The 144,179-nt window shown below is 42.0% G+C and overlaps 2 protein-coding genes across 2 annotated transcripts; both read left to right on the top strand.

The window, feature by feature from the left end:
• The first annotated feature begins 17,662 nt into the window (after nucleotides 1-17,662).
• On the top strand, nucleotides 17,663-26,370 carry ccn2b (cellular communication network factor 2b). Its single transcript, XM_085791147.1, has 5 exons — nucleotides 17,663-17,903; nucleotides 19,772-19,988; nucleotides 20,934-21,185; nucleotides 21,791-22,047; nucleotides 24,217-26,370. Exons 1-5 carry the CDS (start codon nucleotides 17,703-17,705, stop codon nucleotides 24,520-24,522), a joined length of 1,233 nt encoding a protein of 410 aa, XP_085647273.1. The 5' UTR covers nucleotides 17,663-17,702; the 3' UTR covers nucleotides 24,523-26,370.
• A 14,015-nt stretch (nucleotides 26,371-40,385) lies between these two features.
• On the top strand, nucleotides 40,386-91,950 carry epb41a (erythrocyte membrane protein band 4.1a). The gene is made up of 21 exons (XM_085791145.1): nucleotides 40,386-40,439; nucleotides 47,805-48,154; nucleotides 49,200-49,481; nucleotides 50,598-50,702; nucleotides 52,681-52,723; nucleotides 52,826-52,905; nucleotides 55,395-55,609; nucleotides 56,177-56,264; nucleotides 57,060-57,212; nucleotides 57,306-57,403; nucleotides 58,104-58,279; nucleotides 60,506-60,753; nucleotides 60,917-60,991; nucleotides 62,084-62,131; nucleotides 63,457-63,519; nucleotides 66,764-66,934; nucleotides 82,795-82,923; nucleotides 84,141-84,242; nucleotides 85,875-85,955; nucleotides 86,195-86,316; nucleotides 91,591-91,950. The coding sequence occupies exons 2-20, from the start codon at nucleotides 47,813-47,815 to the stop codon at nucleotides 86,291-86,293; spliced, it is 2,598 nt and encodes an 865-aa protein (XP_085647271.1). The 5' UTR covers nucleotides 40,386-40,439; nucleotides 47,805-47,812; the 3' UTR covers nucleotides 86,294-86,316; nucleotides 91,591-91,950.
• The last annotated feature ends 52,229 nt before the right edge of the window (nucleotides 91,951-144,179 follow it).

The following is a 144,179-nucleotide window of genomic DNA, read 5'->3' as shown; positions in this document are numbered from 1 at the left end:
CCACTGCTCTAAGCCACAGTCCAGCTCATGCAGCAGGCTGCTGTTTGAGCACCGACTGGTTCACCGTGCTAGATCAACTTAAACCTCTAACATGACACAGATGCCTGGATTCCCCTTTGGGGAAACAGTCCTTAGATCAGCCATGAAATCTCATTCATCATGACGTAGTTTAACAAGCACCCTGGAAGAATCTGAGGGTAGTTTTTTTTTTTTTTTTTTTACAACAACCGGTCCCTTTTCTATTCTGCGGTCCTTATTCTGCACCTTCATTTCTTCCAAGCTGCTCTGATCATGAAAACACTCTCCTGTTACGCAATGTGAGTAGTGGCCTTTGACATTTTGTGTCCCATTAACTTCTTGTTGATCTCTCCCTGCACTCACACTGTGAAAACGTGCTCCTTGGTCTGGGACCACTTTGTCCTCTCAGCCCGATGAATCATTTGTTTCTTGAAGGTTCTGATTCAGTGCATTTAATTGGTTGGTTGAGATGACCAAATTGTATTATTAGTGGTTGGACTATTTGGTCTCTCTTTTAAGAGTTTGGCTGCTTGGCTGTTGTGACACATTTACAAGAAGAGAAGGCCTCTGTTCTCATTTGATTAAAGAGACTTTGGGGAAACTGTGTAAATGTGTTTTTCCAAGAGAAAATGAATTGATTTTTGATGAATGAGACTAAATCCACAACAAAACACAAGGAAACACTGGAGCAACATCTGACAGGCTTGTGTGTGGAAGTGTGTGTGTGGACTGTAAACTTGCTTCTCCTCAGGTCTCCAGCTCTCCTGACCTCATTGACACAGTACCAGCTCACCCAGAGAGTCCAGCAGCTGAAGAGGAAGAACTGGAAGCAAAGGCAGCGAGCGGGTCGAACCGGTACTTGTGCATTTGACCTGGATGCTGCCAACCCTCTAGTCTCCAGCCAAATGATCCAAGGATTTGCATCAGAACCAGCAGCTGTGTGGAGCAGTGCACCAAAACCAGTCAGACCATTTTGCTACACCATAGCATCAGTTATAACACACAGAGATTCCTTCATTGAGAGAATCACACTGTCATTTAATGCAAGATCATGAAGCAACATTTTGAAATCAGTCCTCAGGGTATTACACAAACTGATCACTATAGTCATAATATTCTTTCATTAACATACTTATGGATGGAATCATTGTGTAATTAAAGTTGTCAGCTTTTACTTGGACCTTCAGGAACCCCCTTAACCTTCCTCTTGTGTTCAATTCACCAGGGACCCGTTTCCAGGTTTTAAATGCATGCAAATACCACATACATTTGTTTATAGCATCAAGGCTTTTTGACTTTGTCAGGAACCTCTATTTAAACAAAATAATACAAAAAACATTTTTTTTCAAAATTTTTTAAAATGCTCTGGTTAAAATTGTGACATTTGTGGTGTTAGGGTCAATATTGACCCGGTTATTACGATAAGAACAATAATGAGAGTTAAAACTGAAATCATAAGTGCAAAACCAAACTTTTCATAGATAAGGAAGCCTAACAATGTAACCAAGAGATCAGAAACAAATGGGATGAAAAATAATTGTTTTAGTGTGTTTTACAGCTGATTTAAGACTCGGGTCAAAACTGACCCGAACACCATAGATGGTAGCAGAAAGCTGACAAGAGGAAGGTTCAATTGAAGCCAAGGGGTATACTGACAAAAAAGGCTCAGGGGTCCACACCAAAAAATATTAAATCCAAAATTTTCATGGATAAGGAAGGCTCACAATGTAACCAAAAGAAGAAAAACAAATTGGATGAAAAAAAAATGTTTTAGTGTATTTTACAGCTGATTTAAAGCATGGGTCAAAACTGACCCGAACACCATAGATGGCAGTAGAAAGCTAACACAAGACGAACCCCTGTGGATCCCTGGACCCAGAACCACTGGTCTTATTTTATCCAATACAAGGGCTTTTCTTATCCTTGTAAATCCTGGAGTAAAGGCTGCTACTGACAAGTAATAATTGTGTATAAAAATAGAATTGGTGAATGCAGAACATAGGTGGGGATGGAAGTGGCTGCACTAGGAGGGAACCAGAGGAGGAGGACTGGTGTTACAGGGGGATTGTAGGGAAAGAACGTGGAGTACGAACTATGCAGTTATAGGGTGGGTCTATTGGACTCTGGGAAAATTGGTCTGACCAACTCATCCACCTTTTTTCCCTCTTTAATTATTTCCAGACGAGCCAAATGTTGGAGCTGGAAGGCCTTCAAGGGCCTCTCCTGTCTGGCTGTGTGTGAATGCAATCAGGAAACTGAGAATGGGGTTGGCAGGAGGGCAATGTGATATGCCACCCCAGACCGTAAAAAGACCCTTTGGGATAACTTTCAGAAATCCCCTCTCTTGTCCTTGAGGGCTGTCAGCTTACAGAAACACACAGCTACGTGCTGTCAGCCACCGCCTTCTCCTTGATCTGTTTTCAGCCTGCAGCGGTGCTCAACTGTTTTATCCAGACTGTCAGAGGTGAGGCATGTCTGCCCTCGCTCTGTGCCAGCGGTATTTCCTCTCAGACCTGCTCCAGCTGAAATCCAAGGGGACACGTCTACCTTTGCCAACTCCTCGCAGACAAAACAGTCCTCAGCCCCGGCCTGTGTGGATAAGGTACCTTGCTTCTGGCACCTTGATGCAGCCATGTCTTCAGCACACAGCACATACCCTGATACACGTTGAAAGCAGTATGGTTTAATATCCACTCATAATTATGACTTAATAACAATTCAAAAAATATTCTTATTTCCTTGCTCTCCTAGAGTGAGATGAGAAAATATCCAGATCAATCTCATATGTGTTCAGTTTAGAGCAGGGATCAGCTTAGTGTAGACTGGAAACAGCAAGCTGTGTCCAGAGTAAAGAAGAAACGCCTATAACGACCTTTATAGAGAAATGTAAAAATAACATTTCTGGGGAGGTGGTGTAACAGGAGTTATGTGCTGGACATATTAATTGGCAAGAACAGCAGCACAGCTCCATTACTAGAGCCAGAGTTTAGATCCTCCTTGTTAAATATGACTCCAATTAAAAACAAAAGATACAGTTTTCACTCAGAAGTAGCTTACTGGAATGCTCTTTTTTGGTTTATTGTTATTATATTATTATGCAAATAATGTTTTTTTTTTTTGTTTTTTTTTTTTACAGTTTTCAATTACATGTTTTTTATGTTTGTGTTGTACTCACATTCAATAGAAACTATAGTGTAAAATGTCAGTTTTAAACACACTATCAGTATAAGGCGCTCATACTGATAGTGTGTCTATAACCCATTGACATGTGCAAGGTAATGAAAACCGGGATGTCCTGCAACAATGACACATCCAGTGTTCCTACATCGTGTAGCTGTATGTGAAGCTCTGCAGGATGAGTGCACGACTTTAGATCCACATATGCTCATCTCATGTGCTCTTGCTGTCCTCCATTATTAAAATGAGTGTAAAATAAATATTCAATAGTCAATATTTGTAGTTCTAAGAACCAAAAAACATCTCAATGTACTTCTCCTGGGCTTCTCTCTGAAGCTTTTAAATAACAGGTGAACCCATCTCTGAGCTTCTCTTCGGATTGGCTGACTGTTTTCTGAGTGGTCCAATAGATTACAGGTGTACATTAAGAGAGATCAAATCCTGAAAGGTGGGTGGAGCTTGTAATGTGGCTAAGGGCAGTGACTGCTTTTTTGTGACATTACAAAGTTACATAAGTCCTAACTGCTGGTTTTTATGCTCATTTTCTGAATACAGGCTGTGTGCATTTCTTTGTGGACTGATGCTTTGATACTTTAACAGTATAAATATAGAACCCAGAGCTGCTTGATAATCACACTACATCTGCCTTTGTGCTACATGTACCTTTAAATATAGATGATCCCAGCCATCCAGATCACTGTTAAATCCATCAATGTCTCACAGCCTGTAGTATGACGTCAGTATATAGACGCATTCAGCTCTGACTGACTTCCAGCGTGCTTGACGGACACAGACCCTCCCTTCAGGTCTCCCTCTCTTGTGGAAAACCATGACTGCCGTAGTTATTTGCATTCCTGTGGTTTGACTGGCACTTCCTGTCATGAACAAGAAGCGCAGCTGCAGTAAAGAACATTCCTTCAACTCCTGTAGAATTTTTAGGTTTCTTTCCTATACATGTACCTCTCATTTTTCCGTGTTTTCAACTGTAGTACTGTTGTTTTGTGAAAAGAGTTGGGGTGAGTGGTGAAGTTACTGCTGCTGCTTTACTGTTGTGTGGTTAAAGACCTACAGTCAAACATTTGTGCCAGAGTAAAACTGCAAAAGATGCGTAGCAGTGGTGGTGTGTGTCTTTGACAACTTTTTTTTGTGACGCTGAAGACAGACACAGGGAGTGAACATGCACGCCCTCTCAGTCTTTTTTTAAAGGGATAGTTCACCCAAAATTCAAATTTCACTCATTATCTACTCACCCTCATGTGGACTAAGGGCTGGGAGAAGTTTCAGAGTCCTCCGTGCCTTCTCTGAGTTACAGCGGGGCTCCGTGCAGCACTGCATGTCCATATGACGGTTGCGAATGGAGCTCACTTTTCTTCGTCCAAAAAGACACACCAAAAAAACATCCAAATACCTCCATAGTGCTCGTCTGTAATGTCCCTCTTGTATTGAAGCCCCAACATGAGAAATTGTTCAAAAAAGCTTGAAATATAGACTATATTTTAATTGTTTGTAGCAGAAGCTCTCAGTGTTGGCTCTGCCGGAATCTCGCGCAATTTGCGGAGCACAAACCGTGAACTGGGTGCTGTGCAAACGGAGCCCCGCTGTAACTCCGAGAAGGCACAGGACACTGAAACTTCTCCCAGGTCGACATGAGACATGGGTGCTTCCGCTAAACATCAGCTGTAAATATAGAACTTATTTCTCCTTTTTAAGTTTTAACAGGAACAATTTTTCAAATTGGGGTTGCAATACAAACTGTACTTGAAAAAAAACAATTGATTTGAGTGGTCTCTGGTTGTTGTTGTGGGTGGGACAATGCTTTATATCCAGCCTGCTGAAGAGTGTGCGAAAAGTGGCCTGGCAAACTCCGAGAAAACTGGATAAGGACTCTGAAACTTACTCCAGCCCCTACACAAAAGATCGACAATAATAAAGTGATTATTATACACATTGTGAATTCCCCATTGGTTAGTGAAAATTCTTGCTAAAGCTTACTTATTTTTATTTAAATGCATTTTTTTGTGGTGGCTCAATTTACCTTAATGCAAGTTTGAGCCAATGCATTTCAGCTAAACAAGTGCCACATTCAATCTCCAGTCTTACACTGAAGCTGCTCACAGAAATTGAGGGTGCACAAAACAATCAAAGTTAGCAGTTGGTAACTCATGGTAAAGTCAAACTGTTTGGGGAAAAAATGGCATCAGCACACATCAAACACATACACACACAGTAAAAGAGCCTATAACATAGTGTTTAACAAAGAGCTAGCAACAACATGATCATGTAAACTGCATTTTATGATTAAAAAATGTCTTCAACCTCTTATGTTTTCATGTTAATGTTAAGTTTTGGTTTTTAGTTTAGTTAGTGTCACTCATAACCTATGATTTTCTAACTCCTGTGTGCTCTCTTGGCCCAGTTTAAAGACAGCTGAGCCCATTTTACCTGAACCTTCAGCAGGTGTATGATACTTTAACTCTCATAATTCCTCTTTTCACACAGAAACATTTCTATGTCATATCAATGGATTTCATGCATAGCGTTTTTGATGGTCTTATTAGTCGTTTACCAAAAAGTGGCCCATTTTACCTGACTTCACCCTAGATAATGAGTGAAATTTGAATTTTGGGTGAACTATCCCTTTAAAGCCAGGTTAAACAAAAGTTGTACCAACTCCTAAACAAGTGCAATTCAATCTCCATTCAGTGGCTGCTCTGGAGATCCAAACAATCAGTAGCAGTACTATCATGGTAAAGTCAAACTGTTCTGAAAATCCTCAGACACTCATAAAACACAACCTGAAATTGTTTCACCGGGTGAATTATGCTCAACTGGGCTCTGAATCTTGTTTTCAGTTATTCGTCTTGGTTTTTATTGTTACTTCACTCATAACCTCTTCATTTCTAACTCCTTGTGTTAGCCAAGACAGGAGAAATGCTTGAATGACATTAGCAGGTGTATGCATCCTCTTTTCCAACTCATCATTCATGAAGATGAAAAACAAACCATTGGGGAATAATTGCATACCAAGCACAGAGACGTATTTGTGTGCTGATTGACAGCAGAGAGACTGAAGATTCTTCTGATTGGATGAAGATGACAATGAGCTGGTGGAGATTAGAGATAGTGTGTCACACAGGTAGAATCAATTAACTTCACTATTTGTTAAATGGCTAAAGACAAGAAAACAGAAAACCGTTTGATGCCCCAGTGGCCTCCACCTCATTCCACAGTTAATCTAGAGTGAATGTGACAGGTGCACTCTCTTAAAGTGACAGCAACTGTTCACCAAAAAAATGTAACAATATTGATTTCAATTTGTTTCTTTTATTTGGACAATTTCAAATCCGAAAATGTATGTTATGGGAATGTTATTATAAGAGACAGAAATATCAAGTTAATCCTTGTCTCAGCTCCTAAAATAAAAAAACAAACTTTCACAAAGCAGAATTCAGACATCAAACTGCAGTAGTTTATCCTGCCATCTCAATGAACATCCCACGACTGTGTGTCATCTCTGTAAACATGATCAGACGATGCTTCGGTGCAGCATCTGGCCACAGTCGGTACAAAGTGTTCTCAGGCCACGAGGAGGTGGATGGAGTGAGGCGGAGGGGAGGAGGCAAACATGCAGGCTGGCTGAGTGTGTGAGGAATGTACCAGACTCAAACAACATCCTCAGTGAGCAGAGGAAGGCAGCGCTGTGGCTCAGTCCAAGGGGATCTGGCTATTTTTAGCCCACCGACTCACCTCATTAAAGACAAGGTGTTTTTGTAACCTCGGCAGGTGTCCTGGAAGCCAGACTACATGGGGCAGAGCAACCCCCCCTTCCCGACTCCATCTCCATATCTGTTCACTTCATATCTTTGCAGACACAAATTATGCAATGGCATCCAGTCAGCCTTACTCACTGGAAACATTTCTTCTCTTCACATTTTTCAGTGGCTGGAACTCTTTATTTTCTTTGAGGTGTTGTGCAAACTCTGCAATGATAATAATCTGTTGAGTAAATAAATCACTTTCCATCGTGTTTCTCTAATCGTTTGGATGAAGTCTGCTGCATGGGCTCAAGTAAGTAAGTAAACCCAATATAAATTCCATCCAAACCAGGCCCCTGTTACTTCAGCCAGTCACACAATAAATATGTCTGTCATGTCTGTCATCCTCTGAAAACATCTGTCAGCAGAATACAGAAGAAAACATCTTGTTTACCATGGACCAGAGGCCTTATTTCCAGCTCACGCAAATGTGTGTCAATGTTATTCACTTGATTATGAACCAAAAAGGCTGCACAACTGGACTTAGGGGGAGAGAAAATGTGCAAAACTTATCACGCAGGGTTTTAAAGGGATAGTTCACCCAAAATTAAAATTTCACTCATTATCTACTCACCCTCATGTCGACTAAGGGCTGGGAGAAGTTTCAGAGTCCTCCGTGCCTTCTCTGAGTTACAGGGGGGCTCGGCGTAGCAGTGCATGTCCATATAACGGTTGCGAATGGGCCTCACTTTTCTTCGTCCAAAAAGACACACCAGAAAACATCCAAATACCTCCATAGTGCTCGTCTGTAAAGTCCCTCTTGTATCGAAGCCCCAACATGAGAACTTGTTCAGAAAAAAATGTAATAAGTCTATATTTTAAGCTTGTTTGTAGCGGAAGCTCCCAGTGTTGCTCTGCCGGAATCTCGCGCAATTTGCGGAGCCGTGAACTGGGTGTCAATGCAAATCGCGCAAGATTGGGACGGACCAGGAAGAGCAGTGCTGGGAGCTTCCGCTTCAAACAAGCTTAAAACATATTTAATTTATTTCTGAACAATTTCTCATGTTGGGGCTTCAATACAAGAGTGACATTACAGATGAGCACTATGGAGGTATTTGGATGTTTTTTGATGTGTCTTTTTGGACGAAGAAAAGTGAGCTCCGTTCGCAACCGTCATATGGACATGCAGTGCTGCGCAGACCCCCCCTGTAACTCCGAGAAGGCACGGAGGACTCTGAAACTTCTCCCAACCCTTAGTCGACATGAGGGTGAGTAGATAATGAGTGAAATTTGAATTTTGGGTGAACTATCCCTCTAAGTGCTGAGGTGAGCCCTCTCAAGTCATGGTTTCAGCATTTTATTATATCCTGATATTTATTATTTTACAGTCTGTAGCATGGGACAGTTGGGGCTGGTAAACCCCCCCACACACACTCCAGTCGCCTTTGGTTTTTTTGTCTTCATTTTGTATCATACATCAAAGTCTGGTTCTTGGCACATGGCTTTGCTGCTGTTTTTCTATGACCTAATGAAATAATAAAAACAGGTGTGTCCCCGGTGAGCTGATCCTCTGCTGGGAATGTTTCTGCTGATTAGTTGCTGATGTAAGCACCTGTTCCCATATCACACCGTCTGACACACCTAGAACATGTTTAGAGACAATTCAGGTTTCGACCTATGGCGGCATGAAAACAATCAGTCCTGTCTGCAGCTTTTTATTCACTGGGTTTATCTCTGAAGTCTGGAAACACATTAGACAAAGCAGAAAACACATCCAACAAGTGGGTCACAGGAACATTAACAACACAAACCATTTCACTGGGATTGGGATGATCAGTGGTAAAGTAGCTCAGCGCACATTCAAGCTTGGTGACCTGACAAATAGCAAATCTCAAAAGATCTAATTGTTGAGGTACCAGAGATCAGTCAGGGTCCGTTAACCTTCACACAATGCAGAATGAGAAGCAGAGCAGTGGTCAGTCATCATGTGATTAATCTGTCTGAGCACTGTGTGAACATTTTATATTACATTTACATTTACTCATGTGACAGAAGCTTTACATAAAAATATTACAGTAAAACAAGGATGAACTGAAAGACAACAAAAATAGATGATAGATGGGCATATTTTATCAAGATGAAATGAAAACAGTAAGAATATGTTAAGAAATTAAATGTTTAAAAGGTTTTACTGACCATCTCAGAGTTTCCTTATGCATAAAATGTGTTTTATTTAAAAGCCTTGTGGATTAAAAACATCTATAAAGATTAAAATCCTGATACTGCAGAGTCATTCTGTGTGAATGCCAATTAAACCCTTTTCACCTGCAGGTGTTAACAGGTGTTAACAGGGCTTTGACGGTTTTTTGACTAGTGGAAACATCTCATGGTGTGAAGAAGTTCCATAAAGGTGTTACTGATAGTTTATTGAATTGATAAATACCATACCTCTCATTTTCAAGGAGGACCTCGGAAAAAAAACCTCAAAAACAATACGCCTTTGACTCTGGCTGACATCGGTGCAGAGGCATCAAGAAAATGTAATTCATCCTCCCCTCTTCTAAACACTGGACCTGCTCACCAGTTTGCATCAGCATTATGCAAACTGCTCTGATGGGTCAGCTAGTCTCTGGTTCTGGTCTCAACAGACTCCTCATCTGAGTCTGGACTGGGTCTGTGGCTGAGTCTCAGTGATGTATCTAACTGTCTCGATGCTCTCTGCTCTCTCACCTGGAGCAAGCATAAAATGGAGGTGGGCGGGGCTTAAGGCTTAATCCAGATTCATCAATCTGAGTGAAAGTGGATGTAATTTTGTGTGACAATGTTAAACTAAATGTTATGTAAGAATATTTGACATCGTTTTAAACATGTCTGGAGCAGAGCTAACCCTCAGCAGTAAAAGTAACATCACTCAACGGCTAAAGGCGTTACCTTCCCCTGGTTTCTCCAGGCAGTCTGTTGAAATCGGGATCTGCCAGTTAAACTGCTCCTTTCTCACTCATGGTCGCCGTGTTAAAGGTAGAATATCTTGGACATGACGGCTGCCATTTCAGCAGGAAAGTTACCCAATGTAATCATTCAGTCTAGCTCAATCACACTTCAACCCAGCACTCCACCCTCCTGGGTCACCGGCTAATCTAGCTCGAATAACATGAGTCAGCGTATTAGTAGGTGAGGTCATGGCACAGGAAATGCAAGTCAGCTGAGATAAAAGAGTGATGTAAGGTCGTGACCTGGTCTCTGCCTCACTGCTCACCAGGAGGTTCAGGAAGTGGAAGATAAGCCTGTCGGCCCTCACACATCGTCAGGGATGTGAGGCCAGGGAGGATGTGGTGATGGTGTGTGAGAGTCTCAGAGTGTGTTTGTGTTGTTGAACACTGCAGCGCTGGACACACAAATACCGTAGGTGAGCAACAAAGGCAGCTTTATTGTCTGCAACAGCAACTCTCTGTCTTCAAATACTGTAGATAGTGTTGGACATGAGTTTAAAGGGATAGTTCAACATTTTGGCAAATTGGCCCATTGCCATAATTGCTATAGTCATAGCAGTAGGTTTGTTACCTTTAATTGTAGGTGTAAGCTATTTTTAGTACAGCGGAGCGCAGCAGCAGGCTGCTCAGAGCTACGCTATGGAGGCTAATGGAATTTCTTGGTTTCCCTCATTAAACTCATCAAATACAAAATCCCAAAACTCCACAGCGCTTTTGTAGACAAGTTGTGAGCTGCACAACCACCACGCTATGAGATAATGACGGAACGATACGAAACAGAGCCGTTTTCGAGGTAAATTCATACAAAACCGCTGATGCGCGTTGCGTTCAGGGACAGTTTTTCAGCAAGCAGTCTCCGTATTTACCCTGTATTTACCTCGAAAACGGCTCCGTTTCGTATCGTTCCGTCATTATCTCATAGCGTGGTGGTTGTGCAGGTCACAACTTGTCTACAAAAGCGCTGTGGAGTTTTGGGATGTTGAATTTGATGAGTTTAATGAGGGAAACCAAGAAATTCCCTTAGCCTCCATAGCGTAGCTCTGAGCAGCCAGCTGCTGCGCTCCGCTGTACTAAAAATAGCTTAGACCTACAATTAAAGGTAATGAACCTACTGCTATGACTATAGCGATTATGGCAATGGGCCAATTTGCCAAAATGTTGAACTATCCCTTTAATGCTGGGTCCAGCTGGGAAAAGCTCAGAATGGTGTCTGCCTCGTTGTGACATCACAAAGTTACAGAAGTCCTGATGCCTCGTTTTCAGGCTCCGTGTCTGAATACAGGCTGAGAATTTCTCTGTGGGCCGAGGCTTTGATGCTTTTTCAGTATAAATATAGAACATAGACCTGATTTCTAATTGGTTGTCTGCCTCTTCTGTTCAGACTGTGTGAAGTCTTGAGTAATTGCTTAGTGATGAGTTATTTAGGTCACACTGCCTTGACCTTTGACGACCAGATTCATCCTTGAGCCCATAAGAACAATTTTTTTTTTTTTTTTTTACCAAGACTGAATAAGTAAGTTACCTCGTGGTATGATGAGATTGCTTTCACAGGGCCAAAATTGTGTTTTGTGTGGCCAATGTGACCTCTACCCTAACACTATCCGACACCTTTGAGTATGATGAAATATTTTACTGTTTACAAAGTGAAAAGTTGTACAGTGAGAAAGGACTGAGCCAAGTTTAGTTTTTGAATTTCTCTTAATCAGACTGACTCACTGTAAATACAACCATGCCTAAATGGTTTTGACTGTTTGACCATGAAGCTGCTTCTTGGCACGGTTTTGTAGCGAGAAGGTCCTGTGTGTAGCATTATCACAGCTTAAATTTACACATCATAGAGGAGAATTACTTCTTGCTGCCACATATTACACTCCTGTGTAATGCCATTAACCTCCAAACAGTGATGGAAGTGTAGAAACTAACAATGCAACAACATGCATTAAATAAGATGCATATCTATCTGTTGTCTTAGTGAATTCTTGGAGGGTTCTTCACTCTGTTGTCTTATGAGTAGCTGCGGATCATGGTTTAAAGTGTTAATTGAAACAAAAAGCTCAGTCTGTTGTCTAAGAATGAACTCGGCTGTCTGTAGGATCATGAGCTATATTAGAAAAACAGGGCATCACTTTGAACGTACATTGTTCATAATGAACACAACATAACATTAACATAACATTTTCCAGTTTGCTGAACTCTGGATCTCTCTCAGGGGCCGTCAGCTGAAAATATATCACATATCTGAAAAAACAACACGACGGACTCAACTAAAGGCAACAATGTGTGTCTCAGAGTCTCGACTGCACTGAGTCATCCCGCTCCAGCTGCAGCCAAAAGCACCAAGCTGAGCTCTGATTCCAGTCAAACACCTTCCCTCACTTCAGCTGTTGTACCGTAACACAGGATGTAATTATCTGTGCACATCCTGCTGTGACTAACAAGCTGTGGAGTCAGGTGGCTTGTTTTCACTTCCAGTTCACATGAACACCAAAGGGGACAGTGGTCAAAGAACTGCTAATCACGGCTGCAGAGAGTTATACAACAAGGTACTCTGTTACCCCACAACTGTTTTCTGCCTGGGTGCAACCTGGAGAGGGGTCTACTGTCTCACTGCCGAGGTCGTAGGCAGTGTGGCGGCTCGCAGTGTCGACTTGTTAAAGGGATAGTTCACCCAAAATTGAAATTTCACTCATTAAAGGGATAGTTCACCCTAGAATGATATTTCGCTCATTATCTACTCACCCTCATGTTGACTAAAGGCTGGAAGAAGTGATTCGCAGTAACCGCACTGACGCCGGCGCAAATCACACGAGATTTGGACGGACCAGGAAGAGGAGCTTCGAGAAGCTTCCGCTACAAACAAGCTTAAAATATAGACTTATTTAATTTTTTTCGGGACAATTACGCAATTTGGGGCTTCAGCACAAGACGGACATTACATACGAGCATCATGGAGGTATTTGGATGTTTTTTTGTGTGTATTTTTTTACGAAGAGCTCTGGTGTCCCTTTGCAACCGTTATATGGACATGCACTGCTACGCCAAGACCCCCTGTAACTCAGAGAAGGGACGGTGGACTCTGAAACTTCTTCCAGCCCTTAGTCAACATGAGGGTGAGTAGATAATGAGCGAAATATCATTCTAGGGTGAACTATCCCTTTAAAGCAGAAGTAAGCGGAATATTTGTGTTAATATAAGTCTTAAATAGTTATATCTTCCGGCGGCAATCACTTATATAGAGTGTTTGGTCTGAAACACGGGTGTATCAGTCACTCTGCTCTGCTGTAAGCAGAGGAGAAAACTTTCCTTGTATCCTACAACCTTTATCCAATGAGGAGAGAGAACGGCATGAAGGGCTGTGTGTGTAGCCAAGGGATGCGCATGAATGTGATAACGTAGGGACGAGGACCAATAGATCCATGACGAGGGCGATGACTGCTAACTCCATCGGCTGACAAGAAGTTAGCCAAAACGGCCGGATCGCTTACTTCTGCTTTAAGTCTACGTATTTCAAGCTTGTTTTGTAGCAGAAGCTTCTCGTCCAAATTTGACGAACCGGGAAGAGGAGCTTCCACTACAAACAAGCTTGAAAAATAGACTTATTTAATTTTCTTCGGGACAATTTCACATTTTGGGGCTTCAATACAAGACGGACATTACATTCGAGCAGCATGGAGGTATTTGGATGCTTTTTGGTGTGTCTTTTTGTTACGAAGACAGTTGGTATCCATTTGCAACCGTTATATGGACATGCACTGCTATGCCGAGACCCCCTGTAACTCAGAGAAGCCACAGATAACTCTGAAACTTCTCTCAGCCCTTAGTCGACATGAGGGTGAGTAGATAATGAGTGAAATTTCAATTTTGGGTGAACTACCCCTTTAAACTGAAGATTGGTCAAATGTTCTGACTCCATTCAAGGTGTAGAAACATCTCAAAGACGATGAAAAGAAACGAGAGGAACATGAGCTAAAAACGGTCTCATAAAGTCTCTGAAAGTTTTTCTTTTTTTATACAAAGGCAAAATAAATATCTAAAATCCTATTTTCAATTTGCCGTTATGGTGAACTGAGTGTAAACAATGTCATCGTAAGGCAAACTCACCTCCTTGTGGTTGTCTGCCTCCTCCACTCACACTAGTTCTTTGTTGGTCCTACACCCTGTTTATCCAGACCCAAATAAAATATGTATTTGTGTGAAATTTTGTCATAAAACCTCAAAACACACCTTTTTAAGTTGTCCTTCTCCCTATGTATTCTGTCCCCCAACCATATTATCCTCCTTATCTACTTATCTAGCCACATATTGTGTTTTCTTTGTATGTATTTATATGTTCTATTGTATTTCATATCTGTTTTTGTTTTTTTTGTGTTTCTTACATGTGAGGTGACCTTGGGTGTTTAGAAAGGTGCCAACAAATAAAACTTATTATTATAATTATTATTATTACTATAAATGCTGTGTGAATTATTGAGTTACAATTGATGTGATCTTACACTGTCATTGACCTTTGACCAGCAAAATATTGTCCCTTTTTTTAATCCCAGTGGACGTTTGTCTTTTCTTGTCATGGCGTTTGAGATTTCAGGCTCACAAGACACAAAATTATGTTTTGTGAGGTCACCACAACTTTGCCCCTTTGACCATTAAAACCGAATCAGGTCATCCAGGAGTCGAAGTTTGTGCCATTTGCGAAACACTCTCATCTTTGGCTGTGGCCGGTGTGGAGGAATTTAAGTGTCAATGAGGTGAGAGGGTCTGAATACTTCCTGAATGAACTGTAACTTCCTAAAAGATCGTGTACTGACTCTTTTTTTGCACTCTGGCTAAAGGTTTCAGTGTTTTATGTGCAAAAATGTAATTTTAAAAGTTCATCCCATGAGGACCATGAATGCGGACTTAATTTTAATGGCTTTATGATCTTTGGTGCTCTGTGCTCTTTCATATAGGTGAAGCTTCGGGCCCAACACAAAAGTAAAGGTTGTAAAAATAAAAAAAAAACTAAGGTTGTCATGCCAACATTCACAGGCTGCTGTGCACAGAGGGACAACCCTGGATTCTCCCTTTTCCTGTAATCGTGCTTTGTCTGAACAAATAAAGACTTCCTCGCTCTAACCATGCAGAGTCATCCTCCGACACCAGCGTGAAGAAGTGTGGTTTCACAGGTACTCAGCCCAGAGATGATGTCACTTTGAATGGCAGCTTTGTTTATTACAAACCAATGTTCGCAATCACACTGAGCTGACTGTCCCCTCTTGTGTACACAGCAGTCCTCATTGGCCAAATATGATGTTTTTATGTGTCAGCGCCTGAACCAGATGTTCATCTGTCTGTATGTTCAACACTGACAAACTGCTTTCAGACTAATGCTTCATATTTTATATGACTCTGGATAAACATGGGTGTAAACTGAGACTACTATGTGACGTGGTAACCCTCCACATCAAGGTGTTAGGAGGAGGTAATTCCAGTTCACTATGAAATCACCAACCACAAATAGAGGACACTGATAGGATCAATAGCTTTGGAGAAAGTACTGAAGCCATTTTGTAATACAGGCTAAGCAGGATAAGACATTGTCAGTTTCAAGAGACAGAGGGAGGATAAACACTTGAATGAAAACAAATGATGTAATAAAAGGTAGTAGATAGAGGCGGAGTGTATAGATGGTGTGTTTACTACTCAGGTCAAACCTTATGTCACACGCATGTGAGCCATGTTTTTGGAGCTCTGTGCTCATTATCCAGTGGGCATCATGTCACCTGTATGGGCTTTGCAGCTGTTTCTTTTAGTAGTGCGTTTTTTATGTGATGTTTGTGGCAAGAGAACTGAGAAAAACATACTATTTAATTATGTGGTTGCTGCAGAATAGCAGCAGTTTGCCAGTTGCACACAACAAGGACTAAGTGTTTAATACTTTTCCAAATCCAACAGTTCCGTCTTTATTTTTATAAAAACATTGACAGTGATGTAAGATCATTAAAGCACCAAAACCACATTGTAAAAATGTGAAAACATATTTAACCTTTTTAAAATTTCACCCTAACCCCTGAACACGAAGTACATCTCTTATAACACGTAGGGAGCTTCATCTCTAAATCTTGACAACCAAACACAATGGTAACAATGTAAGGAAACAATGAGGCTCATGAAGGCCACAGTTTTTCTGATGGTGGGAATTCAGTATCTTATAATCAGAGGTAAACCAAAACTGTATGGATTTTTCTGGCTGCATTGATATCACCTTTCTGTATTTCCCCTGTTCCCAGGCCCACCTCACTGCTGCACAATATGAAAGGATGCTCACAGTCACATCACCTTTCTCTGCTCTGCCACCAGACTCCAGCCACCTGCCACTAAACAGGCCAGAAATTTCCTCAAGATTTTAATTAAGAGATTAACTTGTCCTATAGACTCAAATAAAGTTGCCATATGTCACTCTTTATCTCTGACACAAGGCAGAAACTTTCTATGTTCTTGCAAAATGACCACCACAGTAATCAAACCAATAGATACACTTACAGTAGGGATAGAAAACTGCATGAATGGGATGCCTTTTCCTAATGTTTACTTGTCATGTCAATACCACTTATTACTTAGTTTTCAAGCTCCTAAAACTGAGACTTTTGGATGTAGATGCCTACATTAAACTTCTTGAAATGGCATTAACACTTAGGACCAGTCCTTTCCTGATTCTTGCTTCAATCATGTGATGTTTTTCTGGATAAAAAAACAACTATCATCAGGAACCACAATGATGCCTTTGAGTAACAGTTCCACCTTGTTGTTGGTTTTTTAAAAAAAATATCAAAAATTATCTTTGCCCCACATTTGTTTTTTTTCGGGATCTGTTCACCCTTCAACTAAGAAGGCAATTTGCATCCATGCACATGCCCGATGTACGCACAAGGTCATGTGATACGGAGCTAAAGCTTGTCTAGATGGGGGTTATATTCATTTTACTTCTTTTTCTTTTGGCGATAAAAGGGGCCCTATATATGCTGGACTCACTTTTGTAATAATGCAGGGCCCTGGTTTCTCGAAAAGCAGGATAAGACATTAAGCCCATAACCAGGAAACTCATGTGCATGTCAAAGCACTCATGTTACAGTCTATGTCTGAGGTTTTTGTGGATTATTCATATGAAGTCTTACATCTGTCCTAACGCCTCCAGGCTTTGTTTGAGCCCCCGCATCTCGACGTGCCGATCCTGGGAACAAGTGGTTTCTGAATGGCAGCCCTGTCATCAATGCAGCTCTGTTGAGACATTTGTTCTCAAAGAGTGTCACAGTGGTTTTTCTGGTATTTAAGAACAGCCCTGGTTTGTGTGTGTGTGTGTGTGTGTGTGTGTGTGTGTGTGTGTGTTGGACTATCCTTTCCAACGAGCTTCCACTGGTCACTGCTGTTCTGCAGTTTGTCAGCGTTTGGCAGGAACTGGCCTCATTTTCCACAATCATTACCTCTGCTACATAAAAAAAATCGTTTCTCAGATTCTGTGACCAACATTGCTGAAATTCAAGCTCACACTGTCTGTTAAACTGACCGTGCCTCTTGGCTTTAGATACTCAAATACAATTTTACGGTTTACCTGTCAGAGCTGCCCTGATGTTGACATTGACTTTAAGGTAACACCCCCCCCCCTCCCTCCTCTTGTCCTCTGGCAGTTTGTCCACCCACCACCCTATGAACTAATGATGTGTCACAGGAGGCTGTCTCAGAGAGGCCATTTGATTTGGAATATTTTCACCTCTCCGAGCAGAGTGGCATGGCTCTTGTTTCTCCGGCTACACCCACTGGGCTGGTATTTAAGCCACTTTCTCCTCCCAGGCTTCATCAGTCTGCTGCCGAAAGAATAACAAGAGCAAGCCTTCAGCCGCACGCACCGGTACTACTGAGTGGACAGCACAGAAACATGACTGTGGAAACTTCAGCCACACTTTCTCTCCTCCTGCTTCTTTTCTCAATGGTAAGTTTTCTTTTAATTAACAAATATCCTGCCTAAAAATGAAAGTTTGCATCAGCGCTGAGCTTCCACACAAGCTTCTTATCATTTTCCATGAAGAGTTTAACCTTTAGGTTTAGTTCATTAGGATAGAGATGTTGGAAGCTGCTGCTGGTTCTGGTGCAAAACACTGACTAGACTATTTTTCATCCCTGTCACGGTTATGTTTTCCTCTTCTAAACCTGCTCCCTGTCGGCTGGGCTGATGCTGAACAGTGGGAGGGAAACAAAACATGGATAGTGTTTGCTGGTCCATGCGATAGACCGTTGTCGCCCTCTTGTGGCATCCTGCGGAGTCTTTATAAACTGGACTGAAACAATAACACCCACACTCTGTTGTGCTTAATTTGCATTTGTAAAATGTTTTCTAACTTTACATCTTGTACAATATGCCGTCAATATATTGACATACTAATCTTTTTTAGGTATTTAATTGTAACAAACAAATACCATGGACTCCAACACCAGCCAAGCTTGAATTATCCATTTTACCTATAATTTTAGACATTGAAATATTTTTTCCATATCATTTAGACAACCCTAAACTGGACCATACCACTTCTAAACCTTGGCACCTGCACTGTATTGGGTTCATTTCCCCCCTGGAGAAATAGTTGATCCCCACACCACTGCTAAGCGCTAAAAGCTTACAGTTTGTTTACTTATGTTTTACTTATCGATCTCTGCTACAGACTCTGCTTCAAAGTGAGTGTGGGGCCCGAAGGCAGGTTTGGTTTGTTTTTATGTGAGTTGTGGTAGGTAACCACACCTTAGAGAGGAACATCACAGCCTTCAGTATTTGCCCCTTGGTTGGACTGGTTGGCTGCATGAAGGACACTGATGGAGCTAGTTAAAATATTATTTATTTTATTTAAAGGTTTATTTGAAATGGGACCTCACATATTCATGAACATACAAGAAAACACAACATTTAATTGCCGTAAATATGTCGGATTTAGCTGGGAGCTAATGCTTATGCATGCTTTGTTTTGGATGGCACCATTGTGCAGTGGTTCTCACTATCACAGACTTCAACCCATTGGGTCTGGGACCTTTCTGAGTGGATTTAGCATGTTCTCCCTGTGCCTGTGTGGGTTCTCCAGTTTCCTCCATATTGCCCAGGTGTCAGTGTGGGAGGTTGCATGTCCCTTTATGTCTGTGATAGACTTGCCCAGTGTCAGCTAGGATTGGCTGAGAGGGATAGATGTTTTGACAGTCCATCTGCTGCAGGATTTGAGTTGGTAGTCCACAATTTACATAGAAAATAGTCATTAGTTTAAGTTAATAGTTATTGTTTACAAAACAATTAGGATATAATCTGCCAATTAAGTCTGAATTTTAGGACAAATCTCAAGGAGAGTAAATGCCTTAGCTGCCATCTGAACTTCCTCACAGTCAATGGTCGCAATATTAATCCAATGACATCTTCATCTCCACAGAGAAAATGATTAAAGATAATTGTCCATATAACTCTGCCCAGGAGAGGACATATTTGGTGAGATACAGGTTAACAATATGACAAATAATGAAGAATACACCATTGTTGCTTGATCTCATTAAATAATCCCAATCATGTCCAACCTAGAGGAAATTAGCCAGTCAGAAGAGGTGATATTAATGAGGTTATTTGGACAAAGATGCTACTGAACGCAAACGGTTTTGGAGGAAAGACAAATCAAAACGGAGTTCCTTGCTGGGGTGGGACTTATTTCTCAGGTCAGAAGTCTGCGTTGTTTGATTTAGTCAATAAGAACCAAGTCAGAACAACAAATAAACAATAGAACAGAAAATAATCTCACAGTACACAATTCTCTCCTTGTGTGTTTATCACAGACAATGGCTCAGGACTGCTCCCAGCCCTGCGCCTGCCCTGCAGACCCCCCCCTCTGCCCGCTGGGGACCAGCCTGGTCCTGGACGGCTGCGGCTGCTGCAAGGTGTGTGCCAGACAGCTGGGGGACCCCTGCTCCCTGCTGGAGCCCTGCGACCATCACAAGGAGCTCTACTGTGACTACGCTCTGCTGAGTGACACTGAGACTGGCATCTGCATGGGTAACAGTCTTCATAAGACACACCTCCTTACGTTTTTGTCCCCACACTGACGAGTAGTCCCTAGTGCCCATACAGTCACATCCTCTTTGAAACACATGAGCCTTATCAGCTGGTTAACCCTTCTGCTGTCCCCCTGGGTCAAGGAAGGAAGGACGAAAGGAGGAAGGAAGGAAGGAAGGAAGGAAGGAAGGAAGGAAGGAAGGAAGGACAGAAGAAGGAAGGAAGGAAGGAAGGAAGGAAGGAAGGAAGGAAGGATAAAGGGATAGAAGGAAGGAAGTAAGGAAGGATGAAAGGAAAGAAAGAAGGAAGGAAGGAAGGCAGGAAGGACAAAGGGAACGATGAGAGGAAAGAAGGAAGGGAAAAAGGAAGGAAAGATAGATGGAGGGAGGGAACAGATTGGGTCAAAAAAAGAAGGAAGAAGTAAGGATGAAGGGAAGGAAGGGAGGGAGGCAAAAAGGATTGTGGAAAGAAGGAAGGGAAAGGGAAGGAAAGAAAGATGGAGAGAGGGAGGGAACATACCAGGTCAACTGGATCAAAAGAGGAAGGAAGAAGAAGTAAGGACGAAGGGAAGGAAGGAAGGAAAGAAGCAAGGGAAAAAGGATTGTGGAAAGAAGGAAGGGAGAAAGGAAGGAAAGATAGATGGAGGGAGGGAACAGATTGGGTCAAAAAAGAAGGAAGAAGTAAGGATGAAGGGAAGGAAGGAAGGAAGGAAGGAAGGAAGGAAGGAAGGAAGGAAAGAAGCAAGGGAAAAAGGATTGTGGAAAGAAGGAAGGGAGAAAGGAAGGAAAGAAGGAAGGATGGAGGAAGTGAACAGATCAATTTCAGGTCAATTTGAACCCAGAAGGACAACAGGAGGGTTAAATAAAACAAGGAGAGTTGGGGAATTCAATATTGTGTCACTCTTTGGTTTCAATGAGGAGTTTGAAACATGTTTTCTGTGTGCAGCTCAGGAGGGTCAGACCTGCGACCTGGGCGGGGTGATCTACCGCAGCGGGGAGTCCTTCCAGCCCAGCTGTAAACACCACTGTGTGTGTATGAACGGAGAGATCGGCTGCGTGCCGATGTGTGCCAGCGACGTCCGGCTGCCCACCCCCGACTGCCCGTACCCCCGCCGTATCCAGATCCCCGGCAAATGCTGTGAGGAGTGGGTGTGTGAGCAGACGCCTCAGGACCACCTCTACCAGTCAGTGGTTGCCAGTCAGTGTCACTTCTGTCTCATCTGTTGCTATGAGTTTTTGTTAGGTTTAACTAGGGCTGTTCGATTTTGCCCAAAAATAAAATCTCGATTTTCTTCTCTGAAAAATCGATTTACGATTACTATTTTTTTGTTAAATGACAGACTATTTTGTGTGCTGTTTGTGTCTTTTTAAATGGACCTAATGGACCGTGAGAGCTGTAACTGTGTAGTGGAAAAGGGCCGTTGGTCTTTTTGGCAACAAAATCCTCACTGGTCTTAGCAAAATGCCGACATGCTTGTTTACAGTGTGTGGGGAGAGCAGTGGGAGAGCGTGATGGGAGGAAGGAGGCGGCAGTCATTACGATAATTCAGCGCAGCCCAGATTCATGAACGGGGGCTTACCGTAATTACCCTAGTTAGAGTAAAAAATACATTTTTACGATTTCAAAAAATCGATTTTTACAATTCCCAATAATCGCGATTACAATTTTAAATCGATTAATCGAACAGCCCTAGGTTTAACCGATGTTTACACTTCATTCAGGCTTGACATTGTTCCCAACGGACTATTTAGTGCCAATGCCAAATCAGGATGTTTTACCTTTACTCCTCTCTTCCTCTCCAGGAGCTTCTCAGATCCACCCCTTGCCCTCCTCTAGTCCCGTCTCAGTCTTCAGACAAGTGCCGCCCTATGACCCGCCTGGAGAGAGTGCCAGAGATAACTGTATAGTCCAGACTACGGAGTGGAGCGAGTGTTCGGCCACCTGTGGCATGGCCATCTCGTCCCGTATCACCAACGACAACCAGCACTGCCAGCTGGAGAGGCAGACAAGGATCTGCATGATCCGACCCTGCGACAGCCAACAGGAAAAAGATATTAAGGTCAGTTCGCTCATATTTTCATTCATTGTCTGATTTCTTATCTTGTTATAACTTAATGAAAGAACAAAAAACCTGCACAGTCAATTCCTGGCTCTTTTGCAGACAGAATTTATAATCCAACTCCCCTGTCTAGTCATTTGGTTGTTTGGTGTCTGTATGGTTGGCCCAATGTTAGCTTTAGCAGCCGTCTATTCATCAATTTTATCAAGAGCTCCAAAGATCATTGAGATTATAAGACAAAGAGGTAATTCAGAGAAGCACCACCTCTTGGGTGTAGAATGGACACTACAGTGACTTGTAGGGCTGTTTTCGACTAAGGATTTTCATAGTCGAATCTGATTCGTCAGATTTTGCCATAGTCGACTGATCGTCGAACCTTTTTTTTTTTTTTTTTTTTTTAGATAGCAGCAAATTTGCGACTTTTTCCGTTTCAAACAAAAGAGCTAAAACACCCCAAAAATATGGTAGGTGTAAAACAAATACCTTTATTTATTTTCCACACTTTGGATGATTTTTAGTAGCCATTGTGAGCCAGGGTATGCGTTTATGTTACGTTGCCCTGGACAACGCTCCTTTTGCTCGGACTGTGAGTCATCCCTCATCCCTCAACGTGGTGAAGGATAGCGGTGGTCGTGGACACAGAGAAACCGGGTAAAACATGTAGTATCAAAACAAACGGAGGTCAGAAGGACTCGACAATCCGTACATTACGTTAATCAATCCTGTAACACACAGAGTGTGACCGCGGCACCGGCAGAGAGACAGACAGGCTGCAGAGGGACGAGATTACAGCTGTGACTCCCGACACTTATGGTGCGTTCAATACAACTCGGAAGTCGGAAAAAAAAAACAAGTTCCTCTTCTGAAAAACTCTGACATGTCAAACTTTAGGCTGTGTTAGGGACTAATTCATCTGTCTAACCATCAGAACTATTAACACATGAAACGGTAAACACAGCTGATCCATCGAAAAAAAAAAAAAATCACCGCTGGAGTTAATTTATTTTCCGTGACTGAAAGCAGGTTCTTGAATGTAACTCGGTCAAAGTCAGATGTATCCTCACAATGTTTTGCTGTTCTGTCAGGTCATGCATGATAAATGTTGACAAAGTTAGACTGTCAGACTTCCTTGATTTTAAACTTTGGCGGCTCTGCCCCTCGTCTTTTTGCCACTCCGTGAGTGTTCTGCAGTGACTTTGACGGTCCTACTGCTCACCTCCGCTCATTTGAAAAAAAAAAAAAAAAACCTCCGCTCATTTAATTGTGCAACTGCAGTGGGTGATTTATTAATACGTAGTAAGAAGCTAAGACTACCGTTTAAACGCACACATAATTTTGAACTCTTTATTAACAGAAAGTAGGCAGATTTTGTATCAAAATAGTCTTTTTATAACGAAAAAAGACATTCTATGTAACAATTTATGCTCAGCAGCCGTGGGCACCCCCATATAGTCAGAATGGTAGGGGTTAGATTCGACTACGAGGTTCATAGTCGAATCAGACCCCTCCGAATCGAATCGTCGAATCGTCGACTTTTGGAGGTCAGCCCTAGTGACTTGTATTGTAAAATGATAAAATAATCCTGTTTGAACCATGATAAAGATACAAACGCACACAGAAAATGTGGAGCTGCAGGATTGAAGGGAAGCAGACATGGGGGAGATGTTCTATTTCCTTCACATCAAGTGAGTCATTGGTCCAATTTGTGAAGGGGCCCGCTGGGAAAAGTCCCACTTCTCCCAGTTACCGCCGATCCAGCACTGATTGGGAGCAATAACTAGAGCTCAGTTTTGACTTGTATTTATCTTAAAGAAATGTTGAGACATCTTCTGAAGAGATATTCAAGCAAGTACTGGTTTCTTTTAAGCCATTAACAGGGAAAGAAACAGATATTGACATTACGCCCATGATCTCCCAGTTACAACATACACCAAGCACTGAACCTTGAGTCACCCCACAGCTGATCTGGAGTCACTAAAACACGCCTCCGTCTTTAAAGAATGACGCAGTTATTAATATGATCAGTGAGGAGATCAAGGACAATCAGAGCACAGGTCTGGACTAAAGATGAACGGCAGTTTCTGTACCACATCACACTATAAATCATTGAACTATTGACCCTTTAATGGTGCTTGCATATAATTCGTCATTCTCATATGTGTCCCACAGAGGGGGAAGAAATGCATCCGGACACCGAAAGTCCAGCAAGCCATCCGCTTTGAGCTCTCAGGCTGTTTGAGCACCAGGCTGTACAAACCGAAGTTCTGCGGCGTCTGCACAGACAACCGCTGCTGCACGCCTCACACCACGATCACGGCCGAGGTGGAGTTCCAATGTCCAGAAGGAGACGTCTTCAGGAAGAAGATGATGTTCATCAAGACCTGCTCTTGCCATCATGACTGTCCTCAGGATAATGACATCTTCCTGGCTTCCAACACTCGAAGGATGATTGGGGACTATGACAGCAACATGTGATGGAAAGGTCGAACACACTCAACCAACCCAAACCCTCTGCCCTTACAACCACACACCTAACCTTCAGTGTAATCTAGCCTTAATGCAAAGGGTCAATATTTTTTTTTTTACTTCTTCTCAGAGACAACAGCATTGTCTTGCTGAGCTGTTGATTTGGGGTGAGGAAGTGGAAAAAGATTATTAGGTCAATTGTGATCCATTGATAAGCAAATCAAATGGAAGATGGGCCTTTAAAATCAAGCCAAACTTAAAACCAAGACTTAGGCAGGCTGGAGCCTGAGGCAAAAAACAACATAGTCCTGGAGACAGAAGGAGAAAACAAGAGTTCAGCTCTTCTTGCTGAAGCCAGACAAGTTTGGAGATGAAGGAAAGGAAGAAACATTTCCTTTTCTTTTTTTCTTTAGATGCAGCTCTATTGTCCCCAGACAGGTCTGACAGAGAAAAGTGCACATGCAACCTGTTGGACTGACATGCTGAAAAAGAATCGTATGAAGACATATCAATGGGTGCAGTTTTTTCTATGCATCAAAAGATAAAACCACCACATGGTGGCTGCTGCAGATGTCCCTGGTACTAAGGGCTTGTTGGCAATAAAGAGGACCAAACAGAGAAAGGAGGACAGGTAGATAAACTTTTGTAATGTAAGCTCAAAGATTCACCAAAAATGGTCTTTGGCATCAGTGGACAGCTGAGGTGAGACCATACAGGACACTCAGATCTGTCTGGAGAGAAGAAGTTACACCCAATGGACCGAGCTCCAGCCATTGAAGAGGATTATGCAAGCAACAAAGAAGTGTTTCTGGAAATGTCACTGCCAAGATGGTGGCTGTTGAGCAGCTCACTCTGAGCTTCAAAACTGAAGCAGAAACCAATAATGCCTCCAGGCTGACACTAGATACCATCCCTATAGGAATATCTCTTGAAATAGCTGGTTACTTTAATAAGTATCACGACTTAGTTTTAGGTTTCGACGAAGACCGTGATTTGGGTAGGCTACTTCCTTAAGATTAGCCAATCTTTGCTGTCATGGTTACAATAATTAACAAGATGATTTACTTTGTTGAATGGTCATGGATAATAGAAACAACATGCTAATGCTAAAACCGTTCAACTCTTATCCACCCATCCACCACAACCTCCTCCTGACATTGTCTCTCTTTTGACGACATCAACGCACTGATCCCTTCACTCCTGTCATGATTAGTACGACCACTAGATGTCGCCTAGGAACACCATAATAACCTGCTGCGCTGGCGACCTATGGGCTCGGGACAGTCTCTCAGAAACCTGGAGGTTACGTTAGTCTTATTTACAATAATGTCCCTATGACGGCACTCGTTGAGGCAACTAATGAATGAATGAATGAAGGAAAGAATGAGGAAAGTGATTGAAAGTAAACCCTTGTGAAATGTGCAGAGCCTGACAGACCGGGGTGTTTAGCTCCCCGGCAGCCACAGCAGAGCTACTGGAGAAACTGAGACACATGTGGGAAACATGCTGACATGAAATATGACGTATTTCTGAAAATAATGACATTACGGTAGTAGTATAACATGATACGTTGTCATCAGCCATGGCAAGTTGCTGTTAATTCTATTACTTAAAAAGAAAAGAAGGACGAACCAATTTGACATTTGGCAAATAAAGCATGTGTAAATACTGTAAGACTGTGTACAGTTTTATACTATTAATTTAACAGTTAAACTACACAGTGCTGTAGTCCTGTAACTGTAACCATGATGCTTTGTGTTTTGTTTTTTTTGTTTTTACTGTAACCTGACTAAGATACAAGTTGTCTGTTGCACTTTTGCCTTTTTTCCAATAAACAAAGTATATTTTTTATACATTTACTGTGTGTTTGCCTCGTTCTAATAACTGCAGCTTTGCATTTTAAATTAAACAGAGCAGCAGCAGTCTCACATGTAAATGTATGAGCAGCTGTGAATTATACTACCCCTTTACATGAATGCATAGAGTAGCCGGAACATTATTTGATAGGATGTTATTCGACTATCAAAATATGCTACCCCTGAAATAGATTGCATTACACATTAGACACATGAGAGAAGAGGTAGAAAACCATAAGTAGCATTTTTTGATAGAGCTTGCTTGAATCGATAGATAAACCTACCGGTTTATGTGGAGGTAGCAATTTTTGACAAAGCAGCAACAATAGACAGAACACCGCGAAGCGCTCAGAGATGATCTCATCATCCAGGTCAAAGGTTAGTAGGTCAACCTATACAGACCCCGGATGTTGATAACAGGTAACCCCGGACTCAAAGGGGCACTAGCGTATCACAACAAAATATTGGTGAAATGAACGAGTTTCGCGGGAGATAATGTGTTATTTAGAGGCCGCGTCCCGCTGCCCCGTAGACTCGCATTATATGGATATAGGCTACGGCTCGCGGAAGGATTCGTAATGACACGAAAGTTATCTGGGTGAGTAAATGATCATATTTTATGCTAGAAATAAGGTCCAGAAATGGCAATTCCCCTTTAAAGGCTAAAGGCTATAGGAGATGGAGATATGAGTGCAATGAACTGGTAGGCCAATTTGCGAAGAGCAGTGAAACCTAGCCTGGAAACTATGAACAGCAAAGTTGTTGGACTCATGTAGGCCACTCAAAACACTTTACAATATGTGCCACAGTCAGACATTCAAACACCCAAATAGCTACCCCAAACAGCCATGGGCAAATGTTCAGTAATGGACACTTCAACACACAACCTGCAGAAGCTCGGGACCAACCTGGACCACCGACCCTTTGATGACTGGATTTTGCAGTTGTCACTCACACAATAGCCTTCTGGAGGAGAACAGCTGTAATGTGTCCAGATGTGGAAGTATGGCCCAAAGTTGGAGTTAAGAGTTTTATGTCTTATGCTTAATATTTTTTTCTTCTTGAAAACATATTTTTAGTGTTTGTGACCTGTGCGTGTGTGCGTGTTGGTGTGCGTGTTTGTGTGTAATGTGTGGTCCAAAAGTCTGACACCCCTCGCCCCTGTGTTTCGGTTGAGCGCTTGCCATCATTTCCCCGCCACCTGTACGTGAATCCATATGAATCTAGTATAATATAGCTCCCATGTTATTCTCTGTTAGCCTATATTCTTTGGCCGTGTTTGAGGCTGAGGCTATTATTCGCTGGCATGTGAAGCCTGCGCCCATGTTTCCGGTCTAACGGCGGCAGGCAGCAGCTTGACGCAGCATTTCCCGAGACGGAGGCTGCCTGTGCCTACAGTAGCTGCCACTCCTTCGCGGCTCCGCGGTGCCCGGCTGGCTGCTGCCCGCTCGCTGTCCACAGTGATGGGCTGCAGGTGATGCCGGCGCGGCTTCAGCCGAAACCCAGTCGGCGGGAGCGGATGGAAAAGACCGACATCTGTCAGCAGAGGAGCGGTGCAGAGGCGCTGTCAACCTCTCAGGTGCTGTAACTCCGTAGACAACTATACGAGATGTGCTGCTGCTGCTGCTGCTGCTGCTGCTGCTGCTGCTTCATGTTCTGCCGTGACTCACTGTAAATATGCAAGTGCTGCAGTAGTTTGAAGGCAGCCTATCTATCTGTAGTGAGGCAGGAGGAATATTCTAGATCCTGTAGGTAATATTAACGCTATACAGCTATATGGAAATTGTTTATTTTTTTGTCATAAGAGTGTGTTAATGACTAATGCATGAGAGTAAAAGCATAAACATGTAGTGGATGCATCATTCATATGCTTCAGTTGCATGGAGTAACTGATATAAGAGGACGTGGTCCTGGGAACACACAGTTTTAACATCTCAAATGTCTTTGCTGTGGTAATTTCAGCCCACACTTCTTCACAAAACAGCATGGTGTCAGTAAAGTAGAATGATGTAAGGATACGATGAATGTAAACAGTCATTTTTGTAATGAAGCGAGAGCGTGTGGATGCGAGGTGTAGGCTATGTGGAGCAGCAGGGGATAAATACTTGGACTGTCACCCACACAGCTCTGACAGGCCAGAGCTCCATCCTCTGTGTGTGTTCACGCTCCCCACAGGCACACACAGACACACACAGACACACACAGGCCTGGACTTTGTGCCAGTGTTAAGTGCTGCAGATGTCAGAGCTGAAATCCTGTGGATCAGACTCAGCAGAAATATTCAGCTCGCTGCTGGCTGATTGCATTTTGAAGGCTGCTTTTTGCAGGTAGGCGACACGGTACCTTAAAGTAAACAATAGTCTGAAATGAATGAGCTGTGACCCAGTTCAGACTGAGGCCATGCACTGGATCCTTCTCCACGGACGTATAGGATCCTCCCAGAATGAGAAGGTGCACAGGGTTAAAGTAATGCTGCACTGTGGTGCTCCCTGTCTTAGTCTTATGGGAAATAATAGAGTAGAAAGGAAACGTCTTCAAAGGTAAAATTGACGTGGATTTAAAGTCAAAGTTTGCCAAACCATGTATCAAATGACATCTATGGAAGGCCAATTATTTTTATCCTGTTATCTCAAGAAAACAGAACTCCATCTCAACATAAAAGCTCAGTACCTTTGTTTACTTCCGTAGAGAAAGGGTGAGATGTGATTTAAGATGGATTTACTGCAACGTTACCACTCAGAGAGGAAGTCTGAAGAGGCACAATAGCTTTTAGAGTTAGGGATATAAGGTTAAAGCTCAGAGCACTGCCTCCCTCGGGGTGACAAACTGCTGCTCTGCAAAATCTGTTGTTAGGTGCCTTTTTGGCTTCTCCATGTTGACAACACTGTATAGCTGCAAGTGCAAACTGTTTGTGCCAATTCATTTTGAGAGAACAGCAGCCAATGAGGAAGCTCCAACACCGTGTCAGCTGACAAACTGTGCAACTCCTTCACTCAGTCAGTCAGTCACAGATTATGTGCGTTCATAGGGCTGCAGCTGTGATGAAGCCAAACATAGAGATACACTGGCTTGAGAAAGTATTATTCAGATTCAATATTTCATATTTTTAATAATCCACAGTGACAAAATGAATGAGCTTTTGAAATTAAAAGTATTCAGTATGTCTCCCCGTTTGTTGCATTACAGTTCTGAGTTGACCATGACGCCGTCAGCTCGGCTGTGTTATGTAATGTGTTACCGCTGGATGTGGTTCACACAAATCTCAAACCCACCTCCTTTATCCACTCTGCTATTTTTGGGCTCCGGATCTATTTTTACTAGAACAGCTTGTGTCTCTGATGCCTGAAAAACACTTGTGATATTTTTTGACATGACAGTTGTGTTTACTCACAGACAACTGAACTGAACTGTGTGTGTGTGGAGGGAATACGAGATGAAAGCGAAGCAGGGAGACGGAGGGACGTCTTCTACTGCTGATCCACAGCAGTAGTGTGGTGCTATCAGCCAGCGTGAGCTAATTTCAGATAAATAGCCATTTGCATGTGTAAAAGCTGATAAGCAACATGAAATTGAAGTAATGGAAAGAAAAGGTGATGGAGTTATTTTATCACCACCGTCACTATTGTATTGTTTGTCCCTCAGGAAGCACTGCAGCTGCAGCTCCACAAACTACTGTAACCCCTGCCTGCATGGTAAAGCACATTCTCGCTTTTAGTTTATTGTTGCTAAATTATTTACCCACACAAACCTAGATAACGCCATGGCTTTGTCAGCTAATGAACCTTTAATGTACGGCTGTAGACTCATTCTGCCTACAGGAGTTAGTGAGTTAGCTGGGTATATGGTTATTGTAATTTTCTCTTACCAGATCGACGTATACATGCACTTTGTTCTTGTGCACAGTAGAACTAGTGCTTGGTTGCTATCCTGCAAACAACAGGGTCACTAAGCAAAACCATAGTATGTTCCCATCATCTCTCTGTGTTAATTGACACAGAGATTGAATAGGAACATTAGGCTGTTAGTGTCGACCGATGTTGAGCTCATTTGCAGGAACCACAGCAATTTGTTGATGAAAGACTCAGCTGCTGTTAATAAATGCAGTGCTGTCTCTTCAGTTTCACAATGAAAACTTATAGGTTCAATTCTGTGGATGCCTCTGAGTAACAAATTGAATCGAACTGGACGTTTCGCCTCTTATCCAAGGGGCTTCATCAGTTTGCAACGCATCGGTCCTAATGAGGACTAGTCAGACCGACAAGTTTGAGGAGGTCAGACTAGTGAGGACTAGCCAGGCCGATGCGTTGCAAACTCAACTGATGAAGCCCTTTGGATAAGAGTTCCTAGACAAAGTCCAATTACCTTTGGTTCAATTTGTTGTCCAGAGATAACGATGACCTGCATGAATGAGAATATCCATAGACAATTTTGTGGATGGAAAATATTCTTGGATAAAGAACTCACCTGTCATAAATACAAATAGCTCAACCTCACTGGCTTCCTATTGGCCACAGTCTGTTGCAGCTGTACCTGTTGTAATGTAGCTGTAGCTGTGTTGAGGTGTGAAAACGTCCACTGCCCCACACTGAGCGACATCCAGCTGCAACACAGTGCCTCAGGACTCTCTCCATAAGACCCATTAATCCTCATGACCTCTGTGCAGCAATGTCTACAACTGTACAAGCAGCACTGAACATAACCTATATACAGGTTGTTGATGTTGTGATTTTTATTTCCTGTTTATAAATCCCTCTTTGTGTTGTGATGGTGCAGTAGTTTTTTATAGCAGGCAGACTGGTGCCATGAAGAAACTGCTGTAGCACTGATAGATGTTACTGCTTCCCTCCACAACAATCATTATTCACTCAAGACTGTCTTGCATCTTTTTAAATAATTAAGCATTCATTCCTTTAATGCTCCTGGACATCACAATGTGGAATGATAGCAGCCCTTAATTGTCTCTTTGTCTCTCCACTGCTTTTACCTTTTCCCAGACTTAGGAGCTACTGAGTGGCCTTGTGAATTACTCCTAGCCCCTAAAGCTCGGATTGACACACCCACTATTTTTAGGAGTTTTTCCCTAAATCTGCAAGTTCAGAGCTGCTTTAAAGCCTGAAGCAGCTTTGATTTTTATTTTGGTAGATTTGCAAGATTGCATTTCTGTTAAAAGCTACTCAGACTGCAGAGCTGCACAGAGCTGTCCAACAACACAACACAACACAACACATTTTATTCAAATGTGGGGCTGTTTCAAAACCATGAAGTCTGAAACAGTGAGTGAGTCCTTTTTTGATATTGCACTAATCTGTAGATTTCTTTGTTTTATATTTCCCACTGCTGGACCCGTGATCGCCGAACCTCGTCTTGTGATGCAATGGTGAGTAACAGTCAAATTACATCTGAGCTGTTAAGAGCGTGTGAGCGAGAGAGAGAGAGAGAGAAATGTGAAGCTTTTATGAAATGACACACATCACAAAACTTTCTACCACCCTACACTGACTGAGATAATTGTGCTACAGCCTGTTCTCTTTAATCTGACTCGGGGTCAGTGGAGCGGCGGCGACCGCTCCTCTGATCTGACCGCTGAGGTGTAAATTGTGAAGTGGACGTGATGCTGTTTCTGAAAAGCTCACGGTGACAGAGATATTCAGAGGCACAGCGACGCTGAATCATGTCTTCACACTTAAAAGCTCCATTTTGGACACGTCTCTGGTGTTGCTGAAGGAGTTTCTATGGTTGCAACCAACCTGCTCAGATTGCTCCGTATAGTTTGTGGCGGTTATTGATGTGTGTTACAGTACAAAGGCATTTATTATTATTTATGTTGGCTTGTGTTACACTGTGTGTTGTTGTTGTCACCACGCAGTAGGAGTTTAACAAGCTGCACTGATTTCATCTGGTTTGAGGTTTGAAATCTCTGCTCAGCTTTGTCACATCATAAGCACATTACCCATGATGCCTTGCTGTACGGTGCACAGCAGCAGACAGATAGGGCCTCAGTCATGTTTTCTTCTAGGAGGTTCTGGTTGAATCATTGTATCATTGTACCTGCTAAACTGTACCAGATGTGTATGGTGGGAAATGACTTCACATATTTCCTCAAGAACCAAACTAAATTATTATTTTATTATGGATCAGCTGATGCCGTAGCACTCAGCTAATCTTCCTGAGGTCAACCCAAACTTATACAAAAGCATGCAAACATATTAGCATTCAGTATACATATAAAAACGTAATAGCCAAACAAAAAAAAACCAAAACATAACCCAAACTACTAAAACAGAGCTACTATAAAAGTTCCCTTCCAACACTGTAATTAATTTACATTTTCAAATAAAGTTTAGGTTTCTTTTTAAAGACTAATTTGTTTAAATCCAACATAGTTGTACGTGTTTTCCATTGTGTGGCACTCAATTCTTTTACTAAATCTCAAATATTCTACTTTGCAAATTAAGATTGTGCAAAAGTGCAACAAATCAATGAAATCCTCTTTCATATACAACCTTGTGGTTTCTAAAGCGGTTCAAACTGGTTCCTTCTCCACCAGCTGCACAATTAAAATTCAGCTTACATGCATGATAATGATCCTGTCATATAATTGTGTACCGTGTAATGATGACTCAGCTTTACAGCTGTCAGAGCTTTTTCTGTTCAGTCTCTCCTGCTCGCTATAGAGTGTCTATATTTAGTGTAGCGATGCGCCTCCTCTGTCCAGCAGAGGGCAGGAGAGAGCAGGGCATCAGAAATGGATGAACAGGTGGTCTCTTGAATCAGGATGGATTATCATCGTCACATGTCGGCATCCTGATCTCATGGAGAGAGCAGAGCCGAGTATTTACTCACATCCAGGCCTCAAGCAGATGTTGACTCACACATGATGGTCACTGTGTATATCAGCCCACTGACATATATTTACATAGAATATATAGATTTTTTTTTATATATAGAAAGTGCAAATTATATACATTTAAACAAAAATATATATTATGTTTCTAATTTAACTCAATATTTTTTTGACATTTCAAAGAGATGCAGATTTGGCTTCAACACCGCAGTGTCGACAATAAACCAAAACAATCTATAATCAAATGCATAAAAGCAGTTACACAAAATACACAATATATATACACTGCTGCCCATAAAGTTGGAATAATGTTGTTTTCAGACATATTCCTCTTTTTATTACTATTTAGACAAATCAGTATTCACCTTTGATGAGGTGCAATGATTACATACTGAGTCCCAGTTACCAGTTTTGAGAAGATATACACTTTATCTATCAAGAATAAATCACATGGTTTCAATCATTTCATGACAAGAGGTAAAAAAACAAAAACAAAAAAAAGTATTCTAACTTTATTGGCAACAATTGGATATAAGCTGTAATATCTACTGGTTAAGTTAAGAGATTCAACCTGTCTGTGGCTGCAATGAGTCTAACAATGTAGCTTGACAACCTGACGACCACATCTTCACTATAAGCTGATACGACACCTTTGCCAATGTTCACGCACTGAGCACTGGTTTGTATATTTGGGAACGTTTTATTAGGTTAAAGGGCGCGAAAGCAGGAAGCTTTTATCTAAAGAGCAGAGTTTCATAGATTCAGTGGCTTTTTGCTGATGTAATGCAGCAACAGATGGACCTGTCATTTGTTTAGCCTGGAACCTGTCTGATGTAACAACCCTAACCAAACTTATGTAGACCAAGGACCACTTAACCATGAAAATAAAACTCATGGACAACTCCTCAAACATCCTCCAAATAAGTGATAGGGCTTCTATTGTAACAACCTTTTTATTTTGCTATTGAAATGCACCGATAGAGAGTTGGGGAATAACATACTGTTATATGTCCAGACTCCAGACTCCTGCCAACCTCAAGGTAAAACAGGTATTGCACCCATGCAGCATCAGGACTCAGGCTGTCTGCTCCCAGATTTTGAGGAGTGTTATAATTATTAACAACCCCTATACAGTACCTCACATTACATTGCAATGGACATGTGTGTCCATTATGCCAAAGGTTTAATTTCATTCAATCAATCCAATATTTGTTGTTAAGCTCATGATCTTGTGTTTGATATTTAATAAGCAGCTGTTAACTGGTCAAATTTAACAAATGCCACATGAAAACATAAACTGGGTAGTAGTTTCACTTTTGCAAAATGCAAATACAAGAATCTGATACAACTAACCTTTGAATTTATGAGTCGATTTAACACATTTGCACTGCTCACTGCGACGTTTCAGGCTGTTTGAGAGACACTTAATTTAAAATTTCAAAACAATGTGGACCATGAGGGGTCACTTGTTGGCCACTGGTGGACTGACTCAGCAGCATCCTGACCTTTGACCTTAAGTAGACATTTGCTATTAGCAAATTCGCTAATGCTACATTGCTGCATACAGCTTACTTTAGCATAGGCTGCTGTGTAATATTCAGATATCTTTGGCATAATAAATAGTCCAGTGGTCCCACAATGTTATTGGATACATTATTACATGCACTGACCATGGTGAATGATAAACTCGTGGTCAATTTGATTCCCCTCCACAGAAACAACACCAGTGAGGCGCTTGTTGCTACGGTGCTGTGGCCAGGCTGGTGGCTTTTGTTGTGCTGGCACAGAGATAATTGAGTGGAAGTGGAGGGAAGCAATTAAAGAGCACATGCTCAGCTGGAGGCCACAAAGCAGATGTCAATAGAGGAGTGGGGAGGGAGAGCAGAAGCTGACTGAACAGTGATTTATTCAGATAGAGGATGGGGAGGGTAGGTGTGTGTGTATGTGTGTGTCTGTGTGTATGAACCCACAACAACACTGGCTTTTCAGGATCGGCTGCTCTGACTTGCCGAAAGTTGAAAAAAAAATGTTGAGACACCAAACTTAGGAGGTATAGGCAAGGCAAGGCAAGGCAATTTTATTTGTATAGCCCGTTTTTACAACAGTTTGTATAGCAGCAGATTGAACAGGGAGTGTCTCGGGAAATCCTTATAGTTTTTTGCCCTGGGTTTTGCCTCTCAGGCTCTAAACAGGCTGTTACGCCTGTCTGGTAAATATTGTTGGGGCTGGAACACCTATGGACATCACTCAGGCCTGACAGAAGAAAGGAAAAGTAGTAGTAACATCAACATCTAATAAATACCATGAGAGTCACAGACAGAAAGTGGCCTATAGCGGTGGAAAGGGAACGCTGTCCGACATACAAACATGAACGCACGTCTTGCTGCAGCTTAACTTGTTGAACATGGCACCATCTGCTCCGTCCACTTTCCCGCACACAGCAGAAAGTACACTGCTGACGTACTGTACATGTGCAGGGGAGAAGAATCAGCTGCAAAAGGCATGCTCCCTGTCCGGGCACATTTGTTTACTCCGTGTCCCTGTAACACCAGCACTTTTTGACAGTCTCCCAGCTGCTGACACTAACACACCCGCTCCTGCCGGCGCCGACGCTTCCTCTAAGAATTTTCTGTCTTTTAGAAAATATGTACATCGAAAACCACAATGACCTGACTTTTTATATGAATAACGACTTGAGGACTTGATCTGATTTAGTCTGACCCCATTCATTTCAGTCAAAGCTGCAGGTTCAATAAGAAAATGACAAACTTAGATAATTTATGAGTGTATAAAAAAATGTCCGATCACCTGGTTCTGCAATACCGACCTGGCCACTAGGGCAGAAATCAAAGAGCCCAGAGCTGTTGCTGGGGTCAGTGGGGGGTCTGCAGCTCATTTGGGCCCGCGTGCCCCAAAGGGAGTTAATCTTCCCAGACTCGTTAGTTTGAAAGTGAAAGTCCTGCTCTGCAGATCATTTTGGGACAGGCTGATTCCCTTTTCTGAATTCCTGATGTTTTGCTATTGATTGTTTTGTTTAAAGGCACATGTGGTACAAAGGTCAATGTCCAAGTGTCTTCTTTGATTGTAACGCAGGTCCACTGTCAGTGTATCAAAGCCTCGCTCCAGAAATCCATACAGAAACTGAGCGTTAAAAGCGTGACTTTGTGATGTCACAACAAAGCAGACACTGCCCTCTCTTCTGATTGGTTCACAGAGAGAAACTTGAGAGGGGAGGATGTAAAACTATACACTTGGATGGATCTCCTTTCTCAAAACCACCGAGGCACTATGGCCTCTTTTGGACCAACACTTCAAATTACAAATAAAACACAGGAGAAGAATATGGACCTTTAATATTGTCCAACCACTGAAGAAGACACGATACTGACAGAATATTACCATTAATCACATTAAATAGAAATATCCTCCTCTGATATTATACCCGTTTCTCTGAGGTTGGCAGAAGAGCATGAGTTCAGGTGTTTATCAACATTAAAGGGACAACGAGGAGTTTTGGAAAAGCGAAGCGTTTTCACACTACATTTATGAGCCTCTATGCGCACTGTGAAATTCTTTGACCGGCGCAAGACGGACTCATGTTTTCATTCATCAATAATTAAACGGCGATTCGGCGGTGTTATTCTCATGACTCGCCACGAAACCGAAAGTAAAGAAAGCTGGTCGGCTCGACCAGCATCTCCGCCACCACTAATAATAACAAAATAACGATAGAGACAAAACAATATATTTATCGAAAATGGGCCCATTAACAAGTGTGGGTAGCGTAGATTCATCCACATTAACGTGAGACTTTTTTATAACCAAATAGAAACTCCTCGTTGTCCCTTTAACTAGATGCTGCTTCAGTTTACTGCTCTACAGCAGATACATTTATACTTTGTAAGCTTGCACCAGTGTGCCACCAGTTTGTTGCCTGGCGGGCGGCCAGGGGGCGGTGGTAGTGGTGGTAGCGATGGTGGTGGTGTTGTTCTTGTTGTCACTTTGCTTGCCTTATCTCTGGGGAGACATCATGCCCCACGCTGTCACTTCACCTCAGCAGCAGACAGTCTGGCCTAGCACCTGCTCCTCACGCTGCTGGGGGGAAGGGGAGGACGGGAGTGGGAGTGAATGGGGGCAGGGTGCTGCAGGGGTAAAGGGTGGCCTTTTGTGTAGTGATGGGGGGAAGGAGTGACGATATGAAAGTGTGAGGAGCTCTGACTGTACAGACTGCTGAGGCAGGGAGCGTTGTGCTGAGCAGACTGCTCCCCAGACAAAAGCCCTCAAAGTGGCTTAGATATGCTGATTACCATCGTGATGCTGTGTTCACGGAGAACCACGCCACATCTCTGTGTACTCATGTCCTACTTTTTGTCGTAAAGAGAGCGGTTTTTTTTGTTGTCTTTTTTTTTTTTTTAACCAAAGTGCACTTTGTGACTGAGTTTTGCTTTTATTCTGCTGATAATTCATAATTTTACCAAAGAAAAATTGAGTGAAACAACTGGAAGAGTAGTCATTTAGTCAGAAAATGAAATAATGTTTGCAAGTTTGTGGCATATTTAGTGTGTAAAAGATTTTTTTATGATAATTTCTTACAGTCTTATATAAAACACACCTTACTGTTTAAAAAGTTACCCTACAACCACATACAGATGGTTCGTCCCAACTCTCTGATAGGCCTACAACTAGTCTTTGTTGCCATGGTTACAATAGTAAATGGCCACGGCTTGGTTTGGGAATAGAAACTACTTGATTAGGTTCAGAAACAGCTGTGTGGTTTGGATTAAAATAAACACTTCTTTAGGATTATCTGGTGTTATTGACATAGTTATAACAATAATAAGGACATGGTTGATTTTGACAAACATTGATAGATGATTTAGTCCCATATTGATCCATCTATCACGACCTCCTAGGCTACTGACTCGGACTTTGTCTGTATAACTACAAGCTACACATACATCTAAAGCAAACGAGATATGAAATGCTTGGGGAATTTCAAAATAATGGTGCATCTCACAAATTATGATATATAACAGTGTCTGATCATTCTGTTTCAGTACTAGTATTGACACATTGATCATTGAACTGATATACTGAGCAGATCAATCAATGTATTGTTGCCGTCGATGGGTCTATTCATATATCGTTGGACAGAACCCGGCTCGCTGTTACATATCCATCCTCTACTCTCACTCTGAGCGACTGTGAATAAGTATTTTTCACACAGCATTGTAATATTCCTTGTAATACTGTTACCCCTCCCCCCTTCCTTCTGTACTGTCATGTCATGTATTGAGGTCCAGCTGTGTGATGCCAGCTCTGATCACAGAACCTTATTTCACATGCACTCGTGAGAACGTGGGCCTACTATAGTCTATTATGTAACAGCGTCCAAACACATCTGGGATTGTATCTACAATCCTCTCAGCGCTCTCACTCTCCGGCTGTCATGAAATGAGGCATCATCACATCAGTCAAAAGACAAGCACCAGGGCCTGAGCAGCTGATGTCTTTATGAATCCATTCAAACGGCTAAATCTAGAGACTCTTCTCTGTCACTGATAACACACTGACTGTTTCCAATTTGCTGTTTGAAAATGGTCGCATTGATTTCTTTTTTATGGCACAGGGAACCTTGGTTACTGATGGTGGAGCTCTGCCATGAACAGCAGCTTCGAGACCTGTGATTGGAGCAGGAGGCTCCCAGCTCTGCTCCCATTGGCTGCTTCCATAAATATACTTGCCTTATTACATATAAGGCTCCACCCTGCTGTAACAGAGAGGAGGGAGCCAAGGGGTGGATACGTTGGGTGATCTTCCCCTATGTGGTGTCTTGCAGGCTAGATGTCTCTGTGTCTGTTCAGCCTTTAGAGCTGTTGTTGTTGTTGTTTCCCTGCCTGAATACCCAAGAAAGGAAATATGTGATGATGGCGACGGACTAATCAAATTGCTCACTCCTGTGGCTCATTCGTTACTCTGCTACTGCTCTGCAGGGATTATGTTTTTTGTCCTAGGCCAACCTCTTTACCCTGGTTTCCCTCACTAAAAAGCCAGTGGGGTTTTACCGTCATCTTTTGGACAGAAAATAAACAACAGTTTATGACACTGACAAGTTTCGTTCAGCAGGATAGTCTCCACTAATGAAGCAATTTATGACAGTCAAACAATAAATACAATCAGCAGAGATAAAAAATAAATATATAAACAAACAAAAAAACAGCCTCAACCGACTACACCACAGTCTCTTGACTTTAGCATCACAGCCACAAAACCCGGCCTAATCCTAGATACTTTTCCTCTTACACAGTTAGAAACAGTTTGTAAAGGTGGATCTCATTTAGACACCTGTTAACAACCAGCATTTTATAAACAGACATACAAACCTGAAGAAATCAGTACAGGTGTGTTGCCTTTTTACCGACTTATGTTATTTTTCTAAAATAAAACTTTAAGATGTCTTGAGCTTGTATTAACCACAGACCTTATATTTCATGCAACCAGAAACACAGTTTTACAAACTACAGACTTAAAGATGAGGAAACAGTAAGTGCTAAAACTAAGTGTGAGCTCAGAGTTTAATGGGCGACCAATCAGAGCTCAGTCTGTTGCTCTGACTCACTGCCTGCAGGCTTCAAGTGAAGAGAGCCATCTTTTGAAAAACAGTGAATAGGAAGACACATGAGCAACAACAAAATATAAAATATACTATATTATCGTTTTTTTTTTCATATCTCAATTTGAAAATTCCAATAGCCTATAGCCTATTTAATTATCATCATGTTATATAATAATTATTATTAAATAGCTAATTTAATTACTTGGATTTACAAATAAACAAACAAATAAAAGGAATATAAATATTGATAGTTGAACGGAAATCCTATTTAAAGGTTCGCTTATGCAAATTGCGCCTCCTCCCGCCACCTTTCAGACAGCACTGAGGGCGCACTGGCACATCCACGGCGTTTTCTCCTGGTACCTAAACACATTGTTAAAACGCCGCTTGATAACGTTCATGAATTACCGCTATTTTTTTTTTTTACGGCCGCTGCCCGTGAGGAAGAGTGACCGGTGAGCAGCACACCACCACCTGCCTTCACAGAGCAGCCTCTCTCTCCGTCCGCTGGATGATCTGACCGGTGAGTCGCTTCTCTCCATCATCACCCGGAGCCGCTCACACACAAAATTTGTTGACATTTTTCACATTCAGCGCCATTTGCAGACAGGTACACCTACCGCCCCTTTTATTGTTCCCACTGTCAAACGGGCTGTTTTCATTTACAGAAAAGACAGACGGCATAAAAAAAAAATCTGCAGCGGTTTTTTTTTTTATTGTATAAATTATAATCATTAGTCTTTACGTTAATTTCAATGGACTCGACAGCACGGTGTGTGATAATAAAGCGACGCTGCTGGGGGATCATAATAATAAGAACAAGAGCGGGTGGACTCATAGTTACTTTGAATATTTTATCGTGGAAAACGAGAACTTGCAGCTGTTTTTTTATTTTATTTTTTGATTCAATTATTGCTTTGTGAATGTGTTAATGTAAAAAACATGGTCTATTCATGATCTCAGTGTTTGTAGCGCCTCGTGTTTTCCATCCCTGACACAGTGCGAGCAGAGCAGAGCAGCAGGCGATAGTGTTTTTCCATCTACAGGCTGAAGAACCATCATGGAGACTAATCATGTGCTTTTAATTGTTCTGATCAGAGGAGGAAAAGTTGCAGATGAGATGAGACATGTTGTGGTACAGTGTGTGCTGCACACTGGCATCTCTAACTAGTCCTAGTTAAAATGTGAATAGTGCATTTACAACATGGTCATTTATTGTTTTTGAGTATGAGAGCCCATATAGTCAGTTTATTGCTATATTGTTTTATTTGCTAAATTGAATATTTGATTTAAGCTGATAAGAGTACAATAATGCAATATCTCTATATGGAAATAAAACTCCATATTTTTTTATCATCTTTTTTTTTGTTGATTTCAAGCATTGATCTACTTGGAGATGTTTGTAGTTTTAGGCATCTAACTTAAGCTATAAATAACAGTTCAATGAGCCAATCAGAAGAGAGGATGCTCTCTTCTGATTGGTTTAATCTTTCCTGAAAACAGCAGATTTCAGGTAAACACTGAGAGAGACCAAATCCTGCAAGGAGGCTGCATGGTGGGTCCGGGTGGGCGGGGCTCGGGGCATGGCTGAGACAAATGTTTGCTTTTGTTGTGACATCATAAAGTTACAGAGGTACTGACGGCTGGTTTTGAGGCTGAGCTGGTGAATTCAGGCTTTGTGCATTTCTCTCGAGGACCGAGGCTTTGATAGTTTTTACAGTATAAATACAGAACCAAGACTTGATTTATAATCAAACAACACATGAACGTCTAGTTTTATATTGCATGGGGGCTTTGAAATATATAGAATAAAGTCTCCTGGGAGACTGTGACTGTTGAAAGTAGATCACTGTAGCTACTATTATTATCCAGACATCAAACTTCTCTCAGGTTGTTTAAGGACAAGAGACTGATTCTGTAGCCTGTGCTGCTGTGTGTTGATTCAGTTGACAGACATGTCAACATTAACCTGATTTTAATGTTGTTTAATATTATATTTTTCACTGTAACGCTTCCACTTTTAGTCTAGTAGTCTGTGGTCTTTTTTTTTTCTCTGGCATGGCATTTTGTGTCCCCTGAGTGTGAGAGTGAGATAATGTGTGACAGCAAAGACCTGCTGGGCACGGATCCAAAACACTTTCAGTGGTAGCTACAACTGAGCCATGTGACTTTTAGATGTAATATCAAACTTTTACCTTGAGTGTGATCAGTGACTTTTAAGGCTTATCACTCTCTCTCCTTTTTGAACCATGTCCTCGTCTTTTCCAGCAGTGTGATTGAGCTCGGTGATTTGGTTTAGTTGCGATCCATGTTTCATCCACAACTTCTTGGTGGTCGTGAGTGTTGAGGGCCAATCAGGAGGAGGCGTTGTAACTCGTTCCTTTTACTTCATCACCTGGACTGAACTCTGCTTCTTGCCTTAGTCCACTTTGTCCACTAAATATGGACAAAACGTTATTTGAACGGGGCGCAGTCATGTGTCTGAACAGGAGGTGGAGGACAGGTCACTGGGGAAAGTATTAAGTGAATTAACCGACGTGAGAAAGATTAGGTCAGTTTTGATACTTTGGTTTGGTTAATTACCCAGCTGTACACACAGCTGTGATGCAGATGTTTACCTCAGTGGCAGCTGCAGCTTATAAGCAATTAATTTGTTACGTTTTACATAATTAAAAGATGCATTTTGAACATGTACATAGACCTGTGTCCAGCTGTTTACGCAAATGACTGATGTACACAAAGAATATGCAACTGTTAGTGGATTTTAGTATTTTATATCTTAGACTGTCATATGCCTTTAGTTTGGCATATGATCTACTTGTCAGATGAGTCATATACAGTATGTCGTGTCATTATAAGCTGCAATATATAGATCAGTGTTTTTCAACCTTGGGGTCGGGACCCCACATGGGGTCGCCTGGAATTCAAATGGGGTCACTTGAAATGTCTAGTAATTGATCAAAGAAATTACTGATGAAAATATTTTTTTTAACTAATTATTATTCTTTTTAAAATTATGATTAAAAACACCAAACACAATCTTAAACAACTGTATTCTATGCTTTCACTTTCTTGAATATAAATCGAGTTCAAATAAAATGCAGCATATGAAAATATCTGAGCTGGCGCATCTTGATTGACAGCCGTGATCACGTGACTGCACCTGATCGCTGGGTCGCCAGAAATTTGTGATGTCAAAATGGGGTCACAAGCCAAAAAAGGTTGGGAACCACTGATATAGATATTTAATTTCCATTAAATCGCTACTTATCAGATCATTCAGCTGTTTGAAGCTAGCAGCTAGCCCTCTAACTTTGGCTAGTTACAGTCCTTGTTTTATTCTGCAGCCTCTGTGAAACGTGTTCCCGTTCTCCACTGAAACAGAACAAGAACAGTTTGTGACCAGCTTCAGTTCAAGGTGGTGAAGTCGACTAGTCGAGTCCACCTGCAGGACTAGAGACATAGCATACTGTACCTGCAGGTTAGCCGGAGCTAGTTTAGATGAAGCACCTCAAATAGATAACGCTGTCAAAATGAATAAACCTCTGCTAAAATAATTATATATTCAATAGTTATTGATTTAGAACAATTAGGAAATTATCAGATAAATAAAGCTGTAGTCATACTTCATGGTGCTGGTAAGATGGTGACATTGGGACGGCCGACTCTACATCCATCTTTACAATACGGTTCAGATCCGTGTGCTTCAGTCACTGTCACTGAAGCTTCAAACATCGTTATCCCTGATGCCTGGTTGGCAGTGTGACCCTGATCTGCCCTCTCTCCACACACACACATACACACACACTCACATGCACACAGATATTTCAGCTCTTTGTGTGTTTCTGGGCTTTTCCTTCAATTGTGTCTTTCATCAAATATTCCTGCCTCTGATTTCATCTGGGTCAAGCTAACTCAGAGAGAGAGAAAGAGAGAGAGAGTGCTTGAAAGCTCATGCTATCAAAGCTGCTCTCTGTGTTTGTGTGTGTGTGTTTGTGTGTGTGTGATGGAGGGAGAAGTGTCCAGTGGTGACTGACTGATAGACATCAGGCTTCCTCTGGCCTCCACATCAGCACACAGCAGCCTTTAATCCCACACAGGGCCCGATTAAATTTAAAGCCGCTTTCAGTCTTTAAGCTCACTCTCAGCGCTCTGATACAAGCGACCACGCACTCAGAAATACAGATACGCCTAAGTATGTTTTCCCCCTTTTTTTCGCAGATGCATTTCAGTCTCCACCTTTGAAACCGAATCGTATATAGGCCTACATACTGTATGTCGCTCGACTGCAAATATTTTACCACCACCACCAGCCGGTTCTCTTGTGTGAGTGATATATGCACAGCTCCGTGGCTTCATCTGGTGTCAGTGCATATTGTGGTTTGTCCCAGAAAGCATGCTGCACCTCTTCACACCCCAAGTGACGGGCACACAGAGAGGGCAGGTGGAAACATCCCACCGCTCTGACTCTGACTGACAGATGTGGACTGATGTGACAGAGTCAGAGAGCAGGAGGAAGGAGGAGCTGTGAACAAATAAGATCTGATCTATCTCGCATACTGTACATTGAAAATCAATGTGGCAGAGAAATGAATGTAAGGGAGAGTTTGCTGCTCTACATGAGGTGTTAAAGTGTGATTGAAGCATCAGTGTCTTTTTTAATCTGCAGTACAGGAGCTCTGTCTCCCTCCTCTGGCAGTGAGAGTAATAACACAAACACTGTCGACGACAAAGACTTTCCCTCATTTCTGAGACAGTGATTAATTATCCGAGTAGAATATGTACTGTATTAGTGTCCCTCAAGCTTTTGTTTGCTAGTTTAATCCTATAATTAATTAATAATTCTTGTTCTATTTCCACTTTTGTTTTCTTATTATTTGACAGATTTATTCTTTTTTTATGGCACTTCTATTACTCCATAGTGGGTGACCCCAGATATTTTATAAATGATATATATCCAAGAGCAGGAAGGAGACACGTCTGTCTGAGTCCCTCTCCAGCTAGGAAGGGCTATGGCCTCGTCCCGTGTCGAACATTTTTATTCTTCCACTGCCTTTGTGACACAGATATATAGGCTGTAACAGCTGTCATCATCAGGTTGTCTTTTGGCTGCACATGAAAAAAAAACGTCATCACTTCATTTTCTGGGGCGTCTGAACAACCAGAAATTCCCCAAATCCACCCGTAGCTACACACACTTCCAACATTCAAGACCATGCTCAAAACTCACCTTTTTAAATGTGCTTTTAATATACAATTTTTGTGTGTTTTATACAGTTTTTTGTGTGTTTTATACTGTTTTATTGCTGTTTTTAATCTGAATTCCACTCTGACTTTGCTCTATTTTATGAGTTTTAAAGTGTAAAGTGTCTGTAAAAGCGTTTTATTTTATTTTATAATAATATTATTATTTTATTTTATTATGTAAATTTCAACTGTGGTCCCCCAATCAGTGTAGAAGTAGAAGAGCGGACCACGTTATTCAAGTAGCTCTCCTTTGCTGCTTATCGGGGGCAGCCTAAAGGAAATCCCAGTGCACCTTAGTGTTATCTTGTTATTACTAATTTTGATCTGCTTACATGGTTGATGAACAGCTAATGAGATCAGTGCTTGAATGATGTCATAATTAAAAGTGTCTGCTCCTTCTCCTTCTCCTTCACCGACTGGATGATTACCGTTCAGATTCACTGGCTCCGAAAGCCACAGAGCGAAGTTTAACGACATGATAGCGTTTTCGAAAAACATTTACAGTACAATAAAATCATGACCTATATTACTCTCCATAATTCTGGGTAGACGCTCCTCGGTGCACCTGAGGCTGTGGAGCAGCCCACACGGCGCTCACTTCTTTCTTTCTGCAGCGTCAGCATCAGTGTTGCTGTGCCAGCATCCACTCAGCCAGCAGGCTGCCAGCAGCTTCTGGAGCTTCATGTGGTGGCAAGCTGTGATCTGTGTCCACCCTCAATCTGCCCACGGCCCTCAGAGTCCATGCTGCTCCAGGAGACACAGCTTTGTTGAACAGTTCAGGCTACACAGTTATGTGCGGGATGGTCTGGGCTAAGAAGACCCTTAAAAATGTCCAGCCTGAGCATTTATTCTTCCCCTTTAAATGAAAAGGACAAATAAACTGCTCCATCCCTGATTTATGAAGGTTTGACTGCACTTCAGAAACACTTTGTACTGTCCAGCTGTATGTGAGAGGTGCTGCCTGCCTCCCACGGTCTACCTGAACTTTGTCCAGCAGCTCTTTTTGTGTGTCTTTTGTTGTCTCAGTGTGATGAATTGGACAAAATCCACGACTCTTACTGTATGATGTCACTCCACTGAGTTTTGATGAGATTTCAGGTGAGAAAGTGACAGTTAAGTCTCCAAATCCAATCTTCTGTTTGGAAACTTGTGCAAGTGTTTTTGTGTTAAATGTGAAGACCGTCCTGTCAGCAGAGACTGGAAGTCAATTGCAAATAGAGTGCCGAAGTCCCGCCCCCATGTGACCTTTCGGAGCATAAAAATGAATGGTGTTCAATGGATAGAAAATTGTTATTTTCTGATCCCCCAGTCGTTATGCCTTGGATTACACAAATGTTGTTTAGAGGCTTAAATTACATTTTTTCATGTCAAGAGTTTGACCGTTTATTGTGCCATTGTTCAGTAAAAAGCTGTTGAGAAAACACAATGAGAAAGATGACATGTTATTATGTCGCGTATGTGGTGTTACGATGTCATCACCCTTTCCCTCCCTTCCTTCTCCATCCACAGTGATTCAACTCTCCACATGCCCCGACTTAGAATGATTTCCCCCTCTTTCTATGCTCTCATCCTCCTGCCCTTGGAAAACGGCGGTGCAGTGGAGCATATCATTCGCGTCGAGAGCAGCAAAGATTTGTTGCTCACAAAGCGGGTTAGGGTTAGGGTTAGGGTTAGCATAACATTATCAAAATTCTCTGCACTAAATTGTTGTCTTCTTTGTGTGAAACATTATCTTTAAATATCACAAACAACATATGTGAAATCCATGGTACAATTCAAACGGGCCCAGAAAATAATTTTTATCTACCCATTGAATCTCAGTGATAATTTTTCACTTTTGAGGACCCATGTACCGGAAACGGAAGGGCGGGACTTTGCCACTCTATCCACAAGTTTCCAAACGTGATCTATGGTCAAAACCGGAAGCCGGTTTTGCCGGTTTTGGTGGAATTGTATGTTATGTTTCCATGGTTTTCAGTCGTTGTCATAGTTGCGGTAAACACGTGGATCTATTAACGCTGGCTTTTAACACGGATGTCAATTTGTGTGATATCCATTGTTAAAAGCTGGTGTGATGATCCATGCGTTTTACAGATTTTCATTGAAAAAAAAAAAAAATCCATGCATTTACCGCGACTACCGAAACCATGGAAACGTAAACATAAAATTCCACCGGAAGAGCAAAACCGGCTTATGTTTTTGACGTTCGGAAAAAGGTGGATAGTCCATCCGTCCTTAGGGGTCTGGGCGTCTGTGTTTAACTTGTGAAGTAAAGGGTTCTTATGACTTGGTTTGATCTGTACTGAAAAATGGCTTTGGACTCATGGATGAACTCACTAGATTTTGGTGGTTAAAGGCCGAGGTCAGCGTGAGCTCAAAAAACTAAAGCTATTGCTCAAGACTTTTCAGAGACGTTTTAAAGTGATCATTTGTTTCATCTGTACTTTTCAGATTAGGCAAGTTTCTCAAAAATCTCAACAAATGTTTTTAATGCATCAGACAGCACTAAAACCATAAAAAGACATAATGTTTTTTGTCCGGAGGTCTTGTTAACGTTTGGTGCAGAATCCAGATGTTTAACTCCATGAGGTGCTGAGCAGTAAAAAGCGTTGTGAGCTCCATGAGGGACTGACAAACGAGCCCACTTACTCACACCTTAACATTTGGACGTTACTTTATCTCTCTCTGGATTAATGGGCTGTTGTTTCTCCGTTCTCTACCTCCGCAGCCGTTGCCATGACGACAGACGAGGCGGAGAGTCACCAGAAGAAGCCAAGGCAGCAGGAGGAAGCCGGCCAGGACGCCAGGCCGCCCTCGCCAGAGGAGGAGCAGCTCCGGCCTCGCAACCGCAACTCTGCCGGCCGCGGCCTCTCCCGTCTCTTCTCCTCCTTCTTGAAGAGGCGCTCGCAGTGTGACAGCGAGGGAGGAGAGAAGGAGGACAAGGAGAAGGAGGAGGAGGAGGAGGAAGAGGAGGAGGAGGAGGAAGCTAAAGCCCCCATCGCTGACCCAGAACCTGAACTGAGGACAGAGGGAGAGGTCGCCCTGGATCAGCACTCAGTAAGCAGCGCTGAGGCTCAGGTCAGCCAGTATGCTGTGTCTCTGGTTCTGCAGTAGGGCGCCGCGGCAACCGCACAGCAGGCCGTGATCTGATGGGTCAGGGCCACAACCGCTGATATCGATGCCAATGTGGATACTTTTCATTGTTAAAAGCAGGCGATGTGTCATTTACGGGGGAGAAATTTACCCTGATTGGTCCCGGTGAATTCATCATTAATAACTTCTAGGGCTGGGACGATATGCTTTTCTCGCGATTCGATTCTTCTACGGTTTTTTGGATGACGATTCGATTTAAATTGCGATTCTAGGATATTGCCGAATCTCTTGATTTTTAGTCTGCATTTTTAACATTTATCTGCACACAAATACTGTAGAAGCCTATAAATTAACATACTCCATTATAAAGTGAACTTAAACCCTTTTCAAAACCTGTACTCTCTTGTATGTAAAAAAGGCGAACAAATGCACATTGCACAATATTTAAAAAAAATAAATAAAGAATCAATTTTTGAAAAAAAAAAATCAATTTAAAAATCGTCAAAAAGGATATCGCGATATTTATGTGAATCGATTTTTTCTCCCACCCCTAATAACTTCTGAATATATCATAACGACATCAGAGTGATATGCCACACATGAGGCATTTATGTAGTGGATCTGAGAGAGACAGAGGCCAGAAACACAGCTTTTTGGAAGAATTATGTCTATTTTGGTTCACAAAAAAAAGTAAAAAATGAATAACAAACATGCTGCAGCCATATTTCTAGGCCGATAAATGAGGTCAGAGGTCAGCATATTTACTGAGTGAGGTTGTGTTGCTTCAAGTTTGAACTATGTATCCACAGACTATTGTACAGGCTCTATCTGAGAACCTGTGATAAGAGCAGATTGGATTAGAGGAAGAATCAGCTCTGTAGAGGTCGATATCCTTCACACTAGATTCACAAACACTGCTTTGACCTGATTGGTTTGATGTTCCTGTTCACGTCTGGTCAGTGGTCAAGCTGCACATCTGTCACAGGATTTAGGCTGCGTCATAATCAAGCTGTTTTTTTGTTTTTTTTAGGTCATCCAGGTGGAGAAGAAGGAGGTGGAGGTGGAGGTGGAGCAGGAGCAGGAGCAGGAGGAGGAGGGTGTAAAGGAGGACAAAGGAGACGACAAGGAGAAAGGAGAGGAAGCGGCCCTGGAGAAGCAGGAGGAGCCCGGTCCGGACGGAGGGAGTAAGGGAGAGAAGGAGGAGAAGACGGCAGAGGAGGAGGTCAAAGCTCCCAGAGCTCCACGCCGACCCAAGAACATGCAGATCAAAGTCACCCTGCTGGACGACACTCTGTTCGAGTGTGAGCTGGAGGTGAGATCTGGATTCCTTCGGTGTCTGTCAATTAAATCCAAATCGTGTGTCAGTTGTATCATTTGTTGACCACACTGTTGTTCCTAAACCATGTTAAAGGGATAGTTCAACATTTTTGGCAAATTGGCCCATTGCCATAATCTCCATAGTCTTAGCAGTAGGTTTGTTACCTTTAATTCTTGGTGCAAGCTATTTTTAGAACGGCGGAGCAGAGCCGCGAGCTGCTCAGAGCTATGCTATGGAGGCTAATGGGATTTCTTGGTTTTCCTCATCAAACTCATCAAATACACAATCCAACAACTCCAAAACGCTCTGGTGGACAAGTTGTGACCTGCACATTCACCACGCTATGAGATAATAACGGAACGTTACGGGACAGAGTTGTTTTAGAGGTAAATGCAGAGACTGCTTGCTGAAAAACTGTCCTCGACAGGAACGCGCATCAGCGGTTTTGCATGAATTTACCTCTAAAAAGACTCTGTCTCGTAATGTTCCATTATTATCTCATAGTGTGGTGAATGTGCAGGTCACAACTTGTCCACGACAGTGTTTTGGAGTTGTTGGATTGTGTATTTGATGAGTTTGATGAGGGAAACCAAGAAATCCCATTAGCCTCCGTAGCGTAGCTCTGAGCAGCTCGCGGCTCTGCTCCGACGTTCTAAAAATAGCTTGCACCGATAATTAAAGGTAACGAACCTACTGCTATGACTATAGGGATTATGGCAATGGGCCAATTTGCCAAAATGTTGAACTATCGCTTTAAATTTTAGACATTGCCAGAGTTACAGCTGTCTTCAGAAGGAGCTAACAAGTTCTGTTAGTGTTGTTAGCAGATTGTAGGCGTTCAGTGTTTCTGCCACATGGACGGGGATGCTCATGGTTTGCTTGTATTTGTTTCACAGTAGAATTTTAAGCATCTGAAAGTGTGAAAAAGACTCCAACACAGGTCTTTTAATGAATCAATTAAAGCTCATTTATTTTAAGTAATTTTGGAAAAATGAAATTCCCCTCGGAGTTGAGTAAAGTATCTTGCAGCTCATTGTTAAACACGTCATCCTGGATGTCATGTCAACGTGTGTGACATCATCGACTCACTCTGCGTCTCGTTCGCTTTAGAAACATGCCAGTGGCCAGGACCTGTTCATGAAGGTGTGTGACCACCTCAACCTGCTGGAGAAGGATTACTACGCCCTGGCCATCTGGGAGACGCCAACCATGAAGGTGAGCCGGAAAGTGTCAGTCAGTAATAATCGGCATCGGAAAAAAACGTTTCCAACTGGAAGCACTGACTGGGGGGAGGCTCAGTCTCTGTTCGATGAAACTCAGTCCCTACAGTCGCTCAAAGGTTGAAGCGTGAACAGTTTTGACCTGGCAACAAGTTCAGAATTTGAATAGTGACCTTGGTAGTGTGTGAAGTTGTGTGAGAAGAGTTGTGCTCCCAATGCAACAACAACCAGGAGCTCTGTATTCACCATAATGGTTGAGAGAAGTAATATTTCTCCTTCACTGGCTCAGTCAGTCTCTCTCTGCAGTGTCTGAGCTTGGATCTGTCATCAGCTCTCCCTCTCCACCAGCCTCCTCCTCCTCCTCCTCCTCCTCCTCCTCCTCCTCTCTCTCTTTTCATTAACTGGTATATTGTTTTTGGCTTGTCCGTCCGTCTGACCCATTCTCACAGACATGACATGTCAGCAGTACGTTGACAACTTCTTTTTAGCTTTTGCACAAACATTCACAAGGATTCAAATTTTCATTTTCAATTTTTTTTTTAGGTCAGAGTGACATCACAAAATTTGTTTTTTGTGTCTTGTGAATGCAATATTTCTATAAAGGCTTTAAGGCTTTTTTTTTCTTCTTCAAATGTAGCACAAATGTTCACCAGGACTCCAAGATGTAGCTTTAAACTAGTCTGAGTGGCGTTATACCTACACTGAACAAAAATATAAATGCAACACTTGTTTTTGCTCTCATTTTTCATGAGCTGAACTCAAAGATCTAAAACTTTTTCTATGTACACAAAAGGCCTATTTCTCTCAAATATTGTTCACAAATCTGGCTAAATCTATGTTAGTGAGGACTTATATTCTTTCTTATACTTATAATCCATCCACCTCACAGGTGTGGTATAGCAAGATGCTGATTAGACAGCATGAGTATTGCACAGGTGTGTGTGTGCATTAGGCTGGCAACAATAAAAGACCACTCTAAAATGTGGATGGATTATCTCGGTAAAGGAGAAGTGCTCACTAATGCAGATCTAGACAGATTTGTGAACAATATTTAAGAGAAATAGGCATTTTGTGTATATAGAAAACATTTTAGATCTTTGAGTTCAGCTCATGAAAAATGGGGGCAAAAACAAAAGTGTTGCGTTTAAATTTATGTTCAGTGTAGTTTTGTTTTTCAAATCAATCAGCCGTCGATTGCGTCCACAGCTGAATGGATCGTTTGGACAGGCAGAGCGCAGGCAGGCAGCAGTGTTGTGCCTGTTCACATTTCTGAAGAGCTGAAACTAAAGGTTACAAATGAACACGTTTCCCTCTGTTTTACTAAGTGAGCTGCCCTGAGCTGTTCTTGTTCCCAAGAACCTCCTCATACCCATCTACCCTCCTCCCCATCATCACTGTCGCACTACTGTAGACTGCTAAAGAGGCAAATGAGACCAATGTGAGTGAATGTTTTAAGACTCACTCTGTGTATCGTAGTCAAAACATATCAGTTAACAAAATGCAATTCAGCTCTATTGATAGATATTTTTTTATCACATAAAAAAGAGGTGCATTATTTGGTCTAAATGAACTACATAAATGATGCAGCAGCTCAAATACATAAAATCGGGTACTTCTGCCATGTTTTCTGGTGGTGACACACAGTGATCGATACAAATAGACTGATTAGCTACAAATGGATTGGTTGAGTTCATCAAAAACCATGAGCATGTTTAATGACCATGCTTTTGGCAGGTAGGGGCAGACCGACTGAGTACAACTGGTATCTATAATAATATCTAAGGCTGTACATGCGCTGGAGAAGTTATAAGTTGTTGTTGCAGTTCAGCAATGATATACAGTATTCAATGAGAACAGATATGGCAGGTCTATCTGATGGTAAGATGAACCTCAGTGCTGAAGGACTGACAGCGTGTGATGATGATGATGATGATGTCAAACCTCTTGCTTCATCTGTCTTGTCTCTCAATCAGACTTGGATGGACCTGACCAAGGAGATTCGCCGGCAGGTACATGGTGAGTTCAACTACACCAAAAAAAAAACGCAAGTGTTTGCGTGTTGACATCTTCACAACTCTTTCATTACGCCGACACCCGCTGTTTTTTTTCTTCCTGTAGGTGGGAACTACAGTTTCACCTTCAATGTGAAATTCTATCCACCGGATCCGGCCCAGCTGTCTGAAGACATAACAAGGTACCTCATGAGTTACACTGTTTTTTGTCAGCTACAGCCTTATCAAAAGCTCAATGTGGAAAAGCTGTATGAGGAGAAATCCCAGTATTAATTTCAGTTAATCATTAAGGATTAAAATACCAGATGTTCCTCAGCACTTGAATGTTTTCAGTTTTAGCCTGTCTCATTTGTTTTTAAGATTTTCTGTACTGCAGTTTATGCTTGAGAACAATCAATCACACGTAACTTCAAAACACTGAGAACAACACAAACAAAGCCCAAGACATCAATATGAAGAAATGCATCAGTTCAGTTATGTCACCAACAAACTAATGCAGTAGTATTGTCAGTAAAATTGGCTTACTTAAAGTTTAACACTTACAAAGTGTAAGTCTCTGTGGTAAAATGAGTCCTATAGTGGTGGTCTGAATACAGTACTTCCTACTGTACAACGTGATCTAGGGCTGCAGCTATCGAATATTTTAGTAATCGAGTACTCTACTGAAAATTACATCGATTAATCGAGTAATCGGATAAAACGTATTTTTGCTTGGTTAAAGAGCAATTATGAATACACAAGAGAAAATAACATATTTCACTTAATAATGAATGACCAATTGGTTTCCTTTCGTAGAATCAACTGTTTTTATTTCTTAAATTCACAAGCAAGTATTTTCTGGTCTTGAAACATTACCAAAGAGGCGACTGCTGCTAGCATAAATAAGAATAAATAAAACACAAATAAAAATAAATTAAATTAAATTACTTTCAAGATATCAAAAATAAATTAAATTAAATTACTTTCAAGATATCAAAAATGTTTTCTGCGGAGATGCTGCAACATGGAAGACGTGCTGTTGTGGTATGCAAGGGCCGTGTTACAACTATAGTGCCTATAGAGAGACATTTTCTGTCTTTTTGTCGCCTTTTTCTCCCTCAGTCAAACACCTATACGCCCCCCCCCCCTCCCCCTCCCCCCGCCCGTTAAGCCGGGTTTCTACCGAATCAACGGTCTCACCGCAACATATGGTTCACGTCATGATAACTTCAGTATTTTGGCCATTCAAGCTTCCACAGTCCATAGTCTTTTTCTTTGTTTGATATTTCAAGAGACTTGGTTAAGTAGCCTAACCATGGATAGCTCCTAGGCAGGATTGTTCTGCTGTGTTGTCGCCACCGTCGCCACCGTCACCCCACCACCCCCCCCGGTCGTCGCGGCCATCGCCTCGCCCCCTCCTCCCCATCTCCGCCGTCATCCGCGGCGGACGGCCGCGGGGGGGCCCCGCACGGTACGTTCATAGGTTACGTTACGGCGCACGTTGTGCCACATTGAAAGTCCGTGCGGCCGCTTGAACTACAATTAAATTAACGATTCCTCGAGGCAGAAAAAAATCCTCGGACCATTTTTTGTAATCGAGGTACTCGAATTACTCGAGGAATCGTTTCAGCCCTAACGTGATCCCAACCTCCAAGATACATGAAACACTCAGCTGTGTAGTTGAGACCAACAAGACCTTCAAAACGCTCTGGTGGACAAGTCGTGACCTGCACATTCACCACGCTATGAGATAATAACGGAACATTATGAGACAGAGTTGTTTTAGAGGTAAATTCATGAACAACAGCTGATGCGCGTTCCCGTCGGGGGTAGTTTTTCGGCAAGCAGTCTCTGCATGTACCCTGAAAACAACTCTGTCTGGTAATGTTCTGTTATTATCTTATAGCGTGGTGAATGTGCAGGTCACAACTTGTCCATGAAAGCGTTTTGGAGTTGTTGGATTGTGTATTTGATGAGTTTGATGAGGGAAACCAAGAAATCCCATTAGCCTCCATAGCGTAGCTCTGAGCAGCTCTGCTCCGCCGTTCTAAAAATAGCTTGCACCAACAATTAAAGGTAACAAACCTACTGCTAAGACTATATGGATTATGGCAATGGGCCAATTTGCCAAAATGTTGAACTATCTCTTTAAAGTATGAGTTAACCATAATGAAATCAAGCATCACTGAGGCCTGTGCAGACAAGAGCTCAGTCCTGAACACTGATCAGTAGTTGGACAAAGAAATCTTAACTCATGCTCAGTCGTGTCCCCCTCCCATGTTCTCATTGTTGCACTGTTATATTTAATTTTAGTCACAGTTTCAGATCCACCACTTACTGTGTGTGTGTGTGTGTGTCTCCTGCTAATGTGGTTGTCTGCCCTGCCCTGATTGTTTTCATGGCTCATTGTCTTCCCCTCCCTTGTGTATTTAGTCTCTGTTCTCTCCTCCCTCTGTGCCAGCTCGGCCACTCGTTCCCTTGTGTCCGGCCTTTAAACAGTACCCAGTGTTTAGTGATCCTTGGTTTGTGATTGATGTTGCTCTACTCCTTGTTCACCTGCAGTTGTGCATCTTTCCTTTGGTTTCCCAGACGCATTGAAGAAACTTCGAAGCACACGTCGGTCAGTCTTTTTCTTATGCAATACAGAAAACGGATTTTCCACTCACATGTGATCCCTGTTTGTGCATTCAAGGTACTACCTGTGTCTTCAGCTGCGGAAAGACATCCTGCAGGGCCGCCTTCCCTGCTCTTTCGTCACCTTGGCCCTGCTGGGCTCCTACGCCCTGCAGTCAGAACTGGGCGAGTACGACCCCGAGGTGCACGGCAGTGAATACGCTAAGGAGATGAAAATGGTCCAGGGTCAGACCAAGGAGCTGGAGGACAAAATGATGGAGCTGCATCACACGTACAGGTAAACGTACAGGTTTCAGATTCAAAATTTCACCAACAGCAGTAATTTTACATGAGTACACAAGGGCTGAGGCTTTGAAACTTTCTTGGTAGTAATGTAAGACAATGGCCAGTGTTTCCCCCAGAAAATTTGTTAGTTAAGGTGGTGTCTGACCTGTCGACGGGGGGGGGGGGAGCGCGGAGATCTGTTGACGGGGGGGGGATCGATCGACAGGGGGTGCCGTGCCGTGCCGTATTCAAGTTCCGCTTTCAACACGCGCTGCTGTTATGCGTGCGCGCTTCTCTGTGGTGTGTATGTGTGTGTCAGGATGCGGCCATCGTCCGACGGGGGGGGGGGGGGGGGGCGGCGAATATCGCTACATTTTTTTTTTTTTAAGATGTTAGTTTAGGCGGCAGCTCTTTGTTGTTAAGGCGGCCGCCTTAACAGGAAAGCGCTGCGGGAAACCCTGATGGCCATCTACCTTGATACATTTTGGACCTTTAGAAGAACTATACAAGACGTAAGTAAACCGTGAAGCAGAGATGAAACTCTCCCTAAAAACTGCTTTCTGCTGTGGTGTTGTGGCAGGGCGATGACTCCGGCCCAGGCGGACCTGAGCTTCCTGGAGAACGCCAAGAAGCTGTCAATGTACGGAGTGGACCTCCACCAGGCCAAGGTGAGATCAACTACTCTCTGTTGTTAAATGCTGGGGGAAAAAAACAAGTGGAAATGCTGTGTTTTCATCCGTGAAAAGCGCACATGCAGGAAGCAGGAAGACTTAGTGGCTCGTCAGGTCCTACAGCAGAAATCAGGTCAATGTGCGTTCGCATCAGAGCAGGGATTTAAACCAAATATAGAAGCAGGAAGTTTTAGAGGACTGCACTGCCCTCTGGTGGAGATGGGGTGGGAACTACAAGGAGGCTCCATCAAAACAGCTGCTGCAGATGCAAATACAGTGGAGAACAACCCTGCTGCTTGTAGCATTAGTACATACAGAAGTGAACATTCAAAGATGTGGTGTTTACTAGATCATATCATAGAGACAAATGTTTCCACAGATAATCCAGTCAAGAAAAACAATTCGGTGTTAACCTGTGATTGAGCACTGACTTGGTTGGCGGTGGAACAAACCAACACCTCTTTAGTCCACTTAAGATCAGTTTCAACAGGTTCTCTTCAAAGGTTTTGAATCTATTTTAAAATCCTGGGGTGCTCGGTCGCATCTCAGATCTACTTGTAACAGAACTACAAGTACTAGAACTACTACAGTATATATGATGATTAAGATTTTTGCCATAGTCTGACAGCTCTAGTTTAGCTCCAGCCTGTGTCCTCTGTCTCACTCCCTGTCTTTCCTGTCTGTCTCTACTTTCACTATAAAAAATACCCAGTGCAGTTTGTTTAAAACAAAACAAAAAAACCTTCACTGTCTGAAATCTGCAGCTCCTTTGTTTCTGTCTCTGTCTGTCAGGATCTGGACGGTGTGGACATCATGTTGGGCGTTTGCTCCAGTGGTCTGATGGTTTACAAAGACAAACTGAGGATCAATCGTTTCCCGTGGCCCAAAGTCCTGAAGGTCTCATATAAACGCAGCAGCTTCTTCATTAAGATCAGGCCGTCTGAGGTACACAGTGTTTTCACATCGGCACACATTCATCCACCAGTAATCTACTCTCTCTACCAGTTACTCATTCGTCAAACATTCGATTTCCAACAGGTGGAACAGTATGAGAGTGCGATTGGCTTCAAACTCCCCAATTACAAGGCGGCCAAGAAGCTATGGAAAGTGTGTGTGGAGCATCACACCTTCTTCAGGTGGGTGTTGTGTCATCCAGGTTTACATGGACAGTTTTAAAAGGTTTCAAATAGGTTTGGTTTAAATCAATCTGTTTGGAGATTTCAGCTTAAGCGTATACATGGGTTACAAAGTAAACTGATTGATAAACAAATGTTTCGAACGTGCGCGCAGCTGTGAGTGTCTTTGCTGTTATAATATTTCTCTTTATTAAACAGCAGCGTGACATAATATGCCGACTTTTAGAAACCAGCAGCAGGAGAAGGAGAGAGAGCCTTTTGGAGTCAGGAGTGCTTATGCAATATGTGGCCGGCATAATAATATTTTGATCTTTTAGTTTGTCCAGTAGTAAATAGGTTTCTCTTGAAGTCCATCTGGGGGCGGTGGATTTCTTGCTCGACATTTTCGCTTGAGTGGCAGCCAGGTACGGCTCATGCATGCTGAAGCGTGTGCGTGCGTGCATGAGTATGTCAAGTCCTGAGCATGCACAGAATGAACGCAGCCAGAAATCAACTTGTTTCATGGTATTATGACAGAACAGGTTTGGTGTAATTGAGACGGTTTGAGGTGTTTATATGAAGTATTTTCAATCGGTTTGGTCTCCTAAACCTATTTGAAACCATTTAAAGCTGTCCATGTAAACCCACCTACTGTTGGACGTAACTTCCTGTGTGACCCAGATCAGATCAGAGGATGAGGACTGCTGTTCTCTGTGTACAGGCTCACCTCCACCGAGATGGCCACCACTCCCAGGAAGTTCCTCGCGTTGGGCTCCAAGTTTCGCTACAGCGGTCGGACTCAGGCTCAGACCAGACAGGCGAGCTCTCTGATCGACAGACCGGCTCCTCTGTTCCAGCGCTCATCCAGCAAGAGGAACTCTCGCAGCCTGGATGGAGGTGTGTGTCTGTCTGTGTGTATTTGTTGGGCTCAATCGGGAGCTGAGTGTCCTCATGTCTCATATTACCGGTTATATTTGTGGTATGAAAACACTTAAATCAGATGAATAAGGTCATTTAACAACTTTATACTGTATAAAGTGGCACCTTCAAAACAACCACAGAAGTTGATCGTGGTTGTAGTCATGATTAATATGTAAACATTAATGCTGAATGTCTGGCATTTCTACAATGACTCTGTGAAGCGAGTGTGAAACCAGTAACGTTTTCATTTCTAGATCAGTGCCAAATCTTTCAAGCCTTTCTTAACACCACACTCACATGTCATATATACAGTATACTATACACTGAATGAGGTATTGTAAGTGTAACCACCAGTGTAATGTGAAACTTGGATTCAGACGATGTGTTAAAACTTTCTTATTGTCTAATACAACAGGGAAACAACACAAATGCAATGATACACAAAATCCAATAAACACACAACAAACAGAAAACACTATATATAAAAACACAATGACAACTTCTTGCATTAAAAATGACAAATTTACCCATACAGATTTCCCAGGGTTATTGACACAGGGTGAAGAAGTTTATTACTGAAAGAAATTATGCAGGTTTAAACAATGGAAAGAAGAGATGAGGCTGACACTGCTGTGATTTTTTTTTTTAAATCTCACATGACCTGTTGCAGTCTAAACTCAAAGCATCATTCAAGGATTTAAACTTGGTGCAGACATCATGGCAGATGGCTGCAGAGGCCGCTGTCGTCAGGTTTTTATGTCTTTTTATGCCACAGACAGACAACATCTGGCGACTGTTGTTTTTTTATTCTGGAGGCTGAACTCATGCTCTTCTGCCTCAGCAGAGACTTGAATTTGCTTTAAATGTCACTTCAGCCTGAGTATAGACTTTGTTAGCTATGATACATACAGTACAGTAGGCCCCACCCTCACAGATGAGCAGTGTTGCTATTGAATGGATGGACTTGAGGCAGAGTTTTTGAAGTTGAGGAACATTTCTGACTTTGACGTGATCGCAGGTGGACAGGACTCTGTGAACATGAGATTTCCTGATTCCTTCCAACCCCGGCTTCACAGCGGCGTGGCTGCAGCAGCCCTCTGCGTCCCGGTCTCAGACACACTCCAGAGCCTCCTGTCAGCAACGGGCTCAGTGAGACGTGTTGTTGTTCAGACGGAAGTTTAGCTCCCTCCACAGTGTCTGTGCACACACACACAGTACTGTACATAGAAGAGGTTTTGTTACCTTTTTTTGTATAGAGTAGTTAATTGTCCAGTTGATGTTTGTCCATGCGTTGGTTTTCTTAATGAAGTCCCAGTGGCTCATTGTAGGGAATTGGGAAATCGTTACCTCAGTCCATCGTCTTCTCCTCCACTCTGTTTTCTTACGGCAGGAAAAGAGAAATCAGTTGTTGCCCCTGCACCACTGGGCTCCTTCAAAGCTTAGGATTAGTGTTGTTGTGGCTGCCTCTCATCTCCACTGTTTAAGTCTGTGTGAGGAAATGTGGCATCACACCTCACCCCATCACAGATCAATAGGAAAGGATCACAGGAGCTTTTTCAGTGCAATATCATACATATGCAGACTTTGCCTTTGTTCTCTCTGCAATACAAGCATTATGTAACTAAGTGTGTTCAACATCTGTACTTTTTTATGTTGTGGTGAGAACACAGACCATGCACCCACACCGCATACTGTAGAGCACTCCTGCTGTTAATATTTAATAACCTGCTTTTCCTGCCCTGTTCATGTACCCGCATTCATTTTCTAGTTCACAGTATCTTAACCACAGTGTTTGAGGAAAATGCTGCGTTCAAAATCATGCCTTCTACCTGTTTTGTTGCTGGCGGTGCATCTCATAGATGCGCTCCGGACGACAATAACAAAACTAAAGCTGCGTGTCGTTGCAGTTTTAAGCACAAGAGAACTTTTTTTTTTCTTTTTTTTTAATCCCCAGAAAAGCAGACAAAACAAAATTGTAAAACTTCTGTGTTTCCTCTGAGCGATGTTATGTGAAGCAGGGTTTTCTTATTCCAGTCAAACATGGCAATGGATTTCCAGCATCTGAACTATTGAGATGATTTGATTGCATTCACAGCAACAGCCATTGTTGTATTAAATCCAAGGCTACAAAGCATCTGATTTACATAATACTATATGAATACATGAGTTTTTATCATGATCTCCACTCTCTATCCACCACAGCAATGGCTTCCACCCCCGACAACAAATCCACTCGTCCGGTCAGCGCCCCCGTTATGTCACCGGTGTCTCCCGGCGAGGCATCCCCGTCGCCGCTGCTGCACATCCTGCCTCGCCTCGACCACCACGACGGCTTCACACCTAAAGGGCGCCGCTCGGCAGACAGGAGGGCAGAGTTAAAGAAGGAGAGTCGCCATGCCGAGCACGGCAAGAGCCACAGCCCCAGGCCGGAGTCCACCCCAGAAATCAAGGTAGTGACACCTCACTGTGTGTTTAATGTGTTTAAATGTGTTTAACGGCGCTGAGCATAGTTTTACCAAAAGGTTTCCAGGGTTAGTTAGTTGTCGCTCCATGTGGAAACAGGACTGTTGTGTGGTACTGATCCTGATGTGTGAGCTTTGTCTGTGCTACCAGACAGTGGCCAGGAGAGAGCGGAGGCACTCCCCCTCTGTGACCACCGCCAACGGGGAAAGAGAGAAAAAGAGTCAGGTTTGTTTGCTTGATGCATGATCAGACCGAAGCAGCGCTGGGACCTGCTCCACCAGATAAATAGTGACACTATTAGACACACATTTGTATGAAGGGTCCAAAAGTCTGAGCTTTAAAGGTTATAGCTACAACTTTTTCATCAAAACAATTCATTTTTCAAAAATAATACATCCACAGAACGTCTAGAGGGGTGCAGAATAAAAGTATTAATTTTACTGAAAAACAATGTAGGCTATAGTATAGAAATAACTGTTTTATACATTTTGACGGGTCCAAAATATATAGATATTTACATCTGGTCATGAGCGGCGTATAATGGAGGCAAATGTTATGCTGGAAAATTGTGAAATTACCTCTCTTGAAAATTATGGCAATCACAGTGTTTCCCATACGTTCATTTATTCGTGACGGCCTGCCACAAATGAATTACGTCAGCCACAAATAGATTTTTCGGCTTTTGGCTCGACCAACGCAATATCGTTCTGTTCATTGATCTCCACATAGCGCTCTTTGTCCGTTATTGGCGTTCACACACACACACACACACACACAGAAGCGCGCATGCATGACAGCAGCGCGCGGTAAAAGCGAAACTCATATGGTCCGATCAACTCCCCCCCCCGTACGGATGATCTGACCACCCGCCACAGTCCACACTGTTTGCATGTTTGGTGGGGAGGAGGATTCATACTGCAGCAGGATCAGGACCCAAAACCAGACCCCAAACCTCTGGAAGAGCTCCAGAGGAACTTGTTGAACACCAGAGAAGTCCAAGGAGTCCTGACGTTCCTGGACCTGTTCTCAGATCATGCGTCACGGTTTCGTCCCCGCAGCAAGAATACAAACTTTCATTAAAGGAGACAAGCAAACACTAAAATTCAGTCACCAATAATCAAAACAATTGTGTTGCATTTAAAACAAATGCTAAATAGGAGCATCTTCACAAGTAGTCTCAGACTTTTGGATCCATATATTATACAGGTTTATTGCTATAAATTCTTAATTTATCATTATTATTATTATTATTATTATTACTACGTGTTATTATTATTATCATACTGGTAACTCTATCTTTCCTTTGATGGGGAGCAGCACTCTCCTCAGGACAAAACAAAGGCAGAGGTTGGGCGAGTGAGGAAGGTTAGCATGTTCCTGAGCCGGCACACAACCCTCATCCATGCATCAGTTACACATCTTAAGACTTTTAATTTGCGTTTCTGTTTCTATCACTGCACAGACACTGAGCTCTCTGATGGATGGACTGTCCTGTGGTTTCTGTTTGTCTTTCTGTGAAGGCTCGTTCACGCGCCACCACTTTACTTTGCTCTCTGGACCAAGGAGAAATCTTATCGATTTGTCTGGTCGCTTGTGATCCCCTACAACTGTTTGACAAAAAAATATGTTGCATTACATAAAAAGAAAAACAAATTTCTCCTTCTCAAGAAGCAAACATCGAGTTATACCGGTTCACAAATTAACGTACTGAGAGAGGATACTCATACTCACATCTGTTCATGTCTGTTCAGGAAAAAGCCCATTACAGCCAGTCCCTCCAGGAGTTTGCCTTGTTTGCAAAATATGATGATGTTGATCTTTATTGTCTGTCAGAGTGAACAGGTGAGAGGAGTCTGATGACCGTAGATTTTAGGATAGTGAATCGACATGAGACGCCGTTTCCACCGAGAACTGGCTTTGCACTGCGTCATTTGAATGTTTCCACCTCTTTGATGTGCAAAACACTAAACACTAAAGGTCAGGAAATTATTTATACCTAAAATATAATGATAGAATAGATGGTTGTGATATTACATGCTGATTATCAACCAACCCTACGTTTCACTTTACTTTGTCCACACACCTGCAGTAGATTTACTGTATGTGTTGCCAGACAGAGAGTCAGGGTCCAAACTAAGAGTGGGCCACACATTTCTAAGTGAACTCATGCGGTATGTATCTATAATCTTTCAATCAGTCATGATCAAGTCTGATTGACATCTGGTAATTTTCACAGAGAAAGAAAACAGCTGGAAGTTAATGTGTTTTTCAAATGTGCAAATTCCTGAAGCGACTCCTCCAGCAGACGCACACTGACGCTCCTCCTCCTGCACACTGCACTGCAGCAGCCTCTGCATGCACAGCATGTAACCTCCACAACCGGCAGCCACTGTGTATCTGCCTGGCTTCTCATACACACAGTTGTGCGTGTGTGTTTCCTGTGTGTGTTTGAGCGAGTGTGTGTGTGTGTGTGTGTGTGTGTGTGTGTGTGTGTGTGTGTGTGTTACTGAATTCTGAATTCAGTCCCCCGCTGAGCTGGGCATCCTGAGAGCTGCAACCCCATAGTGTTTTTATTTTTCTGTGTTTCTTGTCGTTGTCAAAGCTGCTCGCTGCAAATCAAATATTAAAATGTCTGAATCAGTCCTGCATTATTTCCAACCAGCTCTTCCCTTTCTCCTAATCTCCCACAGAAAAGAGCTAAGAAACTTGAGGGCGAAACTATTTATATCAGACATAGCAATTTAATGCTGGAGGTTCGTATCTTCAGTCTTCAGATGTCTGTTCTGGCCGTTTGTCTTCATGTTTTTCTTCTTGCATGGACTTTGTTGTTGATTTTTCTCTTTTTGCTTTGCTTCTTTTTACTCCTCTCTTTCTTTCTCTTCATTTCTTGCCTTGTTTTCAGCTTAACCCCAAAGGCTTGGCATGCACTATTTTCCTCTCTGATTCTCATGCAAGTAGCTTCACTTCACTCTGACATCGTCTCAGTCATTTCTATAGTTTCACTGTGTGAAATATATATGATTGGGAAAGACCTTGTTTCAGGTTAATGTGTAGAGTGATTCTGCTGATTGGTCTCTGGTGCTAAAAACATACAACTAATAAACAAGTGAGATTGAGAGATATTACCTCAATGGCACTTGCAGTTAAAGACAAAGATATGGCTATTGTACCTACAGTATAAGTTTACAGTATCAGCCTATTTTTAATAATGTAAAAATACAGTGAAGCATAATGGTAATTCTAAACCCAGGTTGTAATGGGAGGCGGAGCAAACATACGTAGGTGTTGCCATGAGAGAAGGAAGAAGCAAAAAAGAGGCTGTGGGTGAGCCTCAGGTACAGAGATCAGCCTGGACGAGGAGGTCAATCTCCACGGCAACCGGTTTCAGGCTTACTTCCTGTTTACTCTCCACATCTGGCTGGATGCCTCGTGTCTACTGGCTGCACAGGTGTCAGAAGTTTTACTCGCATGAGCTCACCAAATGGATTATTGTACCGAACCGCTGTGGTTCAGTGCACGCCATTAGAAATAATGAGTTTCAGAGCTACAGCATAAAAACACGGGCTTGATCTCATTGCTCTGAGACCGTTCGTTTTACTTCTGCTGTAGCCCACTTCATAAATAATAATTTCACAGCTCACTCCCAAAAAACAGAATACGGAGTGGCTGGTGTGTAGTTTTGTGTGTGTCTGTGTGTGTTGGACACCTGGTTCATTCACACATGCCTTAAAGGTAAAAAAACCCTGTGGTCAGCTGAATAATAGCAGCACTGCTCTGTGGTTCCTCTCCCAAGATTTAACATCACGTCCTGCTGCTTCTCTCAGCTGCAGGGATACAATTAAGTGAGTGATTTACCAGCGTTCCCGCTTTAAAGACAATTAACATGAAGGTTTTTTTTATGTTGATTTAAACACCTCTAATAACCGGTTAATTCAAGTGGTTTATTTACATTTGAAGCGGTACTTCATCATTACTGCTCGTTTGCTTCATGCGGTAAAATAAAAAAGTCTGAGACGCAGTCAGCTGGCTTTATGCTGCTTCATTTGAATGGATCTCCACCTGCTCCACTGCTATCTGCTGTGCACGCACACACACACACATAAGTCTAACACAGAGATGTGCAAAGCAAATTTCAAAAGGTCACAGTCCAGCTAGTGCCTGGGAAATGCCTTTATATTAAGAAATTCCTCACAACGTCATCAGGGGTTGTTTCCCCCAGACAGATACAGTCGTCTGTACAGCTGTTCATGGCCTCATGATGAGTTCACTATCCATTGCATGTATAGTTGGTGGAGCAGTAGAGTGCTCTTAAGTATCTGCTCCTGTTTTATTTGTTGTCAATTCACATGTCAGGATATCGACTGTATTGTAAAGTAGCTTTACTAATCAAACCACTTTAAACTCCAGCTCCTAAATGAGTAAATGCGAGTGGAAACCCAAAACCAAAATAATCTGGACAAGGATTATGTCAAAGGAAGAGCTGTAAACCAGCCACTGAGTAGTTGTTTTGTCCTGTCGTCCAGTCATAAATGCAAAAGCAGCCTCCTAAAGACATGGCCACTGATTTTGGGACACAGCTAACGAGTAAAGCCTGGATATAAAACGCAGCCATCATCGATGTTATTAATTTTACCTGATGAAGTCAAAATGGCTCCATTGAGTGAGAAGATTAAAACGTTTTTTTTTTTAAAAAAGGACTTCTTTGTTCTTTCCCAGTCATGTATGTCCAAGTTATGTCACTAACTCTGCTGCTGTTCATATCGTCGGTCGGTCCTCCACTCTCTTTTCATTTGATTCATTCACCACATGTACCTGAACCTCGCGGTGCTCGTGCTGTGTTTACTGTCTGTGTGTGACTGTGTTGCTCTGATTACTGCCCTGATGACATCCTGTGCATTAAGGTTATACTTTCAGAAGAGAAGGGGCGACATGCATAACAATTTGATGCAACTCGTAGCGATGAACTTTCCCCACTTAAATCCAGTCTCCACAGCTCTTAAAAAGGCCACGACCTCAGTCTGCAAATTATGTGACATGTCTCCCCCCTCTGCTGTTTGCTTCTCCAACTCCTCAAAAGATTGTCACAATCTTTTTTTTTCCCAGAGCACAAACCCACATACGTGACGTGATGTGAATTCCAGCTGCATTTTTATCAATCAGCTACTTGAACTAGCCTTTAATTACGCTCTGACCCACCATCTAATGGATTAAAGAACAAAAAAGTTGACCTGAGGCCAAACTCTCCTGCCAACCCCTGATGTAGATATTCAACTTTTCTCAGTAACACAAGGGGGGAAAAAAATTGATTTCACACAAACAGCCTGAGGACACTTCATTTCTTCCACTTTCTTTCTTAATTTTCTGAACCTATCCTCTTATTCAGTGTGCAGACTCATTGTGCACCTCATTTGAACCGAGATCGGACGTGCAAGCTCCATCTCCACATGCAGGTTTTTTCAGAGTTTTGACATCTCGTCTCAGAGGCACTGATGAAAACCATAATCTGTGGGCCTTATTAGCACGAAATAATCAGGAGTAATCCTCAGCGCCTCCGCTAGCTTCTTCATTTCTGATATCACGACCCGCATGAGGGAGATTTAGAGAAGGCTGTAAACTCCAAATCTCAGTGGCTCAAATATGGATCAGGGATGACAGCAGGCAGATGCTGACTCCTCCCACGACAGTCTGGAGTCTGAAAAACATCTTCCACCATGACCTCAGTGTGTCATTGGGACTGTACATGAAGTACACAAGGCCACACTGCATAAAAAAAACAATAATTTGTCAACAGATTAAAAAACAGCTTCTTTTCCTTTTTCCTTTTCTGGCTATTTATCTTCTTTCATCATATAAATATTAACTTTCTTCATGGTGGCATGTTCTTTTCAATCCTCCTTTCCTTCACATCTTATTCAATCATCCTGTTTTGTCTCTTATCTTGTCACTTTATCCCTCCTCTTTCTCTACCTGGTCTAACTTTTACACTCTTGGTTGAAGGACGTGGATAAGACCCAGACTGAGATCATGCGTCACCACACTAGCATCAGTGAGCTGAAGAGGAGCTTCATGGAGTCGGTCCCGGAGCCTCGGCCCAGCGAGTGGGACAAGCGTCTTTCCACCAACTCGCCGTTCCGCACAGCGAGCATCAACGGGCAGCTGCAACCAGCGGTGAGTCCAGCAGAGAGTACACTACACTCATTATTGTCCTAGATATAATCCGTCCACAGTGGTTAGTCATCCTCATACACTCTTTCGGTCAAGTGGTGTGTTTCTTCATGTGATGTAATATGCTAGCAGCTCCCGCAGGTTCCCTTTTGAGATATGCTAAGCTAGGCTAGGCTAGGCTATGCATGTGGTGGACACACATGTCAAACTAGGATTTTTCTAAAGTGTCAGACTGTTTCTTTAAACACTTTCAACTAGATCTGAAGGATATGAAACACTTAAAGAGATAGTTCAACATTTTGGCAAATTCTCCTATCACCATAATCCCTATAGTCATAGCAGTATAGGTTCATTACCTTTAATTATCGGTGCATGCTGTTTTGAGATCAGCGGGGCAGAGACGTGAGCTGCTCAGCAAACACAATGGAGGTGAACGGTACAGGTCCCCTGTCCCTCATCAAACTCATCAAATACACAAACCAACAACTCCAAAACACTCTTGTGGACAAGTTGTGTTCTGCACATTCACCACACTATGAAATAATCTAAAATTATGTAACATTACGACAAATGAAGCAAATACTCACAACTACAGTACTTGCTACTTGTCTGGAGTAGTTCCAGCTGCATTTGCCTCGAAAACAACTCCGTCTCATAAAGTTGTATTATTATTTCATAGCGTGGATTGTGTATTTGATGAGGGACAGGGGACCTGTACCGTTCACCTACCGTTCATTGTGTTCACTGAGCAGCTCACGTCTCTGCCCCGCGGATCTCAAAAGAACATACACTGATAATTAAAGGTAATGAACCTATTGCTATGACTATAGGGATTATGGGAATAGACAAATTTGCCAAAATGTTAAACTATCCCTTTAACCACTGTATAATTTGTGTAGATCCCTCAGAGGGCCAACAAATTAAATAAAGACAGTTTTATTCTAATTCCCCGAAATATCTTTTTTCATGGCAGACAGTTTGACCTGCAGGTGTTAATAATCAAATGCATGTTGGCTGAGTTCCATTTAGCTGCATCAGCTTTACTGGACACCTGAACACAACAGAGATGTTAATGTTATTAAGTATCAATGGATCTTTTCCTACTATGATCAGAAATGTCCACAGTGAATAAGGGCTTCACCTGTACAGATGTTGACATGATGACATCTAACCAGATGTGTGTGTGTCTAAAGATGTTTAGGAAAAGATACAATATTAAAAGTAGCCTATTCAATCTAGGCATTGTTGGTATTATACTAGTGTATTCAGACAAATTCAATATCGTCTTCAGGTGCATATTCCTGCTATTTTTTATCAATGTGTACGAATCTGCATGTAATGTTTGGACAGGTTCATCTAGAGATGTTCACTACTCCTCCATCAGGTGGCGCTGTTGGCTCTCTCCATATCATTTCACTGCTTTAGCATGACAATAACTGCAGTCAGAGGGACTAGACACTTCAGTTTTTTTTTCATATTTGCCAACGTGGAGATGGTATATGTGTGTGTGTGTGTGTGTACTGTATGTGTGTGTGCAGGGGAGGATGTCTGCAGTTGTACCTGCGCACAGAGTAGTTGGTGGCGTGCCTGAGGTAAAGGTGCTCTGATCTAATGCTTTCTGGCCGTGGCTCCAGGAGGTCAACACTGCCCGGTGTTGTCCTCATGAACAGCAATAGAGAATGGCTCTGGAGGCTGCGGCCGGCGTGGCCCCACTGTGTTAACCAAGCAACAACAGACTGTGCTCAGCTGCAGCATAAAGGGTTCAGTATGCTTCAAACCAACCACAAGTGTTGCCCTGAGGACGTCTGAGGACAGAGGAGGTTGTAGTTGTTCTAAACGGCAACACTGTGTCTCAACCCGGATACTTCGGTCAGCAAACACTAATGTGTAGTACTCGTTACGCTCGCTGTGCTGTTGTGCACTCACCGCAAATGATGACAGCAGCATGTGACCGCGGTTATCGCCTGTCTTCCAGCTGCTTTGCTCACTTGACTTAAAAACTCAACATTTTTTACTTTTCCCATGGTGTGCTACATGTGTCCGCCTCCTTCCACGGTCGCCATTTTCACAAATTTGAGAATACCAACACCTCGTCGTAGTCAAAATGGCGACTGCATAGGGTAGGAGTGAACAAAGGAAAAAAGGGTCTCCCGCACACTGTCAAGTCACTTGCAAAAGAATTTAATAAAACAAACAACGTTTCGGTCCACAGGACCTTTTTCAAGCTTCTCTGCTTGAAAATGGTCCTGTGGACCGAAACGTTGTTTGTTTTATTAAATTCTTTTGCAAGTGACTTGACAGTGTGCGGGAGACCCTTTTTTCCTTTGTTCACTCCTAACCTATGCTCCAACGCACCTGTTTTTCAAGATTTTTTAGGTGTGCATCAGCCTCCACACCTTGACTGCATAGGGTAGGAAAGGCACCGTCGAGGTACTCCATAGTGTTTATGTGGAAGTATCTGAGTTGAGACACAGTATTGAAAATGTAGAGCTGGCCATCGCAGAGGGAGGGGGACTTGATGAGGTGTACAAATGGGGGACGTACCGTGCACACACCTGTCCGGTCTCTATGTGAAGTCGGTCTTGGAAAAGTTCGGGTGCCTTTAAAAAAAACGCTGGCCCCCATGAAGGGAGTTGGATATGTAGAAGGGGAGGGGGCTTGTGTCAACCACTTTAGTTTGAAGCATACTTGTCCTGGATCCCACCTCCTTTAACCTAAGCCCCCTTTCCCCCCCACTCCCTCCCCCTCCCCCATCACTGCGTTTGCTCTGTGAATGGCTACCGCAAGCTTTTGCAATCCTGCTTGATGTGCCAACCAGTCGCATGGCCGGGGTTTAATCTCGATGATGTATATTTTGCATGAACCTCTTGTGCCTGATGTGATCGGTGCGAGACTGACGAGCAAAAAGAGCACAAGAAAATAAGTTAAAGAACAATAATAAGTCGCCAGAGGACTGACTCCCCCTCCCCCAATCTGTCTCACCCTCCAATCCTCTTCCCCCATATCTGTCCCTACCTTGGAAACCTTTATTTGTTTTTCTGTGTCTCTGTCTTGTACCTCTGCCACATCTGTCCTCCTCCTCTTCCTCCTCCTCCTCCTCCTCCTCCTCCTTTCACTTCCCCTTCAAAGTCTGGGCCTGTTCGAGCCCCGGTGAAACCCCCATCGGCTCCATCCTCTCCCCCACAGCCTCGACCATCCTTTCTCGTGCGTTCAGACAATGACATTAAAGGCCAGAGAGACTCTCGGTCCTCTAACCTGCCCGTGTCTCCCCCTGACTTTCGGCTGACCCCCACTCACAACTTGAAGACACAGTTTCTATCACAGCCGTAGGATCCTGCACAATAATGATGATGATATTTCCTTTTTTTTTTAATACTCCAGAAGAATCCAGGCATAATGGCACTTTTTTTTTTCTTTTTTCTGCTGAAACCTCGAGGCAGAATCTCGATAATTTCATATTGTTGCTGAATGCTTGGAATTATGATGACACATGAGATGAAAAAATAGAAATAGTCTCCATTGCATCACCATCCCTGAGCTGTTAGATTCCTGCAGGCTAGACACAGACCTGGCCCTGTGCACAACCCTACATCCTCATCAGCCCCACTGAGCACAGTGCAGAAATACCTTCAAGTGTTTTGTGGCGAGGCGAGCTCCTGCAGAGTTCCTGTCGTCTCAGATGCCGAGATTATTGACGGACTGATGGTGCATTTTAGAGAAATGCAGACCACATTATGGATTTGCCCATACCAGCTAGTTTTCTGATGTTTCCCACTTCCCTGTTGGCATTTAGACACCTTTGCTCTGCCAAAACAGATCCTAGACTCTCCCCTTCCCTTCCTCCCTCCCTTCCCCTCTTCCTCTCTTCCTTTCCTTCCCTCCCTGCTGCTCCGTCAAGTGTGCAGCCATGGTCGGACCGTCTCTCAGTCCCTTACCGTCCTTTTTTACAAACCGCAGGATCTTTCAGTGGCTGTTTTTCTGTCGCAGTAACTCAGCTCACGCTCGTACTGAAGACGTTTAAATGAACATTTAATATCCTGTGACTGTCAGGGATAAATCAGCCGACTGTCGTCCTCCTCTTTTGGCTGAGCCGTTGTTTCTTACTACAGTGGAGACGAATCACGATCAAATTAATTCAATAGCGTCACTATTCAGCTCCGTTCAGCAGTTAACAGTATATCTGTTAAAACCAAGGGGCCTTTTACAACCTTAAGGTTTTGTACAAAATAAATTAAGTGTTGTCAGGATTTCAATAGGAGCTGCAAAAATGGTAAGGCTAGTGGTGTAAAGCAAGACAAGACCAGACTATCTCATCTTCTTGGTCCTCTGAGCGTAGCGCCCTGGATTGGGACAGAGATAATCAAAACAGAAGTAGATTAGCTGGCTTCAAAATCTGTGGTAGTTCCTGTAGAAAATTGTCTCTAGATTTGACATGTAAGTAGACCGAAGTAGGCGTTTCATCTTTCATGTGCGACCCGTAGATGTTTCCAGCTGAACTGTGGCTGCCAGATTTGATCAGCTCCAGCTCACTGATTAACTCTTGTGAGTAAAAACCTCCATCTGCAGGAGAGCCTTTTCAGATCTGTTCTTGGCTGGATGGCAGAATGTCAAATGAAAATCAAGGGTCTCAAATGTGTATTTGATGGCTGCATATACTGTATGATGTCCTGCTGACTACTATGTCCCAGTCAATATCATTTACCAGTTGGGAATCTAGGCCGAGGTCATGGAGGAGAAGGAACTCCATTCACCAACATATAAACAATCAATATCTTTGACTTTTCACTTACTTTAAATTCTGATATCGTACAGTAGCAACCAGGACAGGCTCCCTCCACCTTTCTAACATCAACTTAATTAATTAATGATATGCAAACTCATTGCTGTGGAAGAAATGCTTCATTAATACCGTAGGTGGTAAACTAATAATCAGTGTATCCTCCTGATGTAACTGGCTTCTCTAAGGGCAGATTGTTACACATTCCCCTCTTGTCCCATGCCGCCCACCTCAATCGTGTTGCAAAATCCAAACCGCAGCTGCTTTGTCTGCACTTTGACTGGACAATCGCTCTTTGGGGAAGGATCATCTCTAAGCACATGGTTAATTGCATCATTGTACCCGTACAGCTGGTCGACCCACAGAGTGATTGCTGTGATCGAACACAGTCAGTCTCCATTCAGCAGTTTGTTGCATCTTTTGCTTTAACCTGCCTGTACAGTGCAGCACCTTGCAACTTCTGTCAAATTTTGTTCCCAAGGTGACGTCCACATTGATTTGTTTGCATCCAGGTGTTTTAGCTCCACATATTAGATATAATCTGTCCACACTTTCACTTAATACAACAGGACACATTTCTGTACTGTTTCAGACAGGAAGTAGATTATCTACTCTGAAGATCAGAGATTACTTTGCTTGGACTGATGATGGGGTGGTGCATGAGTTAGATCGGGCAGCTTTGCAAACCATATCAGGGAAACTGTAACTGATGAGAAACCAATCAGGAAGTAAAGCATGCAACCATCATTATTTCAGGGGCTGGAAAACCAGCAAGCAAACTAAGACATATCAATGTGGATGTAGCATACGTGTTTCCAGCTAACTATCTCATCTGCCCAATACTAAACCACTGCTCATATCCTGTATAACAACCAATGCTGGCTACTTAGCTGCCCAATACACACTTGTTCTTTTAAAAAAATAGGTTTATTAACCTAATTACAAGGCTACTCATATTTTAATGTGGTGCCATCAACCTTGCATTGGATACGTTAATAAGCAAGACTTTGGAATTGGGAAAAATCAACAAAGACGAAGCGTTCAGATGACCAGACAAGCTCAATTAACCAGTGGGTTGGTCAGACTTGTATTGTCTTCTCAATTTTGACCCACCAGACTTTTACCTACTCATGGTTTAATATACATTAACCCCTAATTCTAGCTTCCATTTGATTATGTTACAGCTGACCAGTCCAGTCTCAGCCAAAACATAATTTCTTAAATAGTTTAGATGTTAACAACTGCTCACTTTGTCCTCACGCCTTGGTGGATATACTTAAAGAAGCACAACTTTATAATGAACAATTACAAAAGCATGAGCCCTGTGTGACTTACGGAGCTCTTAAAAGCCATATGTCACTTCTGAAAAGTTTATCTTTAATTCGTGTAGTGATACCGTAACTATGAGGACAAAGGAAACACGCAGGAGTCCAGCATCCTCACCTCGTGATCACTGGTGTGTGAGCTTAGCCGATCGATCGCCGTGATGTTTACATGTGGCTCCACAATGCAAACAACTGCAATAACTGTGTGAGCTGTAACAGTACACACTTCAGTCAGGCAATACCACAAACAGCTTTATTTAAAGTTGGGGTTGGGGTTGTTAGAGAGATACCCTACCCTCCAGAGTTTCCCTTCTTTGTACCTTCCCTCCAGAATCACCTTCCTCCATTTCCTCATCCCTCTCTCTCCCCCTTCGTCCTGCTTCTCCTGTCAGTTGACCATATTCCACTTCTCTGTTCATTGTTATCTGTCTCTCTTGGTCTGCTGCTGCTGCTGAGCACAGCGAGGGAGGCAGTCTCTGTTCGGATACAAGGTAAGAGCATGTAGTGTGTCCCCGGTGCCGGGGGGGGCGCCGCCGCGGCACAGACATGACTGTTTGCTAGAAGAAGAAGATGAGGAGGAGGAGGACAGTGAGGTTGAATGGGTTGATGAGGATGTTGACGAGGAGGAAGAGGAGGATGATGAGGAGGAGGAGGAACAAGCTCACGGTCACACTCTGAGGGTGGCTATCAATGTGCAAGAGGAGGAGAGGAGCCTGGTTAACCCGTGCGAGCTAAACCCAGCCAAGGTCACGGCCTCCCGGATGTCGTTCTTCCTGTCGGGGCTGCTGGTGATGGCGCTCACCATGCTGTGGCTGGCCTTCATTTAAAAAAAAAGACAAATAAACGTGCAGGAGGGTTACCTGAACATTTAATCCTCCACGGGCGCGACCCTGCCATCCAGAGACTTGCTTCAGTCCAGCGTTGTTAATTTCTACATGTTCGATGCCTGCAGTTACTCCTGTTACTTTCGTCCATGCATCTCATTTCAGCCAAACACGGCCGAACCTAAAAAAGAAATGTTACTCTTTAAAGCGAGCCTGTGTAACTTTTGCTGAACCGCGGCCACGATTAGCAAGTCGACCTTTGCTGAGCTCCTCCCCTGCTTATTTACTATTGCCTGTCAACCTCTCTACAGTGATGAAAATGGCAGCAGTGTATCATCTCAGCTGGAGGTAATGCTAATTCTTCTTTAACCTAAACCATCAAAACCATTAAACCAACAGTTACTGGCAGATTATATCATATTAGCTACATGTAACTAACTATACAGCAAGTGATTCAAATACATTTCCTGCTTTTGACCAATAATGCATTGAGGCCCATGATCATATATCTACATACAACATGCTAACGAGACCAGATCCGAACTGTAAGTTCAAGATCAAGTCAAGAATTCTTTATTGTCATTATGCATACACATAACAAGAGACGAAAAGCCGAGAGCACCGAGCCGCTGCTTGCATATGGCGGTATATGACACGTATATGAACCTATTTGGAACATCTACTGTATGGTCAGTGACTGTGAGTTGTGATTTCAGCTGGATTCACTGTAACATGACCACGTAGATGCAGAAAGTGCAGAAAGTTAGAAAAGACAAACCATCTTACACAGCTCAGTAGTTTAGTCTTTATAAAGTTTAACAGATTTTTGCTAGAAACAGGTCGTCATCTCTATTATTCTATGTTTCTTTGATAGGGTTGGTCGTAATCGTCAGTATAAAGCCTCATTGCAGATTACTTCCCTCTCTCCAGCTCTCTCTGCTGGTTTTCGTTCTTTATTTGGCTCCTTTAGGTAATGAAAGTTGTTGAGTTGCTGTAATAGTGGCAAGGCTCAGTGTATTGGAAGTGCTCCTCCTTCCTGCTGTTCCCATGCAGGAAACCAGAGCAGCTTAGTAGATTGTAACAGGAGTTGTAGTCCTAAACCCCTTGTTGGTATATGTATGTAGTCATTCAAATAGGCTTAAACCCACTCTGTTGGTTGGCAACAATGCAGCTATGAAGGTTAGGATGACACTGCAGATCCCACTTTTTACCCTCAGTTAAGTGGTTGCATCATAATTAAAATGCACTTCAGTAAGCACAACGGGAAGTGAATGCATACTTATTCACACCATTCTCACTCTTACAATTGTTTTTGTTATTTCTTTAATTATTTCAGCTCAGATTCACCATTTGTTTTCTTCAGTTCAGTGATCTGTTCCTGGTTGCAGCTGCCGTGATAAGACACAAAATACTGCGCGTAAGGTTAAAAGCTCAGCAGCCTGTTGTTGTGGAGAGAGTAATGATTATGATTGTTCTGCCTGTGGCTTTCACAGTGTTTTAATAAACTTTAAACAAAGAGCGAATGTCCTCGGAGCCAGAGCCAAGCCATCAGCAGACCTCTCCATCAGCAGTGAGGAGATCTACTATTAAAAGCCACTGATTCACTTCTTCGCATGAAATGGATCCCTCTTAAGGCTTAGGGAGGAAGGACTAACCTCGGAGTTTGGCAAACATAACACCTACATAAATACATAAATACCTTTGCTGGGTTACAAGAGTGTAAACCTCCTAAATCCAATAACCAGCAGGAGAGAGAACAGAGGCATGGATTTTCCTCTGGGTCTTACAGTCCTAAAATAATGTAGTTGACAAAATGGACGTGGAATTGACAGCAGACAAACTGTTAAAACCACTCCTTACACTTGTGCTTCTGTATTTCCGATTGGTCCTCACACGCCCTGCTTCATCATGTTGAGACGTCCAAAGGTTGACCAACCTCCCATCCCTGGCTATAGTTGCTAAGCTGTGAGCTCGAGGGGAGAGTCTGAGCAAAAGGTCAAAGAACATTGTGTCGCAAAAATCTGTAAAGTCCCCAGTAGCAGAAATCGGTGTCAGCTATTATCAGCCACCATAATCCACCACCTGTCAGTCAAACCAGACCAAGTAGCAGCAAAAGAGTTACATCCTCTCGCTTAAAGAATCAGTACAGTGTCATTTCTTTTTTCAAGATAAACCTTTTTTGTGTCCTCATGAATGAAATGTGATACAACAAGTGAAGGTACACTATATTTCCTCTTATTATGGCCGGGGCCTTTATTTACCTCGACTGCCGAAGGTAACAGGCCTTTATTTCTAACAATAACTGGTCATGTTTTAGTATTTGCCCTTTTAAAGTTACAGCTATATAACACAAACACCATTTTAAAATAAGCAGCTCTCTGCTGTTTTAGTAGCAGGGACACTTTAACAGGGCTTATATTGTGAAAGATTATCAGGTTGGGAAACTGCATTGGTTTAATTTAGTACAGTCACAGTGAATGTGAAGTCCAATTTTACTCTGAACTTCAGTTACTGGGACTAGAGATGTGTTCATGAGGCTCAGACAGGCTCTAAAACAGAATAACTTATAATGATGATAATGGACAAAGCTCAGTGGAGTTGGGTTTTTTTATGCTACTTTAAACTACATCTATCGTATTATAATGTATTTTCACCTCACTATGAAGTTGATCAGTTTGGAAAATGCTTTCAATGCATGGTCGAAAGGGATGAATGAGGAGACACAGTCTGTGTTTATAGATACAAACGTATATGCAGGAAATGGCATCCACATGTGCATCATTTACACATCTGGCCCTGTGTTGGCCTTTATCTGTTTGTGGTGTCCAAGCCAGTAATGGAGACCCGGCTTTTAATTGACAGAAGGATATATGGCAACTGTAATATAGCACTTGCATTATATATATAGTATACATATACACACTATACTCCCATTTGTTGTTAGCGCCTTTTGTTTCTACACTACAGGAATGTAGTAAGTTGCATGATGAATTTCAAAATATACCGAGACCACACTCAGCTTTGTAGAAGCAGAACAGTTGAGCCGACGCTCACAGACAACGTTAAGAGTGCGTGTGAAGCTCAGCCGAGTGCTGCTGTTAGTGACAGTCATTAGCCCCATGTTAATCTTGGACCAAGTAACAAGCAGACAATCAGGTCAAGTGTAATTCAAGAGCCCATCAGTGGAGAGGAGGGAGGGGAATCAACTCAGGAATGCATTGCAGCAAAATTTTTATACTTTTTCCAGTAACTTCATCGACAAACGCAAGCTGTAATCGATTGATTGGACCAACCACGTGGACACAGCCATGATGTTAGGATGACAATACAACCACGACCAAAACTGTAGATCAATGCAGAGTTGATATTTTTGTAGTTGTCCGGAGGTGGAGGATAGTGGACCAGAGCAACACTCAGTTTAGTGGCTGCAGTTCACTGAGCTTTCTCAATATTTAATCATATTACAGCTGATAAAATAATCAACTACACACAAACGTTTGTAATTTGGAGAGTTGAGTGACTTTTTCAAAGGGTAACTTGAGCCTAACAAGAGAATTTCCTGAACCTATAAAGAATAATTTAAGTTAAACTGTAGTCTTATGTTATCTGTTGTTGTTTTCGCTCTGTATGTTAACTTATTGAAATAAATATCTGGAGATGTGTGGTCGTCCTTGAACAACAAGTTCCAGCTTCCACTGCAGATAAAGTAAAATGATCTAAGCATGTGACATGTTCAGAAGTGTTGGGCTCAGTGTTGTCCTGCTGTGCTCATGTACTGTACCCTCCAATGCCTTAAACTGTAGCTGTTGCACTTGTTAAGGCATGGTGTACTTGTTTACATGACATCATCTCCTGTCTGTAAGCTGCATCCGTTGGAGTTGTTCTTTGTATGTGTACTGTACTGTAGCTATGATATGCAACTTTTCTCTGTGATTTTCTTTGTGACTCATCCTGATGGTGAAGTCTGTTCGCAGTAGACGTTAAACAGCAACACTCTTGCATTGTTCACTTCTGCCGCTGTGCAGTGAATTAGCAGGTTCACTGCACAGCGGAAAAACATCTATAAAAAATCCTTCATCCCTCTGCAGTAACCACCCTGAACAATCAAAAATGAACCCTTTGCTGCTTTTAACAGCCCCCTCCTCCTTTTTTTAGCATGATTGCACTTAAATGTTGTTTTTTAACGTTTTTGTTTTTAGTGTTTTTTATACGAGCCTGTCAAAGAAGAATTTCTGTCACTCGTGACTTAGCTTATCGATCTATCTATCTACACTTATCTATCTATTATCAGACAGAGGAAGTCAGTGTGGAGCTCAGCTCTGCTGGTTTGTCCTCCTCCTCTTCTTTGATGTTTGTAAGGATGTTGCTGTACTGCCACCCTCTCACACTCTCTTTGAATCTGTGAGACAGCCACGCCCGCTCATTCGACGATACAATAGGAAAAAGGGAGGTAACAGAAATCTTTTAAAATTAAGACGTGCCTAAGTGATTTAAAAGGGTTTATATCAATAACATATGCATCTGCTGAGAAGGCCAACGTCTTTTCCTCTCCATAGATTTTTAAAAAAGCAGAATTGCATCATATTCAGACCTTAATAATCTAAATACGGTCCAACATAACCTGAGAAATCTCCCAAAACGCAGTTTACCTCTGTGTACTAAAGGCACCTACTCTGGGAGTTAGATCTTGGTCTGAAGTCTGAACACAATCACTGACATGAATGTCTGACATGTACCGAGGTGGAAGTGCAGCATTGGATCTTCAAGCTAAAACCAGTACCCACGCTGTTTTAGTGATTCTGTCCAGCTGTGTGCAATAATAGAAAGATGTTGGATCCAAAGTAAAAACAGCTGAGGTACCACTGTGGACCACAGGAGATGAATCTTAATCCAAGAACTTGAAGACTTTTCTCCTCCTCATCCAAGAGGCTTCTGTGTTTTTGACTGATTAATGAGGAGATCCAGGTAGTAAACCTCTGTGGGGTCATTATCAAGGTCATTAAAGCTCCAGTTGGTAAGTTGACGAAAGTGAAAGTAAACTCCGCGACTTGGTCGGAAATTTCAAGACAATACTCCGTCAGGTCCCTTTATGAACCTCTGCCAAAGAGTTTATAAACCGTCTTTGCCTCTGCCAAGCGCCCCACACACACACAGACACACACAAAGTAGCCATAAACGCACCCACAGAAGATGTACCGTATCCATAGCACGACGTGTAGGAGCGGCGATTGGCTGCTCCTCCTGCTCCCTCTACCTGACTGGTGGAGAATCGTCGGGCGCGGTGGATTTTGGCAAATACGATTACAGGCTGTAGGTGGAGCCAGAGGAGTTGGATTTTGTCCTAAATTACTCATTTAATGTCTGACCATCAGAATATAGTGACAGTTCCAGCAAATATGACTGAATAATTGTTACCAACTGAAGCTTTAATGTCAGTTGATTCATTAGTGCTGCTGGTTGTTGTAACAACAGTCATTAGATGGTCATGAGGCCGAGTGTGAAAGGTTGTTAAATCTCCTGAGAAGGACTCAGCTTCAGGGTGGAGGACAGGTGGTGTCTCTAGCTACAAAGACACAAAAACTAAAACAAAATTATCTCTGTTCAGACAACCACTTTCACTCTGTATCTCTGTAAACAGTCTCTGTCCATACTACCACATCCGAAAACACATAGATACATGAGCAGTCGTGTACACTGTGCATACACGATGTAAACAGGAAGCAGATTATCTTCTCTAAAATGATTAAGGTGAGGATCATGACCATGATGCAGACTCTGTCATCAGCAATAAAGTCAGACAGTCCATCACCTCAACCTCCACACCCTTAGGTTTATTACACAACTTCCTACAGACCTGAAATGTAGCACAAAAACTACTGGCATCAGATATTTGGTCAGGTTCAAGTTGAGGTCTTTCCTTTTTATTCCAGAGAAGCTTTAATTCAACATTCAGAGTTTTCTCTACATTTCACATCTGAGAGAATTGGCTTCTAAAAATATTTTAGAAACACATTTTTTTTGTTTGGTAAAAAATTATCAATGCAGCCATTGGATAGTTTGACAAGGAGCAGTTCTGGTGTTACATAATAGACGCTGTGGGTTACTGTGATTTCTCTTTCTTCTGGTATATACACTCATTGAGCTCTTTATTAGGAACACCACACTAACACTGGGTTGTTTATTGGTTCCCTCTTCTTCCTGACATGGATCCATGATGTTGAAGGTGTCCTCTGAGACTTTGTTTCACGTTGATATCAACCTCCTCACTGCAGATATATGAGCTGCACATTCAAGCTGCTTCTGTGGGAGGCGCTGGTACTGACGCTGGTCCATAGGTTCTTGCAGACAGGAAGTAAAACCTGCTGTTGTGGTCCATCCACCTTAAGCTTGGACGTGTTGTGCACTCAAGTTTTTGGGCTCAGCTCATTTGTAGAAAGTGGTTGACTGGGTGACCAATGACCATAGTCGGCTAAAACCAGTGTGTCTCTTTTCCCCTGGTCTCGCTTCAACACAGAGCTGCTGATGAAAGGCTTTTGTTGTTAATCCATTCTGAGTAAAATCTATAGAGACTGGCGTGAGTGAAAATCCAGGAGATCAGAGGTGTGAAAATCTGTCGGAGCAGAGTCTGACACAAACAATCATGTTACTGTCAAAGCCAGTGAGATCATCATTAGCTGAATCTCCTCATCTGGATTTTGTTTGGTGTTCCTAACAAAATACTCAGTGAGTCTACATTTTAATTGTTATTCTGTGCGAAAAGTTGCATATTTAGCTTTAAATCTGACAATAAAACCTCTGTTTCAAGGTTAGAAAACAATTGCTATAGTTTTGTTGTGATTCACATGTCAATGCTCAAAGTGCAGTTTGTTGTTGTCCACAGTCGGGTCCACTAAGATGTGTCATCTTATGTGAGTGGGCTCCCTTTTACTTATCATGTTCCTGATGTGTGATTTCCACAACATCTTTTAGTTTTCTGAGAACTTTCCAGGTTTTGCTTTAAAAGAGATTTTTTTTTAAACTTTTCACTAAAATATCCTTGCCATGTATATCATGGTTTCTTCAGCATAGTTTTCAAAATGTTGTATCCATAGCATAAATGATGCTCCAAAGCCTTTAAAGTGTAAAACAAATGACTGGGTCTAAACAAACTCTGGGAAAGTATAATGTTTACCCTTTGAAATGTTGGTTGGAGAGACGTAATACGAGCTGTAACATGTCTCAACTACTTTTACAACACTGCTTATTAAATAAATACAAACAAGGGTGTGCATGCTCAATAAATGTCCTCAGCCTGTTAGTGAGTGTGTGCACATTTGTATCACTCGCTAATGATTCGGTGTTGTTAGATTTGTTTTGATAATTCTGAATCTGTAATCCTGTACTTTTCACTATGACACTATAGGACATGACACATTTTTTTATTGTTTCCTGATGGACGTCTCCTCATTCAGCCACTGGACTTATCTGTCTTGGTATATTGTGACTTTTCTAGTATGACTTTAAAACTACACTAAGGCTTGTCATAGGAACTATAATTAATAAATGCATCAAAAGAAATATGTGTACCTTTTGGATATGTGTGAGAGAGTTGTGATACTTTTGGTATGAATGACACTGTTTTCTTGTCATGCATGCTTTTGATTTGTTTATGATGGTCCCTCTGGAGTCTGCAGGATATGCACATGACATCACTCTGTGTGGTAGTAACCACTCCCTGAACATCTGTGACGCTACAGGTTGCTCTGTCAGGTCTCATCATATGTAGGCAGATAGAGGAGATTGTAGCTGAAAGATACTGGAAATTCAACACTCAGTACATTTACATGCACAGCTTAAGCGAGCTCTGCTCACAGCTCGATTAGAGCGTCTTGTTGGACTTCTGTCCTTCTCCCAGTTGACATGCAACAGAGAAAATCGAATAACTGACGGCGTCCACCTCCTCAGGCGGTGATATGCGTCATTTCAGCAGTGTACCGGCCCCCTGTCCTGTTGACTTTTCTGTGCCCAAGTAAAAAACTGAATATAAACAACTTAAGTTTTAAAAATAAAAATTCTCAACTACAGTTCGGGCTGAGAATAGGATACAAATGACGGTCCACGGGCTTCCTTTTTTTCTCTCTCTCTCTCTCTTTTTTGTATAAAACACATCCTCTCGCTGGTCACACTGTGTGAAATGCACTGAATCTGCGCTGACGCCGTTTACTTGGCCAGGTTCGGGCGGCTTCTCTGCTCCACTTTGTGCCGTCTCTACTGTTGTGGAGCATTCACACATGCATTGTCCAATTTCAGTCCGATTAAGGCGTATACATGCTGAAGAAAATCGATTTCCAATTGCATTATCTGGGTGTCTTAATCGGAGTTGGAGAACTCTGATATTAGTCAGACTAATGTGTTTACATGCACTTCAGTTGTCCAGTTATAGTCGGATTAAGGCAAAAAGTTTTTTGTTTTTTTCAAGTGTCATGTAAACGTACTGATTGTGAACTTGTAGTCACTGATCCTGCATGTGTATGTGTGTGTGTGGTGGGGGGCTGGGGTGGATGTAGTAAGGTATGAAGAGGTGATTTTGATATCGGTAATGTGATGAAAAGAGTGGTTGCCCGGGGTGACTAAAAGTCAGTCTAAGAAAGGTCAAGTGGATGCTGGTTTGCCGTCATCAGACTGATAGGTATACATGGGTGTCGTCAGCATAGTGGCGATATCAGCAGATAATTGTACCAAAGGAGATGGTGTCTTTTGCAAAGAGGAAGGGTCCTAAAACTGATCCTTGGGGGCTGTGACATTACCTACAGGACCTCAGTTGTGACAGGATGCAGTTTGTGTGTGTGTGTGTCTGTGTGTGTGGATTTCTTGCTGTATCTATAATACACTCACGTGAGTTTGTAATGATTGAACCCTCACGGAGGATGTTACTGACTGTTCATCTCGTCCCTCCAGTCTCCTGTGCTAAAGACCCAGACAATCACCATCTCGGACGTCACCAACTCCCTGAGAGGAACTGTGGCCTACAAGGACATGCCCTTACTTCACACTGAGACCAAGACCATCACATACGAGTCGGCACAGGTGAGGGGAATTCTGGGAACTGCAAACGAAAGAACAAAACAGAAAGTATAAACAAGGGCTGATTAAATAAGTCTAGCAAGTTGTCTCATCGTGTACGTAGTGCAGATTTATTCTCAAAAGCCAAGTGTTCACTGGGCCAGTCTGACAGTATGACCCTTGTCTGACCTGTCAAAACATCATCATATTATTCCAGTGTTAGTCAGGATCAAGAGGGAACAAATGTCAACAAACTGCCACCAGCTGACAGCTGATATAAGTAAGAGTGCAGCTTTGCAGAGAGCCTTTGTGGTATAGTTGTACTATATGGGAATTTCAATACACATACCTACAATCAGTGTAGCAACATAGGATGCATTGCAAATACATGATACACAATACTTAACATCACACCACTGCCTTTAGTGGTTCACTAAATATAATTTGCTATAATAAGCCTAAGGTTTGGTTGATGTGATGACTTTTCAGGTTTGTTTTGCCTAACCACCTGTTTTAAGGCCATGTTGCTTCAGGGTAATCTGATTATTTCTCAGTCTTGTCGTTTCAGCTGGAACGCCAGGCAGTTGCCCATTTTTGCCTTTTTTGCTATAAATCCAGCATTTTTCATCCATCCTTTTTTTTTCTCCAATAGCCAATAGTTTTTCCAGTTATCTTTTTAAAGAGGAACTATGCAAGTTTTTTTTTTTTTTTTTTACCTTAATCAAAGAGCTTCGCAGTAATTGTGATGGTTGAAAGTCTTCCTTCCACCTAGGGTCTTTTGGCCGAAAACCAACCTTGCAAGATCTGCACCTCCGACCCGGCATAGTTCCCCTTTAATTCTAATACATAGCTCTATGTCTGTACTAATACCCAAGCCACCTAAACCACTCTCCTAAAACCTTATCTTGAGAAATTAAATGTTTGTTTTCATGGACTACAGAGCCACAGTAAAGTAGTAAAAAAAAGCCATCAGTCATGCAAGAACTAAATCTAAAAAAAAATCTAATTATAATTTGAGAAATGCAGTCAGGTTAAAAATGAGCAAAGAAAGTTTGACTCAATATGCAGAGGCATGAGGAGTGATTTTGTCCCACGTGCGAGTCAAATGAAAATGTCTGTGTCTCATAATTAAACCCATTAGAAATCAAACAGACAAATAAATGAGAGATAGATGACTGGTTCTCTTTAAATGGATTAATTTGAGATTCTTGTCTAACACTTCAAAGGTGTCTCTCCCACAGCCGGTGGACAGCCTGGCAGAGAGGGACTCAGGAGTGCTGCTGAGTGCCCAAACCATCACCTCTGAGACCATTAGCACCACCACCACCACCCAGATCACCAAGGTGTGCTCACTTCACCAACAGTCCCACTGTCTGTCCATACATGTCAGTACAGTGATGTCCCACTATACTGTGATGGACCCTCCCCCCCACCCCCCCCTTTCAGTCACTTGTGCCAGTGGTTGTGACCCTTCACGCTATTAAATTTAATGTGGAGCACTGTTGTTTTTTGTTTTTTGTTATGTTTTGTCGTGTTTTATGATATCGGGGGTTTTATGGTTTGAGTACAACCTGATGTCTGATGCTCTGGAAAAATCCAGTTTGAGGGACTGAGTGATTCTCACAGTCCTGATCCCCTGGATTTTCACTCACCACAATCTTTACAGGTGTTTTACTCAGACTGAGGCAACAACAAAAGCCTCCAGACTGGTTGGAACTGACAAAAAGTCATTTAGATAAGCATTTTTACAACTGTGCTGAGCAGAAAAGCTTGAACAACGTGTCCAACCTTTAGGAGCAGAGATCAGGTTAGACTTTCTGTCTCAAAGAACATAAACCTCAAGGTGTAGTAGACAGAGACTCACCAACACTGGATGGTTGAAAACCGGATCTGAGTCCATGGACCAAGCTGCTTTGTGTCAAGAGTCCACACTGGTGGTGGTGTGGTGATGGTGTGCAGAATGTCTTCTTGACGCATGTCGGGCCTAAATATTGATCGGATGTCCAGCAACCAGACCCAATTTTCTTCTTTATCAAGGGTCCTGGCCTACATTTCTTGTCTGTCATGCGCTCCAAAGTCTGCCCCAGGTTCCCAACCATGTGTTCACGATCTCTCACTGACAACTTGGCTGAAGACCAGTCAGCATTTTGGACAACCACCTTCGTTGTCCAAACTCTCCTTGCAGATGCCCAACTGACCACCTTCAGGGCTCCAGTAGTCTAGACTTCTAGTTTCTTCAGACCTCTGTCTCTCTCTTTACCTACATCACTGGCCTCCAAGTCATCCTCTAGAGAGGCTGGTCTGTCTGGTCATCTTCCAGCTTCTGCCTCCCACTGTGTCCCTGACCTCCAGACTGCCCTTCCACGACTCACTCTGCCTTCAGACTGCAACTCTGTCTTGTTGTGATAACAACTATGCACAAAGCTCTGAAGGAAAGCCAGAAAATCCTATAGTCAACGTGCTGCATTTGTCTGTTGAATCTTAACATATGTATCTATTTAAAATGAACCATGTACAGCTTTCATTTATAAATCTCACTATTCGATGTGCCGCAGAGCTATCCAAAAGAAAGCACACACAATAATAATTATATCACCGAGTATAAGCAGTTAATGAAGAGCATAGGATATTAGTGAGTGACTGCAGAGCTGAGCAGCTTTTCACTGGCTCCTTAAGTTGGTTTGAAAAGTGCTGATAGAGCTCCGGCTCCTCACATCATCAAGCTCATCCACTGATTTGTGGCTGATTGCCCAAATGCAGTGAGTCCAAATGGTACAGTACAATCTCCTATAGAGGATATCCTGGAGGGTCTAATAGGATTTACACAAAGTCTGGCACAAGCAGCAAAGATACTCAGCAGCGAGTATGTTTCAGCTGGACATACTGGCTGTCTGGATCTTTGCCCCAAACTGTTCTTACACGGTGGTCAGTTCTTCCTCGCTTGTATTTCACCTTGTGTCACATCTCTTTTGCAGACGGTGAAAGGAGGGATCTCTGAAACTCGCATTGAGAAGAGAATCGTCATCACCGGAGACACTGAAATCGATCACGACAAGGTGAGGACGGAAAATGATGGAAGAGAAGATTCCTGGTTTTTCTGATTTTATGCATATTCACTCAATAGAAAGACAGCTGAATTGTTTGGGAGTTTAATTCGCCTCAGAGAGCAATTGTGTTCATGTATGAGGTCAATCTGCTCCATGTGTCATTCTCCATGTCGTTTTTAATTAAACTCATAAATCACGTTCTCTGTGTAACAAACACCTGTAATTTTTGTCCTTTGTTCACTCCTCAGGCTCTGGCTCAGGCCATTAAAGAGGCGAAGGAACAGCACCCAGATATGTCTGTTACCAAAGTGGTTGTGCACCAGGAAACAGAGATCACCCCGGAATAAGACAGGACGTCACCTTTTGGAAGGTAAGTGCACAACCTCCGCACATCCTTGTGTCCTATCAGGAGAAAAGAGCTTAATTCATACAAATGGAAAGAAAGAGTTAAAGGGATAGTTCAACATTTTGGCAAACTGGCCCATTGCCATAATCCCTATAGTTTTAGGAGTAGGTTCGTTACCTTTAATTGTCGGTGCAAGCTGTTTTTAGAGCGGCGGAAAAGAGCCGCGAGCTGCTCAGAGCTACGCTATGGAGGCTCATGGAATTTCTTGGTTTCCCTCATCAAACTCATTAAATACATAATCCAACAACTCCAAAATGCTCTTGTGGACAAGTTGTGACCTGCGCATTCACCACGCTATGAGATAATAATGGAACATTATGAGACTGAGTTGTTTTCGAGGCAAATGCAGAGACTGTTTGCTGAAAAACTGGCCCTGACCGGAACACTTATCAGCAGTTTTGCATGAATTTACATCGAAAACAACTCTGTTTCATAACGTTGTGTTATTATCTCATAGCGTGGTGAATGTGCAGGTCACAGCTTGTCCACCAGACCGTTGTGGAGTTGTTGGATTGTATATTTGATGAGTTTGATGAGGGAAACCAAGAAATACCATTAGCCTCCGTAGCATAGCCCTGAGCAGCTCACGGCTTGCACCGACAATTAAAGGTAACAAACCTACTCCTAAAACTATAGGGATTATGGCAATGGGCCAATTTGCCAAAATGTTGAACTATCCCTTTAAGCTAGCATGGTCTCACAAAAACCTCCCAGCTCCACCCACCAGCTAGTGGGCCAGAAAATATTGCACATGAGTGAATACAAAATAATAATATGAAACATATCACAGTATGAAAACAAAAAGTTTTTGTGAAGTGAGACTCCTCTGGCCGCCGTCAGACAGGGTCGAGCATTACAAACTGTATAGTTGGTTGATGATTACAAACATCTGTTGCAGGAGTGACTTGTGTTGCCATAGATTTTTTATGAGTCGTGGAGATGGAGTACATAGATCTGAGTGAGGAGTGATCAGTTACTGAGGTGAATCTGTGTTTATGAGTCAGCTGCTGAGGCAGGCAAAAAGATCTGTCTGCAGGCTGCCTCTTCACATGACATCATTCTGCTAAACCTCCTCGGGGGGGAAGGGCTTTAAAGGGATACTTCAACCAATTTTCTACTCACTGTCATGCCAAGGAAGGGTTTGGAGAACTTTCTGAGTTATCAAAAGCTTTAGGAGTTCCAGGGGGGGTTCGGCTGGCAACGGATTTTCATATAATGGCAGTGGATAGAGTTCACTTTTGAATCATCCAAAACACACACTATGAAACATCCAAATACCTCCATACTGCTCGTCTGTACTGACCCAAGTGTCCTGAAGCCGCCACATGAAAAAGTTGTTCGGAAAAAATTAATTTGATCTCTGATTTTAGCCTAGCCCTTTAAGCATGGCAGTTTATCACTGTAAATTCATATGTGGAGACGAGTGGAAATGATGGTTTGTGAATTTGTTGAGAAACACTAGTCACTTCTGTCCCATTGTTCAGCTGCCTTTGTCGTCATCACACATCTCATTTTGACTTGTTTTGTGGTTCTGTGTGAACCTTCAGCTGTTGGATGAAAAATCAGAAAAGGCCACATTGTCGTAACCATGTATAACAGTTTTGACGCCCGCTATTGTATTACTACACCATGTTCAGAGGTCAGGCTGGGTCTGATGAAGGCACAAACAATGGCTTGTTAACCACCAGTCCTTTAGTACTAAAGGTTATGGAGTTGTGATTAATGGCCAGTGAGGATAACAGCCTCGTAATAAAAAATGCCTTCAATTTGACTTCAGAGCAATTTGATTAATGTTACATGTGCAATGAACTGAATATAAGTGGGTGGTCTGCAGGAAGCTGGAGGGCTGGTTTTCTAATATGCAGCTGATTCTGGCTCCATAGAGAAGGATGGTAAAGATAGATGAAGGTTGACAATTGCATTCATATAGCCTATACATATATGGCTGTTTCCTTATACTAATTAGTAATAAAGTTGCCCAGTGTCTGCATCTGCGGCTGGATGTATCTTTGAGGTGCCTTCCCACCGATTCTGACCCCAAACACACCAGCTGCATTTATCTCAGAGACGCAGCAAGATGGAGTCAATTCTCTTGTTATTTTAATGAGTATTCACAAGGTGCACCACTCTTCTCCGTGCATACACATCCCACAAATAGCAAGGATTAGCAATAGCAGGATGAAGTCAACTTAAATGTCTGTTTTGCTGCATTATTTACTGCAGTGAATAATGGCATGATATCTCAGTAACACCTTGAAGGGAACTTCTTCACATTTGTAAAAAATAAAAATGAGGGGGAAAAAACAACCATTCACTTGGACTCAAGGATGAACTGATTTAAGAAGAGCTGCTGTCACCATGAGTCAGAAGCTGAATATGCACAGTTTGTCATTGCAAACTCATTGAAAACTGCAGCACACACACTTTTGCACGATGCCACACCTCCGTCACAGTCAGGGCCAGTCTCCCCCCATGTTTAGTAACACCTTGAAGGAATCTTCTCAAATTTGGCACAGACGTCCACTTCGACTCCATGGTCCAACTTCAAGGACGTGATGACCTCACGCTCTTCTGAACAAGATATATCAGACTCCTGGTGGCACTAGACATGGGCGATCTGGCTACAAAATCATGACAATGTTTTTTGAATGACACTTTTTACTGAGCTAACATAGAGTACTCATTTGGACAGCTCATTCCTTCATTTATGAGATGCCATATGCAAGACTGTAATAGTAGTCCACGGTCTTAGGGCAGGTACAGTAGTGATTGTGGTTCATGTTAAGCTGCACCAAACTCACCAAGGCTGCAGAGCAGAACAAGGACTGCTGTTTCAAACTTAGCACGGTCCAGTTGGCAGAGACTGAGTTTTTAAAACTGATTATGAGGTTTGTAAACTTTCCATGAGATGAGTACATGTAGATCCTATGCCAAAATCAGCTCATCCACCCTTGTCTGATGCAAACATTCACTGGGACTCAAGGATGAAACTGATTAGAAAGATCGAAGGTCACTATATATGACCTCAAAAAATACAGTTTTGGCCATAACTCACAAATTCATCAACAGTTATGACACAATTTAACTCCTCTAATATCTTCAAGGGTAAGATTAAGTGCCGATGGTTTTTCATAACATGGTTTGTTGTTGTTGTCAGTCAACTGATATTAAGTCACTGCTAAATCTCGCAAAATGCAACATAAAACATGCATGAATGTGCGGGCGTGCATGGTCCCAGTTAAGTCTGTTTCTGTTTTAAAAATGAAACAAGACGCCTCAGCAGCAGGAGGTATGTTGAGTATTGGTGCCCATGAGGTTTTAATTGTGGTCTTGTTTATGTGATCTTAAAGCGTTCAGGCTGGGAATCTGGTGCTGTTTAGCCGAATAACAGTCTGGTATGTAAACACAGTGGCCTTACCTCCCAGTCAGTCAGGGGGTTGTGGGTAGGTGGGACATTGCGGGGCTTTTAAACCCTCGGTGCCGTCTGACAGGCCATTGAGACATCTGGAAGAGCACCCACCAACAAAACTGCCAAAGTAAAAGTAGCTCGGAGTGTACAAGTGTTTTGTTTTGTTTTGTTTTTTTAATCCAATGTGTAACTTGTAAGTAATTTCTCCCAGCATGCATTTTGCATAAACAGAGATGCAGCAATGATGACAGAAGGCAAAAACAAATATAGACATTATTAAAAGGTTTGAATAATTTTCAGATAAACCATGAGCCGTGGGTTCAATGTTCCCGTTTCAAAGTCTCAGGAACATGAGTTTAAACTGCTGAGAGGCCTCCTGTGAGCTTCTGAGCAGCTTTATTGGTTAGCAGTTGGGTTTAGCAGGCCAGAGCTGGCTCAGCTGAGGCTGGTGTAATGAGCTCCTCCCAGAACATAACTGTCCACTTCTATTCAATCAGAGAAACTTCTGTGTCTGTGTTGAGAAACTTGGAAGTCTAAAACCTCTAAAACAAGTTGCTGCTTCTCGACTTCATTCTTCTGAGGAAACAGCAGAGTAAGGATCCAATTAGACTGTGAGACATCACCGAGGGATTAAGCGCTCCCATGTGTCTCTGTTCTACTGGCATATTCAGTCAAGTTCAATTTGTTTACATCAGAGTGAAGCCTCGTACAGCCTCATCTCTCAACTCTGTGACCGTGGCGAATTTCCTCGGAGTTAAATCCTCTGGATCTGCTGCTCTGCACAGACGCGTTCACTACACTGTTTACATGGAGAGAAGATGTGCAACTCTCTGAAACACACAAACCCTGCTTTTACACAATGTCGACATACATTGCATTGCATATGTGTTGTTACTATTGCCACTATCTTTGCAATGTTTTGGTATTATTGTTTTTTGGCTTTGGTTGTATTGGTATTATGTTTTGTTTTGGTAGTATTACTGTATTAGTTGTTCATGACCACTGAGTGACTGAGTGACTGAGTTGTGTCTCAAATATACTTCGACCTAGGATTTGACAAAAACATTGATGGTTTCTCTTTACATGGATAGTAATATACACTGCCCATCCCAAAAAGTCACCACTTGGATTTAACTAAGCTAATAGGTCAGAGCCTCCCATTGGATAATTACTGCATGGATGATTATGTTTCAGCTGGCAACAACTTCTTTAACCTTAACTGATGCAGTCTCATTTCTTAAACAACCATGTTGGAAGACACATCCTGTGGTCGTGGAGAAGATGTTGATCTGTTTCAGAAGGGTCAAATTATTGGCATCAAGCAAATTAAACATCTAAGGAGATTGCTGAGACTACTAAAACTGGGTTAGGAACTGGAAGGATAGTGGGGAACCATCATCTTCAAGGAAGAAATGTGGTCTCAATCCTCATTGAGAATCTTTGAAAAATGAATGCAACTCTGGACGGAAATAAATGTTGTGACATTGCAGGTGCTCATCGAAAGGACGCCACAGCAAATGCGTGCCGTAATCAAAGCTAAAGGCGATCCACCGAAATATTAGAGTGTGTGACTTTTTTTTGGACGGGCAGTGTACTAATCAACACTGAAAATTTGTTTTGGATTAAATAATCATTTGCAACAGTATTAAATGACCAAGTAAAGGCTAAAGGATAGGCTGTGTGTTTAAACAAGTGGGGAGTACCAAATGTTTAATAGATGGGGACTCTTCTTTACCTCAGGTTTACTGATGTTTATTTGTTGTGACCTACAATAACTCTTCTTTTCCTCTCTCTGTCCACCTGTCCATCTCTTTCTTTCTTTCATTCAGATCCCCACCCTCACTTCCCTCCCTCCTTACTTGTGTCTCCATCACCATTTTTACCTCAGCATCCCCAGCCATCACACCCACCCGAATGCACTGCCTTTTTCAACCGTTGAACCCACCAGACCACATCAGAGGGAACGAGCATCGACACTGAACTAAGAACTTTGACCTCCGTGAGCATGGAGTTTGGCATGAAGGAGACAGAGTCGCCAGAGAATTTCCCAAGATCCCTCCCAGTATTCCCCACAATTCCTCTCTCGTGCCACAAACTGCCAAAAGATCGACCGCCGGACTGATGACACACAAAAAAAAACTTAAAAAAAATATTTTTTAAAGCTAAAAAAGAAGAAGAAGAAAATAAAGTACAGCATTTGTGGAGTACTCCTCTCCAGTTTGTCTGGAGATTTTAGGAAAATTTTCAAGGGCATTTGGTCTTTTAATCTTGAGATTACTGGTACTTTATTTTTCTACAGTTTTTCTTACCACATCAGAATTGGTTATCAATAATTTGGAGGTGAAGTGTTTTGTAACAACGTATTCCAAAAAGCATTAACAAAAGGGATTGTGGGTGATTTTTCTTGGGATTGTACACACTGGGAGTCGAGGATCCATCTTGGTGTCATTTCTTGTACAGTAAATATTTTATTTTCCCTCTCAATGTGAAAAAATATTTTTTCAATTTATGTATAAAAAAAAAAGATTAATTTTACCAAACTCGGGGGACAAATACTCCTTTCACCTTATTTAAAATTTCTGACTTAATCATTTTTGTTAAGTGATTTCTGCATCTTTTGATTGTTTTAGTTGTTGTTGTTATTGTTGTTGTAGTGCTCGTGTCACTAGAACGGGGCTTTATCAGGACCAGGGAGACAGCAGTGTAATGAAATGATCTTCTCTTTATTTATCCCTTCTGTCTTCTTTTTGTGTGTTTAGATATCCTCAGCACAGTTGTATGTAAAACTCATGGTTTTGTAATGAGAGCATTGTAGTCACCAGATACAGTCTCGTTCATTTCAGCATCTACACCCACCACTCTATTTCTACTTTTCTACCTGATGGGCAGTGTGCACTCGCCTGGAGAGAGGTCTTTGTTAGCAGGCAGTGAATTCAAACCTGACAAATATCAACTTTGTCAAATTACAGTAACAAGTTGCTTGTTTTGTACTAAAATAGATGAAAATGAAGAGATTTAGCCAAAACTCAAATTATTGCATGTCAACATATTCACTTGAACATTGGTTGCACATTATTTATTCCACCATTCAGTCACTATCAGTAATGATTACATGTAACACTGCAACTGTCACATGGGAATCGAACACTATTCTTATGCTATAATCATTCACCAACACTGTCTTTTTTCACCTCACTCGTGTCATAATTGGTCTACAACTACACAACATGTCACCTCTATAGCAACAAAACGTAACTATGGGTCATAATAACCTGATGCACAGACAACCTGTACACTTGATCTTTACAGGACAGTGTCCAAAGTCTGATGGGTCAAGAAACACAAGCAGGAACAGAAATAAAATGACAGTTTATCAGGATTATCTAATCCAGGCTTTCCAAAACCAGACTCAGGACTACTGTGTATTTAATTTAATAATTTGAATGTCCTAAAACTTGGTTTTAAAAAAAGGTCCAGCTTTTCAATATATTTACAATTTGCAATACTTCCAGTACTGTAACGGTCACCCGTGCACCTGGGTCCATGGGAAACACTGACCTAAGGAGTAAATGAATGTAGAGCTCATCAGCATTAAGATTTGTGTCATCGGTTGATCAAATTATGTGAATGACCTTTGAAGTCCAACTTCTGAGTCTGAAGAGAAAAGAAGCGCCGAGCGTATCAATGCACTCCTCACAGCTCTGCAGAAATTGAATGACACAACAGCAGAAATCCTTTAAGTTACATGAATAAATCTTCAGTTTTTTATGAATCACTGATGGAATCACTCACAACACAGAAATACTCCTAAACCACACTTCGTTTTAAGACCAACATGACCCTGGGTGCACAGAGAGGCATGGGTGTATTGGTTGTAATTGTTGTATCTTCAAACATCATCACCTTAAAAATAAAATGTAATACTGCATGCAACCAAAAGGCCAGAGTGAAACTCCTGCTCAGTCCACACTGCCCATTCAAATCACACATAAATTTAGTCATTTAAACATGATGCTTTTTTTTAGGACACAATACTCTGTACAGTCTTCTCAGTATGTTCTTTTACAGTGCTGTCATCTTCATCATGGTAGGCTACTCCCTTTTCTCACTGGAAACAAACAAGCTGACATTTCTGAGTTCTTTCTTCAATGTGAACCCTCACTTTACCATTACAGGAAGACATGTAATAAAAGAGCACCGCGCACACAATACAAACAGATGGAGATACTGTATTTTGTTATTTTGTTGTGCCTATACTGTAGTGTCCTGTGATAGCAATTGCACCATTTGTCTTGAAGTAGAAAGGAAGGGTTGATTATGTAAACACAATAGCTTCATTAAGAGGATAGTCACTTGTAAACTAATCAAGAAAGAGATTTCATTGCTGAAATTTCGAGCCACTGACGGCACTGCGCTTTTTCAACAACTACAGTAGATCACTGAAATAATTAGGTCATGGAGAAGATAACAAATATGGACATAATTTAAATATCTAATCCAGGTTTATTTCATTTGCAATATACTGTATATATTAACATTTCATCTAAACCTGGCCTCACACAGTGTCAGCTGCAGTCGGCACCAAGCCCAAATGGTAATCTACTGAGTCTGTGACATCTCCTGGTTTGTGAACTAGTGTTTGGAAGACAGGGATCAACAGTTTGGCCGTCGCTGTCTTGGTTTTTGGAAAGCAGAAGAAACCAGATTGGGTTGAGCTATAGTAAACAATGTTTTTTTTTATGACCTGATGATGATGATCTCTGAGGACACCTACAACCTCTCATAGAGGTAAAGGACAACCTGCACTACTTCCACCTGCAGAGTCACCCAAGAGATGAGTGGAGAGTGTAATGGCCTCATATGAGCATGTCAGAATGGTATAGCCTTGAATATGATGATGTATATTAAGTTTTGCAGAATTGAGACTGTCCCTTGAGAAAGGTTCTTCCAAATGCAATCTTATTTTTACACTAAGGATCCAAAGGGTGGAGCCTTCGTGGTCCAACTTAACTCAAGATTCATTGTATAGGCTAATGAAACTGATACGGCAGCAAACGACGCAACGACACAGAGCCAGAGGATTACTGTACATGTTTCAGTGTGAGTGCTGGGTCTCTGCTCAGTTCAGCAGAAAAAGATACTGTACAGCTCTTAAAACCAAGGGACTTAAAAAACTTAAAACCTCAAGTTTTTGTGAAAAAAAAGTAATGTGTCATCAAGGTTGCCAGGCAACAGGAGCTGTGCTATACAGTACATGCCACAGTAATGGCAGGCACAGCTGGTTACAGTATACAAAGCAGAAATATCCGTAGGCCAGACCATCTCATTTCAGTTCACCTATACAAAGTTTTTGCCGACCTGAAGTCCACTGAAGTCCAGAGTTGTTCAGTTGGTGCGTTCAACAGCCCCGATAGCATCATCAAATATTTAAAACGAACCCAGTGAGGTGTTGCATAACAATATATCTTCCATTCATCCTCTCTTACGTGAACCAGGTGTTTTGCATTCAGCAGATTCAGCTCTGTGCTGGCGCTTGGAAGACGTTCAGAGGCAAAGTTGATTGAGGGCAGGAGATACTTCTAATCTCTCTTAGACACAAAAGAAGACACCTGCACCTCAAGGAGAGGAAGATGGTCAGATTGTACCCACTGCCAGAGCATCTTTGTATAACTGCTCATCCTGAGAAAGAGGCAGTGAAGATGTTTATCAAAAGACGGGAAAGCAAAAGAGCACCAACATTTGTATTTGGTGAATTGGACAGAAAATGACAGGGTTGGCCTCAACAGCAGCAGCATTCAGTGATTCTGTAAAAAAAATGCTCCTCAGGCCAAAAGCTGAGTTTGGCCCAGTTTGAGCTCCCTCCAGGTGGGGAAACTCAATCTTTCAGGGGAAACTTGGAGATGATTGGGTTCTCACTCTCATGAGATTTTTTGGCGGGAGATCATCCCGTTGTTTCCAGGTGATTTGGTGAACCTGAGGCAAGGACAGAGTTCAGGTCATAGAGTCTCTACTACATTGGAGACTGAATGATCTGAGCCTGGATGAAAGAGTTGGGGTCATATACTGCAGTTGCCTTTTAAGTTGAGGTGTTTATCAGTAGTTTATCTTCTCATTAAAGGGTTATTGATAGTCATTGGGGTTCGACACTGAGTAAGGAATCAATAACCCATCAGTGAGGTGAGAAGTGTGTATCAGACAGTTGCTGCCTGTGAACAATACTGAGGCTTCAACTGAGAAACGAATGCGTCAGGAGGAGTCGCTGAAGAAGTCAAAAGAATTGCTTATAAGAAGAAAACAACCAGAGTGCAGTGCAGAATGTTTAATAACCACAAATCCCCAGTGGTTTGCTGTTCAGATATCATCTATATACATATATACCGTGCTGTTTTTCTGTCTGTAAAGTTGTTTTAAAGTCAATAATATGTGAATGCAGTTATATCTGCTATTGAGGGTCTGACCTTGTTATTATTCCTTACACTCTTTGCACAGCTAAAACTGGAGATTAGGGGATGACTATAAGTTCTGGTTTACTCCCTTTAGTAAACCTGTTTCATCCTAAGATTTAATGCACATCCAGTGACGTTTCTCTACGCACTTGTTCTCAAGAAACATTCACTGAAACCGGCAGAGTAGGAGGAACTAAACCCGAAAACATCCCATAGTGCTCCCACGTCTCCTGATGTTAAAATGAAGCCCTGGATAGATAGATTAAGTATGCATGGCTGCTTATGGAGATCAACTTTTCGTCTTACATTAGAGTCTGATAAGTTGTCAGGAGACAGTAGAGGAAGCGACAGTAAGCCTCCCTCCCCTCATGCCGTACGTACAGCGTGTCCTCAGATAAACCTCTTTTTTTTTTTTTGCTGTATGAACATCACAGCATACATATTTATGTTTCATGTTAAATTAAACCTGCCTTTGTTTCTGCAAAGAAAATATACAACCCAATTTCCCCAAAACCTTGGATGCCATGTAAAAAAAACTGCAGGACAGCATGTAACATGTTGCCAGCATAATAATCAAAATTGGCATATCATTGTCAAAAAAACTGTGAATTTCTAAGTTTTAACATTTAATATGTGTGTCAGGTACAGGGTTTAGTACAAATCACAATATTCTTTATTTGTTAGGAATGTCTATTAATTTGAATTGAAAGGCATTAAAACATTTTCATATCAGAATATTCTTGTTATTATTTTGAAAATAAAGGAAAGCTGGGTCTGTTTTAACATTTTCCAAACTGCCACTACAGCTCCTGGGTTGAGCTTTGTAGATGCAACACACGTTTGCAAAATTGGAAAGTCACTGGAATTAAGATGAAAAATGTCTTCCAATCTTTTAATTTGTCAACACATGTAATTATAATACTTAATTATTATTATTATTATTATCATTATGTATTATTTTCTTTTTGCTTCATGAGGGATATCACACAAGGTGGGGGTGGGGGTGGGGGTGGGGTCGAGGGTGTATTAGTTTCCAGCAAGTGCGAGGTGAACAAAAGTAGCAAAATGACAAGTCATTGCTGCTGTTCACCTGCTGAAGTTCAGGTTTGTTTATTTCCCAAAGACAATGACAAAATTCATTGTCTGTTATGGAAATCTGTGACGCCTGCTGACAAGAATATATGCAACTGAATATAAATTATACAAATGGCCAATTTTGAGTCTTTGCCAAGAGCATAACAATAAGTCTTGGTTAATAATAAGGCACAGCAGAGCCCCAGTGAGAAACCCCCGTATTGCTAAGTAGCTTGATTGAGTGCTTAAGGTAGTGAATCACTCCCACTAAATCAGACCTGTTGACTCTGTGTGGCAGCCAATCAGTTTTAGCCAGGGGAATGATTATGATTATTAACATTCACACATTCAAGCTCTCCACTCAGTCTCTTTCTCTCCGGCTGAGCAGCAGTTCAGGCAGCTCTCATTAAGAAAGCGAGAAACCAGGAGTTTTGCTTTACTTCTTACCTGAGCTGTTAAAAGGTGCAACCAAGTGACTGCGCCTAACTCTTAACAAGTCAGTAGGAGACGAGCAGAGCAGCAGAGACGTCTGTCTGTGCAAGGCTTCAAGTTCATATTCAGTGAAGGAAGTGATTATTATTTATTGAATGCAGCTGGTGCACCATATGTGACTCCATCCAGCCATGAAATCACAGGCTCAGGATGACGGTTTCAACATTACTTCTCTCTGGCTTCCTCTATTCAAAACTATTATTCGACACTCTGCCATGATTTCGGTCTGTTGACTGACTCAGTTTTTCAGCCACTGACAGTGCCGGTCACATGTCTCTTTTTAATGACCCTCCAATGAAAATCAAGCCTTTTTCTTAACATTTATATGATGCTTTTATACAATACAGGACATGTGATGAATTAAACAATCAGTGAAGATGACTGTCAAGGTCTCAGAGCTTCACTCCACTTATCTGTTATGATCATGTGGTTTAACATCATTTGATCTGCAAGATGAAACTTTATGACCATTAAGATGCTCCTGCTGGTTAATTAGGCGTAACTTAAAGGGATAGTTCAACATTTTGGCAAATTGGCCCATTGCCATAATCCCTATAGTTTTAGGAGTAGGTTTGTTACCATTAATTGTCGGTGCAAGCTGTTTTTAGAACGGCGGAGCAGAGCCGCAAGCTGCTCAGAGCTACGCTACGGAGGCTAATTCTTGGTTTCCCTCATCAAACTCATCAAATACACAATCCAACAACTCCAAAACACTCTTGTGGACAAGTTGTAACCTGCACATTCACCACGCTATGAGATAATAATGGAACGTTACAAGACGGAGTTGTTTTCAAGGCAAATACAGAGACTGCTTGCTGAAAAACTGCCCCGACGGGAACGCGCATCAGCAGTTTTGCATGAATTTACCTCTAAAACAACTCTGTCTCATAACGTATTTGATGAGTTTGATGAGGCAAACCAAGAAATCCCATGAGTCTCCGTAGCGTAGCTCTGAGCAGCCCGCGGCTCTGCTCCACCGTTCTAAAAACAGCTTGCACCGACAATTAAAGGTAATGAACCTATACTCCAATTTTAACTATCCCTTTAATTAATATGTGATGAAGCAGTAGGTTCAAAAGCTGGGTGATGGAGAAAACAAAGCTCAGTATGAGATCAGTCCAGACATGTGGGCTCACTATTTTGTAAGTAACAGGTCACTGTTGCCCTTTTTGTAATGTGTTATAACAACTTATAGATGATGTATAATGTGTTACCAACCTAGTTAGTTACAAACCGTTTGTGAATCTTTTACAAGGGTGGGGTAGTTGTAAAGTATAGCTTTAGTAACAAATAGCTTTGTTTAGGGAAACACAGGAAAACATCTTATGGTAAAGTACATATAGCGATTACGGATTCTAAATGGTGTTGTGGTTTTTACTCTCTGCACCATTTACACATTGTGCTTCTTGTTTTCAGCTGCTAAAAGGAAACAGGAGAAGGCAGGGGACACAGGTGAAACTGATCATGAAATATTGATGTGCAAGAACTGGTTTGCCCCACAGCAATCCCATGTCTAGACTGAATTTCATTTCCTCATTTGGGAATGGGATACTCTGGTTTTTCCCTGACTAACTAATTACACTACAAAAACACATTTTATTAGCCAAAGTGGAGCTCTGGCAGACGTATCAAACGCATCTTTGACTGGGATGTTGGGGGTATGAGTGGCCTCTCCTCTTTTGTACTTATCTTCATTTTTGTGAGTTTATATCCGATCAGTGTTGAAAAGATGAGGTACAGTAGAGCATCCTTGGTGGAATATAATGGCAAAGAGAGGGAAAACAGTTGAAAAAAAACAGGTGGTTCATAATTAGGATAAAAAATATTGGTACATGATGCAGTTGAATGCACCAAACTGATGGTGGGAAGGTCTCTGTGACCACTGGTGAGGCTGATGAGGCAGGACAGGGACATGACAGGTGCATCAGTTATGCATTTATTACAAAATGAGGAGGCAGGTGTCAGCAAGACATCCTTGAAGGTCTTCAGTGTAATATGACTCTCTTTATACCACCAACAATATTAGTGTTCAAATTACTGCCAAAAAATGTTCTCCTTGCGCCTGAAGGGCAGCGGCATAAAGGGCATCTGAGCTGAGCTACAGTCGCAGCACGTCCCTCGTGTCAACTTTGTTTCAATCATGAATAACAGCAACCGGACGGTAAAAACAAGCTCGTAAGAAACAGGAACTAATGGGATAAACAAAGCAATATACTGTATAACAAATTCAGAAATTAATGAGAGACAACATCCCATCTGTTGCATCTCTATAGTCAAGATGTTTGTAGTGACAAAAGGAAATTACCTATAATATCAAGCTGTTCGTTATATCACATGGATTACCTGAAGCCTTGAAATGCTGTAAATCACATCTTAAGTGCACGATGATGATGTTAATGGATATAAAGTGTCATTCTGAAATTGCAGCAGCCTTGGTTTGAAAGCCATTGGGTCAGGCAGAAGGTTAGGCTTCATATCCATCTATATTCCTCTTATATCAGGTCAGGCTGTGGAGGCAGCAGGTCAAGCAAAGTAAACTAGACATCTTTCTCCCAGTAATGTTTTCCAGCGGCTCTTAGGGCGAACTTGAGGTGTTCCCAGGTGTCATGAGGTATGTAATCTCTCCAGAACAGTCAGACATGTCAAGAAGACCTTCAATCTTTATCCATATAGGATACCTAAACCTATGCCTGTCATATAGGATACCCAAACCACGTCTACTGGTTCCTTTATGACATAAAGGAGCATTGACTCTACTCTGAGTTCCCTCTGGATATTAGAGCTCCTCAGCCTCTACGGATGGCCTTGATGACCAAAATATTCAAAATAATGCACCTTTTTTCATCAATGTACAGCAAAAGTTCAGTCAAGGATGAAAAGCTGCAAGACAAAGGGGAAGTCAAAATCTTTCAATACAGTCATTAGATTTCCCATTGGGTGCCCAAGGGACACCTCAAACTGGCTCACATGTCCATAGCAAAGACCCATCTACCATTTGAGCCACAGCCCGTCCAATCAACAGGTGTAGCAAGGTCAAAGCTGTTGGTGTGTCCTCAACATGTTGCATCTTGTTATCAGGCAGTTTTGTGAAAACATTGTTCAAACCTCGGCACCACACATACAGTACAGGACAGGGCTGAAGACATGCTGCAGTGCACACTGTGGCTCTTAGAAGTGTCACCTTTCCAAACACATTGCCTCCCAACATGCTGCAGAGACAGCGACTTTTTGTTCAGTTGTTGCTGTGATTTCTCTGTCTACACATTTTCTGGGGAGACAATTTAGTTTTTTCTTACCTCATGTCTGAGTTTTAGATACAGAGCAAGAGTCAGGATGTGTTTTTTTTTTCAAGCCTAGGGCAAAAAAGGATGGGATGTGGAAAAATACACCAACCAACACAGAGATGTATGAAACTGGCTCCCCGTAAAATCACAGCTATATATCATGCTATGTTTTGTTGGAATAAAACAGACTAGAGCCCAGCAGATGTAGTGAAAATAAAGTGTGCACTATCACGTGACATTGAGTGCAAAACCTCATCTGTTCATGTCAGAAAAATCCCCAGGCAACATGTGCTGTAATTCGTCTGAATGTTTTTCGGGCTTTAGGCACTGAGACCAAGTCCCTCTTGGGTTCATTGAGGTGGAAAACAACACCAAGCAGCACCTCTATAAACCTGCCCTGTCCGACAGCCGTAACGTGTGGTATGTACAGGTTTTATGGAGTCGGTGCTGCAGAAACCGTAGAGTAGTAACACACATTAAACACACTGTGACATGCACTTTTTTATGGAAACCAGAATGAAAATGTAGCTATAGTGTTTTCCATTTAAACATGAATTTACAAGGTGATTTGCAATGACAGCTCTGAATTTGAATTGAATTTTTTGAAATAAAGGGTGTACTACTTGTGCAATTTTGTCATGTATCGGCTACAAATACTTCAGGTCTTGATTTTGTGCGAACACTGTGACTATTCCTTTAAAGGGTGTGGCGATAGGAGTGTCCCACATTCAACAACAGAAAGTGCGTTTAATTTTATGCATTTGTCTCTTTTTGTGAAACTTGGTGATGCGATTCTATGTCCCCGATGATGTTAACAATGTGGAAATTGTGTCATTTCAGAAAAAGGGTGTGGCTTCACGAGGTCTACTGACAGCGCCACCTATTGAAGATAAAACAGGAAGTGGCTTTATTTTCTTCATATATGTAATTTACTCTCACATGTTTAATGACACTCTCAGAGTGAATTCACAAGAGTAACCCTTTACCGACGATTATTTTATTTCTGTGACTTTTTCCTTCTGTGGTCTGACGGATGTCGGCTTGTTGCGTGATCACTGGCTCCCCCTAGTGGACACAGAGGAGAATACATATAAAATGCGGTATAGGCTACTACACGTTCGCTGGCACATTGGGATGCACAGTTGCTTCCAGTGGCGAGGTGCTCATTCAGTGCTGCTTGTGGCTTTAATTAAACTTTGAATAAGGGGCCATAAGCATTCAAACATGCTGCATAGATTCACCACTAATACAGTGAACAAAGAATCCGCATACACATTGTTGTTTTCAGATTCATGAGGCCATAAACCCAGTTCTGTGTCATAAACCTATCACTGTGGAACTGGATGCACTCTCCCTATTTCCACTCCCACAGGTAGTCATGAATGGATGCACAGACGCCCCTAATCCTCCATTTGCATATCAATACCTTTGCCTGCTTCACCACTAGAGACCCATCTCTGGAAAAAAAAAAAAAAAAAGAAAAAGCAAGGGCAAACAGGAAGCACAGTTTCACCGACTCCATCATCTCCAAAAGAGCCGGAGCAGATGCTGTGACCATTTTTGCACAGTTCCAGCTATTTTCAGTACCTACATCACTAATTCATCTCATGTACCTGCAAACCATCATTTACAGAGATAGACAAATCATCCTGTACATAAATATCAGAAAAATGATCAATGGCTAATTAATTGTCTTCATATTGAAGCTGACTCTACAGAAGACAATAAAGAGCATTAGAGCATTCAAATGGATAATGATAACAGGGGGAAATAAAATAAAACATTTGTGAGCAGTGAATGAAAACTAATGAATTCTAGTTAATAACATTGATCAACTTGTTCCAAAAAGTCTTCTAAACAAAGCCCTCCATGTATTAATATTAGGGTTTTCACATCAGACACCGCAGCTATTTGTCAGCAGCTTCCAAAATCTATGAACGATCACAACTGGAAAAATAATTTGGTCCCACATTTCTTTGCATGGTTCATTAATAAGACATAAAGCATAGAATACTAAACTATAAATAATGTGATCTTCATTACACAATAAACAAGCACAGTTAAACACAAATCTGATGACATGCACCTAAATTATACAGCTAATTAGAAACTGCATGTAATTCAGCTATAGATCTGGAATAAATGATACTCAGACATCGGATTACAGGCTTATTAGAAACCACACAAGAGATTACAACACACTATTTAAATCAAACTGTGTCACATCAGATCCAAAAACGGCTACTACAGCTATAGACTTTTCTTTCTCACCTAGTCTCTCAGGAAATGTACTTGTTCACTGATTGTATGTGACACAGCACACCTGGCCCTGGGTCAGACCGAGAAGTGTAAAACACATGACCTTTAGTCCCAGACAGGACTCTGGATGTGAACTCCTGGTCTGTGGAGTGTGACCCACCACCTGCCAGCAACTCGTACCTACCTCTGTTAAAGGATGCATGTTTTTTTTGTTTTTTTTAATCCATTCGAAAACCTGAAATGTCGATGTTGGTATCCCGTTTTATAGAAATGTAAACAGCGTTGACTCTGCAGTGGTGTATCCTTTAATCTGGTTTCTATATTTCACTCTGTTAACCCCATGCGTTTATGCTGTCACTTCCCCCCCCTCCTCGTCACATCTCTGCTCTTACACCGCCATGATTTACTCCCATCCCTCTCTAACACTCTGTACACTTGTCCTCCCTCCTCCCTTTGCTTTTTTTCTTTTTCTCTCGTTCTCCTCTCCTTCCTGCTGGCTGCTGCTGTCCTGTGTTTTGATTAGGATTGACATATTCCCTGGAGATTTTCATTTGTCTCTGCGATTGGCCATGCTCGCTGTGCTGTCCTACAGTCACCCGTAGAAGCCATGGCTGTAAATCTGACATTGAACCATGGAGATGCTTTGCTCTTTTCACACAGAGCACACAGAAAGACAAAAAATAGACAAACAGCGAATTAGTCTAAAGAATATTTGTAATACAAATGTAAATTTAAACAGTAACTCTCTTTTTTATCCATCTTTTTTGTCTTGAATTATTTCCAATAGCGGTGTATAGTGATATATGTAATTGGTGACTGAATTTCGTGCTTCTATGAAGTTACTGTTAAAAGCTGTATATTGGTGGACATTTTGGCATTCATCCTCACAAAGATGGAGCTCTCACAGACAGTAAATGAAGATGGATGTAGTCTCTATGACCCACATGTCATCCGAGGATCAGTTTTGATGCTCAGAGTGAGAGCTGCTGTTCATGGTCAATTTGCATAAAAGAAAAAAAAAACCTGAGAGGGAAAAATAATCTTATAATTTCCACCAAAAAAAGAAAAAAAGTTTATTTTTGGGTGAGGTGAAGAAGTTCGTGCATCAACAGATGCTGAATATGACAAAAATCATCAATCATCAGAGACAAAGAGTTGCTGCAGATGAATAATATTCACATACAGTAACTGCAGTGGATGAGAACTTGCATAAATCACTATTTTTCTTTTTTTTTCGATTTTCAGAGAAATCATTGAAACTTTGCAATCCATTTGGATGGAAACCAAACCTCGGGCGTGATGTCTCTGCGTTACAGCTTATTGTGCACATCTATGTACTGTCATCAATTGGGTTTCATGGGAAATACATTCCCACCCGTCAGCCCCTCCTATATCGCCGAGGCGTTCTGCTCTGGGCCATGACTGTCACAACGCTGCTGTGGAACAAATGAACCTCCCCGCACTTGTCTCTCGTGTGTCATTAACCAAACCCCCCCACAACACACACACACACTTGTGCGACTCTGCCAGCCTTTGTCACGGGACACAACAACATTGAAATAACATTGAGCACGGGCTCTTGCTGGAAGCAGTGTTCTGCAGAGCTCATGCAGAGAAGCAATGACGCTTCTTACTCAAACACTTCAGACCATTTTGCATTAAAACATCCTCCTCTCCTCCTCCTCTGTAATGCACTCTGAAGGGCAGAGTGGCTCCTCTGGCTTTAAGAACTGCACTGTGGGATAGGGCTGAAAAAAGCAACTGCAAGGCACGGCAGGATACAGTATGTGACATCATATGTTATAACCTGCCAACACTGTGTACACAGCTAGGGCGGTTTGGCTCTGTGGATAATATGGTGTAATCTCCTCTGGGAGAAAAAATATGGTTCTTTGGAAAATTAGCAGACCTCTGAATGGGGGCTGATCATCTTTAGATCTGTTACTGTTGTATTGATCAGTGTGACAGTTTGACACAGTTTTCATTTTTATATTCTAAAAGTCTGACCCAAGACCAAATAACATAATTTAAAAGGCTCAGAAAATGTAAAACGAACTCTGGCCTGGAGATTGAGCTTGAATGAGGTCCAGAGAGCCCCCTTGGGATTAATATTTAGTTCATCTGGAAATCTAATATGGGAAACTCATGCTTTAGTAAAATCCAGCTGAGAGTTGACAAGTTTGTTTGTTTGTATATTGTTCCAAAGCAAAGCTTGTGATTTACAATTAAATAAGTTTAAGTTTAAACTTGTATTGCACATATTTATCTCTTCAGAGGCCAAGAAACAAAACCTCAGGATTTATATGTTACTTAGTATATCAACGTCACATATTCTCTGAATATATGAAGTTATGACTGTAAAACAAACCTTAAACTACAGTTTGTTTGTTTTTTTATTAAGCTGGTGAAATTATGAATGTGTAATATTCCTCACTACACTGACACATGCATATAAACAGTATATGCATTATGGACAATAGATTTATAAATGTATAGTAGATAGATTCAAATGACTTTTCTCTCAACGTGTGTGTTTGTTTCTAACAGCTGTTTGTCTGTAGGATAAGTTTGTGTGTATAAAAAATCCCTGCAGCCATCACACAACAGCAGAAAACACACGTGCGTCTCCACGATGGGAGGGGAGCTGCGTGTATTCACACGTGTGACAGCAGCTGTTACCTGCAGTGCCATATAGCTTTTTTTCCTCTATAACGATTAATTAACAACTTTATGAAGCTCCTAATGATAAGTGCTTTAACTGACATGTGTAGACGTGCAATCATCATTACGTTCATATTCCCACTGGTGCCAACAAGCTGGCTGTGGTTACCCGGTCATCATACACGCTATAGCAACAAAATAGAGAAAGGAGCTGATTTGCACCCTTTGTAGTGTATGGAGTATAATTTCATGTAGTTAGAAGCAGTAATGAGTAGTGATAAGTAACCGTTGTAATGTGTGTAGTGATATGTGCTGTAACGTTCTGTTTCTATGGTAACGTCTGGTCCGCAGTAAAGTCTGTGAAGTAAAACCGCAACAGTGTGTCCGCCGCCACTTCCTTTTTAATATATGTTGTTAAAGACACAACAAAACTGGCGACGAGTCTGAACCAACACGCAACAAAGTTTCCGGCAACATCGACTGAAGTGACAGAGACGGCGGCGCTCGGAAAAGAGGGAGAAGACGAAAGAAAAGAGTTACGTGAGTCTGAACCGGATCAACGGCGGAATACGGAGGTGGACAAAAGTAAACGGACACATCGTATCATGGCTTATGTCGGGAAAATAGAAGAATTCAGCAGTATAAATGAAGACTGGGATTCTTATATTGAGAGGATTGAACTGTACTTGGCAGCAAATGACGTGAGTGAGGAAAAGAAAGTTCCCACACTACTGAGTTTAATGGGCGCTAAGACGTACAGCCTGCTCAGAAACCTGCTCGCTCCCGAGAAGCCGGCCGCACAGACGTTCGATAACATCGTTAAAACGTTAAAGAACCATCTGAGCCCAAAGCCTATTGTGATAGCAGAGAGATTTCGTTTTCACAACAGAAATCAGCCTAAAGATGAAAGCATCGCGGATTACATTGCTGAACTGCGCAGACTAACCCAGTTTTGTGAGTTTGGATCTGGACTTTCTGATGCTTTGCGTGACAGACTGGTTTGTGGCATGCACTGTCAGAGCACACAGAAGAGACTGTTGTCAGAGAAGGATCTCACACTGGAGAGAGCAGTGGCTATTGCAGTGTCAATGGAGACAGCAACCAAGGATGCTTTGGAGCTACAGAGGAAGGCAGTGGACAGCGGCATTCACAAAATGTCAATTAGAGATGCAAGGAACCAAGAGCATCAGTGTTACAGATGTGGCAAAACATCACACAGTGCAAATGACTGCTGGTTTAAGGACAAAAACTGCAGAAAGTGTAACAGACCTGGACACATAGAGAGAGTGTGCAGACAGAAATTCAACAGCAAGGAAGCACAAAGAGAAAAAGGATACAAGGATAAAAAGAAATACAAAGGTAAACATGTACACAAAGTGACTGTAAATGAAGATGGATCAACATCTGAGTCTGAATGTAATGAACTGGCTTGTTTAAAGATAAACAATATGACTGAAAATGAAGACAGAGAAGTTATCTGGGTCACACCACAGGTGTCTGGCGTCAACCTGAAGATGGAGCTAGACACAGGGTCAGCCTTATCAGTCATTTCAAATGCTGACTACAAGAGACTCTTCCCTGACCTACCACTGCTAAAGACCTCTGTACGACTGAAGACCTACACAGGTGAACAGGTGCGCCCCAATGGCAAACTTAAAGTGACAGTAACATACAAGGATAAAACACTGCAACTGATGATGTATGTGCTGGAAAATGGAGGGCCACCGCTGTTCGGACGTGAATGGTTAAGGAAGATTAAACTGGACTGGCATACCATTAAAGCTCTGCAGGTGGCACAGACAGAAAAAGACAGCCCACACAGTGCCTCAGAGAGACTGTCTCAGCTACTCGATACCCACAAGAAGGTGTTTGAAGCTGGCATAGGCACACTAAAGGGAGTAAAAGCAAGGATTGAGCTGGATGAAGGTGCATCTCCCAAATTCCACAAAGCTCGTCCAGTGCCATATGCGATACGCCCAAAGGTGGAGGCTGAACTTCAGAGCTTGGTGACATCTGGTATCCTGACAAAAGTCGAATGGAGTGACTGGGCGACACCCATTGTCCCAGTAATTAAGAAAGGAAAGTCTGAATCTGTTCGTTTATGTGGAGACTTCAAAGTGACCATCAATCCTGTGCTGCGTGCTGTGCAGTACCCACTACCACGTATTGATGACATCTTTGCAACACTGGCAGGAGGAGAAAAGTTTTCAAAGATTGACTTAGCAAAAGCCTACCTGCAAATGGAAGTTGAGGAGTCACACAGGAAATATCTCACCATCAACACTCATAAAGGACTGTTTCAGTACAACAGGCTCGTTTTTGGTGTTGCATCAGCTCCAGCAATCTGGCAGAGAGCAATGGATCAAGTTCTTCAAGATATCCCCAGCACACAGTGTTACCTTGATGACATCATAGTGACTGGTAAAAACGACAAAGAGCATCTAGAGAACCTCGGAAAGGTGCTCACCAGGCTGAGTGAGTATGGTCTGCATGCAAAGAGAAGCAAGTGTGAGTTTTTCAAAAGTGAAATCTCATATTGTGGACATGTTATTGACAGGCACGGCTTGCACAAATCAAAAGAGAAAATTGAAGCTGTGCTCCAGGCACCAAAACCAGAGAATGTGTCACAGCTGAGGTCGTATTTAGGGCTTGTGAACTACTATCATAAGTTTCTTCCAGACCTAGCTACCACACTGCACCCACTCAACGCACTGCTACAGACCGGAGCAAAATGGGACTGGTCTAAGGAATGTGATCGAGCATTTAAAGAAACAAAAAGACTGATAACATCAGATGGACTGCTCACTCACTACGACCCATCATGCCCCATCAGACTGGCTTGTGATGCTAGCCCATATGGAATCGGCTGTGTACTGTCACACACCATGAAAGATGGAGCTGAACGTCCCATAGCATTTGCTTCAAGATCACTGACAAGTGCAGAACGAAATTATGCACAGATTGACCGTGAAGCCCTCAGCCTTGTGTGGGGAATTAAAAAGTTTCACCATTACCTGTATGGACAAAGATTTACTCTGGTGACAGACCACCAACCCCTGCTGTCAATCTTTAACCCACGGAAGGGGATTCCAGTGATGTCAGCAGCCCGGTTGCAGCGATGGGCCCTGTTCCTGGGGGCTCACTCCTATGATATTGAATTCAAAGGGACTAAACAACACGGCAACGCAGACAGCTTATCACGCCTCCCACTGTCAACAACAGAGGAAGAAAAGACTTCTTCTCCAGACCCAGTGGAAGTGTTTCATACAACTGTGGTGGATCAGCTTCCTGTGACAAATGCAGAGATACAGAGACACACCAGGAATGACCCCACACTGTCAAAAGTGTATGAAATTACAATGAGAGGATGGCCTGCACATGGGAACCCCATGTTCCCTGAATTCTCAGCCAGGAGAGACCAACTCTCCGTCTGTCAAGGAACCCTGCTATGTGGCTCCCGTGTAGTAGTTCCTGCAAAACTGCGTGCCAGGGTGTTAGAGACTCTCCATGAAGGGCACCTTGGCACAGTGAAGATGAAAAGTTTAGCCCGGAGCTATGTTTGGTGGCCAGGCATCGACAAACAACTGGAGGACATCACCAAAAGTTGCTCAGGATGCCACAGAGTCCAAAACGCACCAGCACCAGCACCTCTCCATCCTTGGGAGTGGCCGTCAGCACCATGGCAAAGAGTGCATATTGATTTTGCTGGACCATTCATGAACTCTATGTTCCTCATAGCAGTCGACGCTCATTCAAAGTGGCCAGAAGTGATTCTGATGAAGTCAACCACATCAGAAAAGACTGTTAGTGTTCTCAGGACCATCTTCGCTAGAAATGGCCTACCTGAACAAATTGTGAGTGACAACGGACCACAATTCACTTCAGAGGAGTTCAACTTATTTACGAAGAAAAATGGCATCAAACATTTTAAGTCAGCTCCTCACCATCCAGCAACAAATGGCTTAGCTGAGAGGTTTGTCCAAACCTTTAAGAAGTCCATTAAAGCGATGGATAAAGACGACATTCCTCTTCAACACAAAGTAGACAACTTCCTCTTTGTCTACAGAAACTCAGTTCATGCAACAACAAACCAAACACCTGCAATGTTGTTCCACGGCAGAAATCTCAGGTCCCGCATCGATCTCCTGAAACCAAATCTGCGAGGAGAAGTGCAAAACAAACAGTTTAGCCAAATGTCAAATAAGGCTATAAGAGACTTTGAGCTTGGACAGGAAGTTCTGGCACGTGACTACAAAGGAGAAAAGTGGACACCTGGAAAAATAGCAACAAGAACAGGACCACTCATGTACACCGTTGATGTTGGCAAGCAAACATGGAGACGTCATGTGGATCAGATTCTGGACGCACAGCCAAAGTGCGACATCGCTCCATCACCTGACACATCACCCACTGATCCTGACACTGCCACTGAAATGTCACCTGCAACACAGACTCTTGCCCCAGAGAACAGCTCTGAAAAGAAGATTACCCCACAGATCCAGAGGCGATACCCTGAAAGACACAGAGTACCCCCCAAGAGACTGGTCTTGTAATCTTCATTTGTGTCACCCATGGACTGTTGTGAGCTTTATGGACTGTTGGGACTCACACCCACTCATGCTCACACACATCTACATACACACACAGACATACAGTAGCTTGAATATAGCCTATCTACATACTGTATATATTTACATTTAATATTTGAATCTAATGTTTTCGTTTTGTTAAGTGTGAGAAGTATTTATCTAAAAGGGGAGGAAGTGTAGTGTATGGAGTATAATTTCATGTAGTTAGAAGCAGTAATGAGTAGTGATAAGTAACCGTTGTAATGTGTGTAGTGATATGTGCTGTAACGTTCTGTTTCTATGGTAACGTCTGGTCCGCAGTAAAGTCTGTGAAGTAAAACCGCAACAGTGTGTCCGCCGCCACTTCCTTTTTAATATATGTTGTTAAAGACACAACACCCTTTTTATCATCAAGCAACACACAGACATCTACCTCTATCTTATCTGGACCTTGAACTAAACAGCTTCCCTTTATCTTTATAGTTGTTTCTGATGCTGAGCTGACACAGAGAGATGATTCAGGGTTAAAACTCAGAGCGTCACGTCATCACCTCTGTTCCCTGTCCCACAGCTGGCCTCTACCCAAGCCGCTGACTGAAACTAATGTGGTGCATGGTCTTTGCTTCAAACGTCTGCACACAAGCAGACTTCTTCTGTTCTTGGCAGCGCAGTCCCAGTCTACACCTGCGTGCTCAGTGGGTGATGCCACAGTTTCCCTTAAGTGGTGAAAACATAGAAAAGGATTTAAGGATATTATAAGTGTGGAGGGGCTCCAGCTCTGAGGTAAGCTGCAAAAAAACGGCAAAAAAATTCCTACAGAAAATGAATGAGAAGTGAAAATGTGGGAAAATGATTGGACTTTTTCAACCAGATCATCATTCATTTCTTTCCACACCTTTTTCACACCTCAGCTCGGAGACCAGGTAGAGTGAGAGCTGTGACTCACCTCTGACCCTCTGCAGGGCTGTTTGTGCCTGTATGATGCTAAATGGTGAGCATATAATCCTCAACTCACTGAGTTCATTTAATTATGGCATGCCTTTTTAAGTCTTTGCGGGGTGGAAAGAGGAAAGTGCCCTGTGTGTGTGCATGTGTGTGTGTGTCTGCACCCGAATGAGTGTGTGCATGTGTGTGGTTCAGGTAATCCTCATATTGTGGGGACCTAAATCCATTTACGCAGTTACATTATGGGGACATATTTTCCTTACGGGGACAAAAAACCTAATTTAAACCTTTCAATGTTAAGATGAAGACTTGTCTTTATGGATAGTTTTAGAATAGGTTTAGGTTGAGGTGACTGTGTGTTTTGGTTAATTTCAAGTTTCCATTGAGGTCAAGGTTAGGTTTATATAGTTATGGTTGCGGTTTGAGCAATTCTTAGTCTCTAATGTAAGTCAGTTTAATGCACTCTGAAGGCATCCGGACACAACTCTGTGTGCGTGTGTGTGTGTGTGTGCAGGCGCGTGTGCCTCCTGCCGCCTGGTGTTTTATTTCCTCTCTGCCCATTGGCAGTGCTACGGAACAGATTGTCAGCTCTGCATCCCCGCTTTGATAACGCAGGATTTGCAGTATGTATTTTTATCAGTAGCAGAACAGACTCTGGCACTGGAGATCTCATGATGTAAGCAGAGCCTGACATGGCTCCAGTGGAGGAAGTTCAGGGTTTGATACAACAACATGCTCAATACTGTACATTAGCCAGTGCTTGGAAACTGCAATGCAAAAAATTTCATGGGGCTCTCTTTGAAAAAGCTCCACATCCTGACTGGTAGCCTACTCCGAGCTGCAGTAATTTATTCTGAATATGCCATGTACATGCAACCCTGAGTCTTCTCATTGCTGTCATACTACTGCATTAACATTAACATTTAATTCAATAGAAATCCAGTGGTGGAGGAAATGCTCAGATTCTTAATGTAAGCGGCAGTAATGCAATCTACACTGTAAAAAAAAAAGAAAAAAGAAAAAGAGGAGTTGGGAAAACTCTTCATCAAGACTGAGGCTGAGAATCGAATCACTATCATTTATTATTTATTGTTTGTGCACACACGGAGCAAAACTCCAGAGTCTCAGGGAGCTGACACACAGTACAGTGTTCAGGAGGATTCACAAAAACAACAAAACTGAGCAAACACAAATAAACAGAGAGCAGTGTCTGAGGTTTTAAACAAATAAAAGGGTTGTGTGTAATGAGTGCTGAGATAAATATGAAATGGATAGTGCAATAAGTTTCACATACAATACATTGACGAAAAATAGTCTGCTTGTTCTTGCACAACACATGTCTTTGCTGTCATTTCTGTAGCAAATTCATTTTTGTGTTTGTACTAGTTGATAAATGTATATATACATATGTATTGGGGTTTTTAAGTTTCAAAGTTACAAATATTATTATTAAAATCCATGTGAAAAAGATCAATACACAAATAAATCAGCCTATGTGTGTAAGTTTCTGCCTTTACCCTAATGTTAATCAATATTTACAACAGTTTAATATACATTGTATTAAGAAAAGATTTAATGTTGTGGCTGATTGGTGTGTGTGACATGGAAGATAACTCAAAATACAGAATAAATCCCATTACTGTTTGTATCGGATCATGTGTTTATGTTCTGCAGCGCTGTGGAGTGTATTTTATGTTTTTTATGCAATCCTGTGTCATCGGCCTCGGCGGTGCTTTATTTCACAGTTAATTCACAGACAGAGATCAACTCCCTGATATCACATTGTCTTCAGAGCCTCATAACTCTGCCGTGGCTTGCAGTAGTGGAGACTTGAACATTACACTGGAGAATCTGCGTTTCCAACAAAATCCACGTTGATCTGTGTGAGTCGATAAACTAATATGAAAAGTTTGAAAATATCTTGAGTAGTTTTTTGCTTCTGGGAGTCGTTTACTTTCCTAATTATGAGTTTTTGTACCTTTCAAATAGAAATAATGACTGCAAAGGCCATATCATACAACTCCATTGCTGCTTTGTCTCGTCATGTTTATACATCAATTCCCATCTGTATTTTTTTGCCTGTGACATCTACAGTCTGTGGCACTGTACGGGACATTCCTATTGGCTCCAGTGGGAGCTGTTGCAGCCAATCACACTCAACCAAAATGCGATATAAAGTGTTTTATTCTGAGCTCAGAGTGAGGAGAAGTTGCTCTGAGTTTATTGCAGTGACAGAAAACAGACTGGATGAGACCAGGCACCAGGATATTTTGGGTCTGAAGCTGAATTTTTCCACTTGGATGTCCCCTGCAGAGGGAGGCTGCAGTTTGCAGCACCGCATGAGATGTAGGACCCCGATGTTTCACAACACAACCACCTCAGGAAAAAAGGACCTCACTGAGCATGACAGCTCTTATAAAAACTTATGAAGAGTAGCCCGTGATTACGTCATTATTTATAGCCACATCACATATTTATAATAATAAGATTGTGTAAAATTATGAATAATCCACAGCTGCAGGCCTTCTGTAGGCTACTGCAGGAATGTAATATTACCTAATCTCACATTAGCAACATCAAACTACTGAATTATAGCAGCAGGGAAATTCATAATTCATATTGAATTAAAATCAGAAAATGTTATCTCTTCTCTCTCCCTCTTTCTCTTTCCTCCACCTCCACTTGTCCATATTGCACACTTATGGGAGTCATTTACTTTCCTTATTATCATTATTGTTTATTATTGTATAAATAGCTATAGCTGTATACAAGCTTGAAGTTTTTGTGCCTCGCTCCAACTCCTTTCAAGTAGAAATCTAGTGACTGCAAAGGCTATAACATGACTCCATCTTTATTGTATGATCCTTAGCATGATTAGGCAATTATGCAACTCTGACATATATGTTTAGCAGCATTTGTGTTGATTCTGAATCTGTACAGCAAATATTAGTTTCAATCTGCCTGAGAGTTGCAGTTGCTATTTGTATCTGCCACAGTTTTCCCTCCCTGAATAAACGTGTGTATCCTTTGTAGTGTTTTGTTTGTTGGTGTTTTGTTTTTGTTTTTTTTATTTCATTTGGTAACGATGTTGAGAGAAAATACCTGTCACGGGGGTTATTTGTTTTGTTCAACACTGAGATGTGACGGATGACAACGAGCCTCCTGAGCTGCCAGAGAGGCTTTTAGTCAAGACTTTAGTTGGACGACGTGTTGTGTGTTATATCTGCAGCAAACTCTGACACACTTCAACCACTTTGCTGTTCATTTTCTGCAGCTGTTGTAATCTACAAACCTGAGGTTCGGTGCGCAGGGTCCTGATGATGCCTCGCATTATTCAGTTCACCCACTCTTGCTCTTCAGGGACGGGAGTGTGAGTGTGCAACTGAAACTCACAGCATCACATCACATGGTCCGAACTGCCATTTCTGAGTATCGCATTGAGCTCCCTGACAAAACAATCCGTCTGATTATGAGCTTGCCTCATGACATTAATAAATGAAAAGCAATCCGCTTTCATGGCCCTCTGGGAAATTAAATGAAGCAGTCAAAGATGCAATAAATCAGCTGCCTGGTTAATGGCCTTCCAGCCACATTGATGCAGTAGTTTTCAGAGGTTATTAGTTAATTGTCAAAGTGAGTCCTGCTTCAGAGACACATCTGACTCAATCATTTTAAGATGCTAAAGAGGTTTGTTCTGAATTTATAGCACCTGGTTAACGAACGGTTAGTGGAGTCATGTGCATCCATTTGTCTCAGCACCCTGTCTGTGCTCAGTGTGTGTGTGTCTATATGGAGAGGCTTCCTCCCACCTGAGAGCTCAGGTAACAGCAGGTAGTGTTTTGGAGTCTAAACCAAAAGCAGAATTGGCCCAAAACTGCAAAATAAATAAATAAATAAATAGTTTACACCAGCCAGATGGGCTGATTGGTCCCAGCACCAGGGGTACAGTATGTGTGCCTGTTTGTAACAGCTTCTCGGCTCAAATACCAAATTTTTCAAAAGCTCTATTCTTAGGTGTCGTTATGAGCGAAAGTAGCAGGTTTATTAGTGGGTATTAAGTATCATTGATGATGTAAAGGATGACAACAAATCCCTGCTGAATGATACACTCCACCTGCCATTTAGAGAAAACCAAAAGAAGCAGGTTCTGTCTGAGTGATGGTTCGAGTCTTAAAGGGATAGTTCAACGTTTTGGCAAATTGGCCCATTGCCATAATACCTATAGTCTTAGGAGTAAATTCATGCAAAACCGGCTATGCTTGTTTTTGTCGGGGGCAGTTTTTCAGCAAGCATTCTCTGCATTTGCCTCGAAAACAACTCTGTCTCGTAACGTTCTGTTATTATCTCATAGCGTGGTGAATGTGCAGGTCACAACTTGTCCACAAGAGTGTTTTGTAGTTGTTGGATTGTGTATTTGATGAGTTTGATAAGGGAAACCAAGAAATCCCATTAGTCTCCGTAGCGTAGCTCTAAGCAGCTCGCCGCTCTGCTCCGCCGTTCTAGAAATAGCTTGCACCGCCAAATAAAGGTAACGAACCTATACTGCTAAGACTATAGGGATTATGGCAATTGTACAATTTGCCAAAATGTTGAACTATCCCTTTAAACCCCTCAGCCGACCTATGCATTATTCATTCATCCACCTTGGTTCTCTTCAATCTTGGTGCATTAACTGTAAACATTATTACAGTAAATCAATCCACTCTAAATCATCGCTCGCTCTCACTCTGAATCTGGGGCTTTTGTGTCCCGCGGGGGTCTCGGGGCAGTTGTCACATCTACTCTTTTTTCCTCCTGCCATCAACGTCATCCAGTTTGGAAACTCTGAGGTTATTATAGTGTGAACAGACAGAAGCTGAGACCTTTGGAGAGATGACATGGACACTCACAGTCGCTCTCTGGTTGGGTCTCATCAGCCCCGGTGTGATAACAAAGTGTTTACCGATCTTGTTGTCTTTGCTAGCAGCTGTTGTTCAGTTAAATTCGATGTTTCAGTGCACAAGTGTCTTTGCTGGTCCTTGTTTAGAGCGTTTGGTGTGACTAATCAACTGCAGTGGACGATCTGCTTCCTGTTTACTCACGTGCCCATGCAGTGAACGTGAATGATCATGTCAGTGTGTGTGTTTTTCACATTGAGGATGGAGATCATTTCTGACTTGGAGGAAAACAGGAAAACTTTTTCTTTTAAAACTCATCCATTTTCTTCTGTTTGTCCAGTGTCACATTGTTTTGGCTGCAGGCGGAGCAGCGCAGAGCAGACGTCCAGACATCCTTCACACACCAGCAATGTTTTCCAGGGAATCCCACAGTGCTTTGGTCAACTGGGATATGTAATCCCTCCAGCATGTTTTGGGTCCACCCCAGAGTTTCTTACCCCTTGGACGTGCTTAAAAAAAAACCTCCAAAAGGGAGGTGTCCAGGAGGGATCCTAACCAGATGCCTGAAGCATTTCAACTGGCTTCTTTCCACATGAAGGAGCAGAGATTCTGCTCTGAGCTGCTTCTGGATGTCAGAGCTCCTCATCCTATCTCTCAGGCTGAGCCCAGATATCCACAATCTCATTCTGTCAGTCGCTACGCAGAGCTCAGAGGGATGGGCGCCGGGGTAAGGTGCAGTGCTGCAGTTTGGGCAACAGGGTATCGAGCCGAGCTGAGTTGTTCAGGAGCTTATTACGCGTGGCGCTGTACAGTAGCCTATAGGTGCAGTATTTCAGGAAACACTCATATGGGTCGTGACCTGTGTTGTTGTAAATAAAACAACCTGTGTGGTTATTCAGGTAAGAGGACTTGTTGCTTTATGATGTGACACCATTTGTTTCCACTTCAGTCAGTATTTTAATCAATTTCTGGCATGTACTCACAATGGGATATAAATAAATAGATTATCATTCATTGAAAGAAATAAAATATAATGATCATGTTTACTTCTGTAATGGTAAATTTGAATATTCCTTTGTTTTAATCACTTGTGACGTCCCTACCCCCTGCTTTCCCTCCAAGGTATCAGATCCTCTTTTGTTTGTCACCCATTTGTGTATTCTAATGTCTAGACCTTGTAATTGCATCAAGTTTCAGAGACACCCAACCTCTCATTTCCTCATGATATACTCAAACCCTTTTGTATTTTAAAGTGCATTGATTAGACCTCTTAATCACACTCCAGGATGTCAGTGCCAATACCTGAAAAGATATCCTGAGTAGGGGGCTGACCCCTGCAGCAGACAAAGGGGTGTGGAATATACCTGAGGGGGCGTTCCTCAAGTATAAATGTTTAGGTCTCCCCATTTTAGATGTCTTTTCATTAACATCACCCACTTGGGTCGAATGGACCTTTCCTTGCAAGGAAATAAAATCATGATGGCCGGCCAAGTCTCTATTTCATTTTTCACCAGCAACAGCAACAGAAAATTTCCACGACACTTCTCACATTGAAGTAACCATGATCACAGATTATGGTTCTTTTGACCCATATCGTCAAATAGTGGACCATTTTTCACAATCCATAGATTTTCTAAGTTGTTTTTTAACTCTTTTTTTTTAAACCTATGACCTGTCTCTGTCTGTTTTTTTTATTAGACAAGACTTTTTAAAATGACTTTACATAAAACTTAAATTAAAGGTGTTTTTTCTTTGTAATCTTTCTACTCAGTGTTTAAATCCACTATTCTGCATGGCAAAATAAACAAAATTGTGTTATTCCTGGGTTCCTTGGGGCTTTTTCCTTTAATAATTCTTATTTCATCACCTCATTGCCTTGTGAATTAAAACTACAAATCATATGGAAAGTGAATGCACCACAGCAGACAGTAACAAACAGAGGGATAATGGTTCACTGGGCTGGACTGGAGAGACTGTATATTAAACCTCATGGCCCATCGAAGTCAGCTGCACTCAGGGGAACTGTGCAGTCCAGGCAATTCACTTTTGCAGTAAGGCATATTTCACTGGACTGAAATATGTCTGTATTCAACGGCAATCTTTAATGTGCACTCAGGCCTCCTGGCTGTGGGACACAGTCAGCTAACTAGTTACAACCATTTGCATCTTTCCTCTCGTCGGCATGAGTTATATAAGTCTTTCTCTTGCAATATGCTGATTCAAACCTCTGCTGCTCTCCCTGCTCGCACTTAATTGGCTCCGCAAAGCTTTTTTATCAACCCTGGCAGCCTTTGTGTTGAATCATCACACTGTATTTTCTGAGCCTCCTGATTAGTACAAGCTTGATACAGGTGTGTTTCAGTGAAGGCTCGGACAGATGTTTCCCGCAGCGGGCATGGGAGAAATCCCCATGGCTGCTGATATAAACATCTGGATTGCCCTCCCTCTCTTCCTCTCATGTTTTGTTCCTTTAACATGAATTCAGTTCAAGTGCAGCTCTGCTCTCTGTGAAGATAGAGTGTCCATCTGTCTTCTTTCATTACAAAGTGTCAGGTCACTCCTGACATCCATCTGTTCCTTTGAGGACGAGCTCCATTTAAAAGCTAAACACCCAGACAGCGACTCTCAAAAAAAACAGCCTTTGAAGTTTTTAAAGCTTAAATGACTCAGTCTTCTGGCTCTGCTGAGAGCTTTAGAGAAGACGCATGGTAATTTATTTCCCGGTGTGTTGACACATGAAAGCATCAAGCTGTCAGTCCTCAACAATGAGTGCAGGGTGAACTCTTACTCTACAGTCAAAACACACACACATGCCCACCACTCCTCACACTGAGGCTTTTCGAGGGCAGGAATAATTCCTCTGGTGCAGTCGGCGGCTCTGTACTGTAGCTCATTTTAACTTTATACCTGTGGTGGGTGATCAATATGCCCCAACCCACTCTGAAAGGGGCAATTATCTTAAAGATCGAGAGCCAGCGGTTGGCAATTGGCAGCCTGTGGGTCGAAACCGGCCCGTCAGCAATAATGTCTGGCCCATCAGATTATTTTTACAGTATGATTTCTTTTTAAATCTTACAACGTCAGACCGACTCCAGTGGGCTGAACTGTTATCTGTGTCGGATAAAGAATTATACAGTACGAAGTCTTAAGTAGGTCACACTTTAGATTATCTAAGATGGATGATAACAGTGATGACTTATGTGGGTTTAATTGCGTTAATTGAGGAATGTTATTTATTCCACCCATGCACGTCTCAGATCCTTGATGTCGCTTTTCCCATCCGCCCCTCATTTGCCTTCCGTGGTCTGATAGAGGGAAAGATTGTTAATAGACTTAATGGACTCTGAGCTGCTTATCGATCAGAAGATTGATTCTCCAAAACTGAAAAGTAAACACAAGTCTGTTTTTTCCATGAGTAAAACGAATACATGAACCTGAGCTGCTGGTCGTCTACAAAACATTCACAACAAAACATTGAGATGTCGTTCACACTGTATAACAAACATCAGGGCAGGATGAACATATCAACAGGGGACAGCGTGGATCTGACCATGTCGCCGACTGATTGATTGTCCAGATATCCGAGGTCACCGGAGGAAAAAACTTTATTGACTTTCGTGATAACTGACCTGCCGGAGGCACGAGAGGAAAAGTCCATTTGTCATTCATAAGTGATGCAGTCACTCACCAAGCACTGTTTTTTTTCAAGCATACAGCTGTTTACACTCTGTATCAGAAATAAGGGGAAAAAACTCAACTCTAAAAATAAAACCATACAGTCTTATAATATAAAAGTTTGTGATTTATTTTTACTAGACACCCAAACAAAAGTGGTGCATGGGAAGACAGAGAGAGGAAAATCAAAGCTGTGAGGTAAGTGAACTGATTAAACGATGAATGAATGATTGAATGCATAGCTGCTGGAACAATTGCAATCTATCTATCTATCTATCTATCTATCTATCTATCTATCTATCTATCTATCTATCTATCTATCTATCTATCTATCTATCTATCTATCTATCTATCTATCTATCTATCTAAGTTAGCTAACACACACACACACACACACACACACACACACACACACACACACACACACACACACACACACACACACACACACACACACACACAGACCTACAGATCAAATAAACAAACATTTAGTAATTAGAATAGACCTCCTTGATAAACTTTTTCACAAAAACCCAACATTTGTGATGTGGTGACAGATTACATCATATTAGCATTCAGCACAATAAATGAATGAATGACAGAAGTGAAACATGAACCACCTGTCTTCACTCTCTTCTCACAACGTGCACTGACAGACAATGAAAAGGGCAATTTCTCCCAATGGGAGTCCAGCATTGCTCACATCTGGCTCTTGAATGCTGCATCCTCTGCTCCTCCTGGACTTCTGATGTATCAATTCATTCGTCCATTCATTTTTTTTTTTTTTTCACATTTTATAATCAAATGACCTCATTGTGTCACCAAGACTGGATGATTCAGCTCCATGACAAAGCAGCAGCGATTTTAGTCGTGAAGATGGATCCGTGATCTGTCCCTGGGATTTGATGTGTGGTATGGCCCTCAGGTTTTATTTGGAGATGGAGTGGGAGGACGGGGGCTCCTGTTGGCTCCGAGCATTTATGTGGAACACTCTTCTATCAGAATAATTGTCAGAAAGCTTCAAATGGTTCCTTCATCACTCACGCCAGATAGCTTTATTTATCTCCAGTCTCAGCTCCTTCCAGCCAGATCCCCTTAGTTATCACGACGCGTTCGGTTGTCTGGTCCTCTTTGGTGTTCTTCCATTTTCAATTGTCCTGTAATTTTATTTCATATAGTGACATTATATTCCTAGAACATACAAATACATAACATTAATGAGCTTATATTGAAGACATGTTACACAGATATATATTCACCGAAAGAGCTATATCAAAACATAGACTTGAACCTTTTGCTTTGAGTAATTCAACAGACTCTGAGTCAAATTACATCAGTTTCAAGGTTAAATGCTATTGTTGGTGATAATAGTTTCATGAGGAGGAGCAGGGGAGCTTTTATTTATTTTCCTTTTTACCCTCCTAGAGTCTTACGTAAATAACACTGGGTGGGAACATCTGTTGGAGGCCCCTGGTGGACGTCTTCAACTCACACCTCTGGAAGAACTTTTCACACGCCCGCTCCAGTAAAGGTTGTGAACATGCCTTAATTCAGAGATGGACTGGGAAGAGAGTGCCTATACGTCTACATTTACATTTAGTGCCTATACGTCTACATTTACATTTAATTTGAAATAAATGAATGACTGCTGGATTAATGTGCTAACTCTGAGCTTTAATTTGAGTAGCTTTGCTGCAGTGTGGGAAGAACTGTGATGGACGTGCAGAACCTTTTTATCACACAGCACCCAAAGCCGAGAGGATCACAAGTAATTGGACAGAAGCACAAGGTCAAACAAAATCGATGACTGCCTGAAGTCTGCAGCAGTCTCTCTCTCTCTCTCTCTCTGTATCATCCCTGATGATGTTCTTCCAGGCCTTTACTGCAGCCATCATTACATCTCGCTTCTTGTTGGGTCTATCTATGTGTAGTTTCTCCAGCAGGTGGAACTGAGACCAAGCGACTGACTCAACCGGTTGCAGATAATCCACCTTTTTTTAGCCTGGAAGCTTTGGGGCGTTGGGACAATGTCGTCCAGCGTTTGTTTCATTTCACTGAGGCGGAGCACACGTTCATCCTGTTGTGTTCATCAGTACAGTACATTCAACACAAAACAACCACCACCATGTCTGATGATGGCTGCAGGACACGAGCTGCTCCTGTTTTTCTCTACACTTTCCTCTTCCCATCATTTTAACAGAGGTAGATTTTTCTTTCATCAGTCCATATAAAGCCCTTTGTTCCCAGACCCTGACAGTTTCTTATTGTGTGTGTTGTGAAGGCAGTCTCGCCTTTCTGTTATCAAGGTTTTGTTTTGGGTTCTTTTCTTTTTTTATACCAGGTTTGTGCTGCTCGTGAAGTCTTCAGTGAGCAAATAAAATAAATTACCTAACTATCTTGGCAAACCAGCTTCCTTTTGATATCTCCCTCCATAGATCTTAACTTTTTTTGTGCCTAATTATTTTTCTTTAGTTGCACCTCATTATTTCTCTACCTCCACCTGGATCTAACCTGTCAGCTCTCAGTCAACACTGAGGCATGTGTCAGTTTTTATCTGCATGAACTCAAAGTTGCACAAAAAACATTCAGTGTCCAGTTACTTCTGACTTCTGGCAGTTTGGGCTCTCTCTATTAAAAAAACAACAACCCACAATTTCCTACACTCTTCTTTCTATACTGTTGTAAACCTACTGAAATCAAAGCTGAGACTTGCAACTGAATGCAGCATTCATTTTCCTAATTCTAAGATGGTAAGCCTGTGCATATTCTCATTTGTCTAAGATGGTAAATACATATAAACACCTACAGTCTGCAGAGTTTTTACACAACATTTTGGCTGTACGATGCACATATGTGTGAAATGCTAGCACCTCTTCTTTGTAGAGTTGTCTCAGTGAATTACTGGATTGGGCCAATAGTGAAGAGAGGTCTTGTAATTGGCTGATTGTTTTCGTAGTGATCTATGTTTACTTCCTCTGTATAGGAGCCGGACTCTAGTGGTTGTTCAAGGAACAAGGAACTTTTTAGCCTGGATGTTAAAGGTTAATTCTAGGCCATCCTTTCTCTTCATATTTTAAAGGGGAACTATGCAAGTCGGTCACTTTTTCGCTGTTTTGGTAGCTTTTTTTTCTCTGCAGAGCTCCCCCTACAGTGCATATTTTCATTGTTGTAAAAACTCACCGCTAACCCTTCTCCCCATAACAAGTCATTTAACCATCACAATTACTCAGAAACTGTTTAATTAAGGTGGAAATCCTGCAGAGTTCCTCTTTAATGGTGGAAGAAAAAACAGATGAATGGGTGGTTATTAAACCTTTGTACAAATCTTCAGCAGCACTGAATTTTCTGTTTGCAAAATATGCAGAGCGAGGGTGATAAATAGTGTTGCACACATTCTGCGAGAGAGATGAGTGACAACTGTGACAAACACGGAGCAGATTAGTTTGAAACATTGCTATTATCACCTCAGAGCAGTTGGTCTCACCCACGTCAGAGTGTGTGTGCATGTTGTCAGGTATCATGATAGTTCCTCTTGGTGTGTAGGTGGTGCTACTCACTGAATGCACCATGGAGTAAATCCTCCAAATTGAACCGAGGCTCCTATCAGCAGCTCAGTCCCTGACAGGAAACGTGCTCTGTGAAAATCTTAAATGACTCTAACTACTAAATAACTCTGCTGCACAATGAGAGCATGGGTATCCACACTGCTTTGGGCCTGTGACTAATTTTTCTCTAATTGCAATGCAAGAATATAGGTTTGCAAGGATATAAGGTTTCTACAAACATTTTTGGTAGAGGACAGAATTGTCCCCCAAAATTGTTCGCACTGTGTTTTAGAGTGAAGTCAAATGAAATCAACTTGAAGTATAGCCTAACAAAGGGCTGAGGGCTCATATGTGAGAATATCACACTGGTACCAACGTCACTGGCCTTTTCACTGTGGAAAAATGTCAGCTAACCATGACAACTTGCGAGCTGACCGTGGCGTCTGCAGGCTAGCAGTCAGGTTGCTAGCAGGAGTTAGTATAAAATGGCTTAATGTAATCAAAGTTAAAGGGATAGTTCAACATTTTGGCAAATTGGCCCATTGCCATAATCCCTGTAGTGTTAGGAGTAGGTTCATTATCTTTATTTGTCTATTCAAGTTATTTTTAGAACGGCGGAGCAGAGCCGCGAGCTGCTCAGAGCTACGCTACAGAGGCGAATGGGATTTTTTGGTTTCCCTCATCAAACTTATCAAAAACACAATCCAACAATTCAAAAACGCTCTTGTAGGCAAGTTGTGACCTGCACATTCACAACGCTATGAGATAATAACGGAACGTTACGAGACAGAGTTGTTCTTGAGGTAAATGCAGAGACTGCTTGCTGAAAAACTGTCCCTGAAGGGAACGCGAATCAGCGGTTTCTCATGAATTTGCCTCGAAAACAACTCCATCTGGTAACAATCCGTTATTATCTCATAGCGTGATGAATATGCAGGTCACAACTTGTCAACCAGAGCGTTTTGGAGTTGTTGGATTGTGTATTTGATGAGTTTAATGAGGGAAACCAAGAAATCCCATTAGCCTCCGTGGCGTAGCTCTGAGCAGTTCACGGCTCTGCTCCGCCGTAAAGGTAACGAACCTACTGCTATGACTAAAGGGATTATGGCAATGGGCCAATTTGCCAAAATGTTGAACTATCCCTTTAAGAGATGAATATCAGTAGAGAATGAATTATTAAATATTATGAGGACACAGGTGCATCTTTAGGGTTTTAGAAGAGGTTTTATTCTGATCATATACAGATAGTGGTTATGGAACAAACTCCACCCTTATCACGATCAACAGTGTGACCTCATGCCTGAGACCGCTCGCTGTCTCCATCAGTGGTGGGATGAGCAGCTTGATTATCGATGCTGACAATAGAAGTTTTTAGTTTTAGGATATTTTTCCTGAGGCGTTGTGGTGACTGACTGCGCCCTGCCCCTCATCAGTCCAGGATCCATGACAGCACCGCCCTTGTTCTCCGAGCCAGTGTCTGAGTCGTCTGTCCTTGAGCTTCAGTCCGGTGGGGCTGCTAACAAATTCTGACACACACTGAACCGCTAAGCCCCCCTGACACCTGCTGTCAGCAGGAAACTCAACCTCGCTGTGATTTATTCCCACTGTTTGTGTTGATCCGCGCAGAAATACAATTAAAGCTCAGAGCCAAAGTGTGACTGTCGGGAGGACTTAACTGCCCCCGCTGTTAGAGTGCGTGGGTTTGACTGTTTGAACTCCTATTCTGATATGGCATTATTCAACAGTTAGTATTGATTTTTTTGATTGGACAAATCTTTGTTGCTGTAGAGAACAACGGCACTGGGACTTTTAACTACAATCTGCGTCACAGGGAAGCTGTTAATTCAATGGTCACTATCGCTCTTTGATTGCAACTTTGCAAAAATATTTCGAGAAATTAAATTTGAATTAAAAGTGTGGTCATCAGAAGAGGATGAAGGGAAGAAGAGAAACTTGGATCCAGCACCAGACCAGCTGCAAAACTATTTGTGTTGTAGTAATAATCTGTTGATTCTTGTTACTGTAGAACTGTTGTATATTGATATTCACTTCTTCAAACATATTATAAAATGTTTTACCCTTGGTTTATTGTTGTTTAGGTAGGCTAGTTTACCACCACTGATGCGAATGTTGTGAATGGATTCTGTATAAGCACTATATAAATAATTGGTATCATTTTTATTAACACCAGTAGTAGGGCTTCTCAGTTGCAATAATGTCACAAAGTTTCTGCTCATAGATTTGGTATTTACTAGGTGTGGACAGGTATGTTAATGGTCACTCATATTTTGAGACTTAGCTCTAAGTGTAAATGCTATTGTGCTAGCAGCGACTTCACACCAGCTGTTGGGGTCAGGTCGGTCAGTTATCCCTTGGGTTTGACTTGGTTTGAGCAGCTAAAGTCCACAAAACAATTGGAGGTTTTCTGTGACTGTTGAAGTTTCTCTCTGTCGGCTCACACACATTGACAGCTGAATATGTTGATTTAGTGCTCAGATCCAGCAAAAACAAAATAGCTGATCTACACACAACAATCTCTGAGACAGGGAAGAGATCACAGCTTTGCTTTCCCCTCTGGCCAGAGAGAGTTCATAACCTCTGCAGTCTGCTTTGTTTTCTCTGTAAGAACTCATCTTCTTATTGTTGAGAGACAGGAGCACGGAGGAGTGAGTTAAAGTGAGTTCTTGGGGTGAGTGACATCAAGATGTTTTTTAAGCAGCTTAGTGAATGTGTTTCCTCCGAGTGCAGCTCTCAAGTGAGATCCAGATTTCAGCTGGCTCCCTGTTCGTTAGGTGGACTAACTCCTGATCCTGGAAGTGCACGTACAGTAAACGCAGGCTGGGCTCCAATCAAACCAAGACATCCCATCGAAAACAAAAAACAAAATAGAGTCTGATAAAATATGAACTATTCGTTTGAAATGTTGTCATAACTGCTTCATCAGGTCTTGAGTCATTTCTGAGATACTGTGTGTGAGTCCGAGTTCACTGAAAAACGATATTTTTATAGTGGGATCAAACCACTTTCTTTACACTTTCCTTATGTAGGCTAATCTGTTGAAAAACCTACAGTATGTATGGTAGAAAAGTAAGAGTGTGTGTTCAGCATGCCGTCAGCCCCCTGTGGCTGTTTTTGTTACGATTACTGTAACAAAGCGTGGTGCCATGTGTGGGGTAGCTGTCAGGAAATGACAGGTGCTGAAACATTGTGATGTGCCAGCTCTTGACTCAATGCTATTACGCTTATTCTGGTTGCTGCTGTTCGGGAACGTCCACTTACAATAAACCAGCAAGACGCTCATCTTGTTTGTCGAGTACTCAGTTTTTGAAATTCCCACAACAAGTATCGAGAGTAAATGTAACTTTTGCATCACAATGCACCACATTGTTGAGCTTTTATGTCATCGCTGCTGCTGCTCCACACCAACTTGTTTGTTATCTCAATTTGATTGTGCATCGATGACAACAACTGGAAGAGATGGTTAGAAACAGAAAAAAAAAGTCGAGAGATTGAATCAACAAGTGACAAACTGAGCTCCTTCAGCTTTTTTTGCTCAGTCCTGAAAAAGCGAGGGCCAGTGGTGTCGGTCATTCTCAAATTATAATTAGCTCTGGTTCACCAGCAGCTACTAATGTGTATGAAAGTGGTGCTATTGTGTCTGCATCAAAGAGGCTTATTGCCGGTCACAGACACGGTGGTAGCACTGACTCACTGACCATGATAGGTGCGAGCAGTGGAGAGCCATCCCTGTGCAGTGAAGTTTGAAATTGCATGTTATTATACATCAGGAAGCGGCCAAGCTGGGTGGAGCGATAAGTACATCTGTGTCTATACCACACAGATGTGCACCAAGCTCGGTTGTGTTGTGTTGTGTTGTGTTATGTTGTGTTGTGTTGTGGGTCAGTTCAGGAGCCCAGATGAGAAAAAAAAAAAGTCACACTTGTGTTGAAGTGAACAACCCTGAGGTGTCGGTAGATCTGAACACATCGAATAATAAAAGGACACAAAGAAAAGACTCGAGGCTTTTGTGTGTCTGTGTGTGTGTGTGTGTGTGTGTGTGTGTGTGTGTGTGTGTGTGTGTGTGTGTGTGTGTGTGTGTGTGTGTGTTGGTGTGTGCACACGTGAAATCATTTGTTGTCTCCCCAAAACACAAGTTGGCTGCCACCGAGAAGGACATGAACCTGTTTTCAAAGCCGCTCTCTGTCGATGTGGAAAGACAGACAGCACAGGAGCGAGTGCAGCTGGAGCTCATTGAAATGTGATGTGACGATAATCTCCAAAGTCACCGCCAGAAGCTCTCACTGTCAGAGTCTGGAAAGGCCCAGATTTGGGCGAGTGAGGCAAAAAGATGCTCTGTGAATTTAGCTCTAAATGTAATATGTGAAAAAACAATACACAAAAAAGACGACCTGACAGTAACTCTTCATTCAAGGCCCAAACCGGTGGCATTATTTACTGTGGAGGGAGATTTGATAGTGATAACATCATTCTACTGCCAATTCCAGTGTACAGTTCAAAGTGCTTAAATCTCACTAATTGGCATTGTCCCTCAAAATGAATCAATCAATCACATTATTTGTTCCCAGTGGGGACACATTGGGTATGCTGCAGCAGGGATACACAACACAGCATTTTTAATGACTTTATTGGACAGAACAGTGAAGAGAGACAGAAAACAAAGGGACAGAAGGGGAGGCGGGGGGGTGCTGTAAGAAATCTGGAAATGAACCAGTGACTCTCTGCTTAGAAAATGTGCATAAGAGAGGACAAGTTACGAATCATCTTTATCACAGGTAGAGTTTTGATTATCAGTGCCTCAATATCATCAATATTCACATGCACATTAACGCGATTGAAATCAACACTTAAAGGAATCGTTCACCAAAAAATTTAATTTAGTCATTATCGACTGATGAATGAGGAGGAGGAGGAGTTTTTTATTCCTCAAAGTACATCTGGACTGGAGACCCGGGAGGAGGGTTCGTAGTCCAACGAAATCCTTATACGAGAGTCAATAGTGCCTGACACAAAAAGGTCCATAAAACTACACAAAAACCTTGTAATATTCCTCCGTACTGCTCGTCCACTGCAATCCAAGTGTCCTGAAGGAATATAGAGTTTACTTGAAACGACGCCTAAACAGTCCTGTATTGAATTTGCCTGAACACGTGAGCGCAATACAAGATTTTTTGGCTATAAAAATGTCCTAAGTGACGTCATTTCGAGTAAACTCTGGACCATATCCCTTCAGGACACTTGGATTGCAGCGGACGAGCAGTGTGGAGGATTTGTGTAGTTTTATGGACCTTTTTGTGTCGGGCGCTATTGACTCTCATATAAGGATTTCCTTGGACTACGAACCCTCCTCCCGGGTCTCCAGATGCACTTTGAGGAATAAAAAACTACTCCGGAGTATTTATCAGCATGAGGGTGAGTCAATAATGACTGAATTTCATTTTTTGGTGAACTATTACACTATATAGTGTGTGTAAGATCTGGTTTGAATTTCAGTTTAAAAGCTATTGGCTATAGCATCACAGAAACACAGAGATGACTGGAGCTGCTTGGAGAGCATCTTTATCTCCATCCCAGAGGAGCACTCCTGACGAGAAAACCATGTTCAACAGCACAGAAAAGAGGAGAAACACAAGTAAAATCTTGGTGCAGCTTTAATAATATTTTACTTTGGTGAAAGTCCCAAAGGTGGTGTTAAGTTGTGTTACTGGCCAACGCCATTCAACTGCTCCCCCTGCACTGCAATAATAATGGCCTATTATCAAGCAATTGTTTTATCTTACCCGTGAAATAAATAAAAAAAACACAGTAATTCAATAATGTGTTCCCTGAGGCCTGGTACCAGCTGTGCTGCAGACTGTTACTGGTCCACGTCCTGGGACTCGGAGACCTCCGCTGGGTCGGGCTGGAACAATGTGGCCCGGTGGATTCAACTTTTTGAAGAAGCTGTTTTGTTGTAAGAGATCCTGCAGATTTTACTGAGCAGAGCCATGTTTCTTCTCCACACACAGTCATCACCTTATTTAGTACGTTTTTCTGTTTGACCTTGAGAGGTTGAACCCAGTGAATAAAAGAGAATATGAGAACAGACTCAATAAAAGAATAATAAAACACTGATGTTAAGGTCCTGAGACCATAGAGACGCTGCTGGATTTTAAAGCTCCTATATTTTACACTTTCCCTAGGTTTTATATCTATTATTATTATTAATTCATTTCCCTCTCTGTGTTTTTAGTGGCTGGATTTGGGTTGAACCTGCAAGATCCAATAACTACTATAACGACCTTTTCATTTTAAGTGTGGGTCCATATTTAATTCTTTTGTGTCTTAAGAACCAAAACCATCTCAGTCTAGTTTCACATCTCCTCTCTCATGCTTCTCTCCTGATAGTAACAAGTTAGATCAGTTAGCCAATTAGAGAAGACGAGGCTCTGAGCCTCTCCTCTGATTGGCCGAAAGTTGGATGGTGGTACAAGCTGACATCACAAAGTTACAGAAGTCCTGACGGCTGGTTTTAGGGTTCAGTTTCAGTGTCTTTATACAGTCTATGGTCTGAATACAGGCTGTGTGCATTTATCTGTAGATTGAAGCTTTGATACTTTCACAGTATTAATATAGAAGCCAGACCTGCTTTATAATCAAATAAATTGTGGAAATAATCTACATTTGTACTAAATGGAGTCTCATGCCACTTTACATGGACAGCTAATACGTCAGAAGCTGAAGCTGTCGTTGATTCGGATTCTGACATTTGTCTTTTGTTTCTAACAGATTATTCACAGACCTGTGTGTTCTGAGTTCACATATGTGGTATGAGCGTGTGTTCATGTTGTTGTGGGAGCACATCTTAGATCATTTGCGCGGCCCTAACACTGTGCCGCGTTCTCCTGCCCGCAGGCTGTTTGCACTGTCAGATTTCTCATGCTGTCTCACAGCATCAGTCTGGGCTCAGACAGAAATTCTTGGCCAGAGAGCAGCAATGCCACAGAGACAATTATAAAGATGCAGTGTACAGTTGAGATTAGGAAAAGCAGAAGCTAATGTCCCACAGAGGGGAAGGATTTCTCTAGTCCTGTTTTCTAACATTACACAGTCCCTCAGAGGATTAGATAAATTCTGCTGCTAATCACTTCTGGCAGAACAATACAAGCAGTGACCAATTTCATCCTATGAAGAATTTTCCATGATGTGTATGGGCTGTGGCATTAGCTGCACAAAGGGCCTTTTAATAAGCAGATATTATCTTAATTAAGGGAAATACCATGTTAAAGAGCGGGGGGAAGTAAATCCAGTGTAGTTTTCTTTCCCAAATACCACCACACCATCATTGTCTTTGAACATGAAGGCTGTATATATAAACAGTTTGAAATTCTACTTTCTACTACTACATCTTCCCGATATTGTTGAAAAAAGAAAATATGTGGACACCTTTATAAACCCGTGTGGACAGATGAACTTTTGCGAACTAATAATGAACGGGCTGGAGGTGTTTCTACCTGAGAGTTACCGCTGCCATTAGCAGGACAAGGTATCAACACAACAGCATCTTTGTGAATCACTCGGCTGTGGTGTAATACAGTGCACGCTGGAAGGTGTGTTTGTGCACAGGAGTTAGTTAGAGAACTGGCAACATAGAGAAGATGTAGTGTGTAAGTAAAGAGCTTCAACACAAAGGATTTATATAGTTCGTTTCAGTGGTCACATACTGTTCACATCTGGTGCTCTCGTTCTCTTCCCGCCCATTTTATTGATTTATAGATGCAACAGGACGTGACTTGTGTGGAGTTGGGACAGATAAATATCACAAAATGCATTTCACATCAAACAAAGATGCTGAGCCAGGCTCGAAGCCATGGCAGTTCTCTTATGACGGATCAGTGTCGGCTATTATCCTGGTAGGAAAACTGTTGTCTCTATGACCCCTTCAACGGTTTACCAGTGGCCCTGCTGTTTGTTGGTGAAACTTTGAAGTGATTTGAGTGTTGCTGATAGCTGGTCTGAGAAAATGAAGAAGAACATCAGTAGTTGAACACAGTGGTACCTCTGTGAGCTCCATCTCAACACATTTCAATAAAAAAAAAAAAGTATATAAACCGAACCATGAGCTGAGCTGTTGGTATGAGGAGCGACGCTGCTGTTTCAGTTGTAAATAAACCTCCTGTCCTCAAGAGTCTGGACCTTTTGAGTTGAACTTGTCTAGTTCAAACTCTCCAGTGTTTGGATTAGGCCTCTCTCTCCCTGATGTTGCCCTTCCCAAAATGCTAATATTAGGGTTTGTTCTTTTCATGCATTTTATTTCTTCAGTTTTTTGCCCCAGCGCGATGAACCTTGGTGGTTCCCTCAGACAAAATCTACAAAAATCTACATAAAGGGGTCAAAATGTCTGCCAGATATCCCTGATGTCCTCAGTTGTGTGACAGTGGGGCATTGAGGACATTGGGAGGACACTGGGATTGGACCAGTTTGTCTGACAAGTTCCCAGCTGCCAGTTCCCTTCAACATTAACACCTCACTCTGCAGCTGTGCAGTGTAAAACTCTGGTTCTTCTCGCCATTTTCTGCCAGATTGCTCAGCACCATGTTGTTTGAATCTCTGTCATCTGCCCCATCTTCCAGCCAGCAGTTTGGCCCCTCACTGACATCTCCAACCAAACCAACCAAACCCTCACAGCTCAACTACTCATTATTTCATGTCACAATGTTGGAAACATGCAATTAAAACTAATTGGGACAAAACTCATTAGATTTTGGTATAAAGTCGAAGCTTTTTACTGGTTCCAATTTGTGTTGTGTTAAAAGATGGCACGCAATCAAGAGGTTTTTCTACCAGGTAATAAACTCATGACAACACCAGTTAGACCAGATGTGTGCAGGCTCAGGATCTGCAGATTAGAGCTTTTACCTCCAGATGCTCCAGCTCATTAATGTCATGTTGTGTTTTCAGGTTCAGGTTCCCTCTTGGTGTTGGTTTAAAGTCTGACATGTTGCCTGACACATAGTTTGCCTTTGCATTTTCACACTAAATCCTCATCACTGGCATGTTAATGAATGACAAAACTCAGCTTCTCTGTGATGTGACTAGAGGTACTGTCCCCAGGTTAGAAGTGTAGATTATTAGTAATATATTCTAAATTATTATGATTAATAATTTTATGGGTAACACTTTGCAATAAGGGTCCCTTAATTAACATTAGTTAGTACATTATTAAGCATTAATTAACTGTTTACATATATATTAACAGTCATTATTATGTATTACTTAAGATTAGGAAACACATTAAATAATGTAGCCTATTAGTAAGCAGTTAGTTAATGTTTACTACTCAAAGTTAGTTAATAAATTATAAAATAATAATAAAAGTTGAATAATCATTATCTATGCATTACTCAGCAATTAACACATTAGTTTATATATTAATGCTTAATAATATAATAACTAATGTTAATTAAAACACTTTACAATAAGGGTCCCTTACCTTATTGTAAAGTGTTACCATTTTATGTTTTTTTTATTTGATGGACACAGGCAGTATGCACTCAATGATCAATGATCCATGAAGAATCTTCCTCCATGTATAGCTAATTTCTCAATGTGAGATATTTATAAAGTAATACAATGCAAACAATCGATTTTATAACTGTAAAGGTCAGTTTATATTTCTGATTTTATGTATGAATCTACAGTTTTATGCACAGGGCCATTGTGGAGACCTATCAACATGAAGCATGACAGGAGAAAGAAGAGGCCTCCTCCTCTTCTTCTTAGGCAGTCGGCCTCCATGGTCTCAAATTACTGCCTCCTTCAAGTGTTATTCTCCCTCAGCGTCCTTGTTAAAGCTCTCTCCAGTCCAGTCGGCCATAAAAAGCTAAACAACCATTTCTTCCCTTGAACAATGTCTCCACATCCTAGTGTAGTTTGAACATCCCCCTCTGCTTTATTCTCAGAAACTGTGTCATCATCTCTCGTCTTTCCTGTGTCAATGTCCTGTATGATATAAGGAAATGATCACAGAGACCCACTGGATGTTTTCCTGTGATGTAAAGTGTACTGTGAGGCTGCTGTGACCAATTCCCTGTACGCTTATTACAAGTTGCGCTTTCCTTTTTGTTCCCCTGCTTCTTCTTCTTTCTTTCTTTTTTATTGTTATTATTTGTTGGGGGCATTTTGTGCTTTTATTAAGTTGTGAGAGTGAAGACAGACGAGAAATGTCAGGAAAGAGATCAAGGACTCGTTGCTTGGGGTATTTACGCCCACATGGGATGCACTTTGACTGCTCAACTGTCAGGTCGCCCCCTTCCCTACTTCTTAATCTACCTGCTCTGTTTTGGACTGAGTGTGAATGTCTCTCCTTCCTCCCTGATTTGAACAAATGAAAACAATTTTCAACAGCTTCTTTTTCAAATTGGTTCTTTGGTGCGTACATTTCCCAGGATACCTGCATGTGCTTGGATCTACGCTGATGTCATGTTCTTCGGTTGTCTGAGTTAATGAACACCTGTCTCAAGGCCAAAACTGAATCTAAATATATTCCTCCATTACTGCAGCTAACCTGTTCAATCCATCATAATAATGCCATCTCCAGAGAAGTGCAAACATCCAAATAGGCAGATGTTCTCTTAAAACTCATTTTCTATGGACCAAAACACCTGCTAAGACCTGGTAATATCATGTTTTTTGCCAGCAATGGAAAAGTGTTTTGATTGGCATTTACACATGGGTCACATGACTCTGCAATAGATGTGGCTCCCGCTCCGACTGGCATTGGTGTTAGTAGTTAACTTTCCCGCTATAACACCTCAGAGGTGCAGCTTCAAAATAAGTTATCAAAAAAAAAAGACTGAATCACTGATCGCCAATTAGAGTTTGGTGGCCAAAGGTCAAAGGTCAAGGTCATATTGTCATCACAAAATGTCAGCTTTTGACATGCGAATGCAATATCTTGAAACCCAAGGAAGACCCTTCACATTTAGTAGAAATGTCCCCAAGAAGGACTCAAGGTCAAACTCAACCAAACCTCAACCACAACTCAAGACGAGCAGCAGATATGACCAAACTTCACACTAAAGGTTAAAAAACTTATCTGACTCTGGATAAACAGGGATAACCTGAAACCAGTCAGAGAGAAGGAGGCAGACAAACAAGAGGAGGTGACTCTAGTTTCTTTCTTTCTTTCTTTCTTTCTTTCTTTCTTTCTTTCTTTCTTTCTTTCTTTCTTTCTTTCTTTCTTTCTTTCTTTCTTTCTTTCTTTCTTTCTTTTCTAGTTTCTACTTTTATATACGGCAAACCACAAAGACAAAGTTTTACAATCCTATTGCCCTACGTTTGACTTCATCTTCTCATCCTCCTTTTGGAAATAAAGTCAGAGGCAGCGTGTGTGTCTGTGGTTGTGTGTGTGTGTGTGTGTGTGTGTGTGTGTGTGTGTGTGTGTGTGTGTGTGGTTTTTCTGCAGCAGCTGGTGCTGTTTGCATGTAATTTAATCAAACTGCTCCTTTCAGATGGCAACAGGGATTTAATGAGGTGAAGGAGAAACTTTTCAAAGCAGCTGCGGACAACAGAGACTCTTAAAACCCACTCAGTCATTTAACACTAAATCAAGGAACAATGTTTTAAACCAGTAGCACAGCAACCATCAGATAACACTCAACACAGTTTGGCTTTTCCCTTGACCTTGAGATTCACCTCTCCCGTCTGTTTTCTGGTGTTTGGTGCAGAACACCTGGTGCACCGACCACCTGGCGCCAACAGGTGGGAGGTGCATTCAAATGAGGCAGCGCAGCAGTGGGTTGTTGGTGTGTTGGAGTCTCAGAATCACATCGGCGTACGTCTCAGTCTGCTGCACAGTGTGTGCTGCAACAAGAAAATCAACTACTTCAATCAATCTGCTCGGGGGAAAAAAAACTTATATAGCATTTGGTGGTGGTGGAGCTGATGTCTCACTGAGCATCTGAGGTGGTGAACACATTAAAACACTGGATACAGGAATCTGTAGTGGTAAACAAAGGTGCATGAGTTCCCTATAAAATGAAATAATGAAGAAAACATTAGCAGTTTCAACATCAAACTAATAATAATAACTAAACAAGGTCACTTTAACTCAATTATACCTAATTAATGCATCCACAATGCAGCTCTAAGGTAAAATACAGGTTTCAGCAGGACTAGGATTAAAAAAACAAACAAAAAAGGTCAATATAAATGTGCAATTTAAAGCAATAAACAAAGGAAATAAGGTTGGTGATGCAGGTAAGGTGGAGTCTTGTGGTTTTAACATTGCTTTTAAATCTGCACCAGAGATAACTCTGAAAGTGAAGCGACTCATCTGTCACACACTTTTATCCAGATCGACTTACAGGAGGATGGATGCCACTTCAAAGCTTCAAAGCAGTAGTGGACCTTTGTGTGAGTGCTAAGGGCTACGGCTATTTAATAAGTGAGAGGGATCAGGTAGAAGTGAAAGTTAGTCATGCGAAGCTGTTAGAGATGAGTCCAACAAATTATTGAATATATAGAAGAGGGACATCCTGCTCTGACAGCACTCAGTAGCTTGTTGCATGGGACGTTGACGACAGACTATATCTATTAGAGGAATACAGGGACTGAGAAGGAGCAGCATTAATGACCTGAATTTGTTTAAGATGGCCAAAGGCAGACAGAAAAGGGTGGTTATCCATAAAGGTTTCACAGTGAATGAAGGGAGGTCCACTAGAGAAGCACTGCAGTGGCTCAGGTGAGATAACCTTGGTCTGGATCAGGACAGACTGAGTGAGGTAAGACCTGATGTTTCTGAAGTCGTCTATAAAGCAAAGAGACATGACAAGGAACCAGATGTTACAAGGACCTCAGGGGGGAGCAGGGATTAAGAGATGATTTTGGTTTTGATAGCAGGATGGAGAGACTGGTGGTTTTAATGTTGTGGCTGATCTGACGTGATCTGGTATCTGGTTTGATCAAGCCATGATGCGTGTGGAAAATAACCAAAACTACAAATTTAATGAAAAAACCTACTATTAATGGTTCAGAAATCATTCTTAACAATATACACCAATCAGCATTTTAACATTATGGGTGATGTGCATGTCAGAGACATCACAGCAGGTGTACCCAATCCCACACAGTCCACTTGCACTTACCCTATTAGTTTGTTTATATTTTGAGCATTATTCTGTTTTTCTTCCAACAAATTCTCCAGGTCAGAGCTGCCTGGTCTGGTCCCTCCATCAATATTAGACCCAGCGTTGAGTCCTTTTTAGTTTGACTTTTGTTTAACTGAAAATAAATAGTAAGTTTAACAATGAAGAAAAGCCATAAACTTTATATTATTGTACAATATAGAAGAAACAGTTTGATATCAGCACTGAAATATGAAAGCTTGAATGAGCTCTCACTGCGTTCTGTGCGAATAGCTTGGCGCTGGTGATCCTGAGGTCAGGAGCCAGGATTTGATGTTGATGAGAAGGAGTTGGTGTGAGTCGACAGTCTGACTCACCTCCTTGTCTGCTCAGCTCCCCCCCTCCTCCTCCTTTTCTTCCTCCTCCTCTTCTCCTTCTTCCTCAGCCATGCTATAGTGAGACGAACGCTGAGCTGCAGCACGTGACGGGCTGCTCAACACGCGCCGCATAAAGCCCCTTCACTCAGTGCTGCTCTGTACTGGGATTACACCAGCGTTGGATTTTTTTTTTTTTTCGAAAGCAGAGATATCAACATGTGTCACGAAGCAAAATGTGCAGGCGCTGCATTCAGTCAGAGTTGACTGCGGCACATTAACAGTCAGAGCTGCTGCTGCTGCTGCTGCTGCTGCTGTGTTAGACGCTGCTGACAGCTTTCACAGCCTGTACAGACAAAAATCCTGGCTGCAGTTTGGATGGATTTGGATTTTGTTTTAGATTAAGAAAAAAACAGAACAAAACTGTACTTTGCAGACGCTGTGTTGCTTTTGTTTTTTTTAATATCATCCACTCTGCAGTCTTCTTGTTCAGCAGAGGTGCTGACGTGCGAGGGGCTTGCAGCAGCAGTCAGTGGGCTTTTTGAACAAGCGCTTCAGTTGAGCTCTCTCTGATCTATCTCCCGCAGGGAAGCCGCTCTCCTCACATTACAAAGACATTCAATTACTTTCATCAGGTCCTGCGCCTGTAGCCACAGCCCAACAGCAGCACTGCAGCACCCAGCTGTGATATAATGCTACGCTGATTCAATTGTGGCTCATTTCAGCATCTAAACTTTAACCTAATCGTTTGAATCTGGTCCTGTGCAATACAAACCTCCAGTCTCTCCTTCCTTACAGACACAAATCAAGAGCTGTGAGATCTCTGAGCTCCACGTTGAGGTCTTTTCTATTTGGAGATGGTGTCGTTTTCTTCTGATGTCCTACAGCATTTATTAAAATCACATTTTCCTCAGGGGCAGCGCTACAATTTCTTGATCAAATGTTCAACTGGGGGATGTCGCCAACAGACTGGGTATAAGCCTGCATGGTTGGTGATTGGACAGTGTATGCATGTAGGGTTTAAGACTTCAGATCAGCAGCCTACTCCGCTGCTCTGCTGCACAGGAGCTGCAGCGAAGAGGAGGAGCACTCCCAATACACTGAGTCTCACATCCATTACAGCAAATAAACCCCTTTCATTACATGTATCATTATAACTGAAGGGCATGGAGGAATAACTAAGTAACCATGTGTTCGTACTACAGCTGAAACCACAGCTCAGTCTCTTTTTTTATGTGCATCACGTTAGATGACATCACATTTACAAACGCCAGGATTTGCGGTTCAGATGTACTTGGTCTTGATTTGAGCTATATTAGAAGGGATGTGGCTAAGATGCTGGACATACAGTAAAGATGGATGATTTGATGATGTGAGACATGATGCTGGATTGTTTTGTGTTTAATTACATTTGGTTTGGACTTTTGATGATTTCCTGTTTTAATTTGAAGTATTCCCTTCTTGTTAGTTTTACTTCCTGCCTTTGTCTTTCCCTCCTTCAGTGATTATGTGCTCTGCCTTAATGTGTTTCACCTGTGTTCAATCACTCTTGCCTCCCTGGAGTGGAACTACAGTCTCTGTGCTCCCACTTGTCTTTGTCAGTTTGTTTCTTTTGTTCGTTTACTTCACTTTAGTTTCCCCTGTGTCTTCGTTCAGCTTTGGATTTTCTTCTTTGGACTTTGGTTTTTCTGTCACACCAATTAGGAGTTTGTTCCTTTTCGCATTACATTAAGCCTTTTTTCTTTTTACTGTGAAAATAAACTTTGATCAGCATCTACTGGTTTTGGCCACATTTAGGTCCTTAAAATCTCATCTGGATGTTCTGGGTTGATTGTGTTTGTCCTCTGGGGAAGTTTCCACCTGGTGTCAGAGCTGTAAGGTTTTTAAAACAAGACTGGTGTGCAGCTGGTGCGTCTGGAATATGAATTACTTTGCATAATGTTTGACCTACCCTGCATTTGTGAATGAACTGAAGTATAAAACCCTCACCCAGCGTATAAATTATTCACTAAAACCAAAGACTCCTGTGGTGTACAAAGCGGAAATTCACAAATTATTCGTTCATATGCATTTTCTGCATCTAATGAGACTGTGGCCATTTGAGTGAGATGTGTAGTAGATTGGGTTAAATATGCTGCGTAGGTTTTTGGATGAATAGCCTATTTTCCTTTAGTGAAGCCAGTTTGGCCCAAGAGGATGACACAGTAAATGACTGTTTACATTGGTTATGCCAGGAATTTGTTGATGATTTTCAAGTCTGAGTTGAAATACTTTGATGGAGATATTGCATGGTGAGTTGTTTCACTTTAAAGTCAGTCAACCTTAAAGGGATAGTTCAATATTTTGGATAATTGGCCCATTGCCATAATCCCTACAGTTTTAGGAGTAGGTTCGTTACCTTTAATTGTCGGTGCAAGCTATTTTTAGAACAGCAGAGCAGAGCGGCGAGCTGCCCAGAGCTACGCTACGGAGGCTAATGGGATTTCTTGGTTTCCCTCATCAAACTCATCAAATACACAATCCAACAACTCCAAAACACTCTGGTGGACAAGTTGTGACCTGCACATTCACCACGCTATGAGATAATAACAGAACTTTACGAGACAAAGTTGTTTTTGAGGCAAATGCAGAGACTGCTTGTTGAAAAACTGCCCCCGACGGGCACGTGCATCAGCGGTTTTGCATGAATTTACCTCGAAAACAACTGCATCTTGCAACGTTACGTTATTAAGTAAGGCACCACGCGTCCATGAGCATCAGGTAGCTCATGTAGACCAGTCAGGCTCATTTGATGCATTTCTTTGAGCGGTGGGTCATGCTCATGGATTATGGCATGAAGCAATGTTCTGTTTCATTCTCATAAACCAGATTTTCCCATCATGCAGTGTAATTCCTGTGTTGTTGTTCACTTCAGAGAATTCATATTCTTGCCCTAAAACTATAGGAACACACAGCCAGAATGTGTTTGATAATACGTAATCAATATTGTGTGATGTGAAGCACTGAGCACCCTACAGGGCTCTGTTATTGGTGCTCAGATTTTCTCTTTACATTTCACATTGTAGCCAAATTAAACAACCATGGAGTTAATTCCCACTGTAACACTTACTCAGTTGAATGTGCCTTTAAAAGTGACTTTTCTGAAATTATCTAGCTAAAGGTCAGCTCATCTGCTGTGAAAGGCTGGATGTTAAAAGAAAAACCTGGCCTAGAAATCTGACAAAACTGAGATGCTGGTCATCGTCTTGGCCCGACATAGACGCTGCTTTGATCAAGTGACAGCAACAGCTGTGGGATGACAGCTACGAATTCTGGTTTTACATTTGATCCCTCCCTCTTCTTTGAATTAGCACATTAAAAGACATCAAATTCTTCTTTCTTCGCCCACGTAACAGAGCTGAAACTCTGTCTATAACCACAGCATCTCTCTCTCATTCTCTGTGCAGGACCATCCACTCCCCACATGTTTGGGATCTGGATATTTGTCTTTCATGAGCCCCCTATCTCCCACCCCCTCTCTCTCTTTCTCTTTCTCTTCCTCTGTGTGTTTCTCTCTCCTAGATGTGAGAATGATGATTTTTTTTGCCTCTTATGTGTTTGTGTGGTCTATCCTGGAAGTTGTTTGACATTCTCCCGGAGCGTATTTAATATTCATGTTTAAACAGACAATAGACAAATTCACTGCAAATTGAGAAAGCATCTTTCAATCAATTTGACCACACATGTGCTGCAAATAGTGACAACACATGCAAATAAACAAATGCAGCGGACACAAGGGGCCAAGCGTCCAGTGGACATAGGGTGGATGACCATGAGGCCATAATCCTGAGCGCAGCAGCAGATGTTCACATCCAAGCTGTAGCCCTTTGAGCCACATACGTAAATTACACCTGTCAGGTTCATCTCTTTTTAGAGTCCCCTGGAAACGTTTCTATTGTGTTGTGTGAATTTGCATGTTTTCTTAAGATGACAGTGTATTGAGCTCCCAGGGCCACTGTTGGGATCGCTGAGGTGTCTCCCATATTTAATTTATTTTTGTCTGAGGACAGAGAGTGCCGTGCTACTGAGCAGACTGTTAGACTCCTTGAGGGAAGTTTTTGGTCTGCAATAGTGGCTTTTTACACTGAACAAAAATATAGTCGAAGGAGAAAAACATCCTTAATAGATTTACAAAGTCAAGTCAAAACCTTGTGAGAAACAAAAAACAGAAAATCTGAAACACTGGGAACATGACAGCAAGATACACAGAAAACAAGGAGCACAGACACTAAGGCCTTGTCCACATGGAAACTGAGCTTTCCTAGAAGGGTCTTTTTCTTGTTCATTCTTAAAAAGTTTACACTGCAAAGTTTAAGAAATGTCTGCATACACAGGAAACCGCTGATGTATGTGGCACTGTAACACTGCCACAGAAATACAAAAACAGAGAAGAAGACAAGGAAAGCTTGCACTCTTTATACAAACTCCAAAATATTATAAGTTGACAAAACACAACAATGTTGACTGGGAGTCGTTCCAGTCCAAATATGTCAATTGATGCTGATTTAATGGACATGTTTCAGGCGCAGGGACCCACCCAACAGTAATCCGCCATTGTTGTTGTTGTTACTTGACATCTAGCAGTGTGGCTCAGGTTACAGGTTAGAAAGGTGGGGTTATGACATCATCGTTTCACGAAAGATCCGATTTGGTTGTCTACACAAAAACGCTAGGGTGGCGTTTTGAGACTCCAAAAATACTGTTGTGGGGCTCCCAAAAAGCATCATCTGCACGTAGGCCTAGACAAAACTACGATAAAAAAAAAGGTTTAAAAAACCTTCGCAGAAACTCATAAAACCTGTATCCGTGTGAAGCAAAGCTATTTGAAGACAGGTGAAACATATTGGGGCGGGGAAGAGTGGAAGTGGAAATCAAGCAAGAGTAAGAGTGAAAAAGGCAACAGAAATAGTCCTGTCAGGGCGAGAGAAAGTCTCGTGCCAATCTTTGAGTGTGTGGCAGCTCTGTGTCGGCCATTTTGTCAAGTAATGAAGGCTATGAAGAACATTTCACAGTTGCAGCCCTGATTAAAAGGAATTCACTCAGATATGTAATGCTTATTATCCCACTATGTCCTGTTGTAAGATCAAAGAAACCATTAAGTGCACGGAGCCGACGCATCATAAAAGTTGCCGCTCTTTAACTATAAGACGTTGTTTGGAAGATTTGCTTTGCCCCGTCACTTACATAACAGTCCAATCAGCATTCACTCTCTCTCTGCAAAGTCTCCCCTCTTCCCGCTGATGGGCTCTAGGATTTAGCTCCCCTCTTTGATCCACGGGCCTTTTTCTAGCAATGAGATGGAAAGTGAGCGCAGGCACACACACAGCCATCTGCTTTCCCCCCCTCTAAGGACCAGATATTGGTGGCTCGACTTAGACCAAGAGAACATTAGAGAGGGGGGAAAAATGGCTCAAATGTTGTCGCAGTTGTTGCTATGTCACAGTGTGATCATGTGTAGGCGCTGCTGGTTGGTTAGTCAGACAGTTTACTAAATGATGTGCTCACTCCACTGTGCATCATCGTCGTCATCATCGTCACCGACTGCGGGCCGATCTGTCAGTGAAATCCAGTGGACGTTTCCTAGTCACACAGTCAAACACAATTGGTACATATAGGGATGATTGTCCAGGCGGAGGGGTGGACCAAGTGTGTGTGTGTGTGTGTGTGTGTGGAGTTTACACAGTCGGTTGTGTTGTTTTGTGTAATGCCTGTCTTTGAATATATCACACACAGCGAGAGGGAGGGTGTAAGGAAATGCAACGTAGCTTCTGCGACTGTGCTCTCAAAAGACAGATTATACTTCTGCTGATGTACGAGCAAAAGCTCAAATGACTATTAAAGTCACACTAAATCATCCTTGACTTCTTCAAGCTGAATATCTTTGTTCCTCAGTTTACCCATGTGAGTGAGGAGGCTTTGAGTGGATGTTTCCTCCTGTTCAGCAGTTTTAATGTGTTTTTTTTATTCCAGCTCTTTCTTCAGTTTGCTCAGCAGCAACACACAGGCCGGAGGAAAAGGAAGCGTGTGGTGAGAGAGAGGAGCATCTGAGAGTTACAGCTCGGCAGCCAAAGCAAAGTCTCTGCTCTGATTTAAAACCTCCTCCGTCTGTATTCAGAGGGAAATCAGAGCATATGTGACAGTGACACAAACATCACGCTGCAGGACCCAGCTGTGTGTTAACTGGTCTGTCGGTCTGGGCCAGATTTATAACTCACCACTGCTCTAATTATCAAGTAGCTGAAAAATGAAGCCAATGCTGAACTGCAGTTCCTCTAATAACAACAAGAGGCTGGCTCCATAGACTCTGCATTGGGTTCAATTCCCATATGAATTGAACAGATTTTTTTTTCTTTTTTTTTGTAGTATATAAGACCATGATGCAATTGTGGATGTGTGTTATTGTCTTTCAATTGTGTATATAATAATGTGTATAGAATATGTTACCTTTTTTTTATGTGGTATTTTATTGTTGCTGTCTTTTTCAAAGGATGCCCTTTAAAGCAGAAGTAAGTGGTCCGGTCGTTTTCGCTAATGCTGCGTTCCAGGCAGGCTTTTGAAATCGTAAATTACAGCTTCAAGTCACAACTTACGACTTTGTAGCGTTCCAGGCAACCCACTCGTGTTTTTCCGACCTGTTTTACCGGTGAAAGTCACTATAACGGCCACTCGTAACTTCCGACCGGTGAAGTCGTACCAGATCGAACTGGTACCACTTCACGGTCGGAAAAATACGAGTTTACTTGAACGCACCATAACAGTCCTCGTCCCTACATCGCCACATTCACGGCGTTCCTTGGCTGCACACACAGCCCTGCATGCCGTTCTCTCTCCTCATTGGATAAAAACTGTAGGATACGATAAATGTTTTCTCCTCGACTCAGAGCAGAGCAGAGTGACTGACAGACCCGTGTTTCAGACCAAACACTCTATAGAAGTGATTGCTGTCGGAAGATATAACTATTTAAGACTTATATTAACACAAATATATCACTTACTTCTGCTTTAACATCAGGCAGAGGGTCGATGGAAATTTGCCTTTTAGCTAACTAATGTTT

The sequence above is a fragment of the Trachurus japonicus genome, chromosome 11 (assembly GCF_045865225.1).
Source record: "Trachurus japonicus isolate A0001 chromosome 11, Traja_1.0".
Lineage (NCBI taxonomy): Eukaryota > Metazoa > Chordata > Actinopteri > Carangiformes > Carangidae > Trachurus > Trachurus japonicus.
The sequence above is the reverse complement of the archived record's forward strand: the minus strand, read 5'-3'. Positions and strand labels throughout refer to the sequence as shown.

Excerpts from the sequence above, each read along its gene's own strand:
- ccn2b (XM_085791147.1), top strand. The coding sequence starts at position 17,703 with ATGGCTCTTGTTTCTCCGGCTACACCCACTGGGCTGGTATTTAAGCCA. Across the intron at positions 19,989-20,933 it reads TGAGACTGGCATCTGCATGG|CTCAGGAGGGTCAGACCTGC; the intron begins GTAACAGTCTTC and ends TTCTGTGTGCAG. Across the intron at positions 22,048-24,216 it reads AACAGGAAAAAGATATTAAG|AGGGGGAAGAAATGCATCCG; the intron begins GTCAGTTCGCTC and ends TGTGTCCCACAG.
- epb41a (XM_085791145.1), top strand. The coding sequence starts at position 47,813 with ATGACGACAGACGAGGCGGAGAGTCACCAGAAGAAGCCAAGGCAGCAG. Across the intron at positions 62,132-63,456 it reads AGGTTGGGCGAGTGAGGAAG|AAAAGAGCTAAGAAACTTGA; the intron begins GTTAGCATGTTC and ends AATCTCCCACAG. Across the intron at positions 84,243-85,874 it reads CCACCACCCAGATCACCAAG|ACGGTGAAAGGAGGGATCTC; the intron begins GTGTGCTCACTT and ends TCTCTTTTGCAG.